General features: G+C 37.6%; 2 protein-coding genes across 2 annotated transcripts; one reads left to right on the top strand and one right to left on the bottom strand.

The window, feature by feature from the left end:
- The first annotated feature begins 74,782 nt into the window (after window positions 1-74,782).
- Window positions 74,783-75,100, top strand: LOC141640998 (uncharacterized). The gene has a single exon (XM_074449676.1). The coding sequence runs from the start codon at window positions 74,783-74,785 to the stop codon at window positions 75,098-75,100; it is 318 nt and encodes a 105-aa protein (XP_074305777.1).
- Window positions 75,101-85,757: 10,657 nt separating this feature from the next.
- Window positions 85,758-120,507, bottom strand: LOC141640997 (uncharacterized). The gene is made up of 2 exons (XM_074449675.1): window positions 120,331-120,507; window positions 85,758-86,330 (listed from the first exon to the last, which is right to left on the bottom strand). Exons 1-2 carry the CDS (start codon window positions 120,505-120,507, stop codon window positions 85,758-85,760), a joined length of 750 nt encoding a protein of 249 aa, XP_074305776.1.
- Window positions 120,508-144,179: the final 23,672 nt, after the last annotated feature.

The raw sequence follows: 144,179 nt of genomic DNA, 5'->3' as shown, positions 1-144,179 counted from the left end.
AGTGGTCTAGGCTTTTGAATCACTCCAATAGGAGTCTGGATGAGAAAATGACGTCCGCTTTACAATCCGAGCTCAAACAAAGAAGCTGCCCGCCAATCCGCTCGTCCCGAGACTCAAGACGCTCGTCTCCTGCAAGAAGACGCTCGTCTCCTGGTACAAGAGGCTTGTCATGAAGCCAAATTATCTGAGCATCCCGATGCCAAGACGCTAATCTTGAGGCCAAGCAATCCACTCGTCCCGACCCCTTGGCCGCTCGGATTCTTGCCCAGTACAACACGTCTCTTCCTTGTTCCACTCGGGATGCGCGTATTTCTGAAAGACTAGCAAAAAGGAGACTAGCATCTTCCTTCGAGAGGAACATTTCCTCAACTTTTATTAAGGGTCTTAATCGTCATTTAAGCCCTTAGTAACCCTAATTCTTGTTCCTAATGTTTAGTATAAATACCCCATTGTACTACTCAGATTAGCAAGCTCTCTTAATCAAGCTTTCTTAGAAAAAATCAACTTTCCTTAGATTAGATTAGGAGTAGATTAGAATAGATTATCCTTTAATCTTTCCATAAAAATTACACATTAATCTTTCCTTAATTATTGTTCAAGTTTATTATTGAGTAATTCAAGTTTATTATTAGGTAATTAAAAGATCATTTGGGTTTATTGGAAGATTGACAACCTTCCATCAATCATCAAGTAATTCTATTATTCTTTGCATTATTATTTTGGAATCTCCATAGGTATAATTCTCTTAATCCTTGTTTTAATTATTGTTAATCTTTCTTACTTGTTCATCATGTTTTGCCTTGTTAATACGATTACCAACCTTGTTAGCATGTTAAACTTGATAATGAGTGAGTAGTCTCTTAGCTAGGATTAATGGGTAATTAGGGGAAACCAACATGGTGATTAATCATGCTTAATCTAATATGTTTTCATAATTAAATTGCTTGGTTGTTGTGATGTCAACCAATGCATATGTTATATTTGATGAAATGCTAAGCCTATGAATCCTTGCATTTTTACCCATCTATTATCTACTCAACTTGACTTGTAAGATATAAACCAACTCGAGTCTTGTTAGACAATGCATAGAAGTTGAATAGGAGGAAAGTAAGTCGACTTGTAGGTGTTGTAAAATCTAATCGATTCGGCTCCGGGACCCAACTCTTCCTATGAACCGTAAGACATACACCAACTCGGTTCCTTTACAACATTAATTGCATGCAACTTTGTGAACATGTTTGTATGGTTAACTCCCATGAATCCCCTATGAACCCATGATATCCCAATACTTTTAATCATTTGTTTACATCCTTCCTTTTATTGCTTATTTTACTTTATTGCTTGCATTAGTCTAGAATACAACTACAAACCCAAACAAATTGTGACACTAGCGTAAATTGAGATAGATAGACTTAGAACCCAAAGCACACCGTCCCATGGATCGACCTCGACTTAACCACTAACTAGTTGTTTGTTGAGAATATAAATGTGTTTGATTAGATGTGTGACGACCAACTCTTGTCCTATCAAAATGGCGCCGTTGCCGGGGACGGTGTTTTGTGATTAAGTTATTGCTTGTTTGTTTAGTTTAATTTTGCTTTAACCTTGAGGAACTTGTTCCTCGAGGATTATTCTTACCATTTTTCGTGTAGTTTCCATGCTTGTAGTTGTTTCCTTGTCATAGTTATGATGACACATGACTTTACATATGGAGTATGTGCTGGACCTTTTGAGTATGACTATGGGTATGGGGAGTTTGAGGAGCAAGTCAACACAAACCTACCTTACAACTAATACAATGAAAAACCTAACTACTACCCTAATTTTTCCCACAAAAATCGTCACATCCAATATCCTCAACAGCCACCCACCCAATACCCACTTCATAATGAATTTCAATTACCACAATGCAACCACTTTCACACCTACTCACAACAAGAAGATGAACCCATTCAAAATATGATTCTCCAAATGATGGGACATCAACAAAACTTCTTCAAACAAATGCTAGAGGAAAGCCAAAAGAGGGACAATGTTCTTCAAGGCATTGTTACCCAAGGTGAGGAGTTGGAGATTCAAATTGCCCAAATGAAAGAATCCCAAACGATCACTCCCCACCATTCCTTGGACATTGATCGTGAGTGCGAGTTTGAAGGATTTAACTTTGATGAGAATTGGTTAGAGCCAATCTCTCTAAGCCCTTGTGAGTATGAAAGTGTGGTGTTTGATGAGGAAGATATGAGGTTGAGTAAGCCAAATACTCTTAACCTTTGTGAGTATGTGATGTGGACGATGTCGTCGCTCATCCAATCAAACACATTTATAAAACTCAACAAACAACTAGCTAATGGTAAGTCGAGGTCGATCCATGGGACGGTGGTTACTCAAATTATTCAATCTAATTATGGTTATGTTTGGGGTTGTCACAATTATAATGGGTTGATGATTCTAAGCTAATAAAGGCAATAAACAAGCAACAAAAGGAAAGATGTAAACAATTGATTAAAAAGCACTAGGGTGTCATGGGATTATAGGGGAATCATGGGATATGATCATACAAACATGTTCTCAAATTATAAGCAAGCAATTATTGTTGTGATGGATTGAGTTGGGTTATATCTTACAATCCTAGGAAAGTTTGGGTCCCGGAGCCGAATCGATTAGATTGTACAACACCTACAAGTCGACTTAATCTTCCCTACTCAACAACATGCATGGTCTAATGAGACTCGAGTTGGGTTATGTCTTACAAGTCTCATTGAAAAGATAGGAGATGATAGTAAATGCAAGGATTCATAGGCTTAGCATTTCATCAAACATAACATGTGCATGAGTTGAGATCAAAACAAGCAAGCAAATAAAACATGAAAGCATATTAATTTAAGCATGAATCATTCCCCATGTTGGTTTCCCCTAATCACCCATTAACCCTAGCTAAGAGACTACTCACTTATCATCATATTGAACATGCTAGCGAGGTTGTCAATCATACTAACAAAGTGAAACATGATGAACAAATAAAAGTAATTAGCAATAATTAAAAAGAGATTAAGAGATTATACCTACTAATGATTCCAATAACAAAGCAAGAATAATAGAAGAACTTGATGATTGATGGAAGGTTGTCAATCTCCCAATAAACCCAATAATCTTCTAATTACCCAATAATAAACTTGAATTCCTCAATAATAAACTTGAACAATGATAAAAGGAAAGATTAATGTATATTTTGTGGAAAGATTAAATGATAATCTATTCTAATCTACTACTAATCTAATCTAAGGAAAGATTGATTCCACCTAATGAAAACTTGATTCTAATATAATAAAACTTGATAAAGAGATCCCCTACAAATGGGGTATTTATAGTGGAAATTAGGTGGATGCATTAGGGTTAACTAAGGGCTAAACTAGTAATTACACTTTTTAAGTTGAGCAAGGAGACTCCGGGATTCTCCGAGAGAAGGGCTTCTCTTATCGTTGCTAGAAGAATGAAAACGTCTTTGTGCTGAAATCCGTGCGGATGGGAGTCGGGACGGGCGAAATCTGGCAAAGGAATCCGAGCGGATTGTAGGGCAATCCGGGCGGATTCTGGTGGGGCAATCCGAGCGGATTTGGGAGAAGACGCTCGGATTGTAGCAAGGGAATCCGAGCGGATTTAAAGCAAGACGGGCGGATTCTCCTCCAGTGAATTTTCTTGTTTTTCCCAGCCAGAAGACGGGCGGATTGGGGACAATCCGGGCGGATTGGGGAAGACGGGCGGATTCTGTCTCGGGACGCGCGGATTCCCGAACAGCTTCTTTGTGTGACCTCGGATTGTAAAACGGACGTTATTTTCTCATCCGGACTCCTATTGGAGTGATTCAAAAGCCTAGATCACTTGATTTTTCGATGCCGTTCCATCTAGCATACTTTCAGAGCCAAATGAGCAACCCTTGGTTCAGTTTCCGAGCAATTTCTTCATAAATGGCTTCCTTCTCGTCATCCTTGCTTTTAACCCTTATGAGTCTTCTATAAACTCTTTATTCCTACATCATTGGTCATCATTCTTGCCTCCTCTTCATACTAGTCCATCTAATATCATCAATAAGCTTCCAAATATGCACGAAAAGACGGGAATTTCCGCCTTATTATCTCCTTTTCTACAAAACATATGAAATTCGATAGAAAAGCAAATAGGAAGGTTTTGACGGATAAAATGGCCATGAAATGCTATAATAGTATGCAAAATAGGCTCAATTAGGGGACTAAATGTGCGCAAATAATGGTCACATCAAATATCCCCAAACCGAACCTTTACTCGTCCCGAGTAAAGAGGTGACTAAAACTAGACCTTTATTTAAACTAACCTAATAACATAGCCGATATGAGACAATTAGCGGGTCTCACTCCGCCCCTTCAACTCACAACAAGACAACCATGAGGTAGGATGCCTTCTTGCAAGGCAAGGTGGGTCTTGCCAAAATGGCGACACATCCAAACATTAAGCACACAAAAACACATAATGGATGCATCTACAAAAGAATAGCCACTTTCCTCATCTAAGTGGCGGAAATTATCTACAAGGGAAGCAATTCAAGGGTACACAATCCTTCAAAGATGCAATTTGTTCAAACTACTAAGCCTAGAAGGATACCAATAAATCACCTCCAAGTTGTGTCAAGCTAGGGTACCTTTGTCCTCAATCGTTAAATGCTTTTGTCAAGAGTAAACTCCCTATGGTGTTAGAAACACTGGAGGATCGCGGAATTCCCCCTCTTGCCTAGACAAGAAGAAGGGTCGTCCCCTCTCTACCATGCACAAAAATGGATACGATGGATAAAGGGATCGATAGTATTTGAGTTTCATTTTGGGAGTTTGTTTTTGTTTTTGTTTTCCCCCCAATTTCTTTGGCATTTGACATTTGAGAACACTTTCTTTGCCATTCTTTTGATTTTTGGCATTTCAATACTTGACAACTTTTTGCATTTCTTTTTGAACATTTTCAAAGTCACCCCAATTAGTAACGAGGGTGCCTTGTATTTGAAGTTTTAGGAGTTCTATTTTTGCTCCTCTTTTCATTTGATGCATTTTTGCAAACTTTCTTTCACTTTTCATTTCATTGAACTCAAATTGACTTTCTTTTTGTGCCCATTCCCTTTGATGACAAAATGTGTGGTAGAACATGGATGAATGATAGAAGTATGCATGGTTTCAAGGGTCACCTTGGAATAAACGGTAGCCAAGGAGTTATCACACCACAAGGTACTCTTGACTAGGCCTTAAACCATGGGTCAAAGGATACTAGTATGACACATCCTAGGGTGTTTTACAAGTATTCTAACAAGCAAAGTCTTAAGAAGAAAAAGCATCTACTAGGGCCTATATACACTTGTCAAGCTTCCCAAGTAGACGGTTTCGCAAAATTTTTCTAACATGCAAACTACATGCCATGATGCAACTACCATATATACATCCTAATGCAAATGTTTCTACCAACTAATATGCCAAATAATCTAAATGCAAGTCCTAGGTTCACATTGTTATACCGCATCAATCAAAATAAAGCCACATAGTCATTAACATAAAGAGGAAAAAGGAGATTGGAAAGATCATACCATGCGGTCTTCAATATCCTCATGTCTCGGATGTGGCGTAGTCAATCAATGTGAAAAAGGATGAACAAAAACAATATATACAAAACAATATATACAAGTCTACACTACAAAGGAAATGAACTTGTTTTTGGATTTTTCAATTTTTCAATTTTTATGGTTTTTGATTTTATGAAATTAAAGAACATATTTTTTTGGGATTTTTCGAAATTTTTCAATTTTTATGCATTTTGGAATATAAATTCCCATCCCCCACTTTATTTTGGACTTTGTCCTCAATGTACATGTAGGAGTAGGAATAAAAAGAAAAACATGTTTTTGGATTTTTGATTTTTTTGGAAATTGAAGTACAAATGCAATATGATATGATATGAATGCATGCTCTAACTAAATGCAACTCTATATGACAGATATAACAAATGAATGCAATCTAAACTATACTATATGATGCATGTTAAATGCTTAAGTCACTTATGATCAAACCTCCCCAAACCGATTTAAACACTATTTCTAGTGTAGAAAAGAAATAGGTTTGGTCATTAGTAACTATGCATGAATTCTAATCTATATGCAACTAACTACATGAATCATGTGAGATAAATTACAATGCAAACTATACTAAATGCATATAAACAAATTAATGGTTATTGAGGAACTCCATTAAACCAAAGATTATTAATTAACAATTTCATGGAAAATCATCACTAGCACTCAAAGCACGTAGAAGTCGGTCAAATTCTTGGGAGTGAGAAATAAATAGGCATGGATAACAACACAAGATTATACAATGAAATAGCGCCAAAGTAAAAGACCGAACAAGCATGTCAAGAGCATTATGACAAAAATCATAAGAGAAATGATGGATGGAAGGAACATGAAATGGGTAGTTGGTTGGCAATTCACTCAACTCATCCTCCAAATATTCAAAATCACCACATTCAATGCAAGTACTCTCATTATCATCCAAGGTGATTTTAGGGGTGTCTATTTGGGGTTCCCAAATGTCCTCATCATATTCCTCATCCCAACAAGGTCCATTATCAAAGGGGTTGTCATAGCAAGGCTCACCAAGCTCAACACAATTGTCTCTCTCAAATATGTCATCCTCAAAGGATGAGTTTTCTCTCAAGCTCTCATCCATATCATTCTCACTTTGCCCATTAACATCAAAATCCATGGAGGTTGAGTTCATTGAAACACAAGAAGAGTAGGATTACGACATCCAAGCATTAGTTTCACAATCAAGAATGTACTCCTCCTCATCATCACTCTCCTCATCTAGCACTCCATCTTCCCAAGGTGGGGTAATTTTGTGGGCATAGTAGGTTGGCTCAAGGTTATAGGAAGGTTTCTCATCCTCACAAATCTCATTTTCATCATAGTCTTCCTCAATGAATTTTTGAAATGTGATTTTTATCACTTCTATACCTTCCTTGGCACTCTCAAATATGTCATGTATACTTTCCTTAAGACAATGAATGGTCATGAACTCAACAAATTCCCAAAATTCCTCACAACTCATCTCACATATCCTACCACCACTCAAGTGAAATGCCAAGTTGCGGGTTTCATGGTTCATGCCATCATAAACAACACAACATGCTTCATAATTTGAAAGAGTAAAACCATGATGCCAAGCATGAGTCATATAATCTTCAAATCTTGCAACATATTTAACAAATGACTCATTTTCATATTGCCAAAAATTGAATGTAGACATGTTGAGCATGTGAAATAGAACAAGTACAATAAAACTCAAGAAAAAGAAGCACAACTAAAACTAGACAAAAGAACAATTCAAATAAACAACACCGTCCCCGGCAACGGCGCCATTTTGATGTGGACGATGTCGTCGCTCATCCAATCAAACACATTTATAAAACTCAACAAACAACTAGCTAATGGTAAGTCGAGGTCGATCCATGGGACGGTGGTTACTCAAATTATTCAATCTAATTATGGTTATGCTTGGGGTTGTCACAATTATAATGGGTTGATGATTCTAAGCTAATAAAGGCAATAAACAAGCAACAAAAGGAAAGATGTAAACAATTGATTAAAAAGCACTAGGGTGTCATGGGATTATAGGGGAATCATGGGATATGATCATACAAACATGTTCTCAAATTATAAGCAAGCAATTATTGTTGTGATGGATTGAGTTGGGTTATATCTTACAATCCTAGGAAAGTTTGGGTCCCGGAGCCGAATCGATTAGATTGTACAACACCTACAAGTCGACTTAATCTTCCCTACTCAACAACATGCATGGTCTAATGAGACTCGAGTTGGGTTATGTCTTACAAGTCTCATTGAAAAGATAGGAGATAATAGTAAATGCAAGGATTCATAGGCTTAGCATTTCATCAAACATAACATGTGCATGAGTTGAGATCAAAACAAGCAAGCAAATAAAACATGAAAGCATATTAATTTAAGCATGAATCATTCCCCATGTTGGTTTCCCCTAATCACCCATTAACCCTAGCTAAGAGACTACTCACTTATCATCATATTGAACATGCTAGCAAGGTTGTCAATCATACTAACAAAGTGAAACATGATGAACAAATAAAAGTAATTAGCAATAATTAAAAAGAGATTAAGAGATTATACCTACTAATGATTCCAATAACAAAGCAAGAATAATAGAAGAACTTGATGATTGATGGAAGGTTGTCAATCTCCCAATAAACCCAATAATCTTCTAATTACCCAATAATAAACTTGAATTCCTCAATAATAAACTTGAACAATGATAAAAGGAAAGATTAATGTATATTTTGTGGAAAGATTAAATGATAATCTATTCTAATCTACTACTAATCTAATCTAAGGAAAGATTGATTCCACCTAATGAAAACTTGATTCTAATATAATAAAACTTGATAAAGAGATCCCCTACAAATGGGGTATTTATAGTGGAAATTAGGTGGATGCATTAGGGTTAACTAAGGGCTAAACTAGTAATTACACTTTTTAAGTTGAGCAAGGAGACTCCGGGATTCTCCGAGAGAAGGGCTTCTCTTATCGTTGCTAGAAGAATGAAAACGTCTTTGTGCTGAAATCCGTGCGGATGGGAGTCGGGACGGGCGGAATCTGGCAAAGGAATCCGAGCGGATTGTAGGGCAATCCGGGCGGATTCTCAGTGGGGCAATCCGAGCGGATTTGGGAGAAGACGCTCGGATTGTAGCAAGGGAATCCGAGCGGATTTAAAGCAAGACGGGCGGATTCTCCTCCAGTGAATTTTCTTGTTTTTCCCAGCCAGAAGACGGGCGGATTGGGGACAATCCGGGCGGATTGGGGAAGACGGGCGGATTCTGTCTCGGGACGCGCGGATTCCCGAACGACTTCTTTGTTTGACCTCGGATTGTAAAACGGACGTTATTTTCTCATCCGGACTCCTATTGGAGTGATTCAAAAGCCTAGATCACTTGATTTTTCGATGCCGTTCCATCTAGCATACTTTCAGAGCCAAATGAGCAACCCTTGGTTCAGTTTCCGAGCAATTTCTTCATAAATGGCTTCCTTCTCGTCATCCTTGCTTTTAACCCTTATGAGTCTTCTATAAACTCTTTATTCCTACATCATTGGTCATCATTCTTGCCTCCTCTTCATACTAGTCCATCTAATATCATCAATAAGCTTCCAAATATGCACGAAAAGACGGGAATTTCCGCCTTATTATCTCCTTTTCTACAAAACATATGAAATTCGATAGAAAAGCAAATAGGAAGGTTTTGACGGATAAAATGGCCATGAAATGCTATAATAGTATGCAAAATAGGCTCAATTAGGGGACTAAATGTGCGCAAATAATGGTCACATCAGTATGAGGGTGTGTCTTTTGATGCGAACTTTGAGATGTTGGAGAAAGGGTTGAATGAAGCGCCCATCTATGATTCTTATGAAGATAGTATGATGATAAAATCGTGCTTTGCAAGAACTCATGGGGTAAGGAAACGGAAGTGTATGAGGTTGCTCTCCTTGAGGAGCCTATCCTTGAGAAATTTGAGATATCTTATCATGAAGAAGAATGTTCCTTCCTTATCGCCCATGAAGACTACTTTACACCCACTATGGAACCTATGATTGTTGACGACGATATGGTGGATCTCCTCCAAAAGGTCAAGACATCATACAAAGGATACTTGGTGGAAAAGATCAAAAAGAAACTTGCACATGAAGCTACTTTTGGAAATTTGGCACCCACAACATCAATTCCTAAGGTATCCGGTCATCAATGTTATGAGAATTCTCCTTCTACTCTTGAAGGATTGACAAATTCAAACGCTATCATCATCACCAAATTTGAAGAAAAAAGTAGTGAGTGGAAGTCTCCGGACAACCATGAACCATACTTCCTACCTTACGCTAACAAGAATCATGGGCTAATCAGTTTGAAGCATCGCAAATATTCAAGTGCCAAGAAAAGGAAGAAAACAAGAATGAATGACAAACTTCCTTGGCCAAGCTTCGTCTTGAGGTTAAGCAAACCATACTCATGCTTATTTGGAGCTTGTTCACAAGCTTTATCTCCTTCTAAGAGCCTTGAGCTCTATGGACAAAAAATTCTACAATGTGAACTAGTTTGGTGGAGTCCTATCTCAAACCACCATTTGTAAGATATTTCTTGAACCTTTGCCTTGTATAATATTGTACATTTTAGCACTTTTATTTATAATTTCTTGCATGAGAGTAGTGAGAGAGAGTTTCCTTACATTTTTATTGAGCAAAATTTTAGAAAAGATAAGGAGGAATGACAAAAGGGTGCAAGGGTACGATCTTGGAAAGAAAAGAAAGAAAAGTTTGAAAAGCAGCGAGGGACGCTCGTCCCGAAGGCAGGACGCTCGTCCTCAGCCTTCCTCAGGGTACTGTTTGGCGCTGACCTGAAATCCGAGCGGCTTATAGAGCAAGACGCTCGTCCAGAAAAAGACGCCCATATTATCAGTTGGACGCTAGTCCTGTAGAACACCTGAAGAAAAATTTCGCACTAGGCTAGAATCCGAGCGGATTCTGAAGAAGACGCTCGTCTCAGTTCAGCCACTCGTCCCAAGCTCAGTACGCTTGTCTTTTGTCCACCCCAGCTGAAGCAGAATCCGTCGAATAAAATCCGAGCGGATTTTTGCTAAGAGGATCGGAACACCTGCAGGAAGACGCTCGTCCCGACCATAAAGATGCTCGGATTCTTGAACTTACCTCGACTAATCCGCCCGAGCCCGACCCTCAGCCGCTCATCCCACCCCACTTTTCTATAAAAACACCCCCACCCCCACCATCCCTCATTTCCACATCTTATATAAACCTAATCCACTTATCTTCATCTCGAAACACTCCCTTCACAACAAAAACCAACCAAACCCTAACCTTCCCAAATCAAAAATGATGAATCTCAAGGGAAAATCCAAGAAGCTCGTTGAAGCCGCCACCAAGAAACGCAAGGGCTCATCTTCTTCATTCCCTCAAGAAATGATGCCACTAAGAAACTTCCATCCCGTGATAAGAGGAGGGGTGGAGCAACTTGAGTACTTTCCGGAGGTACTCTTTACATCCTATGACCACCGCGCTAAGTTCGTCAAGTTTCTAGGTAAGCATTACGAACCGACTCAATTTATTGACACTAGGGTGTTAGAAATCCTAGGTATAAGGTACCAAACCGAAATGTTCTTTGATGGTTTGGGGATTGGGAAATTATTCCATGCCCATGAAGAGACATACCTTAGTCTTACCTTGATATTTTTGAGTAGCCTCCGCATTGTTTCGAACACAAGAAACAATGTTGGTATGGAGTTCCGGTTGTTCAACCTCGACCATAGCCTATCACTTGACCAATTTGCTCAAATTTTGGTCTTGTTGTACCAACAAGCAACATCAACAAACCCTCCGACTTTGATGTGGACCTAGTTTGGAAGGCTATTTCCGGGAGGGATTTCATTCACCAAAAACAATGCTACACCTTTGCTATTCAACACCCGGTGATTCGGATCATCGAACGTTTTGTAGACGGCACCATTAATGGGAGATATGAGCAAGATAGGTGCACTCTTCTCAATTTGACATTCCTTGAGTCCTATCTAAACGTTCGGGGGAAAAGTTGATACAACATCAATACCGCCCTTAAGATGCTCACGAGATTCTACGATTTCTCTCAAGGGAACTCCCAACTTAAGACCTTTGTAATGGGAGGTCTAATTACTATCTTGGTAAACTACCTTTGTCCCGGGTTCAACACCCATGGGACTTATGCACCTCTTGAGGGTAGTACTTTGATTGATGAGGACGCCGTCTTCAACCACCACCGGTGGTGTGCCTACACTCAAAATAGGAGTGTAGAATGGTTCAAAAAAGGGTGTTCCTCTATTATTCTTTCGGGGTGGAATATACCTGATACCGACCCAAGGTTGAGCCCGTATTCACCTAGGCCGAGCTACCTTCTCGACATCAAAATCCACCGCAGCCCCCCTCAAAGAGAAGAAATACCCCGCCATCCTCTGCAACCTCGCGGGATACCGGCAAGGCCCATTGCTCCGCCGTCTTATGTGCCTATCCCACCATACCCTACTCCTCATAGGTCATTCGCACCGCAAGTCCCCAATGCTCCGGATATGAATGATTTGATGGCTCTTATGAAGAAGGTTGATCTCGGAGTACACGATGGGTGGGTCGATAACTACATGGCCCTTTATCCTCAGTACGAACAAATGGCACAACAAGGGTATATCGACTGTAACACCCGCGAATTTTCCATTTTGGCAAATATAATTTAATTAACCGTTCTATTGTCTTATTTATATTTTAAATTATTTAATTTAATTGATTTCATTATTAAACATGATTTTTTTTATAAATATTATATTTTTAAAGCTTAAGTTATGTGAAATAAATATTTTGGTCGGATAATAATAATAATAATAATAATAATAATATTCCCCGTCTTGAGTTGTAGTGGGCTTGAGACGAAACTTCTAGTGTATACCGACTCAATTTGAGCTGTTGGGCTTTTTATAACTTATGGGCTTTTCCCTTCTCTTTTCCCTTCACAAAACCCCCAACTAAACCCTCACAACTCCATCTCCCTCACTCCTAAATTCTGAAATTTCCCAACAAACACACAACTACAACACCATTGTTACACAACCTCCACCTTCTTCACTAAATTGGCCATAAAACCTTCATTTCTCATCGGTTTTCAGTGATTTTCGCGTCTATCTCTTCCTCTCATCGCCCTCCTTCTTTCTAGGTAAGAAAAGAACTATCTTTCCTCCATTAATGGGGCTGTCGAGCCAATTTATCATGGTACCCTTTTTTCTAGTTTCGATTTTTAGTCTTATTTGGTGTTTTCTTATGTTTAGGAGAAAGTTTAGTTGACCCGGAAGTGGATTCTTGCTTGTGAGACGATTACAATAGAGATTAAGAGCTAAAAGGTAACGGTGATGGGTTACTCGACTTACATGTCAAATTTGTGTGTTTTATGCGTGGTTGGATGCATACAAATGTTAAAGTTGGTAACTTTCATGTTTCATTCCATTGTTATGTTGAATGAAGTGGTTTTATGAGCATTTTCATATGTTTGGTTGACATGCTATCTTATTTTAAGGTTCATAATTGATGTCATATGTTTAAATTATCCTAACATGCTAAATTTACCGAGTATTCATCATATTAGAGAAGTATGAAATGATTGAATGAAAGATGGTTGAATTTGGAAGACTTTAGATGGATGTTTGATGAGTTTTTCGTGTTCGGTGATCCTCTCCGGTGGGTGGGCAGCAGCCGGCCTACCCAACCGGCAGCGAGTACATGGAATTTTGGTGTCTTTTATAATAGGGTGTATCCCCCGCCGGCGTGGGCGTGGCCGGTCGGCCGAGAGAATACACAATGTGAAATGTTGAACTTAATTGTTTATAGGGTGTACTCCTGCCGGTGGTGGGCGGCAGCCGGTCAACCGGCAGAGAATACATAATGTGCAAGTTGAGCTTATTTAGCTATAGGGTGTATTCCTGCCGGTGGGCGTGGGGCGGTCGGCCGCAGAGAATACACATTGAGCATATGTTGACCTTGTTTACCTTGACTTGTATTCCCTGCCGGTGGGCGGCGGCCGGTGGACCGGCAGAGAATACACTTTCGGCCTTTTTGGCTTTGTTTTACCTTGGCTTGTATCCCCTGCCCGGTGGGCGGCGGCGGTGGACCGGCAGAGAATACACCTACTTCTATTTTTGGCCTTGTTTCACCTAGCATGAATCTCTCCGGTGGGCCGGCAGCAGTGCCCACGCCCAGAGAGCACCCGGTAATCATTATACTCTTATGTTCATACATGCTTCACATGAATTGTTTACGTTATGTTTGTGCAATCATTGTTACTCGTATTTGTGACCGGAGTGTGACGGTTTACATTGTGTGACTACTCGACATTCCTTATTTATTTGCCCTCGGACATTGGGTCACGATTATGTGCCATTGTTTCCGAGTTGGGCTATCTTCCTTCCGCCTCTTCGGACCTTGGGGTACGGATAGGTACCATGGTTCCGATTTGGGGTTACTCGACCTTGGGGCACGGCTAGGTGTCATGGATCGAGTCTTGGATACGATTTGGGATTGTATGTCGAATCGGGTGTCGTCCATCCCGAGAGTCCGGCCGATTTAGACTAGGACCGTATTATGATCGTCGTCCTACCGGGAGGTTGGAGTCTAGGGGTTTGTCTTGTTTTGAGTCAATCCTTTGTAAATGTCTTGCTTGTTACGGTCATTGGTGTGTTCTTATATACGAGAGTGCACGTCTTCTATGCTTGTTTGTGAGAGTCTTGGTCCTATCGGATACTAGTGGTGAGATGCAAGCCCCTAGTTGCGATATGATCGCCGGGATTGATGTTCCTATCCGTTCTTATGGTGAGATGTAAGCCATAAGTATGAATGTGACATTAGTAGCCACGTCCCGTGCTATGGTTGTTAAGAGGTTTTCAAAGGAATGGCTATTGGTTTCCATCCATGTATTTTCTATTTAATTGATCCGTTATTTACTTTCTTCATATGATTCGATGCCTATCTCATTAAGAATGCAACATGCCTATATCGTTATGATTATCGTTATATTCCCTTGTTCATATTATTCAAGTATGATGCATGATCGATATGTTTAATTAAGTTCTTGCTTATGTGCATTTCGACATATGGTGGCTGGGAGAACCCCGAGTTACTCCCCCGACTGTGGCGTTCATGTTTACATGAATGACGGGTTTGTGATGCAGATTATGGGGAAGACGTGTGAGCTAGCGAGAACGTTGACCCTTGGACCTTAGTTATAGGTTGCTTAGACTCACCTATCGTTAGACTTGTGTTTATTCGTGGGATATCTTTTCCCCAACGCACTTGTTTTAAATTGTAAAACTTAATTATCTTTCTTTTCATTTTTGTTCGATCACTTATGGTGGATTTCGCACTTTAAGCTTTTAAAGGTTTTAAAAATCTCGTATTTTCCGCTTTAATTTTGATGCCCTATCGAGGGGTGTCACAGTTGGTATCAGAGCATATGTTGCTCCCGACGCACACACGTGTACCCCGAACTTAACCTTGAACTTGACCTTGAATAATGAATGAGAGATGGGTAGGACTAAGGACCTAAGTTGGTAGTCTCTTTGTGCATGCTATTTGTTAGGTGCTAACATGGTTGACTCTTTTGGTGTCTTGAGAAGATGGTACGACCAACCAAGGTGGAGAATACTATCATGGAAGCCCTTACTCTAATTCTTCGGAATCAACGGAATGCTAATGCTCAAGTTAATCGTCGCTCTAACCGCCGTGGCAAGAGGCCATCTGTGCCCTCATCCTCGTCATATCCTAGCAAGAAGAGGTTGGTGCCGAGAGTCCAAGGACAAGGAGTACAAGACCATGGAGGACAAGAGCCAATAGTGCAAGAGCCGAAAGGAAAAGTACCTACATCTACTAATAGGCTTAAGGAGAACCGCAAGTGCTTCAAGTGTGGGCAAACTTATCACCCCGGGATTGGATGCTATGCTATGCCCTTGAAGTGTTACCATTGCAAGAAGCCCGGACATCTCTTCGGGAATTGCCCGAGAAGAAGACTATCCCTCCTCCTCTCCCTCATGCTCCGGAAGCCGAGCCAAGAAGCGTCACTCTTGTCGAGAATCAAGTCGGAACCGCCGTTCCTCCCGACACCGTTATGGGTGTGTTTTCTATCATTGATCCACCTTTCCTTACTTTTATCCTGTGATGCTCATCCTTTCCTTCATAAGCTCTCTTTTGCTTAACCTTGGGAACTAGTTTAGTACTCACTCGACTTATCCTTCGTTTTTACTTCTCCTTCCATAACATCTTGCTTGTGGATCTCTTTATCTTGAAGGATTTCTTTACCGTCTTAAAGATACCTCCCTCTCTTCGAGCACCTTGTCACATTCCCTTATCTTTGTGTTTCTATACCTTTCGCAACTCTTATCCCATATCCTGGAAGATGTCTTTGTACATTTTCCTCTTATAAAACCCTCTTGTACCCCTTCATCTTTGCCTTATGGAATGTTAACTTTGGTCGGATAATTTAACTTTGTGGAGTTTGTTTGTGTTCGACCCTTAACCCCGGTTTTGAGAGGTCGTGATGTTAGAAAGACTTAGGTAATGTGATGAGACATACTTAGTGATTCTTATACCTAGTCCCTTGGACAAGTGAGTGTAATTGATTGGTGGATTCTCTGTGTTAGGAATGAGTTGCCTATGTGATTAAAATTATAGAACTTGGCTTCGTTGGTTATGTTTGGGATTTGAAAGCTTAGTAGGTTGAGTGTCGTTACCTTAGGAGTAAAAATGAGATAAGTTTAGGATATGAATTTGGAAGAAAACCCATTTTTGATGTTAATGATCCCGTATAGAATGGTGATGTGATTTGATATTAGTTGTCCCTTGAGGATTTTGTTGAGAAGTCTTTGTTAATTCGTTCTTTGGTTTTTAAAACATCGAGGTTGTGTCGAGAACTTGAGATAAAGAGACGTTGTTATACTTGAGTGGTAGACTTACTTTAGGGATATCCTAATACGTGATAGGATAGGTGAACAATGAGTCTAACCAATGTATCAACCCTTAAGCAAGCGTTTATTTTTACCTTGATCAGTCATAGAGGTGTAACCCTTTAAGAGAGACTTGCATATAAGGAATGAGATGAATTGCCTTGACCCTCGTTTTGGAATTTGGTCGTTTTGTTATGAAGGCACAATATCCTAATAGGTGTGACCTTGTTAGAGAGAACCTTAAGTCTTAGAAAGTGTGTGGTTTAAGCCCTAAAATCCCCCTCGTACCTTTAATCATCTTCCTTCCCTTCGTTCATACTTGATTGGATTTATTTCTTAAGTATAAAAGTTTACTTATCGTTTCCTTGCCTTGAATACCTCTCTAATTCTAATGTCTCTTACTGGTGTTAACTAGTTACCTTTACTATTGACTCCTTTAATCTCACACCTCGTCATGTTCATGTATCCCCTTGAAATTTCCTATCATTTCTTGACCTAGTTATTACTCTTTGTCTCTTTAGTGGAGTGATGGCATTGTTGGCTATGTTGTAGAGTGAGTGAGATGCTCTTTGAGGATTCTTTGTGAACCTTGATTTCGTCAAAATTGGATAAGTGGAACTTGAGTTGAGTTGGGTAGGAAAAATTGTATGACAAACCTATTTACTTTTGGTTGGTGGTGTTTATGATTTGGGGAATGCGATCATCTATGCTTGTGGACTCGGGTGTGAATAAGATTTTGGTTTGGAGTGTTAGAAAGTATGAAGACCTTAAGATTTTGACCTTTGATTGAGGATTTTACTATAGTGAGAACTCCTAGTGGTCGATAGTTGGTTAGGTGTGTAACTGTTTTAGTAGTTTTGATCTTTCGTGGAAATCGTTTATAGATGATTTATATTTGAGAGTTATGGAATCACAATTGTGGTGGAGTTACTTGACCCACGGGGTAGCATAAGAGTAAAGTGTGGGTATTTTGAGGAAATGCTTGGGAGTTATGTGGTTATGAGTTTTGTGGTTAGGAAGTTTTCGGAACCGTTCAGGATGACTTTGTTGTTCGAGATTTAAGTATCTAGTGTTTCCTTGTTGCCTAATTTCCCGTCCTCTTTGACCATAAGTGTTTCCGTTCATACCTCTCTTCCTCGTTTATGCTTGCTCCTCCTTTAGAATTTGATGTTAACCTATGAAATTCAATCTTTGATATCCTTGTAGATTCGATTTCAACTCTTCTCCTAGGAAGTTCATCATATCTCTTTTGTTGGTTAAGTTTGAACCCTCTTAGCGTATCTTGTTTTCATGATGTCTAAGTTACTTTTCAATTCATAAAATTTCTAAACATTTCAAACTACCATTTTTGGTTCGTCGTTAAAAGTTTATGTTACTTTTACTAAACCCTACCTATTTTAAGAGTTCAAAAAAATGAAAATTTGATTTAGTTATCCTTTTGTGCTACGAGTATAACTCCTTTTTATTGATTTTTAATTGCTAAACCCGAGTTACTTTTAACTTTGCTCAATTTCTAACTAGCTTTGATCTACTTATGATTTCGTTGTCAAAAGTTTAATATTATATTTTCAGGAATTTGACTTCCTTTTGAATTTAGAAATGAAACCTCTACTTCTATTTTGATCTTTGCAAAAGAAAATTTGAGTGAATTGCCTTCTCTTTTGATTTTGACGTTGATCGGATGTTAGAACTCGTTATTTGAAACGTTTAATAACTTGTTATGCGCTTGTCGGCGAATGATTTTTGTTTTAAATTTGTCTTAGACTTGGAAAGTTAGCGTTCTTGTGTGCACGACAAGAGCAATTTCGTTCCATGAATGAGACTTATACTTTTGAAAATTCTTTATTAATGTTTTTGAAAGTATTTTGATTTTCGATTTATACAAATGATTTGCTTTTGACCATATCTTCGATTTGGAATGTGATGTTCTTGAATGCGCAACGAGAGCATTTTCGTTCCTTTGATGAGAATTTGGTTATGTCGGAAAATTTTATTTGGGATTTTTGAAAGGATTTCGATTCTTACGATAAGTAACCTTTTAAATGTTTTGTTTACCGATTTCCAAAATTTCGGTTTTATTTTTATATTACTTTTCCTTTCTACTTTCAAGTTTCGAGGACGAAACTTTTTAAAAGTTGGGGTGATTGTAACACCCGCCGCGAATTTTCCATTTTGGCAAATATAATTTAATTAACCGTTCTATTGTCTTATTTATATTTTAAATTATTTAATTTAATTGATTTCATTATTAAACATGATTTTTTTTATAAATATTATATTTTTAAAGCTTAAGTTATGTGAAATAAATATTTTGGTCGGATAATAATAATAATAATAATAATAATAATATTCCCCGTCTTGAGTTGTAGTGGGCTTGAGACGAAACTTCTAGTGTATACCGACTCAATTTGAGCTGTTGGGCTTTTTATAACTTATGGGCTTTTCCCTTCTCTTTTCCCTTCACAAAACCCCCAACTAAACCCTCACAACTCCATCTCCCTCACTCCTAAATTCTGAAATTTCCCAACAAACACACAACTACAACACCATTGTTACACAACCTCCACCTTCTTCACTAAATTGGCCATTAAACCTTCATTTCTCATCGGTTTTCAGTGATTTTCGCGTCTATCTCTTCCTCTCATCGCCCTCCTTCTTTCTAGGTAAGAAAAGAACTATCTTTCCTTCATTAATGGGGCTGTCGAGCCAATTTCTCATGGTACCCTTTTTTCTAGTTTCGATTTTTAGTCTTATTTGGTGTTTTCTTATGTTTAGGAGAAAGTTTAGTTGACCCGGAAGTGGATTCTTGCTTGTGAGACGATTACAATAGAGATTAAGAGCTAAAAGGTAACGGTGATGGGTTACTCGACTTACATGTCAAATTTGTGTGTTTTGTGTGTGGTTGGATGCATACAAATGTTAAAGTTGGTAACTTTCATGTTTCATTCCATTGTTATGTTGAATGAAGTGGTTTTATGAGCATTTTCATATGTTTGGTTGACATGCTATCTTATTTTAAGGTTCATAATTGATGTCATATGTTTAAATTATCCTAACATGCTAAATTTACCGAGTATTCATCATATTAGAGAAGTATGAAATGATTGAATGAAAGATGGTTGAATTTGGAAGACTTTAGATGGATGTTTGATGAGTTTTTCGTGTTCGGTGATCCCTGCCGGTGGGCGGCAGCCGGCCTACCCAACCGGCAGCGAGTACATGGAATTTTGGTGTCTTTTATAATAGGGTGTATCCCCTCCGGCGGGGCTGGCAAGCAGCCGGTCGGCCGGCAGAGAATACACAATGTGAAATGTTGAACTTAATTGTTTATAGGGTGTACTCCTGTAGGTGGGCGGCGGCCGGTCAACCGGCAGAGAATACATAATGTGCAAGTTGAGCTTATTTGGCTATAGGGTGTATTCCTGCCGGTGGGGCGGCAGCCGGTCAGCCGGCGAGAGAATACACATTGAGCATATGTTGACCTTGTTTACCTTGACTGTATTCCCCGGTGGGCGGCGGCCGGTGGACCGGCAGAGAATACACTTTCAGCCTTTTGGCTTTGTTTTACCTTGGCTTGTATCCCCCTGCCGGTGGGCGCAGCCGGTGGACCGGCGAGAGAATACACCTACTTCTATTTTTGGCCTTGTTTCACCTAGCATGAATCCTCTGCCGGTGGGCAGCGGCGGTGCCCACGCCGGAGAGAGCACCGGTAATCATTATACTCTTATGTTCATACATGCTTCACATGAATTGTTTACGTTATGTTTGTGCAATCATTGTTACTCGTATTTGTGACCGGAGTGTGACGGTTTACATTGTGTGACTACTCGACATTCCTTATTTATTTGCCCTCGGACATTGGGTCACGATTATGTGCCATTGTTTCCGAGTTGGGCTATCTTCCTTCCGCCTCTTCGGACCTTGGGGTACGGATAGGTACCATGGTTCCGATTTGGGGTTACTCGACCTTGGGGCACGGCTAGGTGTCATGGATCGAGTCTTGGATACGATTTGGGATTGTATGTCGAATCGGGTGTCGTCCATCCCGAGAGTCGGCGATTTAGACTAGGACCGTATTATGATCGTCGTCCTACCGGGAGGTTGGAGTCTAGGGGTTTGTCTTGTTTTGAGTCAATCCTTTGTAAATGTCTTGCTTGTTACGGTCATTGGTGTGTTCTTATATACGAGAGTGCACGTCTTCTATGCTTGTTTGTGAGAGTCTTGGTCCTATCGGATACTAGTGGTGAGATGCAAGCCCCTAGTTGCGATATGATCGCCGGGATTGATGTTCCTATCCGTTCTTATGGTGAGATGTAAGCCATAAGTATGAATGTGACATTAGTAGCCACGTCCCGTGCTATGGTTGTTAAGAGGTTTTCAAAGGAATGGCTATTGGTTTCCATCCATGTATTTTCTATTTAATTGATCCGTTATTTACTTTCTTCATATGATTCGATGCCTATCTCATTAAGAATGCAACATGCCTATATCGTTATGATTATCGTTATATTCCCTTGTTCATATTATTCAAGTATGATGCATGATCGATATGTTTAATTAAGTTCTTGCTTATGTGCATTTCGACATATGGTGGTGGGAGAACCCCGAGTTACTCCCCACCGACCGTGGCGTTCATGTTTACATGAATGACGGGTTTGTGATGCAGATTATGGGGAAGACGTGTGAGCTAGCGAGAACGTTGACCCTTGGACCTTAGTTATAGGTTGCTTAGACTCACCTATCGTTAGACTTGTGTTTATTCGTGGGATATCTTTTCCCCAACGCACTTGTTTTAAATTGTAAAACTTAATTATCTTTCTTTTCATTTTTGTTCGATCACTTATGGTGGATTTCGCACTTTAAGCTTTTAAAGGTTTTAAAAATCTCGTATTTTCCGCTTTAATTTTGATGCCCTATCGAGGGGTGTCACATCGACCCTAATGGCCCTCGAACATCTTGGGCGCAACCACACCTTTTGATCCCTAATCAAGGGAACCAAGCCGGGAACTTTGATGGTCAAGGTGGAGGATACTTTGGTCAAGGAGGGGGGTATGACCAAGGAGGAAGTTCTAGCAGGTATGGCTACCACTAGGATGATGATGACGAGTGAGAGATGCCTACCTCACCACCTCCATTTGTATGATACTCTTCTCTCCCTCTCTCTTTTGTATAGTGAATCGCATTTAGTTTAGCCTTCACTTGCATTTGTATTATATATCATATTGCATTCGCATTAGTTAGTTCATATAGTATAGTTGCATTGTAATATACCTCACATGATTCATGTAGATAGTTGCATATAGACTAGAATTCATGCATAGTCACTAATGGTCAATCCTATTCTTTTCTACACTAGAAATAGTGTTTAAATCGGGTTGGAGAGGTTTGATCATAGGTGACTTAAGCATTTAGCATGCATCATATAATAGAGTATAGATTGCATTCATTTGTTATATATGCCATATATAATTGCATTTAGTTAGAGCATGCATTCATTCATATCATATTATTGCATTTGTACTTTAATTTCCATAAAATTAAAAAACCAAAAACATGTATCTCTTTTTCATTGCTACTCCTACATGTACATTGAGGACAATGACCAAAATAAAGTGGGGGATGGGAATTTATATTCCAAATGACATAAAAATTGAAAAATTTTGAAAAATCCAAAAAATTTGAAAAATTGAAAATCCAAAATCAAGTTCATTTCCTTTGTAGTATAGTCTTGTATATATTGTTTTGTATATATTGTGTTTGTTCATCCTTGTTCACATTGATTGACTACGCCACATCCGAGACATGAGGATATTGAAGACCGCATGGTATGATCTTTCCAATCTCATTTTTCCTCTTTATGTTAATGACTATGTGGCTTTATTTTGGTTGATGTGGTATAAACAATGTGAATTTAGGACTTTCATTTAGATTATTTGGCATACTAGTTGGTAGAAGCATATGCATTAGAATGTATATATGTTAGTTGCATCATGGCATATAGTTGCATTTAGGAAAATTTTTGTGAAACCGTCTATTTGGGAAGCTTGACAAGTGTACATAGGCCCTAGTAGATGCTTTTTCTTCTTAAGACTTTGCTTGTAAGAATACTTGTAAAACACCCTAGGATGTGTCATGCTAGTATCCTTTGACCCATGGATTAAGGCCTAGTCAAGAGTACCTTATGTTGTGATAACTTCTTGGCTACCGTTTATTCCAAGGTGACCCTTGAAACCATGCAACCATCATTCATCCATGTTCTACGACATTTTGTCATCAAAAAGGGAATGGGCACAAAAATTGTTCAAAATTTGAGTTCTAGAAATGACATGAAAAGTTGAAAAAGTTTGCAAATTGCATCAAATGAAAAGAGGAGCAAAAATAGACTCCTAAAGCTTCAAATATAAGCACCCTCGTTACTAATTAGGGTGACTTTGAAAATGTTCAAAAGAAAATGCAAAAGTTGAAAGTTGTCAAGTTTTGAAATGCCAAACATCAAAGAAATGGCAAAAAGAAAGTGTTCTCAAATGTCAAATGCCACATTAAATTGGGGGAAAAACAACAACAAAAGCAAACTCCCAAATGAAACTCAAATCCTATTGATCCCTTTTCCATCGTATGCACTTTTGTGCATGGTAGAGAGGGGACGACCCTTCTTCTTGTCTCGACAAGAAGGGGAATTCTGCGATCCTCCAGTGTTTCTAACACCATAGGGAGTCTACTCTTGACGAAAGCATTTAACGATTGAGGACAAAGGTACCCTAGTTTGACACAACTTGGAGGTGATTTATTGGTATCCTTCTAGACTTAGTAGTTTGAAGAAACCATATCTATAAAGGAGTGTGTACCCCTGAATTGCTTCCCGTTTAGATAATTTCCGCCACTTAGATGAGGAAAGTGACTATTATTTTGTAGATGCATCCACTACTTGATTTTGTGTACTTTAATGCTTGGTTGTGTCGCCATTTTGGCAAGCCCCACCTTTAGTAGGTTAGTTTGAATAAGGGTCCTAGTTTTTGTCACCTCTTTACTCGGGACGAGTAAAGGTTCGGTTTGGGGATAATTGATGTGAATATTATTTGCGCACATTTAGTCCCCTAATTGAGCCTATTTTGCTTACTATTATAACATTCCATAGCCATTTTATCCGTCAAATGCTTTGTATTTTCTATCCTAGTGCATTTCATATGTTTTGTAGGAAAGAAGACAATTAGGCGGAAAATCCCGTCTCTCGTGCATAATTAGAAGCTTTTTGATGATATTGGATGGACTAGTATGAAGAGGAGGCAAGAATGATGACCAAGGATGTAGGAATAAAGAGTATATAGAAGGATCATAAGTTTAAAGGCAAGGAAGACGAGAAGGAAGCCATTGCAAGAAGAAATTGCTCGGAACCCAAATCAAGAGTTGCTCCTTTGGCTCTGAAAGTATGCTAGATCAAACGGCGTCGAAAAATCAAGTGGTATAGGCTTTTGAATCACTCCAATCGGTATCCGGATGAGAAAATGACGTCCGTTTTACAATCCGAGCTCAAACAAAGAAGCTGTCCACCAATCCGCTCGTCCCGAGACTCAAGACGCTCGTCCCCTGCAAGAAGACGCTCGTCTCCAGCTAGAAGACGCTCGTCTTGAAGCCAAATTATCCGAGCGCCCCGATGCCAAGACGCTCGTCTTGAGGCCAAACAATCCGCTCGTCCCGACCCCTTGGCCGCTCGGATTCCAGCCCAGTACAACACGTCTCTTCCTTGTTACACTCGGGATGCGCATATTTCTAAAAGACTAGCAAAAAGGAGACTAGCATCTTCCTTCGAGATGAGCATTTCCTCAACTTTTCTTAAGGGTCTTAATCATCATTTAAGCCCTTAGTAACCCTAATTCTTGTACCTAATCTTTAATATAAATACCCCATTGTACTACTCAGATTACCAAGCTCTCTTAATCAAGCTTTCTTAGAAAAAATCTACTTTCCTTAGATTAGATTAGGAGTAGATTAGAATAGATTATCCTTTAATCTTTCCACAAAATTGCACATTAATCTTTCCTTAATTATTGTTCAAGTTTATTATTGAGTAATTCAAGTTTATTATTGGGTAATTAGAAGATCATTTGGGTTTGTTGGAAGATTGACAACCTTCCATCAATCATCAAGTACTTCTATTATTCTTTGCATTATTATTTTGGAATCTCCATAGGTATAATTCTCTTAATCCTTGTTTTAATTATTGTTAATCTTTCTTACTTGTTCATCATGTTTTGCCTTGTTAATCTGATTGACAACCTTGTTAGCATGTTAAACTTGATATCGAGTGAGTAGTCTCTTAGCTAGGATTAATGGGTAATTAGGGAAAACCAACATGGGGATTAATCATGCTTAATCTAATATATTTTCATAATTAAATTGCTTGCTTGTTGTGATGTCAACCTATGCATATGTTATGTTTGATGAAATGCTAAGCCTACGAATCCTTGCATTTTTACCCATCTCTTATCTACTCAACTTGACTTGTAAGATATAAACCAACTCGAGTCTTGTTAGACCATGCATAGAAGTTGAATAGGAGGAAAGTAAGTCGACTTGTAGGTGTTGTAAAATCTAATCGATTCGGCTCCGGGACCCAACTCTTCCTATGAACCGTAAGACATACACCAACTCGATTCCTTTACAACATTAATTGCTTGCAACTTTGTGAACATGTTTGTATGGTTAACTCCCATGAATCCCCTATGAACCCATGATATCCTAGTACTTTTAATCATTTGTTTACATCCTTCCTTATATTGCTTGTTTTACTTTATTGCTTGCATTAGTCTAGAATACAACTACAAACCCAAACAAATTGTGACACTTGCATAAATTGAGATAGATAGACTTAGAACCCAAAGCACACCGTCCCATGGATCGACCTCGACTTAACCACTAACTAGTTGTTTGTTGAGAATATAAATGTGTTTGATTGGATGTGCGACGACCAACTCTTGTCCTTTCACTAGTTCCAGGCATCTTGAAAAACTGGATAAGAGATCGACGACAAATCAAAACACGATCGACCATTCTAGCACACTTACTCAAAGAAAAGGTTCGACTTGTGAAGTGAGAGTGTGCCACTTGTGTCAAGTGAGGTTTGAAGAAATGACAAAGTTTGGAAATTTTGGTCCTAGTTAACTATAGTGTAGTTGTAGGAGTGGACTCGAAGTGAGGTTTTAAAATGGGCTTCGAAGCCCGAATTCTGACTCGACAATTGGATAGAGTTTCGACTAGTTTTCCTCTAAATTTGGCCTATTTTCGAAAATTTACATTTTAAAAGAGGTTTTGATTTTACAAAATTCATCATGGTTTCGTTTAGAAAATGGTGATCACATATAAAACAAGAATTTATACAGTCATTATAACGGGATGCTAAGTGCATTTAAAAGGGTTTTGGTTTAACGGGTGGGTTGCCCTACCGAACATTCGAACCCGGGGTCTGTGGAGAGGCTCGTACCAAACAGGAGTAAGGCCGATTCCTAGTCCATTTCCTCGAGTAGTGAAAGCCCTTGATATAAACAAGAGTAAGCACCATGGTATGGTTGACGTCAATAGCTATCCATCCTTAGGCCCAAATAAGAATTTGGACAGTCTAGACAGGACGATTGGTCGAATGGGTTGGGTTGGGCCTAGGAAGGCCGAATAAACGATCTAGGAAGACCGAGTTATGAAAACCGACAACTGTCTTGTACAAACTATTCCCAAACCTTATTCAAGTTTCACCCTTTGCTACACGTAAGTGTATTAATCCCCAGCGGAGTCGCCAAACTATGGACGTGGGCCCACGGGGGTCGCTCGGTGAAAAAGAGCAAGCTTTTCACTTGTGGAGTCGCCACCAATTTATTGTGGAAAATTGGAAACCATTGGATTACCTCATGCCATGTCAAGACACAAAGTAGTGACATGAACACCAAGAACTCGTTACCCTTAGCATTCTATATCTAGAATGACTCTCGTGGATGCCAATGAACACGGATGTTCACAGAGATCTGGAGTAAGGGGTGAGGGGTGAGGGTACATATTAGGAAGCTCTTTTGATCGAACACCTAATCCCGCACGCCTCGATAGCGGCCACTACTAATGATTAGGGAAAATCATCTATACTCGATATGTTGTCGGTTATATGCATGCAATGCAACATCCATTAGATTAATCCTATCATGTGAGAATTAACTAAGTCGGTTAACACGTAATTTAACATGCATTAATGTCGAGGTAGAAATTTAGGTTAATTGCATGTGAAGGCATACAAACAATAAATAATAAAGAATAGAATAGACATACAATAAAGAAAATTACAATAATTACAACGGGTTAATTGATTTACTTCGAAAATACACTTAAAAAGGATGGTTTTAGAAAAGAAAGGGAAAATAAATAAACGAACAAATTATTAGGTGATAGTACGAGTAATAGTTAATTAATACGTAAACTAATAACTATGTCAAAGCAACAATGGAAGTTCAGGGGCAGAATTCAACCCGGAACGGGCGCAGCAGTGCTGCGTCCTTTGGAAGAGGCGTAGTGCTCACTGCATCTGTTCCTGAGGTGAATTATGGCTGTGAAGCCGGCATTGCATATCGCTAATGTTTATTGGTGAATTTAATGCTTGATTATCGATATTTGACTCGGATAGAAGTGGATTAACATATTATTTACATGTGAATTGAAAATAAAAACAATAAAACATGAGATAAAACTAATTAGGACAAATTAAATACAAGATCAAAAGGTTAATTACAAATTAACAAACTAGTCAAAATAAATCAATTAGATTATTAATGCTAAACTATTGATGATGATGACGATAACAGATGAAAATATACAAAAGATGAATTTCAGAGACTTAATATGGATGAATCGAATCTTTAAAACCCGGATTTGATTTTAATGACGAAAACCCGCAAATATGAATTATGAGGGATTTAAGTCGGGAATTAAAAGATGACAAATTACTAATGATATTATATGTTAAAATTATTATATCAAAATTATCATGTTAATGAAATAAGAAGAAACAAAGAAAAAGCAATGAATAAACGAACGAACAAAAGACGAAGGAAGAAGAAGGAATGCAGGAACTGTGGCAGCCTTAGGAAGAGGCGCAGCAGGTGCTGCGTCCCTTCGAAGAGGCGCAACAGTTGCTGCGTTCCTTCTCGACGTTTGTCTCTAGTTAATTCGTAAAAAGGGTTTGAATAAAGGTTTTATAAATCGGTTTTGAATATGCTTTCGACGTAAACCTTACAATAATGATTACAAAAATAAAGTACAATGATAAAAGATGGGATTTACACCCTCAGACTTACATGTTTGACGAAACGAGATTAACTAAGTTAACATTTAGTGATGCTCGACTCGAATGTACGACGAAAGTGCCCTCTAAGAGGAAAACGAATAAAATTGATTAAGTTGATTGATGTGGAGTTGGTCAAATTGGTCGGTCATGCAAAACGAGGCTGGTACTCAGAAGGATCCGAGCTTACGTGGTCGAAAGTTCAAGCACGTAGGCGCCAAAAAGCAAGAGCGTGGTCTTAGAATGCAAAGGAAGAAGATAAGGGAGGACACTCGCGTGGGAAATATAAGGAACGAAGGTCCCTATTTATACTAATCACACGAAGGAATTAGGGTTTCGGTGAAACTTTGGAAGTAAGTCTCGAAAAGATCTTAAAATACGCAGAAAGGAGATGGGGAAGAGGCGCAGCAGTTGATGCGTCTCTTGGAAGAGGCGCAACACCTGCTGCGCCCTTTCCCCAAGGGTTTCCTCCTGCGGAAGAAAGATTTCCGCGTTCTATTATGGAATTGTGGTTTGATCTTGATTTCCTTATTATTTATAAAATAATTTCGGGATATAATTTACCAAAGATTAAAAAATTGAAAATATGGAATAGAAATATCCGGAACATTCCAGAATACTCTGACTCGGCATTTTAAACGGTTATTAGAAAATGAAGACGGTTTTTGACCCGGACTCCAAATGTACTCTAATTATTGTCAAAATGACCGTAATGGTGCGTAGATGACGACCAAGGGGTTGACACAAGTGTTTGAGATATCACTTGACGATAAACTTACGAACTGTCATAAATCGTTCCGTGTACCAAACATGCGGCCCAATCATCAACGGGTGGCTTGCGGAAGGTGCAGAAATGAGGTATCTACATAGTCCATTTGATCGACTTTCTCCATCCTTTCTGCTGGTTTGAACTGGTGTCGGTAATTAGCGTTGTTGGGTTGAAATGGTCATCTTGAAGTATCATGGTAATAATCTCATCCTGCGCTGCTCTGACAAATCGGTCTTCCCCAAACAGAAGGCTAACGGCTTGTTCGTCTAAACAAGGTGTTTGACGAGTTTTGACGGTAGGAACCGTTTTTGGCGGGATGAAATAGCAATCGTGAAAGACCTCGACTCCAGCTAGTTGTATTCCCTTATAATGCCAAGGTTCGGGAAGCCCGTGAAAATTTTCCTGACTCCCCTCCCTAAGGAAGTATCCATTTAGGGTATGGAGATAGGATCGCATCTGGATTCCTCTATCTTTACGGTTTTGGAATTGAGTAAGCATTTCTAAGGCTTCTGCTTTTGTGGCCTTGTAACCCAAACCTAATGGTATCCTTTGAGAATTTTCTTCCTTATAAGGTGTAAAGGTATTCTTCTTGGTATGGTTTAATGGCATTCCTGGGAAGTATTCCTGTGATTTGAGTATGTGGTTGACCACTAAATTGGAGTATGGGTTGAGGTATAGGGGCGCCAGTTCGCTCTCTACAAGATTTATGCTCTGAAATCCCCCAAGCTCGTATACTAGGTTTGTGATACTTGGTTGCTTGACATTTTCTCTATTACAGCTTTGATATGTGACGACGTGATGGTCACTACTTTGCCATCTAGAGGAATCTTGATCTTCTGTTAGAAGGTGGATGTTACTGCTTTAGAACCGTGAATCCAAGGCCTTCCCAGAAGTATATTGAAGGATGCTTCCATGTCCACTATCTGAAAATTAACCTTTCGCTCGATTGGTCCTGTAGCTATAGTAAGGTTAATTAGCCCTACTAATTTACATCGTGTTCCATCGTATGCTCGAACATCTTGGTTGGTAGGAGTCGAATCCGATTCTTTCATGCCTAACTTGTATGCTGTCTTTAGTGGTATGACATTGCCTGCGGACCCATCATCCACCAAAGTCATTGGTACGTTCTTCTTTAAGCATGTAACTATAATATATAGAGCGAGGTTATGACTGGCGCCGAAATGAGGCAAATCCTCATCTGAAAAAGTAACTGGGTTACTTAGTTTAACTGGGTCTTGGAAGACTAGGTTGACTACGTCATCCGACGTAGAGTTGTGCACTACGTTTAGTCTAGCCAATGCTTTTTAGTAAAGCTTGACGATGGGGAAATGAACTCGCAACTAATTGCCAGACTGAAAGATCAGCCTTTGTCTTCTGCAGTTGTTTTAATAAATGGTCAGTAGATTTATCTTCGCCATCATTTGGTGTGATGACATTGGTGTTAGTAATTGGACCATTAACAGTAGGACCGTTTTGAGAGACAATTTGATATGGACGTCCTGAGCGAGTAAGGTGGTCTATATCTTGATCTTCGCTAGCTTTGACTATATCATCACTGACCTTGACTAGATAATCTTGTGTGAGGTATTCCTCTTCATCGTCGTCTGCCCATGTTCCGTTGACGATACTAAGCTCTCTCAAACTAATGATTTCAGCTTCTAGACTGATTATTTGCTTGACTAGATTGTCAACTACTGCGATTACCTCTTGCATCGTAGATTCTTAAGATAGAATTGGGGTCAGTGGTACGTTTCCCTTTGGTGTGGTGCCTGGATTGCGTAGGGACACCACTACAGCTTCCAGCTCTATAACTTGCCTACTTACACTCTTTGCCCATGCGATAAAATCGGCAGTGGTTGGAGAAATGGTGGAATAACTCCCCACCATCTTCTAGTGCATGAATCTCATCCTCGACTGGAGAAATGAGGTGCGAAGAATCCAAGGTGGATTCTTCATCAGTGACCATCAGAACTCCAAGAGGATTCTGAGTATTGTTAGGCTTGCTTACGGGAGGTATGGGTAGACGACCATCTTCAATCATATCCCGGATGACATGTTTAAATTTGAAGCATATCTCCGTATCGAGTCCTTTACCACTATGATATTTGCAGTTTGCATTCTCATCCCAGAATTTAGACTTCTTTTCTGGGTCAGGTGTAGGTCCTATGGGTTGGAGCTTACCTTGTTTCATAAGCCTTTTCAGAGCAGTAGAGTATGATTCACCAACATAGGTAAATTTTCTCTGTGGGTTGTTCTTCTTAGCAGATGATTCGACAAGGTTAACCTCTTCGGTTTTGCTAGTGGAGCCATAAGAAGGACTCGTTGAACCCTGATATCCGCGACCTACCGTTTTGGATAAGAGCTCCTTACGGGTGTCGTCTTCAATTCTCGTTCCTATCACAGTCAACTCTTTGAAAGACTTTATGTTTTGGTACCTCAAATGGTCTGCATAAATGGGTCTTAAATTATCCACGAACTTTTCCACAAGATTGGCTTCGTCTGGGCGATCAACAAGTTGTGTGCTTGTCTTTTTCCACCTACTTAGAAAGTCGGTGAAGCCTTCTTTCTCATTTTGGGTAAGAACCTCTAGAGTGTACATATTGACTTTGATTTCGGCATTATCGGCGTATTGTTTAGTGAACTCAATTGCGGCATTGTCACAAGTGGCAATTTTCTTGTGCTCCAAAGAGTAAAACCATTGCTTAGGAATAGTGTCGAGAGATGAAGGAAAGATCCTTAGGAACATCTCGGGCTTGAAGCCTTTGATAGACATATAATCTTTTAAGGCAGGAATGTGGTTCCAAGGGTTTTCATGCCCCTTGAACTTTGGAATATCAGTCATGTTGAAGTTGGTGGGCAGTTGAGCATTTACCGCCACATACTTGCGATTATTCTCCCTGTAAATATCATCTCCCTTAAGGTACATTAGTTGCTCCTCCAAGTATTGGAGTCGCTTTTCAGCTTCAGTAGGACCTAGTGGGGGGTTGACTTCTGGTTGTCCAATAAAGGGTGAAAGTTTATCATGAATGATCATGTCAGGAATATGATTCTCTGCAGGAGTAAGTCTAGTTTCTACAGCAAAAATTCGACCTTCAATAGCATTGAGGCGAGCATAAGCTTGGTCTTTGCTTGTTTAGAGATGCACGAGCGCGGCTAGGATTAGATCATTACCATTTCTGGGTTGTCCATTAACGCTTGCGTGACTAGTTCCGGGCATCTTGGAAATTGGGGATAAGAAATCAACGACGAATAAAAACACGATTGACCATTTTAGCACACTTACTCAAAAAGAAGACTTGACTCGTGAAGTGGGCGTGTGCCAGTGTGTGAAGTGAGGGTTTAAAAATGACAAATTTTGAAATTTTTATCCTAGGCAACGGTAGTGTAGTTGTAGGAGTGCTATTTTAGGCCCGAATTTTGACTGGACATTTGGACAGAGTTTCGACTCTTTTTGCGCTATTTTAGGCCACTTTTGAAATATTTACATTTTGAAAAGGATTTTATTTTACAAAATTTCGTCATGGTTTTGTTTACAAAATGGTGATCACGTATATGATACAAACATTCATACATGCATTATAACGGTATGCTGAGTTCATTTAAAGGGTTTTGGCTTAAAAGGTGGGTTGCCATACCAAGCAATCAGACCCTGTTCTGTGGAGAGGTTCGTGCCAAACACGAGTAAGGTCGGTTCCTAGTCCATTTCCTCGAGTAGTGAAAGCCCTTGATACAAACAGGAGTATGTACCACGGTATGGTTGACGTCAATCGCTATCTATCCTTAGGCCAAGATAAGAATTTGGACTGTCCAGACGGGACGATTTGTCGAATGGGTTAGGTTAAGCCTAGGAAGGCCCAATAAAATGACCTAAGAAGGTCGAGTAATGAAAACTAACAATTGTTTCGTATAAACTATTCCCAAACCTGGTTCAAGTTTCACCCTGGGTAACACGTAAGTCTATCATCCCCAGCGGAGTCGCCAAACTGTGGACATGGGCCACCCGCGCCGCGCGCACCCGCGCGTTGTGTGTGTTTAGGGCGGCGGTACTTCTCCCACGGAACTTTGGATTGCCAAAGCACGTCATGGGCCGTTACCGATTTTTGAGGCATTAAAATCGGTGAAAGATTAAATAAGCCTGCATTTGTGGAATAGCCACCAATTTTTATGGAAAATTGGAACCGTTCGAATACCTCGTGCCATGTCTAGACACAAAGTAGTGACATGAACACTAATAACTCATTACCCTTAGCATTCTATGTCTAGAATGACTCTCGTGGATGCCAATGAACACAGATGTTCACAGAGATCTGGAGTAAGAGGTGAGGGTACGTATTAGGAAGTCCTTTTACTGAACACCTAATCCCGCCCGCCTCGATAGCGACCTCTACTAATGATTAGGGAAGTTATTCATATTTGATATGTTGTCGATTATATGCATGTGATGCAACATCCACTGATTAATCCTAGCATGTGAATTAAACTATGTCGGTGAACAAATAATTTAGCAATTAGTAATGTCGAATTGGGATTTAGAATTTATTACATGTGAAGGATCAAGTGAATAAACCATACATAAATAAAAACGATAAATAAATAACGATAATTGAAATTACAATTGATTACAATGGTTTAATTGATTTACCTCAAAGGCACACTTAAGACGGAATTTTGAAGATGAAAAAGGGAAAAAATAAAAGGGTTGGAAATTAAAGTAATAAAATAGGTCAGATTAAGGGCGTTATTACAATTATTAGTTAATTAAACACGTAATTAAAGGCTAGGTCAAAGCGAGAAAAGAAGTTCAGGCACAGAAATCATCTCAGAATAGGCGCAACATCTTCTGCGTCCCTTGGAAGAGTCGTAGCTATTCCTGCGTCTATTCTTGAATTGAGCTCTGGCCGTGAAGTCAGAACCGCTCTTTGTTAATGTTTCTTGGCATATTTACGATTAGTTATTGATATTTGGACTCAAGTGTAAGTGATTTAGCAGGTTAATTACATCTGGAATCGTCATAAAAAAACGATAAAAAATGGGTTAAAACGAAGTACAACGAGTTAGAACGAATTGGATTTATTTATGGTGTCGCAATTATAAAAGGAACGAACTTTGAACTTGAAAAGAGTTTGATGAACTGAAATCAAATAAAGGCAACTATGTACAAAAGACGAATCCGAGAAACTTGATATGGACAAATCGAGAATTTAAAATCCGAGTTCGATTTAGTGATGAAAACCTGCAAATATCGAATTATAAGGGATTTAAGTCGAGATAAAACATTATAATTGAAAAGGAATTATTAAAACATGATTTATGTACTGAAGAATGAAAGAAATTAAGAAAATAAGACGAAAAGAACAAAACAAAGGAAACCCGGGGAAGAAGAAGAAGAGCAGGAGCAGCGACAGCTTCTGGAAGAGGCGCAGCAAGTGCTTCGACCCTTCGAAGAGGCGCAGCTGCTGTAGCATTTCTTCTCGACGTCTGATATCCGCTGCTGTGTGAAAACAGTTTTAAAAAAGGGTTTTTTTAAAATCGGTTTTAAATATACTTTTGACGTAAAGCTTACATTAATTGGTACAAAAAGTAAAGTACAATAAATAAAGATGGGATTTACAGCCTCAGACTTACATCTTTGGCGAAACGAGATTGACTAAGTTAACGTTAATGATTGCTCGACTCGAATGTATGTAGAAAGTGCCCTCGTTGGAGGATTTTAGATTAATTGATTGATGTGTAGTGGTCAAATTGATCGGTTATGGAACGTGACTGGTACTCAGAATGATCTGAGCTTACGTGGCCGATTGATCAAGAACGTAGGCGTCAAAAGCTTAGAGCAAGGTCAAGAATGCAAAGAGAGAAGAGAAGGACGAATACTCGCGTGAAAAATATGGAGACCGAAGGTCTCTATTTATACCAAAAAAATGTTAAGAGTTTTGGAATGACATAAACTTTGGAAAGGAATCACGGAAATATTTCGTAAACAGCCAAAACGGGCTGGAGAAGAGGCTGAAGTAAAACACACAAGACTCGGATTTTGGACCAATAAGACTCGATTTGGTCAGTGAAACGGATTGTTTAATTGTGATTAAAGGACTAAAATTTGGGCAGAAACTTTAAGGATTGAAGTTGAACACTCGACTGGACTGTTTGAACCCACGAATTAACTTGAACAACACAATTGTATCGCAAGAATGATTAGAATTGAGTGACTCGGGATATGATTTAATCCAAGCACTAAGCCACTAGATTAAGCCTAAGAGGAATCCAAGCACTAACCAATGGAATCACTCAACTCTAAGCACTAAGCAAAAGAGGGTCTTCTTGCACTAAGCAAGAATGTTTGGAGAAAATAATGTTCACTCTTAATCTTTAATTCATCAAATCTAAAAAATGCATGAGGAAAGCCGTGTTCTTATAGGCCAAGCCAAAAAATCCTCACCATCCATCTAGCCTAGAATCTAACTGTCCAAAAGACCCTTGAAAAACCGGTACAAAAGTGGCCCTAAGACCTTACACAAAGTTCTTACACAAGTTGAAAATTAAAATGAAAACAAGAAAGTAAACTAATAAGAACAATGATTATTTGGACTCCTTAGAAACATCAAATGGTCCGGCCATCAAAGGATATAAGAGCTAGAACATGTAACAGGGACTTAAGAAGTTGTCTTGAATGAATTGGGAAACTCGAAAGCGGCCCTTGTCCTTGTGTTGCAAACCGTGCAAAAAGGGGCCACCGATTTTGTTTCTTGTTTTTCCCCTTGAGTTGTTCCTTTCCAAGACAAAACATCCTAGGCAAAAGTTGAAGGAAATGTAGATCTATATACATACTAACATACTCATATATGTTAAAATTAATTTGTCATAAAATTAATAGTGGAACTTATGCATGCAAACTTTAATAAAAGAAGATAAGAAAACATTTTCTCACCATAATAATTTCGGTCATATTGGGCACCAACAAGATCTTCTTCTTGTTAGTTCTTGAGATTTCCAATAATGGATGAACATACAAAATCCCAAAGTAGAGATTCTCCAATTAGTAGCACCCAAGACAATCCCTTAATCCCACAAAAGAACATGTACTAGATGTTTATAATGTGGTTTACCTTAAATTTGATTACTAAAACTCATATACTACTACTAGTATTATTAGTAATTAATAAGAACAAATTAGATTCATAAAACTTGGTTTTATGAAGAACAAGAGAGAGGTTTTATGTTTTCTTAGAACATTAGAGAGTAATGAATTATTGAGGAAAAATCCTCTCTAATTCTCTATGCAAAACCGGTGGGTGGGAGGTGTCTTAGCCCCTTTAATTTTTGCTTTTTGTCTTCACAAGACAAACTAGTGTAAGACTTTGTCTATTGTCATGTCACTATCAAGTGTCATGGACAAATGAATAAGAAAAATAGAAAAAGACAAACTTCTAAGCATGCTCACCCATATTTCGGTTTCTAAGTTGTAATATGGAGTCCATTTTATTTTTGTCAATTGTACAATTGTATGTCATGTGACATGTGACATGTCTTATGTCATGTTTTAATTTAAAATGCATATTTAACAAATTAAATATCATTTATAAATTAAATAAATCATATTTAACAAATTGACTAGTAATATAAAATTACTTTCTCATAAAATGGTCATTTAATTACTAGTTAGTATAATTCACAATATCTTGTAATTATAACTAACTTATCATTCTCATCTCGCATGTTTCGCAAACACCGATTAATATTAGTAATATAACTTCTTAAATTACTAAATAAAATCTTATTTAATCACATTATAATAAGATGTCATTTTTCTCTCTTATGATAATAATTTGTTCAATTTTAAGGAATTAATTAATCAGACGGCATACAACTAATTAACCTTTTCAATTAAGGAGTCGTCCTTTAGGTGTGACCTCAAGGATCAATCGATCACCACCTTTGTCTCACGACAGTAATGTCAAACTCTAGCCAGCCAATCATTACCGATATGTGTGGACCAGTTGACTATATAAATTATGTATCATCCCTTCCGTATTCTTGAAATGAGATTTAATAATGATATTTAAATCATGTGATCGCACTATTGTTGAGGACACATTCCCCAACAATCTCCCACTTGTCCTCGACAAGTGTGCGTCACCAATTCTCTTGTCCTATTACTATCTCCCACTCAATGCAAGGTGTCTTTCGGGTCGTACTTGCAAGTGATCATATCGAGAGTGGTTTCCTCGATCCGGAGAATAAGCGATTGACCGGAATTTATCCACCATGGATACATTCGAGCGTGGCCACGCATTTCGATTCATTACTCCTCGAGTGGCCCCGAGATATTGTTTTAACCCTAACAAGGGGGTGGACAATTCCTATCGCACTTATTCCCTTCGACTAGCCACGACCATCATAACCCAAAATATGCCCATTTGACCCCATTTACGAAGGTCGTAGTAACACAAATCAAAGTTAATCAAACTGTGCCATCTTAGGTGAATAGTCTTTAGTCAAAGAATCGACTCATTAGAATACTATAGTAGCTCTCGCCACGACCAGGCTTTATAAATTTGCCAGAACTCTATAAGCGGTCACTGCCCGATAAAGTGTTCCCAACAGTCTGCCTATGTGATCGACTAGTCATCTCACATGACTCTATGGCACTTGAACTTGCCATCAATCGCATCACACTCTAGTCACTTCGAGACGTCACCTCATGTAAGTGACTATGGGCGAATACAATGCTAATCCGTGTTCACTTTAACGGGGTTCAATTGTCTCTACAACCCGTTTGGATGTAACAAAGTATAATAAAAGAGTTTTAAAGTAAAACTTGAACGACAAATGCGATTATCACATATGAATAGTCAATGCCTGATTACTATTTCATATTCTATAATCTAATTTGATCTTGTACGTAGTTTGTTCATTTCAACTCAATTGAAATGACATGACTCATCATGTTTAGCCTTTGAGAAGGCTTTGGTTAGTAGGTTTTATCAACTTCTTGTACCTTACTCAACCTTACTACATACTCGTTTTCCTTTGTAATGTATACATTTGCATTACAAAACTTTCTGAGTACGTGTCGAGATCTAATCAAGACATAGGCCCTCTAGCCTAAGAATAGCTCCCACTGTTTTCACAGTGTGCGGGACTCATCCTTCTTGCACATCTCATGATTGCAAGTGTACTCAATTTCCGTTATAAATATCTCTCATTGTTCTTTATTGCCTAGAACGATTCTAGAAAATCTACTTCTTAATTAACATTGCCACAATGGTTTCTTAACCATCTTAATGTGTTTTGATTATGGTTTTGTCGGAAACCATGCGCAATCTCAATTGTCAATTGTCATTTGTGTAACACCCTTACACAAAATTGCATCATAAACACTTTGCTTTACTTCCTTAATGCTTCTGCAAGCACTTAAGGGTAATCTTTATAGCTTACTTGGTAAAGATTACTTAAATTCGATTTTGAAAACAATTCATCATACTCAAAGCATATGAAGTGTTATACATCATTTCTTTTTAATTGATTTGGCAGCGGAAGCAAATGAAATCAATCAAATATGTTCAATTTAATTGAACTAGTCATGAATCTTATCAACATAAGACTTCTTACTGACGCTTATATCATGTGGATTTATCTTCATAAATCCGGATATTCAAGATGTATTATAATACTCCAAAAGTCTTAAATCATTCTCAATGATCAATATGTCATCCACATATCGGACTAATTAAAAATTCCGTAACTCCCACTAAACTCCATGTATAAACACAACTTCTCGACTTATCGAGAAATGTTTTATCACATGATCAAAATGTTGATTCAAACTCATTGATGTCCTACTTAAGATTCTCTCTTAAGTTTCACATTATCTTAGGATTGCAAGAATCTATAAAACTCATGACATGTATTGAATACATTCCTTCTATTGAAGAAGTGGGTTTTAGATTCACTTGTTGTATGCATATCCTCATAATGAAACACAATCCCTAAGAAGATCCAAATAGACTTAATCATTTCAATTAGTGCAAAACCCTTTGCAACCAATCTTTACTTTGAAATAACTCTTTATTAGTGCAAAACCCTTTGTCACTAATCAAGCCCTTTCGTTTCGGATTTTCATGGCTCTAAGCCTTGTATTGAGTTGTGACTTAAACACTCTTATGTAAGTCATATGTTCATTACTTTCTAGAAGTAATCAACTTGAATCAAACAATTTCTTTTGTAAGTTGTAAGCTCTTTACTTCTTTAAAAGTAGCATGAATTCATCATTTTTAACAAGTGACGAATTTAACCTCCTAGGTTTTAAAGAAACAACGTCTTACACAAAATGTCTCATGTAGCCAAGAAAGACCAGTTTCTTGCGACATAACATTCTTTGTGGCATTCTTTGTGGCTCTTGAATAATTTCTCCCACCCTGTCTTCTAGAAATAAACTTGTATTTTAGTAAGACAGCTTCATGAGCCGCAAACCCGTCGTGCTCGTGATAATTGCAAGGGAAAAATGAGCATTTGTTTCTTGTGAAAACTTACAACCATGGTACCCTTACCATTTCATATCTCATATGATTCGATTTAGTGGAAAAATAATCTAGACAAAATGATAAAATCCCCAAAAGGATCAAGTAACTCAAAGTAACTTGATCGAAGTCCAAACCATATCGAATAGCGTTTGATTTCTTATCCATCCACACATTATTTCATAATGCGTGCTAAGAGAGATTAATTTGTGATACTATATCACATTTCCTTTGGCTTATATCAAAGTCTTCACTTTGATAATCCCATCACGACTAAATCGTGATTCCTTGAACTCTTGAACTTCTTCAAAGATTTCTATATTTACCTTATTAAGTGAACACACTAGTGTCAACTTAAATCGTTGGTAAAAGATGATGATCAACCTATTTTGGATCGATGATTTATAACCTCGATCTCCTTTTCAACCGAAAGGCACGAGACATCTTGCTTTGAATACAAGATACGCATATACCATTAACAATCTAATGGTTTCAAGAGTACTCGATAACTCTTTGCGTTCATCATTCCAAAATTTAAGGTTTAATCTTGGGTTACCAATTTGAGTCTTACATCATCTACATGATATATCATTCTAGTTTGGTTTAGAATATACTCACCTTGATGATGGGCTAGCCATACATCAAATCGTGGTGTATAGGGTCACAAAAGTGAAAACCTCTTTTGTATCTTAACAAGTTTATATTCTTAATTAGAGTTTATGCACTTAATAGACACAATTAAGTACAACTTTAAATCCAAAAACTAGATTGAGTACACAATTACTCTATCTCTCGACATTATTGTTGCTAGTCGTCATATTCTTATCATCCCATGTATCAAACATAATGATGAAAACCACCACCGGTTTCTAATATTGACGAAGTAGTACTAGCAAAATTTATGTCAATCATATAAACATTTAAAGAAGAAGATCCCATTAGATGTTCCACAACTAACTTGTTGATTCTTCAATAATTTGGGGTAGTTTCCTTTCTCGTGTCCAACATTTAAGACAATGGAAACTTTATCGGTCGGGATTGATAGGTTTAGTATCGTCATTCTCAACAACTTTACCTTTAACATTACCTTGTATCAATTCCTTTATAATCTTTACTTCTTGAACCTCATTCTCATCTTAACTGTTTAAGAGAATGCTCCCACTCATTTCAATGAGTCTTTGCTTTGAGAAGCAAATTTGAATTCATGAAGATTACTCTTCATTTGTTCGTTTTAGTCTTAAAACTTTCATTGAAGTGGTTGCGTTATTTTGGTCAATTACGAATTCTGAAAATCTAATCACCAAAACAATTTATCGCTTCAAGGTACTTAATTCAATTAAGTATATGAAACATAATCCATTGTAAGTAGAAGTGTTAGTCAAGAATCAAAAACCTGTTTGATAATGAATAACTTTAATCTATACTCTTTACAAGAGATCCTTAGCAATGGTTCATATGAGGTTTTAGAAGCAAATTCAAATTTGTCTTTAGTTACGATATTTTAATGGAGATTTGAATCAAAAACGAAATGATATCGTATATGAATTGTGGTAAAGAAATAGAACAATAATAACAACGGAATAGTGGAAAACTTAACATTTATCGTTTTATTAATACTTGTAAACAAGTATAGCATTTACATAGTGACCTCTACCCAACTATGATAAATGATTCCAAGACCCAAATTCATATCGACTTAGGCACGGTATGGCCGATGAAACCCTTATCAATATAACTCGGTGGATTAACGCTTTAATCGATTCTACTTTTAGAACTCTTGGTCGATAAAATTACTCTAATATTTATCTATAGCCCGGAACACATGCAACTACGGTCGCGAATACTTCCGTTGAGCTCAATCCAAATTTCGAATAAGTGTGTCCATGATCCAAATCCACATCAACTTGGGCACGGTATGGCCGATGAAACCCTCATTAACATGAACTCGGTGGATTAACACTCATCACCCACTTCCCCTACGTAACAAGGTTTGTACCCGGTAGGGCCGAGTGCACTCCCTCGCGAAATAGGTTTTCATGGTTTCTACTATTTGGTAAGGCTATGTCTCAATTGTTTGTTTTAGCGAGAGGTCATGTCAATTTATTATCTATCACGTTTTAAGTGAACTAAAGCGGTGAACTACGATAATTCTAATTGACACGGTCGATAAACTCGATAAAATAAGGATGCATGATTTAGTTATGGCGATTTAGCGATGCATGTGACATAAAATAAAATGCAAGCATAAAGATAAATAAATCCTAGTATGGCCTTTCCTAAAATAGAAAAACTATTTAACTATTACATATTCGGAAACCAACTCCATTGGTCCCTTGAACTTCGGTTGTGGCACGCATCTCGAGGTAACACCGTCTTTATGTATCGCCATTCTTGAAGAAATCCGTCTTTTGGGAACTCCGGAATGAATAAAATTACATAATGAATTACATAATTTCCTATTATACATTTGTAACTAAAATAAAATAAATCTATTAAATTACATAACGGTGATACGAGATCACAATAAAAATTACAACCGAATCGATATTTCCATACATTTCGGGAAATACCAATTAAAATCTAAGGCCATACTAAGTAAAATTACATAATTCAAAATTACATAAATTAAAATTATGACAATCATAAAGAAAAAATGCAGCATTATAATATGTAAGAACATGCTCAATTTTATGCTAAATCGCCTTTTAATTAGCCAATATCGTATATTACTCGGTTTTTACGGATTTGCGTGATTTCAACATTTCATAATCACAAAAATACATAAACTCATATTTATGCATAAGTTAATTACCCTAACCTCTTAGGAATCAAAATTTAGTCTTCACTAATAATTTGACCATAATTAACCCATATTTTATAAAATTGTTCATAAATGGACCAAAAATTACAAAAATAAGCTATTAAACTTCAAATAAATCACAAAATTTCAAATAAATTCAAAATTTGAAATTTAAACTCATGAACATTCTGGAAAATTTCCATGACACTCATAATGTTCAAAATCTTAGGTTAAAAATTTCGAAAATTTACCGGAAAAACTATGTTGCGGTTTATCGATTTTTAATAAAATAATCATAAAAACATGGAAAAATTACTTTCACTAACTTTTCAATTTTAGATCTGAAAAATATAATAAAATGCAACATTAGACGTTTTTCCTAAGTCATAGATTATGTTTTATTAATTTTCCACTAATAATGTCACTATTTATGCTATTTTTCTTCAAAAATCCATAAATCATGCAAAAAGACTTCTTTATAGCCAATTATTTTACACACATCTTGTAAAATTTCATGTGACAACATATTAATTTTCTATGACCAGATTCGAAATTTAACTCATATTAACCTATTTTTCACCTAAATCCGAATTTAATAATGAAAAATTCATTTTTCGAGCATAACAAGTCCAAAAATTATGAAAATTTACAGGTTATCTTAAAATAATATATGTGACAACATATCCAAAAATCAAATGAAAATTCGAAGTATAGCTAATTTTAGACCAATTATGACATTTTTACTCATAAAATCATATTTAAATGCCATTATTGTAAAATATGAACAATAAAAATCCGTAAAATTAACCAAAATATCCTAAAACATTTTAGGACCAGAAATATTAACATGCTTGAATTAATTTCGTGATATATCATAATAACACAAATTTTACAAGTTTTATTTGTTATTCTTATAACTCGGAAAAACTTTTAACCGATTTGCATGCAAACAACCGTGGCTCTCTGATACCGATTGAAGGAAATGTAGATCTATATACATACTAACATACTCATATATGTTAAAATTAATTTGTCATAAAATTAATAGTGGAACTTATGCATGCAAACTTTAATAAAAGAAGATAAGAAAACATTTTCTCACCATAATAATTTCGGTCATATTGGGCACCAACAAGATCTTCTTCTTGTTAGTTCTTGAGCTTTCCAATAATGGATGAACATACAAAATCCCAAAGTAGAGATTCTCCAATTAGTAGCACCCAAGACAATCCCTTAATCCCACAAAAGAACATGTACTAGATGTTTATAATGTGGTTTACCTTAAATTTGATTACTAAAACTCATATACTACTACTAGTATTATTAGTAATTAATAAGAACAAATTAGATTCATAAAACTTGGTTTTATGAAGAACAAGAGAGAGGTTTTATGTTTTCTTAGAACATTAGAGAGTAATGAATTATTGAGGAAAAATCCTCTCTAATTCTCTATGCAAAACCGGTGGGTGGGAGGTGTCTTAGCCCCTTTAATTTTTGCTTTTTGTCTTCACAAGACAAACTAGTGTAAGACTTTGTCTATTGTCATGTCACTATCAAGTGTCATGGACAAATGAATAAGACAAATAGAAAAAGACAAACTTCTAAGCATGCTCACCCATATTTCGGTTTCTAAGTTGTAATATGGAGTCCATTTTATTTTTGTCAATTGTACAATTGTATGTCATGTGACATGTGACATGTCTTATGTCATGTTTTAATTTAAAATGCATATTTAACAAATTAAATATCATTTATAAATTAAATAAATCATATTTAACAAATTGACTAGTAATATAAAATTACTTTCTCATAAAATGGTCATTTAATTACTAGTTAGTATAATTCACAATATCTTGTAATTATAACTAACTTATCATTCTCATCTCGCATGTTTCGCAAACACCGATTAATATTAGTAATATAACTTCTTAAATTACTAAATAAAATCTTATTTAATCACATTATAATAAGATGTCATTTTTCTCTCTTATGATAATAATTTGTTCAATTTTAAGGAATTAATTAATCTGTATCGGCATACAACTAATTAACCTTTTCAATTAAGGGAATCGTCCTTTAGGTGTGACCTCAAGGGATCAACTGATCACCACCGTCTCACGACGTAATGTCAAACTCTAGCTTGACCAATCATTACCGATATGTGTGGACCAGTTGACTATATATATTATGTATCATCCCTTCCGTATTCTTGAAATGAGATTTAATAATGATATTTAAATCATGTGATCGCACTATTGTTGAGGACACATTCCCCAACAATCTCCCACTTGTCCTCGACAAGTGTGCGTCACCAATTCTCTTGTCCTATTACTATCTCCCACTCAATGCAAGGTGTCTTTCGGGTCGTACTTGCAAGTGATCATATCGAGAGTGGTTTCCTCGATCTGGAGAATAACTGATTGACCGGAATTTATCCACCATGGATACATTCCGAGCGTGGCCACGCATTTCCAGTTCATTACTCCTCGAGTGGCCCTGAGATATTGTTTTAACCCTGACAAGGGGGTGGACAATTCCTATCGCACTTATTCCCTTCGACTAGCCACAGCCATCATAACCCAAAATATGCCCATTTGACCCCATTTACGAAGGTCGTAGTAACACAAATCAAAGTTAATCAAACTGTGCCATCTTAGGTGAATAGTCTTTAGTCAAAGAATCGACTCATTAGAATACTATAGTAGCTCTCGCCACGACCAGGCTTTATAAATTTGCAAGAACTCTATAAGCGGTCTTTGCCCGACAAAGTGTTCCCAACATGCCGCCTATGTGATCGACTAGTCATCTCACATGACTCTATGGCACTTGAACTTGCCATCAATCGCATCACACTCTAGTCACTTCGAGACGTCACCTCATGTAAGTGACTATGAGCGAATACAATGCTAATCCGTGTTCACTTTAACGGGGTTCAATTGTCTCTACAACCCGTTTGGATGTAACAAAGTATAATAAAAGAGTTTTAAAGTAAAACTTGAACGACAAATGCGATTATCACATATGAATAGTCAATGCCCGATTACTATTTCATATTCTATAATCTAATTTGATCTTGTACGTAGTTTGTTCATTTCAACTCAATTGAAATGACATGACTCATCATGTTTAGCCTTTGAGAAGGCTTTGGTTAGTAGGTTTTATCAACTTCTTGTACCTTACTCAACCTTACTACATACTCGTTTTCCTTTGTAATGTATACATTTGCATTACAAAACTTTCTGAGTACGTGTCGAGATCTAATCAAGACATAGGCCCTCTAGCCTAAGAATAGCTCCCACTGTTTTCACAGTGTGCGGGACTCATCCTTCTTGCACATCTCATGATTGCAAGTGTACTCAATTTCCGTTATAAATATCTCTCATTGTTCTTTATTGCCTAGAACGATTCTAGAAAATCTACTTCTTAATTAACATTGCCACAATGGTTTCTTAACCATCTTAATGTGTTTTGATTATGGTTTTGTCGGAAACCATGCGCAATCTCAATTGTCAATTGTCATTTGTGTAACACCCTTACACAAAATTGCATCATAAACACTTTGCTTTACTTCCTTAATGCTTCTGCAAGCACTTAAGGGTAATCTTTATAGCTTACTTGGTAAAGATTACTTAAATTCGATTTTGAAAACAATTCATCATACTCAAAGCATATGAAGTGTTATACATCATTTCTTTTTCATTGATTTGGCAGCGGAAGCAAATGAAATCAATCAAATATGTTCAATTTAATTGAACTAGTCATGAATCTTATCAACATAAGACTTCTTACTGACGCTTATATCATGTGGATTTATCTTCATAAATCCGGATATTCAAGATGTATTATAATACTCCAAAAGTCTTAAATCATTCTCAATGATCAATATGTCATCCACATATCGGACTAATTAAAAATTCCGTAACTCCCACTAAACTCCATGTATAAACACAACTTCTCGACTTATCGAGAAATGTTTTATCACATGATCAAAATGTTGATTCAAACTCATTGATGTCCTACTTAAGATTCTCTCTTAAGTTTCACATTATCTTAGGATTGCAAGAATCTATAAAACTCATGACATGTATTGAATACATTCCTTCTATTGAAGAAGTGGGTTTTAGATTCACTTGTTGTATGCATATCCTCATAATGAAACACAATCCCTAAGAAGATCCAAATAGACTTAATCGTTTCAATTAGTGCAAAACCCTTTGCAACCAATCTTTACTTTGAAATAACTCTTTATTAGTGCAAAACCCTTTGTCACTAATCAAGCCCTTTCGTTTCGGATTTTCATGGCTCTAAGCCTTGTATTGAGTTGTGACTTAAACACTCTTATGTAAGTCATATGTTCATTACTTTCTAGAAGTAATCAACTTGAATCAAACAATTTCTTTTGTAAGTTGTAAGCTCTTTACTTCTTTAAAAGTAGCATGAATTCATCATTTTTAACAAGTGACGAATTTAACCTCCTAGGTTTTAAAGAAACAACGTCTTACACAAAATGTCTCATGTAGCCAAGAAAGACCAGTTTCTTGCGACATAACATTCTTTGTGGCATTCTTTGTGGCTCTTGAATAATTTCTCCCACCCTGTCTTCTAGAAATAAACTTGTATTTTAGTAAGACATGACTTCATGAGCCGCAAACCCGTCGTGCTCGTGATAATTGCAAGGGAAAAATGAGCATTTGTTTCTTGTGAAAACTTACAACCATGGTACCCTTACCATTTCATATCTCATACGATTCGATTTAGTGGAAAAATAATCTAGACAAAATGATAAAATCCCCAAAAGGATCAAGTAACTCAAAGTAACTTGATCGAAGTCCAAACCATATCGAATAGCGTTTGATTTCTTATCCATCCACACATTATTTCATAATGCGTGCTAAGAGAGATTAACTTGTGATACTATATCACATTTCCTTTGGCTTATATCAAAGTCTTCACTTTGATAATCCCATCACGACTAAATCGTGATTCCTTGAACTCTTGAACTTCTTCAAAGATTTCTATATTTACCTTATTAAGTGAACACACTAGTGTCAACTTAAATCGTTGGTAAAAGATGATGATCAACCTATTTTGGATCGATGATTTATAACCTCGATCTCCTTTTCAACCGAAAGGCACGAGACATCTTGCTTTGAATACAAGATACGCATATACCATTAACAATCTAATGGTTTCAAGAGTACTCGATAACTCTTTGCGTTCATCATTCCAAAATTTAAGGTTTAATCTTGGGTTACCAATTTGAGTCTTACATCATCTACATGATATATCATTCTAGTTTGGTTTAGAATATACTCACCTTGATGATGGGCTAGCCATACATCAAATCGTGGTGTATAGGGTCACAAAAGTGAAAACCTCTTTTGTATCTTAACAAGTTTATATTCTTAATTAGAGTTTATGCACTTAATAGTCACAATTAAGTACAACTTTAAATCCAAAAACTAGATTGAGTACACAATTACTCTATCTCTCGACATTATTGTTTCTAGTCGTCATATTCTTATCATCCCATGTATCAAACATAATGATGAAAACCACCACCGGTTTCTAATATTGACGAAGTAGTACTAGCAAAATTTATGTCAATCATATAAACATTTAAAGAAGAAGATCCCATTAGATGTTCCACAACTAACTTGTTGATTCTTCAATAATTTGGGGTAGTTTCCTTTCTCGTGTCCAACATTTAAGACAATGGAAACTTTATCGGTCGGGATTGATAGGTTTAGTATCGTCATTCTCAACAACTTTACCTTTAACATTACCTTGTATCAATTCCTTTATAATCTTTACTTCTTGAACCTCATTCTCATCTTAACTGTTTAAGAGAATGCTCCCACTCATTTCAATGAGTCTTTGCTTTGAGAAGCAAATTTGAATTCATGAAGATTACTCTTCATTTGTTCGTTTTAGTCTTAAAACTTTCATTGAAGTGGTTGCGTTATTTTGGTCAATTACGAATTTCGAAAATCTAATCACCAAAACAATTTATCGCTTCAAGGTACTTAATTCAATTAAGTATATGAAACATAATCCATTGTAAGTAGAAGTGTTAGTCAAGAATCAAAAACCTGTTTGATAATGAATAACTTTAATCTATACTCTTTACAAGAGATCCTTAGCAATGGTTCATATGAGGTTTTAGAAGCAAATTCAAATTTGTCTTTAGTTACGATATTTTAATGGAGATTTGAATCAAAAACGAAATGATATCGTATATGAATTGTGGTAAAGAAATAGAACAATAATAACAACGGAATAGTGGAAAACTTAACATTTATCGTTTTATTAATACTTGTAAACAAGTATAGCATTTACATAGTGACCTCTACCCAACTATGATAAATGATTCCAAGACCCAAATTCATATCGACTTAGGCACGGTATGGCCGATGAAACCCTTATCAATATAACTCGGTGGATTAACGCTTTAATCGATTCTACTTTTAGAACTCTTGGTCGATAAAATTACTCTAATATTTATCTATAGCCCGGAACACATGCAACTACGGTCGCGAATACTTCCGTTGAGCTCAATCCAAATTTCGAATAAGTGTGTCCATGATCCAAATCCACATCAACTTGGGCACGGTATGGCCGATGAAACCCTCATTAACATGAACTCGGTGGATTAACACTCATCACCCACTTCCCCTACGTAACAAGGTTTGTACCCCGGTAGGGCCGAGTGCACTCCCTCGCGAAATAGGTTTTCATGGTTTCTACTATTTGGTAAGGCTATGTCTCAATTGTTTGTTTTAGCGAGAGGTCATGTCAATTTATTATCTATCACGTTTTAAGTGAACTAAAGCGGTGAACTACGATAATTCTAATTGACACGGTCGATAAACTCGATAAAATAAGGATGCATGATTTAGTTATGGCGATTTAGCGATGCATGTGACATAAAATAAAATGCAAGCATAAAGATAAATAAATCCTAGTATGGCCTTTCCTAAAATAGAAAAACTATTTAACTATTACATATTCGGAAACCAACTCCATTGGTCCCTTGAACTTCGGTTGTGGCACGCATCTCGAGGTAACACCGTCTTTATGTATCGCCATTCTTGAAGAAATCCGTCTTTTGGGAACTCCGGAATGAATAAAATTACATAATGAATTACATAATTTCCTATTATACATTTGTAACTAAAATAAAATAAATCTATTAAATTACATAACGGTGATACGAGATCACAATAAAAATTACAACCGAATCGATATTCCCATACATTTCGGGAAATACCAATTAAAATCTAAGGCCATACTAAGTAAAATTACATAATTCAAAATTACATAAATTAAAATTATGACAATCATAAAGGAAAAATGCAGCATTATAATATGTAAGAACATGCTCAATTTTATGCTAAATCGCCTTTTAATTAGCCAATATCGTATATTACTCGGTTTTTACGGATTTGCGTGATTTCAACATTTCATAATCACAAAAATACATAAACTCATATTTATGCATAAGTTAATTACCCTAACCTCTTAGGACTCAAAATTTAGTCTTCACTAATAATTTGACCATAATTAACCCATATTTTATAAAATTGTTCATAAATGGACCCAAAATTACAAAAATAAGCTATTAAACTTCAAATAAATCACAAAATTTCAAATAAATTCAAAATTTGAAATTTAAACTCATGAACATTCTGGAAAATTTCCATGACACTCATAATGTTCAAAATCTTAGGTTAAAAATTTCGAAAATTTACCGGAAAAACTATGTTGCGGTTTATCGATTTTTAATAAAATAATCATAAAAACATGGAAAAATTACTTTCACTAACTTTTCAATTTTAGATCTGAAAAATATAATAAAATGCAACATTAGACGTTTTTCCTAAGTCATAGATTATGTTTTATTAATTTTCCACTAATAATGTCACTATTTATGCTATTTTTCTTCAAAAATCCATAAATCATGCAAAAAGACTTCTTTATAGCCAATTATTTTACACACATCTTGTAAAATTGCATGTGACAACATATTAATTTTCTATGACCAGATTCGAAATTTAACTCATATTAACCTATTTTTCACCTAAATCCGAATTTAATAATGAAAAATTCATTTTTCGAGCATAACAAGTCCAAAAATTATGAAAATTTACAGGTTATCTTAAAATAATATATGTGACAACATATCCAAAAATCAACTGAAAATTCGAAGTATAGCTAATTTTAGACCAATTATGACATTTTTACTCATAAAATCATATTTAAATGCCATTATTGTAAAATATGAACAATAAAAATCCGTAAAATTAACCAAAATATCCTAAAACATTTTAGGACCAGAAATATTAACATGCTTGAATTAATTTCGTGATATATCATAATAACACAAATTTTACAAGTTTTATTTGTTATTCTTATAACTCGGAAAAACTTTTAACCGATTTGCATGCAAACAACCGTGGCTCTCTGATACCGATTGAAGGAAATGTAGATCTATATACATACTAACATACTCATATATGTTAAAATTAATTTGTCATAAAATTAATAGTGGAACTTATGCATGCAAACTTTAATAAAAGAAGATAAGAAAACATTTTCTCACCATAATAATTTCGGTCATATTGGGCACCAACAAGATCTTCTTCTTGTTAGTTCTTGAGCTTTCCAATAATGGATGAACATACAAAATCACAAAGTAGAGATTCTCCAATTAGTAGCACCCAAGACAATCCCTTAATCCCACAAAAGAACATGTACTAGATATTTATAATGTGGTTTACCTAAAATTTGATTACTAAAACTCATATACTACTACTAGTATTATTAGTAATTAATAAGAACAAATTAGATTCATAAAACTTGGGTTTATGAAGAACAAGAGAGAGGTTTTATGTTTTCTTAGAACATTAGAGAGTAATGAATTATTGAGGAAAAATCCTCTCTAATTCTCTATGCAAAACCGGTGGGTGGGAGGTGTCTTAGCCCCTTTAATTTTTGCTTTTTGTCTTCACAAGACAAACTAGTGTAAGACTTTGTCTATTGTCATGTCACTATCAAGTGTCATGGACAAATGAATAAGACAAATAGAAAAAGACAAACTTCTAAGCATGCTCACCCATATTTCGGTTTCTAAGTTGTAATATGGAGTCCATTTTATTTTTGTCAATTGTACAATTGTATGTCATGTGACATGTGACATGTCTTATGTCATGTTTTAATTTAAAATGCATATTTAACAAATTAAATATCATTTATAAATTAAATAAATCATATTTAACAAATTGACTAGTAATATAAAATTACTTTCTCATAAAATGGTCATTTAATTACTAGTTAGTATAATTCACAATATCTTGTAATTATAACTAACTTATCATTCTCATCTCGCATGTTTCGCAAACACCGATTAATATTAGTAATATAACTTCTTAAATTACTAAATAAAATCTTATTTAATCACATTATAATAAGATGTCATTTTTCTCTCTTATGATAATAATTTGTTCAATTTTAAGGAATTAATTAATCTGTATCGGCATACAACTAATTAACCTTTTCAATTAAGGGAGTCGTCCTTTAGGTGTGACCTCAAGGGATCAACTGATCACCACCGTCTCACGACAGTAATGTCAAACTCTAGCCAGCCAATCATTACCGATATGTGTGGACCAGTTGACTATATATATTATGTATCATCCCTTCCGTATTCTTGAAATGAGATTTAATAATGATATTTAAATCATGTGATCGCACTATTGTTGAGGACACATTCCCTAACAAAAATACTCTAAGCCCTCCATAGAAGGTTTATAGGCCATAAAATGCCCCATTTTCTTAAACGGATTTCGAATTGGACCCTATTTCGGTCAAGGGACCAAAACCGGGTTCATGGGTGCTTGTGGTGGACTGTTTTGCTTCAAACTCCTCTTCTTGAAAAAGGATTTGTCCTCAAATCCTCAGCATCATCATCATTAAACTCTTCATAGTAAGGACCTAAATACCCAACATGGAAGGTGGCATGAGTTCCCAATAGATCGACCTTGTACTTGTTGTAACCAACTTGACCAGTGACTTTAAACGGACCTTCTTCTCTCGGCATGAGCTTATCCCCTTTTGCAAGGACTCCTAGCTTGCATAAACGGACCCAAATCTGAATTTAGTCCCTTCCTTAGGGTTTAAGGACTCCCCCTTGCACTTGAGTTGAGCATGAAATGGAGGCTCTTGTCCATTCTGTTTCTTGACCCCATTTCCTTGATCGCCCGACTAAGCACTTGACTTATCCTTGCATTCATTCCAAATTGGACTAAGGGTAGAGGAGACGGGATAATGAACTTGTACCTTATCAATGGTACTCTCGGCTCCATTCTTGACAAAGAGTTTCTCTTGAACTCGTTCCTTGGTACCATCCCACTTGACTGTCTCTTGTGCAGTTGAACACTCCCCTAGTTTGTCCTTGGACTTGTGAACACCATGGTTGAACAAAGGAGGTTTAGGGACCTCGGCCTCCACTCTTAGTTTAGCATTTGGAGGAACATCCTCACAGAGTTTGATCTTTGTTTGAACCATATTACTGAACGGTTCATCTTGTTCCATGGACACATGCTTGGCATGGAGAACGTGAACATCTCCCCATTCACCCTTATCTTTGATTTCCTCGGCTTCTCGGACCAACATCGTCCCCTTAGAAGGTTCAAAAACGGTTGATGGTGGAAGTGGTGCCAGAATAATCTTTTTTTTGTCAAAGTTGAAGACATATGTTGTTGGAGTATGTGTCCTCAACAATAGTGCGATCACATGTTTAAATCTCAAATTAAGAATACGTAAGGGATGATTCATTTATATAGTCAACTGATCAACATTATTCAGTAATGATTGGCTAACTAGATTTTGGCATTACTGTCATTTGGCTGTGGTGATCAGTTGATCCCTTAAGGTCACACATATAGGACAATTCCCTTAATAGACAAGTTGATTAATTGTATGACGATACAAGTTAATCAATTCCTTAAAATTGAACAATTTAATTGTGAGAGAGAATATTTATATCTTATTGTAATTTGATTGAATAAGATTTATCTTAGTAATTAAAATATTTTATTACTAAAATTGATTACTGTTTGTGAAACAATAGAGATAAGAATGAATGGTTAATTATAATTACAATATGTTGTGAATTATAATTATATGACCCATTTTATTTATGTGATCAAGAATCACTAGTCAATTTGTTGTATGTAATTTAATTAATTTATAAAATGATATTTATTTGATAAATATGCATTAAATTAATTAATAACGTGTAACATACTACATGTGACATATTTTGTGACAAGTAACAAATTGACAAAATAAAATGGTAGTCCATTTTATACATATGGACCGAAATGAAGGGGTTGTAGTGTATTATGGTTGAATTATTTTATGTGATAAAATTTAAATAAACAAACCAACACTACACTAGCTTACACACCTACATATTTGGAGAAGTGTAAAAGCAAAAGTAGATGCCATTTTTGGCCTCATCTACTCGGCCCCTTCCTCCTCATATAATGAGATTTTGTTCTCATTTTAACACTACACATTCATTTGCATGCATTCTCATCATCTCTCTTACAACTCTCTAAAAACTTGTTTTAGAAAATCAAAAGATTCTTCATCCTAAATTCTAATCACAATATTAGATTACTAGTGTAGTAATAAGAATATTATTAGAATTATTTTAAGGATACTAGTGTATTAATCTAGTTAATTAATATATTAGTTTAAGGTATTTGTTTTAGGTGCAATCAAAGGAGGATCTCTACATTGAGATTTTGGAGGATCATCCATTACATTTAAGCTCAAGAATAAATAAGGAAGGTGACCTTATTTGTGCCCTTATTTTCAAGCCATATAACAATGTAAGGGACATTGATTTTCTCATTTAATCACTTATTTAGTTATACATGCACTAGATCTAATGAACTTATATTAATATGTTAATTAGTTAACTATTAGAAGAGTCTAATAATAGGTATATGAACCTTACAATTTGTATCAGAGCATAGGAAGTTGCATGCATAATTGATTTATAATTTTTTTTTTGAGTTATTAGTAACTTAATTAAAACTAATATTTGTGATTCACTAGATTAAGTCATGAAATCATGACGCATGTTATATATTCTGGACCTAAAGTGTTTTTAGGTCATTTTTATGATTTATGGTATTTTATTGCTCATTTTAATGATTTTTAGTGAAATAATTACATTTTTATGAGTAAAATGAACATTTATTTACTAAAAATAGTTAAACTTCATTACTGGCCGTGATTTTTTAATATGACCTCACTTGAATATTTTATGTATTGTATGTAAAATTTCGTATTAATGCGATTAATATTTCATAATTTATGATTTTTATGAGATAAAAATGAATTAAATGGAGGTAAAATGGTTAAATATAGTTAAAATTTGAAATAGGCCATAGAATTTTAATATGTTGTCACATGCATGTTTTTCTCACTGTGTGTAAAATTTGAGATGAATTTGATTCATTTAGCATGATTTATGAATTTTTAGTGTAAAAATGACATAAATAGTGACTATTTTAGCATAAATAGCTATAACGAATTACATAGGATGAGAAAATTATTTTAGGTTGCATTTATATCCCACTTATCAGATCTAAAGTTTTAAAATTGATTAGATTAATTTTTGAATACTTTAGATGTTTTATTTGATAAAACCGATAAATTGCAACTATATTTTCTCGAAATAAGTTCGAAAATTTTAACCATGATTTTTGACATTATGAGGGTCATGGAAATGTTCCAGAATGTTAAAAAATTTAAAATTCAAATTTTGAAATTATTGTAATTTAATTTGGATTTATTTCATAAATGTTATGATTTTAGGGTCAAAAATGAGTTTAAAATTAAATCAGGTTGAATTATTGTGAAAAATTGAGTGATGACTAATTGTTCAGATCTAAGTATGTTAGGATAATTAACTTGAGCGGGTTATATAACGATATAAGTTAAATAGGGCGATTTGGCACATAATTTGGCATGATAGACACATATTATAATGCTGCATATTTCAATTGTTGAATGTCTTTTTATTATATAATTTTGAATTATGTAATTTTATGTTATTATGGCCTTAGTTTTAATCGATATTACCCGTAATGAAAGGGAATATTGATTCGGTTGTAAATTAATGTGATCTCGTATCACTTTTAATTTCTACTAATTCTTCATTTTACAAATGTATAATAGGAATAGCTATGTATTTTTATTATTATTTGTAATTCTGGAGTTCCTTCAAGACGGTGCCATTCGAAAAGGTGTTCTGACAAAGACGGTGTTCTTGGGAGGCGTGCCACTTGAAGATTCAAGGGACCAATGGAGTTGGTTTCCGAATATGTAATAGATTATTTGATTTTATATTTTAGGAAGTCCATGCTAGGAATTTATTATTATTGCTTTGCATTTATTTTAATATGTTGCATGCATTGCCAAATCGCCATAACAACACATGTATTTCATAACGAGTCATCGACCGTGTCGATTATAATTATCGTAGTTCACCGCTTTAGTTCACTTAAATCGTGATAGATAATAAATTGACAAGACTTCTCACTAAATAATAATTGAGAATTAGCCTTACCAAATAGTAGAACCATGAATCCTAATTTCATAAGGAAGTAGGCTCGGCTCACCGGGGTGCTAAACTTGTTACGTTGGGTAAGTGGGTAGTAAATTGTTATTACATCAAAATTTGGATTGAGCTCAACGGAAGTATTCGTGACCATAGTCGCATGTGTTCCGGGCTAAAGATAAATATTAAAGTAATTTTATCGACCGAGAGTTCTAGAAGTAGAATCGATTAAAGAGTTAATCCACCGAATTATATTGATTAGGGATGAATCGGCTCACCGTGCCCGAGTTAATATGAATTTGGATCTCGGGATCATTTATAATAGTTGGGTAGAGGTCACTATATAAATGTTAAACTTATTTAAAATAATTACAAGTTTTAAAACAATAAATGTTAATTATTTCCTTCATTTCTGTTTTTGTAGTTATTTATCCGCAATGGATTCATCTAAAACTCTTACACCAATCACCATTAATTCGTGGCTCCAATCATTCGATGAAAAGTGCTCTGAGTATGACAATGATACGATTAGAGAATTACGCTTTGGCATTGGTCAGGATGGAAATCTTTGCTACTTTACCACTTCCACACCTCCCACTCCCATATTAATGCCCACCTTTTTGGTAAGAGAATCTTGTGAATAAAATCTTACTAATTCCGAGGCATCCTTGTTTGTAGAAGCAAGGAGAAATATCAAATTGAGTGGGAGTTCTAGCAAGAGTGTCCTTGCAACTGAAAGGAGTAATGGTATTTATAAAGGAAAGGCAAAGAAGGGTAAGAAACCCAAACCCGTTAATGAATTGGAAGTAGATAGTGAGACTACCACAACCAAAAACAAGAAGGGTTCCCAATCCTACGACGAATGTCATTATTGTAATGTCATGGGCCATTAGAAGCGTAATTGCCCTAAGTATTTGGAAGATATCAATGTTGGACTTATCACTCCACTTGGTAATATATCTTCCGAAATCTTTGTTATTGATATAAATTATACCTCCACCTCAACGTGGGTATTGGATACCGGTTGTGGTTTTCACCTTTGTAATCAATTACATGGGCTTGGAAATGTGGAAAAGCTAAACAAGAGTGATGTAGATGTTCGAATCGAAAATGAAGCTAGGGTAGCCGCCATTTCGAGAGGAACTTAGGTTTTTTTTTTAGCTAATAGGTTTGAGTTGTAATCTACATAATTGTTTATTATGTACCCATTTTGTCTAAAACATTATTTCCACTTCTATGTTAGACATGGAAGGATTGTTTTTCTTTTACCATCAAAACAATCGTTGTATTTTGTTGAAAATGACTTGGCCATGAGCCAAACCACTTGTATAAATGGTATTTATGTTTTAGACACCTCCAACTCAATTAAAAATATCTATAACATACAATCCAAAAGACTCATAAAAAATGATCCAAATGATTTGTAAATTTGGCTTTTTCGATTAGGTCACATAAATGAGAAACGCATTAAAAGGCTAGTGTCGACAAGATTTATTGGACCATTTAATTTTCAATCATATGGAATATGCGAATCTTGTCTCCTTTGCAAATTGATTCATACTCCCTTTAGTGGTAAAGGGACACAAGCAAGTGATTTGTTAGGACAAATACATGCCGATGTATGTGTTCATATGAGCATCACCGCAATGGAAAATTATGACTACTTCGTCACTTTTACCGATGATTCAAGTAGATATGCGTATGTTTACTTAATCAAATATAAACTGAAGCATTTGAGAAATTTAAAGAATTTCTAAATGACGTAGAGAACCAATTGAACAAAGTACTAAAGCATTACGATTCGATCGTAGTGGCAAAGATCTTAGTAATGAATTTGATTTATTAAATATGGATTATGAACTTGTGTCACTACCCATAAGATAAAACTAATATGAGTCGGTTTGAGTTATCGAACTCAATTTTGGGAATTTGCAATCCAAAACGGACACGTTATTATAAACGAAGGGTCAACCTGGAGATACCTAAAATAGAGAGTCTATTTAACAAATTACATGGATCAGACTCGCATATTTCAAAGAGATAGAGTGGGAGTAGATCATCACAAACATGTCTTATAGTTAATGTGTTACTTTTTGAAAGTAATGGAACTATAATCTATTGAGATAGAGTGGGAGTAAAGCACACATGTCTTATTGTTAATATGTTACTTTTCGAAAGTAATGGTATTATGACCTTCTCCCAAATCGACCTTGTTGCATACGAGCCATAACATTACAATCCAAAAATTGTTACTCAAGAGTAGATTTACTTTAAGGCGATGGTCTCTTTAAAGTAAATAGACCTTTAGAGTACCTAAGTGCATAAATTGACATGAAGATGTTAATTAAGACAAATCATGTTGGGAATTGCCACATTTCATTTGGATGAAGAATGGCGAATGAAATTGAAATTCGTTTTCTAAAATGGGAATTTAGAAAAGGATGTGTATGGAACTGATGTGACTCATATTTGAGCACATTTAGTCTCCGAAGTTACCTCGTTTCTATGCTTTATAGTGCATAATTGGGTCATTTACTATCTTTAGTTTCCCATTTTGCGTATTCTTTGAGGTTTTGCCCCCCTTGGTAGGAAAGGAGAGCTAACCTTGCATTTACATGGAGAAATGGAGCTAAATTGATCGCATCTAATGACCAAGAATCAAAGTGAATACATTACTAGATGGCCTATGTAGATAATAAATTAGATTGGGCAATGATGAAAAGATCCTTGCATCTTCAACAAGATCCCCGCGGATTGTTGAGGAACGAAGAGAAAAGAAGCTGTCTGACCCAGGATCCGAGCGGATTGCCACCAATTCGGGCGTCTCCCAGCACCACCATCTGAGCGTCCTCTAGTCAAGACGCTCGTCTTGAAGCCAAAGGATCCGAGCGTCTCCTCAATGATCCGCTCGGATCACAGGACAGAACCCACCATGCCAAGACTCAAGCCGCTCGGGACGAGCATATCCATACGGGACCAGCAAAACGGAAATGCTCATTTCTTTGGAGAGGAGCATTTCCTCAACTTTTCTTAATGGCCTTAATAGTCATTTAAGCCCTTAGTAACCCTAATTTTTGTACTTAATATTTAGCATAGATACCCCTTTGTACTACCTAGATTATCATCAAGTTTTAATCAATTAGTAAGCAATCTTAATGCAATATTAATACTCTCTTAATCTTGTACTCAACTTTTAATCTAGTCTTAATACAAATCTCAATACTTAATATTTTCTTAATTTCTCTATTGTTCTTCATTTAGTTTGGGTAATTTGAAGATGATTTGGGTTTATTTGGAGGATTGACAACCTTATATCAATAATCAAGTACTTCTATTATTCTTTGCTTTATTATTTGGAATCTCCATAGGTATAATTCTCTTAATCCTTGTTTTAATTATTGTTAATCACTTTCATTTATTCATCATGTTTTGCCTTGCTAGTATGATTTACAACCTTGTTAGCATGTTAAACTTGATAATGAGTGAGTAGTTTCCTTAACTAGGGTTAATGGGGAATTAGGGGAACCGAACATGGGGAATGATTCATGCTGAATCTAATATGTTCACATAATTTATTTGCTTGCTTGTTGTGATTTCAACTTATGCACATGTTATGTTTGATGAAATGCGAGCCTATGAATCCTTGCATTTTTTTACCCATCACCTATCTTTTCAATGAGACTTGTAAGCTTATACACCAGCTCGAGTCTCATTAGACCATGCATATAGTTGGATAGGAAGGATTAAGTCGACTTGTAGGTGTTGTACAATTTAATCGATTCGGCTCCGGGACCCAAACCTTCCTAGGGATTCTAAGCTTATAAAACAACTCGATCCCATCACAACAATAATTGCTCGTTTATAACATGAGAATATATTTGTATGATCAACTCCCATGAGTCCCCTATGAACCCATGTGTAGATACCCAGTATCTGCTGAGACTACAACATGTTTTGGAATCGCGGCGTTTGATCGACAGTTTGTGTACAACTTTACGTCGGAAAACATAAAACGATTTCGAAAATAAAACATTTCAAAACATTTCAAAAATACCTGGAGTGTTTAATGCATGGCGACGGGGTCGCAATGACACTAACTAGAGTCAAAACCGACACCGGACCAAAAACCGACTCGAAAATTCAAATCCCGACTCCAACAACGAGTCAAACCGAGTCAACCACAAAAACAAAATATCTCAAAGCCTTCTATGCTACGTTTTCCCGGATTCATGTTGGTCAAGTACCAAACATGTGACTACAAAACCTTGGATAGAACAAATGATGATTGCGTTTGTTGTGAAAGCGACAACACAACTCGAAGACCCGCGACGTGGCTCGCGCCTCTTTGAGCAGTCCAGGTGGCCACGTCGCTCAAAACTCACACAACCACTCATTCTCCTATAAATACCCCTCAAATGCCACCCATTTGAGAGTTACGTGAGTGTCCGCCCCCTCTTTTCTCCCTTAAAATTCTCGACTCGACTTCTAAAGTCACAATCCGACGCGTATTTACGACCTACCGATCGTAAACACGAGCCTTACACATTGTTTGGTACCGTCATCGTGCATTAAATAACTTGACCTACCACTTCGACCACTACACCATCACTAAAATTTTAAAACACTCTTTTTACTTAACAAAACGGTTTTAAACCGAGTTTTTTCCGATCAAACGAGTTGTTACACTTACGTCGGTCACTCGCCATAACCAAACATGTAAGTATGAGGGTGTAAAAATCCTCTTTTATTATGTTTTTATTTGTTTCATGACTCTAACATGCTAAAACATGCATAACATGAACCAAAACATGGAATAAACGAGCCAAAACTGATTTTTGGTCTGAGGCAGAAGCCCCTTAGGTCGCCAACTAGCTCGCGCCTAAATAGGGTATTCAGACCAGAAATCAACCGTGTTTGTTCTCCTCATTTCCGTTAATCCATTTTTCATATTTGTAATCGGTTTTTACCTTTTCAAGTATTTTCGAAACCTTTTTGTTTCATTTCACATGTTTTAACCATAAAGCATTTTTCACCCATGGTTCTTCATACCATGGCGGTTAAATCCGTGTTTCGGTGATAATATTTGGTTAATGACATTTAGAAGGTATTTTAAAGCCTTTTATTTCATTTCCTCACATTTTCAAACAAACATATTAGTCACCAACACAAAGTCATCCTTGGTTCTACATACCATGCCGGATTTTAAACCGGGTACGATGATGAGTACCGACTAATAACATTCAAGTGGACTTAAAACAATTAGTCCATAATAACTTTTCAAAACTATTCATGTCAAGTTTGTCAAGGTTCGACACCGAATATTATCAAATAATGATGATTATTCAAGTCTAGTTCTTCAAATCAACAAATGCGGTCTAAACAACCCTCTCAAAATCAAATCGGGTTCAAATACCCATTTTCAACACGTTTTATAACGTTTTATAAAAAGTCAGAACACGGCATACAACCGTTGGCTAACCGGCGCCTTAAGCAGACCTTTTCTTTCTCATTTTCAAAACCAGAGGGAGGCCCCTTACACCGCCGGCTGGCTCGCGCCTCTTATAGCCGTGCAGTGCATGGGGCCTGTTCCCTTCCAAAGATTAGTCTAGGACGATCCCGACTCCGGTTAACCTGGATATAGGACGGATCAGATGACTATTCAAACCATATTTGCAAAATGCCTTACTAAGACAAATGGAACATGTTATGCACCCTAAACCTAATACGGTAAATGGATGTTTAATTTCCGTCTTGCATGCAAATCAATCATTAATCCAACTCGACATCTTATACTTGATACTTGGATTAAATCAACCAACTTAGAAAGCTCTCACATGTTAGGTATAAATCATTGGATGTGCATTCATGCATTTAAACCGTTCTATCAACTTTTGCATTCAACCAACCAAGATCGATCAGTAGAGGCCGCTAAACGCGGGCGGGATTGGGTGTCTGAATAAAGGGCTTCCCAATACGTACCTTCACCTCTTACTCAGAAACTTTGGATAGTGGACGACCTTATCCAGGGCGTACGAGAGTCATTCTAGAGATAGGATGCTAAAGAGGGACGATTTCCTTATCTTTAGTACCTATGTCAAACGCTGCTTTGTGCTTCGATTTGACCGAGGTATAAAGTGGAATTCGAACGGGTTCCAGGCATCCCACAAATGCTTGGTGGCGACTCCGAACATCTCTAATCGTTTCGAGACCCTTACCGATACGAAACCGACCGATCTAAAACGATCCGGTCAAAAGCATCTTTACGCCGCCGAGCGTGGCTTTCAAAAGACCGCTGCATGCCCACAGATTGGCCTGGCGTGCAGGTGGCCCGTGACCGCGGATCGATAGGTGGCCCGAACCCACGGACCGAGACGTGGCCCATGACCACACCATGACACCCTAGTGCTTTTAATCAATTGTTTACATCTCATTTTAATCACCTTGCTTTTTTTTATTACTTTGCTTTCTTATTGTTGATTAGTTTAGTTGATCTCCTATCTCAACCCAAATTGTGACACCCTAAGAGACAACCATTTGCAATTGAAAAGTCTACATCAATACCCATCCCTTGAGATCCGACCTTTACTTACCTCTTTGCTAAGAGTAGTTTGTGAAGATATAAATTTTGTATTGGTTAGGTAGCTTTTGATGATGAGTTTTAACCTCACACCAGGAACACAAAACCTTAGATAAAGATCTAAGAATCGTAACATATTATGCAAATACTTCTTAAGTGATCCTAGAATAGTCTTAAGCAAGCATTAAAGGTTTATACTTTTCGTTCATGTAATAATTGAGAAGGGTTTCATTCACATTGTTGAAGAATCATATTTACACATGAAGTTAAGTGAGAGCCAGAATTATTTTCCCATGTCTTATATGTTGATAACATATTACTTATTGAGAATAACGTACCAATACTCTCCTTTGTGAAAGAGTGATTGGAAAACTAGGAAAGAGTACGATGCATTATAAATTTTTGAATCTATGTGTTGAATTTGAGAGAATATTGGCATACAGTTAAGAGTCTTAAGATGATAAGATCTTTCATATCTGTTTAACATCAACAAAATTGAGTAGGTTATTCATCTTGATGAAAGTGGAATTGCTATGATAAGAGTCATAGTCATTCACTGAACCTATTAAGTTGTTGATCACATGAAATCGATTTCTAATGGTTCCGCCATTAGAACGATCATGTATGCCATTAAATGCACACGCCATGATGAATCATATACTTGGAGCATAGTAAGTCAATAACAAGTTAATTGGAATGATGGTCTTGTGAAAGCCTTAAAGAACATCCTTAAGATTCTTGAGAAGAATTGAGGATTTGTTCTTATGTTTGGATGATATTCTAAGTTGTGTGTTTTTTTTTTTGAAGGGTAAGTATATATATCAAAAGAATCAGAATGTTTATGAGTATACAATCCAAGCAAAGCCACTATCTTCTATCTATCATAACATTAATGTATCGAATCAATCCATAGCTGATCATAACTACTGAGGATTCGTTTGTTTCTATGTAACCATCTGTCCTTGACCTCCTTCCATACCTGATTCACCAACATACTTGGAACTTGCACCTGCTGATGTATTCTAGCACAATTTCTGACATGCCATATACCATAAATCAGACCAACAAAACAAACACCAGTGACCACTCTTTGTAAACCGCTTCTAGATCTACTCAAGTAGAACCATTTCACCATATTTTCTACATGAAACTGGATGTGAAGTTTCTGTTGCATCAACTTCATACATCTTTTACTATACTCACATTTATAGAAAAGATGCTCATGACTTTCTGTTTCAGAACCACAGATAAAACACATAGTAGACTGAACAATACCGATTTTATGTAGTCTGTCAAGGGTAAAGAGTTTGCCATGCTGAGAGGCCCAAAAAATAAAGGAAGTTCTTGGCACATTCAAAGCATTCCAGCACAAATGCCTCCAAGGAACCTGAGGGGGATTATCTCTTAGCCAGTTATATCCATCTGCTACATAATATCCAGAAGATTTGGCTATCCACTGGTTGTTAGAGTAACCTGTCTTAAAGATGTCCTTCACTTGAACAATTTTTCTCCAGGACCAACTACAATCAGGAGGAGAAGTATACTCTTACCAATCACACTCTTTCACATACACGTGATAAACCCACTTAACCCACAAATGGTCTTTTTTTAGGCTAGCCAGCTAGTGTACTTTCCAAGAAGAGCTTTGTTCCACACCTTAGCATTCTTAAGACCCAATCCCCCTTCCGCTTTAGGTTTACAGCATGTATCCCATTTTATATTAGGAGCTTTTAAGTAGGAATCACTTTCTCCCCATAAAAAGTTCCTACAAATGGAATCCACCTTATTCATAATGCCAGAAGGTATTAAAAAAATCGAAGCCCAATAGGAATGTAAAGTAGAAAGCACTGTCTTAACTAGCACAAGTCTGCCAGCATAAGACAACTGCCTTGCTCCCAAGCTTCTAATTCTATGGACAATCCTCTCAATCAGCTTATGGCCCTCAAATTTAGAGAGTTTCTTTGAAGAGATTAGGACACCTAGATATTTAAAGGGTAGTGTAACGATTCTAAAGCCAGATACTTTGATAATGTCCTCCATAATTTCCTTACTAACTCCATTAAAATAGATATCAGTCTTATCATTGTTCAGAGCAAGCCCTGAAGTAGCAGAAAAATTAGAGAACCCTCTCAAGAGCCACATGATAGACACTGTATTACCCTTGCAAAACAGTAACACATCATCTGCAAATAGCAGATGATTAAGTGTGATTTGTCCACACATTGGATGGAACCTAAAACCTTCTTGTTGGCCAACAGTAACAAGAATACTCGAGAGATATTCCATGCACAGAGTAATAATCATGGGGGACATAGGATCCCCTTTTCCAGTCCCGTCTTGCCATAGAAAAAACCAAAAGTGTTTCCATTGACATTAAGAGAGTAAGTAGGAGATGTAATACATGTCATGACAAGGTGAATGAATTGGGAAGGGAATTTCAAGGCTTGTAGCATTTGACGAACAAACTTCCATTCAACAGTATCATAGGCTTTTCTAAGGTCAATTTTGATAAGAGTTCTAGGAGAAGTAACTTTCCTATTGTACATCCTTACCAGGTCTTGACAAATCAGTACATTATCCACTATATTCCGGCCTTTAATAAAACCTCCTTGATTACTATGCATAATGTCAGGTAGTACCTCACTCAATCTAGAGCAAATAATTTTAGTAATGCACTTATACAAAACATTGCAACAGGCAATGGGTCTGTATTCAAGTACAATCCCAAGATGTTTAACTTTTGGAATAAGAGTGAGGATAGTAGAGTTAACCTGTCTGAGCAGCTTACCAGTAGCAAAGAAATCAAGGACAGCTCCAGTAATAGCCTTCCCAATTATGTCCCATAATTCTCTATAAAATTGACTAGAGAACCCATCTGGTCCTGGGGATTTAGTGGAAGGGATGCTAAAAATACACTCCTTGGCTTCCTAAGGGGAGACTGGTTTCCGCAGAATACCCCTGTGTTGATCAGTTATTAAGTTCCAAGTTCTGACAGTAGGCACATGAACATCCAAAGTGTCTTTGTTATCACCCAGTAACTCCATATAATATTCAAGAAAGGCTTTCTCTATGCTTTGAGGATCACTATGTTGCAGACCATTTTTATCCTTAATTTGGAGGATTTTATTATGCATTTGTATTGTCTTAATTTGGGTATGAAAATACATAGTATTCTCATCACCTTCACACAACCATCAAATCTTTGCCTTCTGACTGACGAAACTATAATGAGCTTTGCTCAGGTATCTATACTCCAATGCAGCAACAGATTCCTCCTCCAACACAGCAAGATTGGTCGGATCCTTGTCCATCAGAGTTTGCAGGTCAGAAAGTCTTATCTTAGCCACTTCCACTGCATTCTCCACATCACCAAATCTAGTTCTGTTGAGCTTTTTCAGAGGTTGTTTTAGGTTTTTTTGCTTAGTTATGATGTGACCAATATTTGAGCATATTTAGTCCCCGAATTAGCCTCGTTCCTATGCTTTTTAGTGCATAATTGGGTCATTTACTATCTTTAGTCCTTTATTTTGCATATTCTTTGAGGTTTTGTTTCCTTGGTAGGAGAGGAGTGCAAACCTTGCATTTTCATGGCAAAATAGAGCTAAATTGATGGAATCTAATGACCAAGCATCAAAGTGAAGACAAGACTAGAAGGCCTATGTAAATAATGTAATAGATGGGCAATGATGAAGAAGATCCTTGCATCTCCGACAAGATCCTTGAGGATTGTAGGAAGAAGAAAAGAAGAAAAGAGGAAGAAGCTTGCTGGACTACAATCCGCCCGTCGCAGCCTCGGGACGCTCATCCAAGACCTTCACAATCCGAGCGTCCCACCACCATGTCCGCTCGTCCTGCACCACTAAAATCTGCTCGTCCTGACCCCTTGGCCGCTCGGATTCCTGCCCAGTACAGCACGTCTCTTCCTTGTTCCACTTGGGATGCGCATATTTCTGAAAGACTAGTAAAAAGTAGACTAGCATCTTCCTTCGAGAGGAGCATTCATTTCCTCAACTTTTATTAAAGGTCTTAATCGTCATTTAAGCCCTTAGTAACCCTAATTTATGTACCTAATCATCACTATAAATACCCCATTGTACTAATTAGATTAGGATCAATCCTTAATATTATTTATGTTCTTCCTAATCTCATTTTAATCTTGTAATCAAGTTTTAATTAAGCATTAATACAAATCTCATTTCCTTATTTTCTCTATTGTTCATCCTTTATTTTGGGTAATTGAAGATTATTTGGGGTTTATTTGGAGGATTGACAACCTTCCAATCATTCATCAAGTACTTCTATTTTTCTTTGCTTATTATTTTGGAATCATCATTAGGTATAATTCTCTTAATCCCTTTTTAATTATTGTTAATCATCTTCATTTATTCATCATGTTTTGCTTTGTTAATATGATTGACAACCTTGTTAGCATGTTAAACTTGATAATGAGTGAGTAGTTTCCTTAACTAGGGTTAATGGGGAATTAGGGGAAACCAACATGGGGATTGATTCATGGTTAATCTAATATTCTTTCATAATTAATTTGTTTGCTTGTTGTGATTTCAACTTATGCACATGTTATGTTTGATGAAATGCGAGACTATGAATCCTTGCATTTTTTACCCATCACTTATCTTTTCAATGAGACTTGTAAGACATAAACCAAATAGAGTCTCATTAGACTATTCATATTGTTGGATAAGGAGGACTAAGTCGACTTGTAGGTGTTGTACAATCTAATCAATTCGGCTTCGGCACCCAAACCTTCCTAGGGATTGTAAGATATACACTAACTCGATCCCATCACAACAATAATTGCTTGCATCTAGTTGAAAACATGTTTGTATGATCAAAATCCAATGAATCCCCTATGAACCCATGACACCCTAGTGCTTTTAATCAATTGTTAATATCTCATTTTAATCATCTTGCTTGTTTATTTACATTGTTATTTAGTTTAGTGATCTTCTTATCTCAACCCAAATTATGACACCCTTAGACACCACTACTTGCAATCGAAAATCCTACATCAATACCCGTCCCTTGGGATCCGACCTTTACTTACCTCTTTACTAATAGTAGAGTAGTTTGTGAAGTTATAAATATTATTTTGGTCTAGGTCCTCCTACCGACAAGTAACCGAAAAATAGTCTCAACTCCGACCAAAAATGGCGCCGTTGCCGGGGACGGTGTTAACTTGATTTGATTTTCTTTGATTGTTCTTAGGTGTGTCTTTCTTTGCCTTGGGGAAGTAAAACTCCTCAAGGTTTGTTCTAATTATTTTCAATTTGTTTGATATTTTGCATGTCTAGAAGATCACAAGGTAACTTGTTACCCATTGATCACGAAATTGAAAGAACTTTGACAACCAATAGAAGACTTGCTAGAAATAATTTGAGAGGTATTGGTGAGATTGTGGATATTCAACCAAATAATATTGATTTCATCAACCCTTTTCCAAGAGAAGGAGAGGAGAACCCAACACAAAATCAACCCACAATGTCTAAGTTTTCATCACATTCCGTACCAACCGAGGAGAACCTACCCAATGGTACACCCACACCAGAACACTTGACCGGTAATTTCATTGCAAAATCCGCATTTATCCAATTAGTTGAAAGAAATCAATTTGTGTAACATTTCGTGTTTATGTAGTCTAGTTGTGTGTTTGACTGTGTTAGTTATACGAGATGTCTTTTATATTCGGATGACATGTTTGGTATGGGAGCGAACTTCGGGACGAAGTTCATTTAAAGGGGGGAAGACTGTAATACCCCGTATTTTTTTATCGAGTGAGCGAGATATTATTATTTAATTGTAGCGTAAAGGTAATTAATTGATTCATATTGTAAGATGAGTCAGGTTTATAGTTTTAGGTGGCATTTTGGGTCAAGGTGTTATAACCCATTTACCCACTTACCCATTTACCTTTTTACCTCACCAAAACCCTAAAACAAACCCTAATTCCACCTTAAAACCCAATTCCCCCTTCCTACCGTCATTTGCACATCACCATCATCAACCCCTTTTTCTTTCACGTCACAACCGTTATTTACAACCAACGAGTGCACGCCAGTGAGTGTGGAAGGAGTAGGGACTGTCGTGAGTCTAGGGAAGCCGTTGCTGGTGGATGAGGGTGGTTGTACTGGCCGGAATAGCACAGATCGACGACCGTCATAGGTAAGGTTCCCTGTTTTTCATTTCTGTCACGTTAGTTTGGTCTGAGTTGTACGTCGTTTACGGACTGTTGTAGTAGTCGTCGGGGTGTGGGATGTGTTGCTGGTGGTGAGTCGAGTCGTGTGGTGGTGGGTTGAGTGGTTGTCGTCGCTGTTGGTGGTTGCAGTGGTGGTGATTAGGTGTCGGGTTTGAAATGGGGGTTTTTGTTGCATTTCAGACATAGGGTAATGGGGTGGCACCACCGTGGACTCGGGGGAGGTCGAATCGGTGGTGCCACGTGTGTCAGGGTCGCCTTTCGACGGTGGTGTCAAGGGTGGTGGTTGGTAAGGTGGCGGGCTTGTGTCGTGGTGGCAGGCGAGTCAGAAAAGGGGGTCTGTTGGGGGCGTTTTGTGGCGGCTGGGTTATAAACAGGGGGTGTTGGTGGTGGTAGTTCTGACCACCGGCGTGGGTCGACCACGTTGGTGATGGTTGGAGGTGACCAGGCCAAACCTGGTGTCAGGCCTGGTGGTCGGCGGTGAGGGCTGGTGGTTGTTGGAGGGAGTTGTGACGGGTTGAAGGGGTGTGTTTGTGTGCGGGTTAGGTTTGGTGTTTTTGGGTAATTTTTGTTACGGTTTCTATTTTTAGTAAGTCGGAAAATATATACATTTCTACTATTTCTATTATTTCTATTATTTACATTATTAGTTTTAGTTATTAAGTCAATATTAAGTAGCGGTGACGGAATAATATATTTAAGCTTTGAGTCGGGATTTTATTTCGGGAAGACTACTACTTTTAGTAACCTGCTATTTTTGGTAAGTGCTATTTTGGAAACTTCCCATTTTAGGAAACTTTCTATTTTGGGTAACTTATATTTTTAGTAAATTCTAAATTGGGAAAGTTTCTACTTATAGTGACTCTTGAGTATGGGAACGGGAATAGTTAAGTGAATTAATTATGTTATGTATATGTTTAGGTGGCGAGTTTCGGGTGGAGTACTTCGATCCATGATTAGCCTATTACCGCTATTTGAGGTAGGGGAATACACTGAACTTGATATAATACTATGTGACTGGATTGACTGAATCGGTGATTTACATGTTATAATATGATTGTCTGATTTAATTATGTTAAGTACTACTGTTGAACTGTTTTATTATACTATTACATCGGAGTTGGTGTTGGTGGAGGTGAGTATGGTGTGGTGATAAGGCCCAGGCGGGTTCTGCAGGACTTGCCCTGGTGTCCTCAGCTGCGAGCTGGCAGATCGGCTACGGTCGATATTTATAGTCTACCGGGGATCGGTATGGCTGGGTTGTCCGGGTTATGAGTTGTGATGGCAGTGGTGGTGATGGAGGAGCATGTGTTTTATGTTCTTTGTTTTATTGTATTACCTACTCGGCTTCGCGGTGACCTTGTGTATTCGTGTACGCGCTGTTGTGATGATCCAATTATTGGGGAGCAGATTGACGGGTATTTGTAGACCGATGGGAGCTGGCGGGAAGAGAGCTTGGATGGTGACTTAGTGCCTAGCCCACCTTAGTCTTATTAGTAGTTTTATCGGACTTTATCTTTTGGTCGTATTTTGGAGACTTTGTTTTAATTCCGATTTGTAACCTCACTATAAACATTTTAATAAAAATCTTGTGTTTCTTTCCTTTGTTATCTACTGCCTCGGGTTTCCGAGATGGTAACACCGTCATTTATCTGAGGAGTCCTAGTTCAGGCCCTTAAATAAATGGGGGTGTTACAAAGTGGTATCAGAGCGAACGATCCTCACGCCTAAACCAATGAATCTAATGAATTTAGGAAGAGTCAAATAAAATGAACCCCGGGATAGAACTGTTAGGAGCACACTAAAGGTAAGGGATGAGTTAGGGGCCCCCTCACACCGAACCATTGGCCCTCTCAGTTTGACCCGGGTACCTTGAGATCATATGAGAGAAAAAGGGTAGAGTAGGAAAGTTGTATGATATTGAACAACAACAAAAAAAAAAAAAAAAAAAAAAAAAAAAAAAAACTATTCCATGATATAAGAAATTAGGCAAAGTGATATGCTGTTAGTATAAGTACACATGTGTTGTTTGTGATTCGGAGGTAAGAATTGGCATGATAATGAAGTAAGATATTTATATATATGATGCTTAAGATTTTAAGATGGATGTTATGTCTAGTAATATGCGGTTATGTGATCCCTGAACCATGTTAGCTAGATATGTAGGGTAGGAGATGATTAGAATTGTCTAGTGTAGCCGATGTAATTCTAGTGTTGCAGGGAACATCACTAACTCTCCTAAATTTTTATAGACATGCCTCCGAAAAGAGATACCGCTGCTAATGACACCCAAGCGGAGTTGAATAGGCTCCGAGCTGAGAATGAGGCCCTAAATGCCAAACGAGTGGATCCGGGAAAGATGAGCACCATTGTGGCAAGGCATAACCCCACAATATTCACTGGAGAGGGGGAACCTCAATTGCTGGGGGAATGGTGTAGAGAATTCACCAACCTGTTTGAGCTGATAGCATGTCCGGAAGAGCTGCAGGTGGATCAAGCTGCCCACTATCTTAGGGCCACAGCCGGTGACTGGTGGACCAGGAACAAGGTGGAGATATGAGAGGTTGCTAGGGATCTTGAGACGGGACATGTGTCTTGGTTGGAATTCCAAGAGTTTCTGAAGAATGAGTTCATGCCCGAGTTCCAAAAAGCCAAACTACGGGAGGAGTTTGACACTTTCAAGATGACAGAAGATATGACAGTGGAGGCTTATCATCGGAAATTTCGACAGTTATCCTCATACATTGATGACTTTGGGCAGAATGAGGCTATGCTGGCTATGAGGTTTGAGCGGGCTCACTATGGACATCAAGAAGAGGCTCACAGCAGCTCCACCCACTACAGTTCAGGACATTTACTTGAGGGCTAGTCCTGTTGAGAGGCTCTCGGAACAGATCAAGGCTGATAAGAAAGGCAAGGCTGAGAAAAGGAAGCTGGAGACCACAAGCGATAATACTGGGGCAAAGAAGCAGAGTTCGGGCAGATATGGCGGGTACTCCACTAACAGTGCCCCAGGGGGTATGAGAGCTTAGAGTGGAGGCGGCTTCAGGGGCACCGGCGGGGGAGGTAGTTCTGCGGGTCTTACTTGTTTTGGCTGTGGAAAGACAGGACACAAGAGGTTTGAATGCCGATCATCAGGGGTGAATCAGTCTGGTGGATACATGGCACCTATGTCTGGGTTCAGTGGCTCTCGTTCGGTGGGGTCTGGGTATAACAGTTATCGCACACCTATGTCCGGCTATGGGGGAGGTGCAAGGTCTGGAGCTAGTAACAGTTACCAGGGAAGTTATAATAACTACCAGAACTGTAACCAGCAGAGTCAACAGAGTGGGAGTACCAACTTTCAGAGGACGGCAAATGAGGGGAACAAACAATCTGGAGCAGCTTCTTCAAGTCAGAGTGGGGCTAAGTCTAGTGGCAAGCTCTTTGCCATGGGCAAGGAGGCGGCTAAGAATGACGCTCATGTGGTGACTGGTACATTTCCTGTTAACTCTAAACCCACCTTTGTGTTGTTTGATTCAGGAGCTACACATTCCTTTATATCTGCGGAACATGCCAGAGTCTTAAACCTTAAGTCATATGATAGAATTGTTGATTCGGTAGTTGTACCTTCGGGGGAGTCGGTGTCTTGTGATAGAATCTACACTGGGGTACCAATCCAGATCGGAGAGGTTGTGTTTCACTGTGACCTTATAGAGTTTCCCTTGGGGGGTTTTGAGGTGATTCTGGGGATGGACTGGTTAGGGAAATACAAGGCTTTTATCGACTGCTATCAGAAGAAAATCTCATTGAGGGGACCTAAGGGAACTAGGGTGTCTTATAAGGGGTATGTGGTCAAGCCAAGAGTCAAATTCATATCTGTTAACACCCTAAAGTCGAGTCTGAGGAAAGGGGATCAGTTGATCTTGTGTCAGATGTGGGATAGTGAGTTGGAGACCCCTAAGGTGTCTGAGATTCCAGTGGTGAGGGAGTTCGAGAGAGTATTTAGGAGGACATTCCGGGTTGCCACCGAAAAGAGAAGTGGACTTTTCCATTGATCCGAAGCAGGACACGGGACCGATTTCTAAACCACCTTACCGTATGGGACCAAAGGAGATGGAGGAATTGAAGAAGCAGTTGGATGAGCTAGCAGAGAAAGGTTACATACGGCCTAGTGTTTCACCTTGGGGAGCACCAGTGTTGTTTGTCAAGAAGAAAGATGGAAGCTTGAGACTTTGCGTGGATTACCGTGAGTTGAATAATGTGACCATCAAGAACCGTTATCCTTTGCCAAGGATCGATGATTTGTTCGATCAATTAAGTGGAGCCGGAGTTTTCTCTAAGATCGATCTGAGGTCGGGTTATCACCAGTTGAGGATTAAGAACGAAGATATACCTAAGACCGCTTTCAGAACCAGGTATGGGCACTATGAGTTCGTGGTCATGCCATTCGGGTTGACTAATGCGACAAGCGATGTTCATGGACTTGATGAATCGAGTGTTCGGTCCTTACCTGGACAAGTTTGTGGTTGTGTTCATCGATGATATCCTGGTGTACTCCAAGAACGAGGAAGAACATGAGGAACATTTGAGGTTAGTATTGAAAACCTTGGAGGAGAACCGGCTATATGCCAAAGGCGAGCAAGTGCGAGTTACGGTTGAAGAAAGTTGCTTTTAAGGGCATGTGATTTCCAAGGAAGGGGTGTCGGTTGATCCTAGTAAAATTGAGGCGGTGACAAGATGGCGAGTCCTAAGAATGTGGGTGAGATCCGAAGCTTCTTGGGGCTAGCGGGTTATTACCGAAGATTTGTCAAGGACTTCTCAAAGATCGCAAAGCCATTGACGTCATTGATGAGGAAGGAGAACAGGTTTGTTTGGGATGAGAGTTGTGAGGAGGCGTTTCTAACCCTCAAAGAACGTCTCACTACAGCTCCTATCCTTGCACTACCAGATGGGAATGATAACTTCGAGGTGTATGCGATGCTTCCAAGAAGGGTGCAGGGTATGTATTGATGCGAACGGGAAGGTAATCGCTTACGCTTCTCGACAATTGAAGACCTATGAGGAGAATTACCCTACTCATGATCTAGAGTTGGGGGCAGTGGTGTTTGCGCTTAAATTATGGCGACATTATCTTTACGGAGCTACCTTCAAAGTGTTTTCCGATCACAAGAGCTTAAAATACATCTACACACAAAAGGAGTTGAACATGAGACAGAGGAGATGGATCGAATTGATTGGCGACTATGACATGGAGATACTTTATCATGAGGGGAAAGCGAATATCGTAGGCGATGCTTTGAGGAAATCCATCCATGCTTTGAGCGGTGCGGATCTAGGGTGAGGATGCATAATGAGTGCGGGAGATGGGAATCCACATGATTCGGAAAGGGGAGACTCTTGGGGATTTGATCGTTGAGCCGGAGTTATATGAGAGGAGATCGAGAGTTACGAGAAGCGGATGCTAGAATTCGAAGTGGCGCGACATAGTAGAACAGCGGAAGGCGGGGTTGATTCCAAGTTTGTTATCCATTCGATGGTAGTCCGAGGTTTGGAGGACGGTGGTGTGTTCCGGATAATGAGGAGTCAAGAGGAAGATTCTTGCGAGGCACATGCTACACCATACTCGGTTCATCCTGGGGGAGATAAGTTGTACAAGGACCTCAAGAAGACTTTTTGGTGGCCGAATATGAAGAGGGAAGTTGCTGAGTTCGTAGCTCGATGCTTGACGTGCCAGAGAGTGAAGGGTGAACATAAGAGACCGCAAGGGAAGGTCCAACCTTTAGATGTGCCGGAGTGGAAGTGGGAGAGCATTTCCATGGATTTCATTGTGGGGTTGCCTCGAACTCAGAGAGGTAACAATATGATTTGGGTGATCGTGGATAGGCTAACCAAGTCGGCTCACTTTATCCCCATGAAGGATACTTGGAGTAAAGTTTGAGTTGGCCAAGGCTTATGTTCGGTATGTGGTGAAGCTACATGGTGTGCCCAAGGACATCATTTCCGATAGAGACTCCAGGTTTCTATCTAAATTGGCGGGAGTTGCGATCATTAATGGGTATCGATTAAAGATGAGCACCGCTTTTCATCCAGCTACGGATGGTCAGACAGAGAGGACTATTCGGACACTCGAGGACATGTTGAGGGCTTGTGTTTTGGAGTTCGGTGGGTCTTGGGAGGATAGGCGGGGTTGATTGAGTTTTCATACAACAACGGTTACCACGCTAGTATTGGGATGGCTCCATTTGAGGCTCTATATGGCAGGAAGTGTAGGAGTCCTATGTGTTGGGATGATCGGCGATGCGGTAGTTTTGGGACCGAGAGATAATTCGGGAGATGGTTGAGCGGGTGCGAGATCATTCGACGAGAAGATGAGGGCTGCCCAGGACCGGCAGAAGAGCTATGCTGATGCTAGGAGAAGCGACATTTCTTTCCAGGTGGGTGAGAAAGTACTTCTTAGAGTGTCTCCGATGAAGGGAGTGATGAGATTCGGGAAACGGGGAAAGTTGAACCAAAAGTTTATTGGGCCATATGAGATACTGGATACAGTTGGAGAGGTGGCATATCGGCTAGCTCTACCACCAACTTTAGCCAGGGTACATAATGTCTTCCATGTTTCTCAGTTGCGGAGATATTTGAGTGACACTTCGCATATTTTGAGCCATGATGTGGTCGAGGTGGACGAGTAGTTGACCTACATCGAGACACCTAAGGAGATTTTGGACAAGAAAGTTAGAAAGACCAGGCACGGAGAGACTGCTTTAGTGAAGGTGTTGTGGACTAATCATAAGGCAGAGGAGGCTACCTGGGAAACCGAGGCCGCAATGAGAGAGAGAGTTATCCACATCTGTTCACTTGAGGTAAGTTACGGGACGTAACTTTCTTTTTAAGAGGGTAGAATGTAACATTTCGTGTTTATGTAGTCTAGTTGTGTGTTTGACTGTGTTAGTTATACGAGATGTCTTTTATATTCGGATGACATGTTTGGTATGGGAGCGAACTTCGGGACGAAGTTCATTTTAAGGGGGGGAGACTGTAATACCCCGTATTTTTTTATCGAGTGAGCGAGATATTATTATTTAATTGTAGCGTAAAGGTAATTAATTGATTCATATTGTAAGATGAGTCGGGTTTATAGTTTTAGGTGGCATTTTGGGTCAAGGTGTTATAACCCATTTACCCACTTACCCATTTACCTTTTTACCTCACCAAAACCCTAAAACAAACCCTAATTAAACCTTAAAACCCAATTCCCCCTTCTTACCGTCATTTGCACATCACCATCATCAACCCCTTTTTCTTTCACGTCACAACCGTCATTTACAGCCAACGAGTGCACGCCAGTGAGTGTGGAGGGAGTAGGGACTGCCGTGAGTCTAGGGAAGCCGTTGCTGGTGGACGAGGGAGGTTGTACTGGCCGGAATAGCACAGATCGACGGCCGTCATAGGTAAGGCTCCCTGTTTTTCATTTCTGTCACGTTAGTTTGGTCTGAGTTGTACGTCGTTTAGGGACTGTTGTAGTAGTCGTCGGGGTGTGGGATGTGTTGCTGGTGGTGAGTCGAGTCGTGTGGTGGTGGGTTGAATGGTTGTCGTCGCTATTGGTGGTTGCAATGGTGGTGATTAGGTGTCGGGTTTGAAATGGGGGTTTTTGTTGCATTTCAGACATAGGGTAATGGGGTGGCACCACCGTGGACTCGGGGGAGGTCGAATCGGTGGTGCCATGTGTGTCAGGGTCGCCTTTCCACGGTGGTGTCAAGGGTGGTGGTTGGTAAGGTGGCGGGGTTGTGTCGTGGTGGCAGGCGAGTCAGAAAAGGGGGTCTGTTGGGGGCGTTTTATGGCGGCTGGATTATAAATAGGGGGTGTTGGTGGTGGTGGTTCTGACCACCGGCGTGGGTCGACCACATTGGTGGTGGTTGGAGGTGACCAGGCCAGACCTGGTGTTAGGCCTGGTGGTCGGCAGTGAGGGCTGGTGGTTGTTGGAGGGAGTTGTGACGGGTTGAAGGGGTGTGTTTGTGTGCGGGTTGGGTTTGGTGTTTTTGGGTAATTTTTGTTACGGTTTCTATTTTTAGTAAGTCGGAAAATATATACATTTCTATTATTTCTATTATTTCTATTATTTACATTATTAGTTTTAGTTATTAAGTCAATATTAAGTAGCGGTGACGGAATAATATATTTAAGCTTTGAGTCGGGATTTTATTTCGGGAAGGCTACTACTTTTAGTAACCTGCTATTTTTGGTAAGTGCTATTTTGGAAACTTCCCATTTTAGGAAACTTTCTATTTTGGGTAACTTATATTTTTAGTAACTTCTAAATTGGGAAAGTTTCTACTTATAGTGACTCTTGAGTATGGGAACGGGAATAGTTAAGTGAATTAATTATGTTATGTATATGTTTAGGTGGCGAGTTTCGGGTGGAGTACTTCTGATCTGCAGTTAGCCTATTACCGCTATTTGAGGTAGGGGAATACACTGAACTTGATATAGTACTATGTGACTGGATTGACTGAATCGGTGATTTACATGTTATAATATGATTGTTTGATTTAATTCCGTTAAGTACTACTGTTGAACTGTTTTATTATACTATTACATCGGAGTTGGTGGAGGTGGAGGTGAGTATGGTGTGGTGATAAGGCCCAGGCGGGTTCTGCAGGACTTAACCTGGTGTCCTCAGCTGCGAGCTGGCAGATCGGCTACGGTCGATATTTATAGTCTACCGGGGATCGGTATGGCTGGGTTATCCGGGTTATGAGTTGTGATGGCAGTGGTGGTGATGGAGGAGCATGTGTTTTATGTGGCTATTTTATTGTATTACCTACTCAGCTTCGCGGCTGACCCTGTGTATTCGTGTACGCCTGTGATGATCCAATTATTGGGGAGCAGATTGACAGGTATTTCAGAGACTGATGGGAGCTGGCCGGGAAGAGAGCTTGGATGACTGACTTAGTGCCTAGCCCACCTTAGTCTTATTAGTAGTTTTATCAGACTTTATCTTTTGGTCGTATTTTGGAGACTTTGTTTTAATTCCAGTTATAACCTCACTATAAACATTTTAATAAAGTACTGTGTTTCTTTCCTTTGTTATCTACTACCTCGGGTTTCCGAGATGGTAACACCGTCATTTATCTGAGGAGTCCTAGTTCAGGCCCTTAAATAAATGGGGGTGTTACAATTTGGGGGCATGCCTAGTGAAGACCCTCGTTCTCATATGGAGACTTTTTGTGACCATTGTGATGCGATTTCACAAACCGGAGTTACTCAAGACCAAATTCGATGGGTCTCATTTCCTTTTTCTTTGATTGGTACCGCGAAACAATGGTTAAAGAGCCTTGATAAGGCTACTCTTGGGAGCGATTCAATGGAACTTGTCGCTTATGTCCTCATCATGGACTTAGAGAGTGGTTCTTGGTAAAACAATTTTGGAATGGTCTTTATAAAGACTCCCGAAACATTCTCAACATGGGATCAAATGGTATGTTCACCGAAGTTGACGATAATCAAACTTGGAACAAGATTGAAGAAATGGCGGTCTATAACTCACAATATAGTAGACCTCGAAAGGCTACTAGAGGAGGAAAGCATGAAGTGGACTCTATTACTCAATTGGATGCTCAACTTAGTGCTCATATTGATACCATTAATTTGAAGTTTGAGAAGGCTATGGCTAAACTTGAAGAAGCCTCCAAATCACCTAAGCAACATGTTAATGCCATGGTGGCATCTTCATCAATTCCAAGTGGAATATGTGAGAATTGTGGAACATTGGGACATGACCAAAGTTAATGTAGGGGAACAAGTGAGCAAGTGAATGCTTTTCAAGCATACAAGAGTGGTACCCCTTATTCCAACTATTACAATAAAAACACAAAATTCCATACAAATCTCTCATACAAAAGCCAAATGTTCAAAACCCTCAACCAACATACACCCCATCTCCAATGAGAAACAAAAATCAAATACCCTTTTACAACCAAAACCAAGGTTTCAAAAATCAAACTCCATACACTCAATCAAATGACCAAGGTTTTGATGTTCGAAAAGCGGTCCTCCAAATGCAAAAGATCCAACAAGAGTTTTTCACTCAAATGCAAAAGGATAGCCAAGCAAAAGACATCACCATTAACAACATACTAGCTCACACAAAGATGTTGGAGACTCAAATGTCACAATTAGCATCTTCAAGTTCACAAAGACAAAAGGGGCAATTACCACCTCAAGGTAATCCCCCAAGACAAGAATCGGTGAGTGTCATCTATTTGAGGAGTGGTACAAGGTATGAAGGGCCAAAGAAGCAAGTTGAGGATGACATTGTGGAGACTAGTGACAAGGAAAGAGTTGTGCAAAACTCTTGGGAAGAAGAACCCACCAATCAAGAAGTTTCAAAGAAGAATGAAGAAAAGCCCAAAGAGAAGGAGCCTATTGTTATTAGACTTCCATTCCCGAGTCGTCAAGCTAAGCCTATGTTTGATGACCGACTTGGAAAATTCATGGAGATTGTGAAGAATTTAGAAGTCTCAATTCCATTTACGGAATTAATCAATCATGTTCCGGCTTATGCAAAGTATATGAAAGATATCCTTGCAAAGAAGAAATCAATCCGGAAGCTTGAGACTATTGCTTTTGCTAAAGTAAGTAGTGCTATTCTTCAAGGAAGTTCACCTCCAAAGCTCAAGGATCCGGGAAGTTTCTCCATTCCATGCACTATTGGTGACACCACGATCAACAAAGCTCTATGTGACCTTGGGGCAAGTGTGAGTGTTATGCCATATTCGGTAAGCAAGAGGCTAGGCATGGGAGAACTCAAATGAACCAACATCACGCTTCAAATGGCGGATAGATCAACAAAGACATATTTAGGGTTATGGGAAGATGTTTCCGTAAGAATTGGCAAATTCTTCATCCCGGTGGATTTCGTTATTGTTGACATAGAAGAAGACTCCAACATTCCTATTATTTTAGGAAGACCTTTCTTACACACCGCGGGAGCGGTGATCGATGTAAAACATGGAGAGGTCACCCTTGAAGTGGGAGATGAAACCATCACTTTTAATCTTGACAAGACTATGAGAGCTCTACGATTGCATGAGCCATGTTTTATGGTTGATCACTATAGCCGGAAAGATGATAGGAAGAAGTTGGAATTTCAATGGAAGAAGAAAGTGGATGATGCTCCATCAAAAGAGCATGGAAATTGCAACAATGAGAGCTTGAAAATTTGAGCCATGACAAGTGAAGAAGAAGGCCTCATTGGCCAAGACAAGAAATAAGGAGAGTTGTCTTCATCAACTCAAGACATTTTTAATGACAAGTGGACGAAGTGTGCGGTCTTTGGGATGATGAGTTTGAAGGGAAATTCAATCCCTATATTGGTAATGCTATGGCCCAAGACCATCATGGAGAACAACAAGTGCAAAGGTCTATTGCAGACCTTTATCATGACAATGAACACGCTTTCGATTACTCCTTCAAGGTGTTGAGTAATATCAACAACACCTTGAACATGCCCCCTTGACATCTCATTCATGGATGAGAATTTGGTGGAGTCCTCCCTAAACCACCATTTGTAAGTATTATAACTCCCTAACTTGCATTTCAATTATTGTATTGCATTTTTGTCATTTTTGGATTTACATTTTTATGCCTTGATCAAGATTTTTATCATTTTGAGAGAAGTGAGGGAGGGACTTATGAGTTTATTGATGTGTAGTGCTTTGCCTTAGTGTGGGGATAGAAATTGCCTAGGCTATTCATGCCTTTGTAGTGCCCCTACAATGAAGAACACAAGAATTGAAGAATGAAATGACACGGCTTACGAAGCACCCACGGATGGACCTGAATCCGTGTGGTTGAGGAAGAATCCGAGCCGCCCGAGGCATAATCCGCTTGTCACGAAAGAACCCGAGCGTCCAAGGCATAAGACGCTTGTCTTGTGAAGCTGCAGAAAATATTTTTGTGTCTAACTGTGAATCCGAGCGTCCCAGCAAGGAATCCGCTCGTCTCAGTCAGGAAGGTCGTCCAAGAGGAAAGATGCTCGTCTCAGCTCAGGAATCCGCTCCTCCTTCCTGCAATCCGCTCATCCCATGGCGTCTTTTTCTGAACCCGGAAAACTGAAGCCGCTCGTCTCCCTCTGCTTTTCAAAAATTCAACGGGTCTTTTAAACCCTCCTTCCCAACTCATTTTCATTATTTCAAACACAAACACTAACCAAAACCCCAAAACCCTCATCCTCTCCATCAACAAAAATCAAATTTCTCAACCAAAACCAACCAAATCAAATCCAAGCTTCCTCAAAATCAAAATTAAATCACTCCTTTAGCAAAACAAGTGATTCAAACACCAAAATCTTCAAGTTTTGAGTCGATTTTTAGGATGCAAGGCAACATTCATCTATTCCTAATCGATTTGGGCATTACTAGAAATTGAAGATTTCAATCTTTCATTGGTGTTACTAAGCAAAGGAGTATGGCAAGAACAAAAGGTGGAAGCAAGTCACCCCAAAAGAAGAACCTTTCTAAGAGACAACAAGCTCTTCAAGACAAACAAGCATCAAAGGCATTGGTAGTCCATAATTCTAGGTTGGAGATTCAAGAACAAGGTACTCCTATGGAAGCTACTACTACTCCGGTCATTGAACAATTAGCCGATTATCCGGAGGTGATTTTCACTTCCGACTCCCATAGGAAGAAATTTATTCTCTTTTCTAAGAAAACCATCATGCCTACTAAGTTCATTTGTGAAGATGCATTATCAAAATTGGGTGTTCTTGAGCAAACTAAGACCTTTTTCGAGTCTATGGGGTTGAGTAAATTGTTTGCAATGCAAGAATTGACATACTCCTCCCTCACCTTAGAGTTTTTGAGCTCTTTGAAAGTCATAAAGGTGGAGACCCGAACCATTATTAAGTTTCGTCTTGAAAATGTTGATAGATGCTTATCTTATGACGAGATGGGTAAGATATTTGGCCTTAGTGATAATGCGACTTTTACAAAGAATCCTACCAAGTATGACCCCGCTCCTCTTTGGATGGCCATTTCCGGAAAGAAATTCGTATCTTATCATGATTGTCGTGCTCTCTTAGTCCATCATCCGGGCATTAGAGTATGGCATAAGGTCATTGGGAATACATTGATAGCTAGGAAAGGCGCAAATCATCTTACCAAACTTGATTTTATTCTTCTTGAGTCGGCTTTAAATATTGGGAGAGAGTTTACCAAGCCAGACAATGCTTTACGACTTTTAATTGATAGATGGCTTAATGTTGATTGTGGCAAAGAAGGCACGGGCTTTATTACCAATGGAGGATTAGTGACTTATTTGGCTAAGCACTTTAACCGGGATTTCAACAAGAATGACACTTATACACCAGTAAAGGGAGACCCTACCATTGATCTAGCCACCATGATTCTAAAGTTCAAATGGATCAAGAACGACACTCATGACAACAAATTTGGGTGGTTGACAAATGAAGCTAGATCCATCACATTGCCTAGAAAAATTTGCCGCTTGAATGTTCATAGACAGAAATACCTTCTCCCACTCTCCGAAGAAGCCGAATACATCATTCAACACCAAGGGGAAGAAGTTGCCAAGCCCTCCTCCTCCATTATCACCCCACCTTATCCATTTGAATACCACGAGTTTAACCCCGAAAATTCCAAGGCGAGAAATGATTACTTGACTCTACTAATGAAGGAAATGCATAAACAAGCTTATAATGATAGAGTTGACGCTTACAAGGACCAATATCCGCCCCTCCTACATCTTGCTAGGCAAGGACTTCTCGATCCATCTTGTCCCTTGCCTAGTAGGGCGGATAAGGAGGTATTCTTTCCTAGCACTTCTAGTGGTGGTAGACCGGGTGGAGAGGAGATGGTTGTTGATGAGAGTGGTAACCAAGAAGGTGAAGATGAAGAAGTTCAAGAAGAAGAGGAAAGTGAGGAAGAACAAGAAATTGCAAGTGAGAGTGGAAATGATTCCACGTCCATGGAGGTTGATGATGCCTCAAGTGAGGAAGTTTATGATGATGATGATGATGATGATGATGATGATGATGATGATGATGATGATGATGATGATGATGATGATGATGATGATGACACGATGGGTGAGGACTAGCAAACTTTTGGAGGCTCCTACATTCTTACACCTCCTTTATGGTTTGTCTACTTCTCTTGTTCTTATTTTATCTTGATCATTTTGTGGTGTCCTAGCAACATTAGAGGACTTAAGGTGTTTCATTTTATTGTTCCCAACTTTCAAAATCCAAAATGACAAATTTTAGTTTCATACATTGCATTTTTTATGCATGAACTCCCCCAAAACTTTTGACATTAAAAATAGTGTCTATTTTGGTTTGGGGAAATTTATGCATATGCATTGGGAGCTAATCTAAATCATGCTCTCCACCATAACAAAAACACATGCATCATGTAGTGTAGTTTAGTATAGTTTGCATTTAGTTTAGAAATCATGCATATTCATGTAAATTGCATAATTTCCTATCGTATTGGTCATTGAGGACAACGGCCATACTAGTGTGGGGATGGGAAATTCTAACTTGACTTTTAAAAGAAAATCCAAAAAAATTCAAAAAAATTTAAAAATCCAAAAACAAGTTCATTTCCTTTGTAGTGTAGTCTTGTATATATTGTTTGTATATATTGTGTTTGTTCATCATTGTCCACATTGATTGACTATGCCACGTCCGAGACATGAGGATATTGAAGACCGCATGGTATGATCTTTCCAATCTCCTTTTTCCTCTTTATGTTAATGACTATGTGGCTTTATTTTGATTGATGCGGTAAAAACAATGTGAATTTAGGATTTCATTTAGATTATTTGGCATATTAGTTGGTAGAAGCATATGCATTAGGATGTATAAATGTTAGTTGTATCATGGCATGTAGTTTGTATGTTAGAAAAATTTTGTGAAACCGTCTATTTGGGGAACTTGACAAGTGTATAGAGGCCCTTTTAGATGCTTTTTCTCCTTAAGACTTTGCTTATTAGAATACTTGTAAAACACCCTAAGATGTGTCATACTAGTATCCTTTGACTAATGGATTAAGGCCTAGTCAAGAGTAACTTGTGGTGTGATAACTCCTTGGCTACCGTTTATTCCAAGGTGACCCTTGAAACCATGCATCTATCATCCATGTTCTACGACATTTTTGTCATCAAAGGGAATGGGCACAAAAATTGTTCAAAATTTGTGTTCAAGAAATGAAATGAAAAGTCAAAAAGTTTGCAAATTGCATCAAATGAAAATAGGAGCAAAAATAGACTCCTAATGCTTCAAATATAAGCACCCTCACTACAAATGGGGTGACTTTGAAAATGTTCAAAAAGAAATGCAAAGAAATGTTGAAATTGTCAAGTATTGAAATGCCAAACATCAAAAGAAATGGCAAAAAGATAGTGTTCTCAAATGTTATATACCACAAGAAATTGGGGGGAAAGACAACAACAAAAGCAAACTCCCAAATGAAATTCAAATACCATTGATCCCTTTTCCATCGTATCCATTTTTGTGCTTGGTAGAGAGGGGACGACCCTTCTTCTTGTCTAGGCAAGAAGAGGAATTCCGCGATCCTCCAGTGTTTCTAACACCATAGGGAGTTTACTCTTGACGAAAGCATTTAATGATTGAGGACAAAGGTACCCTAGCTTGACACAACTTGGAGGTAATTTATTGGTATCCTTCTAGGCTTAGTAGTTTGAAGAAACAATATCTATGAAGGAGTGTGTACCCTTGAATTGCTTCCCCTTTAGATAATTTCCGCCACTTAGATGGGGAAAGTGGCTATTCTTTTGTATATGCATCCATTACTTGATTTTGTGTGCTTTAATGCTTGGATGTGTTGCCATTTTGGCAAGCCCCACCATGCCTTGCAATAAGGCATCCTAGCTCATGGTTGTCTTGTTGTGAGTTGAAGGGGCGGAGTGAGACCCGCTAATTGTCTCATATCGGCTATATTAGTAGGTTAGTTTAAATAAGGGTCCTAGTTTTGTCACCTCTTTACTCGGGACGAGCACATTTTGTCATCGAATTTACCTTGTTCTTATGCTTTATAGTGCATAATTGGGTCATTTACTATCTTTATTTTCCCATTTTGCGTATTCTTTGAGGTTTTGCCCCCCTTGGTAGGAAAGGAGAGCTAACCTTGCATTTACATGGCGAAATGGAGCTAAATTGATCGCATATAATGACCAAGCATCAAAGAGAAGACATTACTAGATGGCCTATGTAGATAATAAAGTAGATTGGGCAATGATGAAAAGATCCTTGCATCTTCAACAAAATCCCCGCGGATTGTTGAGGAACGAAGAGAAAAGAAGTTGTCTGACCCAAGATCCGAGCGGATTGCCACCAATCCGGGCGTCTCCCAGCACCACCATCCGACAAGATCCTTGAGGATTGTTGGAAGTAGAAAAGAATAAAAGAGGAAGAAGCTTGCTGGACTACAATCCGCCCGTCGCAGCCTCGGGACGCTCGTCCAAGACCTCCACAATCCGAGCGTCCCACCACCTTGTCCGCTCGTCTTGCACCACCACAATCCGCTCGTCCCGACCCCTTGGCCACTCGGATTCCTGCCCAGTACAGCACGTCTCTTCCTTGATCCACTCGGGATGCACATATTTCTGAAAGACTAGCAAAAAGGAGACTAGCATCTTCCTTCGAGAGGAGCATTTCATCAACTTTTCTTAAGGGTCTTAATCGTCATTTAAGCCCTTAGTAACCCTAATTTATGTACCTAATCCTCACTATAAATACCCCATTGTACTAATTAGATTAGGATCAATTCTTAATATTATTTATGTTCTTCCTAATCTCATTTTAATCTTGTAATCAACTTTTAATTAAGCATTAATACAAATCTCATTTCCTTAATTTCTCTATTGTTCATCCTTTATTTTGGGTAATTGAAGATTATTTTAGGTTTATTTGGATGATTGACAACCTTCCAATCATTCATCAAGTACTTCTATTATTCTTTTCTTATTATTTTGCAATCATCATTAGGTATAATTCTCTTAATCCCTTTTTAATTATTATTAATCATCTTCATTTAGTCATTATGTTTTGCTTTGTTTATATGATTGACAACCTTGTTAGCATGTTAAACTTGATAATGAGTGAGTAGTTTCCTTAACTAGGGTTAATGGGAAATTAGGGGAAACCAACATGGGGATTGATTTATGCTTAATCGATTTTTTGGTAGAATGTGAATTCTCATTAAGCTCATAGAAAACAGTTACATGAGTACAATCATAATAGGACTTTATAAATTAAACGGCCCTAAAGAGAAACAAACAGAAATCTCATTACAGATCAGTCAACTAACAAGCAATCAGCCCCCTAGCAATTAGCCAATTTCGACTTCTAAGAATAGAAACCTCAGATCCAATGACTTGCAGACGAAATTTGATCATATGCTGTAATTGTTGAAGAATCTTGGCAGGTCTGGGAACACTGCTATCATGTTTAGCAGTATTCCTACTCATCCAGATAAGATAGACCAGACAAGCAAAGTTGGCCATAAGAATTTGTTTCTGCAGTAGGCTCTTGAATCTTCTGCGTAGGATGTTGTCTAAAGAATGGAAAGACCATGACACTTCTAGCCATTGCTTAACCAGCTCCAAAAAATGGCTTCTAAAGTGACAGTCAAAGTATATATGATCATGTGACTCCTGAGTAGCTGCACATATGCAGCATACTCCATCAGATACTACCCTAACATTCAGTAATCGGATCTTTGTGAGTAATCTGTTCCTAGCATATAACCAGGTGATAAAATTAACCTTAAGAAGGCACACTCTGTTCCACACCAGAGGTACCCAGCTAATCTTATCCCTGATAGCCACCAAGTAGTGATAAGTCTTCTGTGTAGAGTAACGAGAGAGGAGCCAAACCTGATAGTCCAAACAAGCCTTCAGTTTATCTTTTACTTTACAAATTTGGCGCCAAACCCAACTAGAATTGATGTTAGGGGAGTATGCCCACCAGTCCTGCTGCTTAATGTATAAATTATGGACCCACCGGACTCATAAGCTATCCTTCTTATTTGCAACCCACCAGGTGTATTTACCTATGCTTGCAATGTTCCAAATATGGCAGTTGTTGAGTCCCAGACCCCCATTACCTTTGGACTGACAATAACTATCCCAAGAGCCTGCAGGAACTCTGTAATACTCCGTATTTATGAGTCTTTGGGTACTCTATCGAGTAGGCCTTACTCTGTCGAGTAAGGGTAAGTTGCGTTTTAAAATAGTTTCTGATCTGTTGGGTACTCGATCGAGTAACTAGGATACTCGATCGAGTAAGGGGGTACTCGATCGAGTACCTTGGGTACTCGATCGAGTAGCCGGTTTACGGGGAGTTTTTCTCGGGTTTTGTTAATTATGCGATTAAGATATATAACCTTCGTCGTCATTATACTAAACACTTTTGCAAAACCTAATTTACTGTCAAAGAGAGAAAGCAAGTACGTTCATCATCTTAATCGCATTGTTAGCAAATCTCGGAGTTTGGAAGGTCGGTTTTCATCGTTTGTTATACCGTTGAGATCCTTGCGTCAAGGGTAAGATCTATGTACCCTTTTTGTCTTTTCTTTAAGTTGGTTAAACCCTAATCTAGGGATTTGGGGGTTTTTGAGTAGTATGTGATTTGGTAGCATTTGTATGTTGTATGATAGGAGGAGGTTTCGTAGAGGAAGCTTTTTGATACAGCTGTAGAGACCGTCTGATAGTGTGCTTTCCAGGTAGGATTTCCTACTCAGTATTAGTCCCATAATGGGATGATTGTTGATGTGTTGAGATTGATTTTTTGATATAGTAATTGTATTGTGACGGTTGTGATTGTGATTGTGATTGTTTGTCTATGGTCCTCGAGGCGTGTCCTCGGCTGAGTGGGGTCACTTACAGGAGTGGCTTCACGCCCTAGTTTCGCCCTTCGTGGAACCCACCACGGAAGGGTATGTGCACATTAATGGACAGGGTTATCGCTCATTATGAGGAGCGGGGATTTGGTGGGTATGGCTGCGGTCCCCCACTGGCAGGTTTAGTCCAGTGGACCGTCGGTGATTAAGATTGTTGGAATTGGTGTGGTTGTGTGTGTGACAGTTAAGCTGTCTGTTTATCTTATTGTTGATATATATTGAGTTGTGTGATTAGTATTGACCCCGGTTGTTGTTTTGTAAACCTGCGCTGATCCATTCGGGGATGGTGTGCAGTAATTGAGCAGGTTTGAGTTGAGTACTGGGATGGCTGGGAGGTGCCACCGTCTGACGATAGAAGTCTTCCGCTGTAGTCTTTTAGTTTTATGACATTTCAGTATTTCAGTAAACAGTTGGTTTTAAGAACTTGTACCCGTATTTTGGGATTTGGTTTCAGTTGTACTTTTCACTAAAGTTATATTATTTAAGTTGTTTCGTTATTGTCTTATGAATATCATGCCTCGGGTAACCGAGATGGTAATATCTTCATACCTGAGTGGTCCTGGTAAGGCACTTGGAGTATGGGGGTGTTACAAATGGTATCAGGGCGACGATCCTGAAACATGTAACCAATGAACCTAATGAACAAAGGGAGTCAATTAAAATGAACCTGGGGTAAAGGTTGTAGGAGTTAATGCAAAGGCTTGGGAGACGTCCTGAAGTCGCGAACTCGCCCTACAATTTTAAACCGGTCACTTGGGGGGTGTATGTCAAGGTCGAATGCGTTGTTTGGTTAGCTTGTGTGTGAATGTGATGAAGTGTGTGTAACTGTTGGGTGTTTGCGGTAGGAAGCTGAGAATGTGAAAGAAAGGTTGATGATATATGTAGAATTGTTGTTGGAATGAAAACATGTTGGATGTTTACAATGTGGCATTTAATAACATGATATAATGATTTCGTAGATCGTATGAAAAGATGCGTAGCATTATATGCTTAGTTATGATATAATGTTGGTTTTATAAAGTTTTTAGCATGTTAACATATGATATAGTATGCGGGTAGCGTTTCTGAGTTAGCATGACTCGATCGAGTGGGACTGACTTGATCGGGTGGGTTTTTGATGACGATTTTGAGTCCAGAATCATGTTTTTGGGCACTCGATCGAGTACCTCGGGCACTCGATCGAGTAGGGGGTCACTCGATCGAGTAGCCTACCTTCTGATCTCTAACATACTCGACCGAGTAGCCTAGCTACTCGGTCGAGTATGTTAGAGATCAGAAGGTCTGTTTGGGGACTGATGTTGGGGCACTCGATCGAGTATAGTAGGCACTCGATCGAGTAGCCTGGTACTCGATCGAGTATGTTTGGGAACTCGATCGAGTAGGGTCTGGGCAGCTTGTTTTCGTGTTTTGAGGTTTTAGCGCGTATGTTTATATCCACCCCTTTTCTGATATAGTTTCAAGATGCCGCCCAAAAAGACTGCTTTGTATGCGAGAGCTGAGCTTATGAACATAGATGACATCGTTAAGATGTTGGAGCATCAAGATGCTCTTACTGAGGCTTTAAAGACAATGGGGAAAGATAAGGATAAGGATAAGGAGAAAGAGGTTGATCACTCTAAAATCAGCCTCTATATAGCGAGGTTTAACCCGAAAGATACAAGGGAGTTGGGGAGCCGAACCTTCTTGATAGCTGGCTTAGAGAGATGGAGAACATATTAGATTTGGTTCACTGTCCTGATGAGATGAGAGTGGAACAGGCTGCATTCTATCTGAGGGAGGCAGCTGGTAAGTGGTGGGATACGGTGAAAGTGAGTGCTAAGGAGTTGTATGTGAACCAAGGTTTAAATGCTATACCTTGGGAAGAGTTTCGTAGGGCTATGAGAAAAGAGTTTGTACCGGAGCATGTGAGGAGTAAGTTGAGAGAAGAGTTTGACAGTTTTAAGATGACCATTTGAGATGTACGTGGCCGAGTACTACAGCGGTTCAATGACAAGTCTAGGTATGCTTAGGATATGGGTTTGAGTGAGGAGAATCGGCCGAGGTTTGAGAGGGGTTGACCCCTAAGATTATGGATAAGTTACCCGTGGGAGTCCTTACTGATGTTAAGGAAGCTTATGAGAGGGCTGGGAGAGCTGAGAGGTTGGCGGAGATGGCTCAGGAGAGGTCAGGTGGTGAGAAAAGGAAGTCTGAGAGCGAGGGTGGTGGCCAATCTAATCACAAGAAAGGCAACCACAATCAGCCTAAAGGGTTCAGTGCTGGGGCTTCCTTTGGGCGTGGCCGTGGAAGTGTTAGTGGTAGTTGGGGAGTGACCTGCTATAGTTGTGGTGGTGTAGGTCACAAGAAACATGAGTGCACAAGGGCACCTGGAACTTTCCAGAGACCTGCGCAGAGCTATGCGAGCAATAGACCGGCTGGATCGTGGCCAAACCGGGGAAGTCAGAGCTACCAGAGTGGAGGCAACCGCAACGGCGGTAATTCTTATCAGAAACCACCAACGAACAACAACAATCACGGGTCGGGTGCTAAGCCGACCACATAAGCCAGTACTGTCCAGGGAGGTGGACAGAAGACCAGTGGAAAGTTATTCATGATGGAGAAGAAAGCAGCTGAGGAGGATGCATACGTTATCACCGGTACTTTTCTTGTTAATGGTATTCATACCTTTGTTTTGTTTGATTCGAGGGCTTCTCAGTTGTTTGTATCTTCGAGTCATGTTAAACGGTTGGGTTTGAGGGTGTATGAGTCTGTTAGTGAGAAAGTTTTTATACCTTCGGATGAGTCTGTATCTTGTGGGAGGTTATATGGGGATGTACCTATGATAGTTGGGCAAGTTGATTTCCCTGTAGACTTGCTAGAGTTTCCTTTTGACGGTTTTGAGATGATAGTTGGGATGGATTGGCTGGGAAAGTATAAAGCTAAGATAGACTGTCATCAAAAGAAAGTGTCTTTAAGAGGTCCTAAGGGCGTTAGTGTAATACCCACCCTTTTAGAGGCCCTTTGACCAGCGTTGACTGGCCTTGGGAGTGGAAATAGCCTTGGAAGTGAGTGCCAAAATCATCTTAGGTTGCCTGTTAAGAGTGTTACTCGACAGAGTAGAGGCTACTCGATCGAGTAGCTAGGTTACTCGATCGAGTAGGGGGCCACTCGATCGAGTATGTTTGGTACTCGATCGAGTACCGGGTTTTCAGCGAGGGTTTTATATCGCGTTTTGTTAAATCCGCATATCACTTCCGCCACTTTCCTCCTATCCTTCAGTCGCCTCTTTCCCTTCCCTTCACCTCAAAACCTCCACGAAAGCCTTTTGAAAATCCTTGTGCCTTAGGAAAGTGTCTCTTGAGTCGGGTGGCGGTCTTTTGCTGAGTTTCTCCCTGTAGGTATGTCATAATCATCATCCGTGTCCTTGTTCTTCATAGTTAGGGTTTGCTTGTTAGTAATATAGAATTGTATTGTGGTTATAGGCTTTGCTTGGTCGCTAGACACGTTGTTTGTCGGCATGGATTGGTTGCAGTTGCTTAAAGGTAGGTTCGCCTACTCAGTTTCTGTAGATGGTCTAGCGTGTCAGTTGTTGTGAGTGTTTTGTGTTTGCTTAGTGTCGTAATTGTATGGTGACGATTGTGATGGTGATTGTGGTTGTTGTCTCTGGTTCTCGAGATGCGTCTCGGCTGAGTGGGGTCACTTGCGGGAGTGACTTCACGCCCTAAATTCGCCCTCCGTGGAACCCGCCACGGAAGGGGATGTGCACATTAATGGACAGGGTTGTCGCTCATTATGAGGAGCAGGGATTTGGTGGGAACGGCTGCGGTCCCCTACTGGCAGGACTGGTCCAGTGGACAGTCAGTGACAGAGTTGGTTGAATTACCGTGATTGTGTTGAGATTGGTAGCATTGTATTGTGTTGATAATTGTAGTTGTCGTTGTCGTATCTTATCTCAGTACTGACCTTGTGTGGTTGTTTGTTTGTTATGTGTCTGCCGTGATCCCTTATGGTGAGCATTCGGTCTTAGCAGGTGTTGATGTTGTTGATAGCTGGAGTCCGGGCAGGGATGAGTCTTCACGAGATTCGATGGTCGTAGCTAGTGGTCTTTGATTTGTATCTTTCATATCATTTGTTGGTTTAAACCGCTTGTAAAACATTGTAATAGTTCTTTTATCGACGTTTGATTAATACTATCCTCGGGCAACCGAGTTGGTAACACCCTTATATACTAAGGAAGGCCTAGTTAAGGCTCCTCTGAATATGGGGGTGTTACAAAGTGGTATCAGAGCGACGATTTTGGAACCTGTAACAAAAAAAATAAATAAATAAATAATAATGAACGTAGGGAGTCTAATAAAATGAACCTGGTGTATGTGTAATGGGAGCCCCAGCTGATGCTAGGTTTTGGGTGAGTAGGCGCCCTCATTTCAAAATCTTGGCCCCATGATACTTAAGCCAGTCACATGGTTTGGGAATGTGGAGTCCGAGTGTCTATGTGTGATATGAATGTTAATTGTGCCGGAGCTACTTCCGGTTAAGTCTTTGTTAGAGTTAATAGGGGTGTGATAGTGGTAATTGGGCCGTGTATGGTAAATGTTGACGAGATTATTGAAGTTCTTTGAATAATTAGTGAGCTTATATGATGGTTATGAGATATGTGACGAAAGTTTACGTGATAGAGATGCGTGAAAATGTGGAATTGGGTGTCGTGACATGAAGAGTGAACATGTAGGTGTTTGCTATAAGTTAATGATGACGGAAGTCATATACGAGTTTATAAATCCTACCGTAATTACTATGATGATAGTTATAGAAATATTGAGTAATAATCCGAATCATAGCATATGGTAATGTGTATATGCTTTGTTAATTAGTTGAAACTTTTCCGCTGTGTGACAATTGATTTGAGTAAAATGAACTGCTTATAATTGCATTAGAGAACATGGATATATTGATTTGTTATGAAGAGTATATAATTATGTGTTATATGAAAGAATAAATTAATGTTAGTTACATGTTTCATGTTATGGTGGAAGCGAGTGTGACAGCAACACGTTAAGACAAGTTTTGAGTATGATAGGATGACGTGACTAAGCTTGAGAGTGACTCGGTAGCAGGTAAACCGAGTTGGGTAGTTGTGTAGCGTAAGGTGGCATACACCTTGTTAGTAAGGCGATACATTGTGCGTGAGTAATGATTGTAAAACGTGATCGAAGGTGATAATTGGTGTCGAATTCCGAACTTAGGTTGGAATCGACACGTGGTGTTGTTTTGCAGGTATCTTTGATTTACTTCGTACTTTTGACCGAGTACTTAAGTATACTTGACGGAGTGCAGGTGTTTACTAGACCGAGTAGACCTCACTCGATCTAGTTAGGAAGCTATGATGTCGGGATGTGGGAAAAATTCCTGCATACACTCGACGATTAAGCTCCTACTCGATCGAGTAGGGTGGTACTCGATCGAGTACCCCAGGCACTCGATCGAGTAGGTTACTGTACAGCGAATCCTACGGGTTTTCTAAAACCCCTAATCTTTCTATTTCTTATTCTTCTTCCCCTATATTTCGAAACACCTAAACCTAAGCTACTCTCAAATCCTTATTTCCTCTCAAATCTTCTCATACTCTTGGGTTAGTGGTGATTCTTGGGTTAATTTCTTTGCTTAATTTCGTTTCTTTACTTTGCTACTCAATCAAGGTATGCTATTCTCCCTAATGTACATGGTTTATTGATTTGAATGTGCTAGAGAAGTGAAACAATCTGAAATTTTCGATTATTGTGATCAATTGGGTGCTTTTAATTGTTGAAATATGACTCACATGCCCTCTTTCCATGTTTGTTGGTGATTAATTGTTGTAAATTAGATTAGAAATTGCAAGGATTAAACCCGAAATTTCTAGGGTTTGCAAATTTGAAATCGATTTTTGGTTGTTTTACAATGGCTAGATGGTAGAATTGAGCCTTATGTGTTGTTTATATCATGTTGAAGGATGGATTTTGATGATTTTACCCTTAAAAAGTTGCCTTAAAACTCCGTCTTAAAAATGCCTCAAATGGAAATTCGTGATTTATAATTGGAATTTGGTGTTGTGAATGACATTATAAGTATAAGTTGAACTTCAATATGATAATAGTAACGACAATTGATGAAAATATGCCAAAATTATCACAGCTGTAAAGACCGTCTGAAAATTCTAATTGAGTTGTTATTCATGATGTTGAAGGGTGATAATGATATGTTCTAAGTTATTCTTTTCCATGAACTAGTAAGAATGCCTCACATGGGATTAAGAAGTGTGTTTGGAACAATCTTTAGAATCATGCTAGGATATTCGAATTTGTTAAGCATATGTAATCACCATGATAAATTTCTTCCACGACTATGGCCTATGAGTAGTAGTAAACTGAGCTTGTATGTCAAATTTTGGAAACTGTTGGTGAATGTGTGTACATAGCTTAATATTCAAGGTTAATGGCATGACTTATGTGCTTCACATGTTAAAATTTGTGGGTGAATTGGTGTGCCTAACTGAGTGAGTTAAGTTCAAGTTACATGAAGAATATGTTTTACGTGTTTGTGCAAGTTGCTTAAGTCATATGCTGAAACAAATGCCGAGACTGAACCTAGGAACCCGCCAAAGTAAATGGGGGAGGGGTAATCCACCTGAGATGGGGGAAGGGAGTGGACCTGTGGTACCCGCAGTTCCAGAGTACCCTTCAGTGGTTTTTGTCGATTTCAAGTAGAAGAAGCGTATTGTAGACTTACAAAAACGCAAGATGAGACCTACGAGGTGTATAGACACTACTTTGTTAGAGGAATTGGAGATAGAGACGGATGTCCGTCACATATTTGAGACTTTGGGTCTTCTTGGGTTGTATAGGCTGAGGAAACACTCCTATCCTTTTCTTACCCTGGAGTTTATGAGCTCCTTTATCTATGACCCTGCTGGCCAGACCGTTGAGTTTCGGTTGATGAACACTAGTTTCTTGCTTTCTATGGACCAGTTTGCTTCTCACCTTGGGTTGGCCAAGCCTCCCAAGGATTCCATCACCGATATCCCTACTGAGTGCGGTGTATGCCGCCTAATGCCTTGCTTGACTGGGAAACCAGCTCCTACCTCGAGTAACATGCTGATTAATGACGTTCAGCATGTCACATTGAGGATCTTTCTCCGTTCTCTCTCGAACCTTCTTTATGACAGAAAGGATATAAGTAAGCTAAACAACCATGAGGTGTTACTTCTGATGTCCTACTTGAACCCGGAGCGGACCAGGAAAGTGTTCTTTAATGCTCCTTCCATGGTTTGTGCCGCCCTTGCCTTGATGGCTACTGCCTCTTCCCGGTACTTGAGTTGTGGCGCCATCGCCACTCGGTTAGCTGAAAAGCTAACCTCTTTCGAGGCTTCTTCGGAGTACGTGCCTCTAGTTACCCCAGTGCCCACCATGGACCGTGCCTACTATCTCGACCTGAAATGATTGAGGACTTTGGCTGACGGTAGCTAAGCTTGGAGGGTGTGGGGCATGAGTTGGATGAAGATTCCAGCTCCTGAGCACCTCCCACCCACGGAGCCCTTAGAGCCGACGGTAGTGACGGTGGACTCCGATGATGAGGAGGAGGAGGAGGAGGATGATGACAGACCCCGCCACCTGCAGACCTACCTCATCGACGACACCATTCTCAAGGTGATGCCGGAGCCGACAAAGGGAGAGAATGCGTCGGTCGTGGCGGTGAAGAGACCTAGGTTGGGGAGAGGACCCCGTCGAGTGAGGGAGAGGACCTCAGAGACTAGGCCACGGCCGGAGGCACCACAGCAGCAGCAGCCTTTTCCGTGCTACCCTTATCTCGACACCCCGGAGACGCGATCCAGCTACTTGGCAGAGAGAGTGTCATCTACCTTGACACTTTGGAACATGCACGAGATGGCATACGCTCAGGGGATAGGGACCGAGGGACCGCACCCGGTGTGGTGGAGTGGAGTTGGGGACTACTCAGGGGTTTTCCATTCCTACGGGGTGGATCAGTCGACGTGGAGGACACCTCAGTTCTTTGCCTACGGTGGCTTGACTCCATGGTACGTAGGCCCAGGAGCAGGAGCAGGAGCAGGAGTGGACGCGAGGATTGGGTCATCGGGAGCAGGTACTTCTGGCGGTGGTGGTGATGATGAGGTGATGTTTGAGCAGCAGCAGCAGCAGGAGGAGGAGTGATACTCCTTGTACTTATCTTTGTTGATGGTAGTTGGTTTTAGGTGTTGGTATTATTGTTAGACTTTAGTAGTTGCTTTCATTGAGACTTAGTTGGACTTGTATGGTTGGCCATAAGGCCGGATTTGATATTCTGACTTGTTGCAGGACGTTAGAAGTCGGGGAGTCGTCCCGACTCAATTTTATATGACAAATATGGGCATCTATGTTGGCTTATGACAGGTTGTATAGGGGAACTTGGCCTGTAGGTACTCGATAGAGTACCTCGTACTCTATCGAGTAGCTGCAGGAAGATGGGATAAAAAGCTTTCTGATCTGTAGGCTACTCGATCGAGTAGCCAAGACACTCGATCGAGTAGCATGGCACTCGATCGAGTACCGCTACTTACTCGATCGAGTAGCACTGTTACAGGAGATTTTCGAAAATTAAATATGTTCAATTGTTTTATAATTGCAAGTTTGATGTTTAATGTGGCTATTAGTGCGTAGTAAAACCTTTGAACCGTTAATTTCATATATTGGAAGTCGTGTTTGAAGTTTTATGAGCGTATTTCTCACAGTTAGTGAAGCGGTAATAGTTTCTTATTACTTTAATGTTGCATACGCCCTTTTACGATCTGTTTGTCGGAGTTGTAACCTCTCATACACTTGTGCATACCATATTAACATATATTGTCGACGGTGACTAGATATTCCGGAGATTTGTGTATGATTTCTAATTTAACGAGTATATAGTTAGTGAGTAATGTCCATAACAAATAATATGGTTTTATTTAATGTCACGATGCAAATAATAGGTAACATGTGTTGTAATTTTGGTGGTGAACTTCGGGGACGAAGTTCCTTTTTAGAAGGGAAGAGTAATGTCGCGAAAATTATCGCGAAATAAAAGGCTGATTTCGAAATTAGGTTTTGTTTGCCTATAATGTTTTGTTGTTTACTTGTAGGAAGCGTAATTGATTACCTTAGTTGTTGAGTAATTCATGCGTGGGAGTTTGAAAATGATAGTATGTGTGTAAAGAGTTAGTTGCGGTACAATGTGTTGTAATAGAATTGCGATGATGGTGTAGTTGTGCGGCGTGAAGCTGTTATGAGATATGTTCGGGTTGATAGTTGTTGCCATATGATGGGAGATCGTTGTTTGTGCTGGTTTGTACTGCGAGGTTGATGTCTTATAGAGGATAGTTTGTAAAAGTTGAAGTATACATATAAGGTGACAGTCGATGTTAATAATGTTTGTATGATAATTGCAAGAGTCGATATATACGTATGAGTAGAGCGTTAGACGGATGATGATGACATGGGGGGGGGGGGATGATAATTAAGGAGAGTAGTATCGAAAGAAAGGTGAAGTTGTCTTTCCGTGTCGAGTGTGTTGGAAACGGGAGTTGAACTTCGGGGACGAAGTTCTTTTTAAGGGGGGAAGACTGTAATACCCGCCCTTTTAGAGGCCCTTTGACCAGCGTTGACTGACCTTGGGAGCGGGAATAGCCTTGGAAGTGAGTGCCAAAATCATCTTAGGTTTCGTGTTAAGAGTGTTACTCGACAGAGTAGAGGCTACTCGATCGAGTAGCTAGGTTACTCGATCGAGTAGGGGGCCATTCGATCGAGTATGTTGGGTACTCGATCGAGTACCGGGTTTTCAGCGAGGGTTTTATATCGCGTTTTGTTAAATCCGCATATCACTTCCGCCACTTTCCTCCTATCCTTCAGTCGCCTCTTTCCTTTCCCTTCACCTCAAAACCTCCACGGAAGCCTTTTGAAGATCCTTGTGCCTTAGGAAAGCATCTCTTGAGTCGGGTAGCGGTCTTTTGCTGAGTTTCTCCCTGTAGGTATGTCATAATCATCATCCGTGTCCTTGTTCTTCATAGTTAGGGTTTGCTTGTTAGTAATATAGAATTGTATTGTGGTTATAGGCTTTGCTTGGTCGCTAGACACGTTGTTTGTCGGCATGGATTGGTTGCAGTTGCTTAAAGGTAGGTTCGCCTACTCAGTTTCTGTAGATGGTCTAGCGTGTCAGTTGTTGTGAGTGTTTTGTGTTTGCTTAGTGTCGTAATTGTATGGTGACGATTGTGATGGTGATTGTGGTTGTTGTCTCTGGTTCTCGAGATGCGTCTCGGCTGAGTGGGGTCACTTGCGGGAGTGACTTCACGCCCTAAATTCGCCCTCCGTGGAACCCGCCACGGAAGGGGATGTGCACATTAATGGACGGGGTTGTCGCTCATTATGAGGAGCGGGGATTTGGTGGGAACGGCTGCGGTCCCCCACTGGCAGGACTGGTCCAGTGGACAGTCAGTGACAGAGTTGGTTGAATTACCGTGATTGTGTTGAGATTGGTAGCATTGTATTGTGTTGATAATTGTAGTTGCCGTTGTCGTATCTTATCTCAGTACTGACCTTGTGTGGTTGTTTGTTTGTTATGTGTCTGCCGTGATCCCTTATGGTGAGCAGTCGGTCTTAGCAGGTGTTGATGTTGTTGATAGCTGGAGTCCGGGTAGGGATGAGTCTTCATGAGATTCGATGGTCGTAGCTAGTGGTCTTTGATTTGTATCTTTCATATCATTTGTTGGTTTAAACCGCTTGTAAAACATTGTAATAGTTCTTTTATCGACGTTTGATTATTACTATCCTCGGGCAACCGAGTTGGTAACGCCCTTATAAACTAAGGAAGGCCTAGTTAAGGCTCCTCTGAATATGGGGGTGTTACAGTTAGTGTGTCTTATCGTGGGTTTCTAGTCAAACCCAAAGTTAAGTTGATTGCAGCTGTCACTTTGAAGTCATATCTGAGGAAGGGATGTCCTTTGATCTTGTGCCATGTGAGAGATGACCGGATAGAGGGTCCGACATTTGATCAGATACCAGTGGTGGGAGAGTTTGAGGATGTGTTTCCAGAGGAGATTCCGGGGTTGCCGCCGAGAAGAGAGATAGATTTCACAGTAGAGTTGAAACCAGGGACGGGGCCAATCTCTAAGGCACCGTACCGTATGGGTCCTAAGGAGATGGAGGAGCTTAGGAAACAGTTGGATGATCTGATAGAGAAGAGATACATTAGACCTAGTGTATCGCCGTGGGGAGCACCAGTTCTTTTCGTGAAGAAGAAGGATGGGAGTTTGAGGTTGTGCATAGATTACAGGGAGCTGAACCGAGTGACGGTGAAGAACAAGTATCCTTTGCCAAGGATAGATGACCTGTTTGACCAGTTGAGTGGTGCATCGGTCTTTTCAAAGATCGATCTGAGGTCGGGGTACCATCAGGTGAAGATTAGAGAGGTGGACATACCAAAGACAGCTTTCACGTCGAGGTATGGTCATTATGAATATGTGGTGATGCCGTTTGGGTTGTCTAATGCACCGGCAGTGTTTATGGATTTGATGAATAGGATCTTTAGACAGTTTTTGGATAAGATTGTAGTGGTGTTTATTGATGATATCTTAGTCTAATCCAAGACTAAGGAGGAGCATGAGGAGCATCTGAGGATCGTGTTGCAAACTTTGAGGGAGCATGAGTTGTATGCTAAGCTATCCAAGTGTGAGTTCTGGTTAGAGAAAGTTGCTTTTCTGGGGCATGTGATCTCTAAAGATGGGGTAGCTGTGGATCCGGCGAAGATTGAGGCAGTGACAAAGTGGGAAGCACCAAAGAATGTTGCTGAGATTAGAAGATTCTTGGGTTTAGCTGGATACTACAGACGGTTCGTGAAAGATTTCTCCAAGATAGCTAGACCTATGATAGCGTTGATGAGGAAAGAGAACATGTTTCGTTGGGATGAGAGTTGTGAGACGGCGTTCTAAACATTAAAGGAGCGTTTGACCACAGCTCCTGTCTTAGCATTGCCTGAAGGGATCGAGAACTTTGAGGTTTATACAGATGCCTCAAAGAACGGGTTGGGATGTGTGTTGATGCAGAAGGGTAAAGTGATTGCCTATGCTTCTAGGCAATTGAAGCCTTATGAGGAGAACTACCCTACTCATGATCTGGAGTTGGGTGCAGTGGTGTTTGCTCTCAAGATATGTAGACATTACCTTTATGGAGCAATCTTTAAGGTATTTTCTGATCACAAGAGTCTCAAGTATATTTTCACTCAAAAGGAGTTGAACATGAGACAGAGGAGGTGGATGGAGCTGATTGGCGATTATGACATGGAAATTATCTACCATGAAGGGAAGGCCAATGTAGTTGCTGATGCTTTGAGTAGGAAGAGTGTACATTCTTTGTGTGGACTCTATCTTTGATGAGGCCGAGAGATGAGGTAGTGAGGTTTGGGATACATATGATGCGAAAGGAGATGCCATGGGTGATATGACAAAGTGCGGCTTGAGTTTTATGATGACATTCGAGGTAAGCGGCGTTGGATCCTAAGATAGTGGAGTGGAGAGCTGGAGTAGAGAAAGGGACAGTGTCTCGATTCTCCATTCACACAGATGGTAGTTTGAGGTTTGATGGTAGGTGGTGTGTCCCTAATGATGAGGAGTTGGAAAAGACTATCATGACAGAGGCACATTGCACACCGTATTCAGTACATCCAGGTGGTGACAAGCTATATAAGGATTTGAAGAACACGTTTTGGTGGCCTGGAATGAAGAAAGAGACAAAGGTGAGTTTGTGGCCCGTTGTTTGACATGCCGAGAGAGTTAAGGGGGAACAAAGAACGACCACAAGGTAAGATTCGGTCTTTAACGGTACACTGAGTGGAAGTGGGAATCCATTTCCATGGATTTTATCGTGGGTTTGCCAAAGAGTCAACAAGGTAACAACATGATTTGGGTAATAGTGGATCGACTGACCAAGTCAGCTCACTTTGTTCCAATGAAAGATACATGGACTAAAGCACAATTGCCTATGGCCTATCGAAAGAACGTGCTTAAGTTACATGGAGTCCCTAAGGACATAGTGTCTAACAGAGATGCGAGATTTATATCAAGGTTTTGGAAAGAGTTGCAGGAATCGTTGGGAACAAATTTGAAGATGAGTACAGCATTTCATCCTGCGATAGACGGACAGACTGAGAGAACAATCAAGTCTCTTGAGGATATGTTGAAAGCTTGTGTGATGGATTTTGGTGGTAGCTGGGAACAGAGGTTGGACTTGATAGAATTTTCTTACAATAACAGCTATCACACTAGTATTGGTATGGCACCGTTTGAGGCTTTGTATGGGAGAAGATGTAGGAGTCCGATTTGTTGGGACGATAGTGTTGAGGCAGTGGTCTTAGGACCAGAGATGGTGCATGAGATGGTGGAACAGATTAAGATGATCAGGGAACGGATGAGGGCAGCTCAGGATAGGCAAAAGAGTTATGCAGATCTACATCGCCGGGACATAGAGTTTCAAGTTGGGGACAAGGTTCTTTTGAAAGTGTCTTCTATGCGTGGGGTTATGAGATTTGGGAAGAAAGGCAAGCTAAGTCAGAATTTTATCGGGCCTTATGAGATCTTAGAGCGAGTTGGAGAAGTTGCATATCGTCTGGGTTCACCAGCTGCGCTAGAGAGAGTGCATAATGTGTTTCATGTATCGCAGCTGCGGAAGTATGTGAGTGACCCGTCACATGTGTTAGAGGCAGAGAGCTTAGAGCTAGATGAGTCCTTATCATATCTTGAGGTGCCTAAGCAGATTCTTGACCGGAAGGTTAGGAAGACTAGGAGTGGTGAGACAGTTTTGCTTAAGATCCTTTGGTCTAACCACGAGACTGAGGTGAAGGAAATGTAGATCTTTATACATACTAACATACTCATATATGTCGAAATTAATTTGTCATAAAATTAAATAGGGATTTTATGCATGCAAACAATATTAAAATAGAGGAGAAACCATGTCCTTACATTGGTGATTTCGGTATTATGGGCACAAAAGAGATCTCCTTCTCTTTTGTTCTTGAGCTCTCCAAAAGGAAGAACAAGGATTCAAATTTAGAATTCCTCCCAAAATCATATACCCAAGGAATACATCTTAATAACCAATATTATTTAGATCTAGTAATAATATTAGTTTTTGCTATAAAATTGTTACAAAATAAATTGTATTTTGCTCTTGAAAATTTCGGTCAAGAGATGGAGTATTTGTAAGTTTTATTTCTCTAGATTTCACAAGATGTAGAGAAAAATACATTTCTTACACTAGAAAATGTTGTATGTAAAAATGATGAATGAATGAATTAAAAGAAAAAGCTCTTTTTCTTTTCTTGTATGGTTGGCCGAAAATTAGCTTGGGTAGGATGCCCAATACTTTTGATTTATGCTCTTCTCAAAAGCATAGGTGTGCATGGCTAGAGATTAGACTTTAATAATTATGTTTTCTCTTATTAAAATAATCAACATAATTATTCCACTAATACTCCTTCTAATTTTCGGTTTATACAAGATAAAATGGAAGGTCCATTTTATTTTGTCATTTGTCAAGTGTGACATATGTGACATGTTACTTGACATGTGAATTTGTAATGTATTTTTAACATATTAAAAATCAACATACTCATAAAATATGTCATTTACAAAATCGACTAGTAATTCATAATTACTTGTACCAAAAATGTTTCCAAATTATAAACTACAACATTCTGTATTTATAATAATTTATTCATTCCGTTTCAATTTGTTTTCGTAAACAATAATTTCATCTAAGTAATAAAATAATTCGATTACTTAGACCGTGTCTCATTTAATCATATTTACAATGAGATACGTAAATTATACTCACAAAATTATCCGTCAATTTTAAGCAATTTAATTAACTCGTATCGGTATACGATTAATTAAATAATCAATTAAGAGTATTTCCCTATAGGTATGACCTAAGGGGATCAACTGATCACCACCGTCGCACGACAGTAATGTCAAACTCTAGTCAGCCAATCATTACCGATATGTGTGGACCAATTGACTGTAAAATATTACATCCCACATGTATTCTTAAAATGATATTTAATAATGATATTTAAATCATGTGATCGCACTATTGTTGAGGACACATTTCCCAACAATCTCCCACTTGTCCTCGACAAGTGTGCGTCACCAATTCTCTTGTCCTATTACTATCTCCCACTCAATGCAAGGTGTCTTTCAGGTCGTACTTGCAAGTGATCATATCGAGAGTGGTTTCCTCGATCTGGAGAATAACTGATTGACCGGATTTATCTATCATAGATACCTTCCGAGCGTGGCCACGCATTTCCAGTTCATTACTCCTCGAGTGGCCCTGAGATATTGTTTTAACCCTGACAAGGGGATGGACAATTCCTATCGCACTCATTCCCTTCGACTAGCCACAACCATCATAACCCAAAATATGCCCATTTGACCCCATTTACGAAGGTCGTAGTAACACAAATCAAAGTTAATCTGAAACCGTGCCATCTTAGGTGAATAGTCTTTAGTCAAAAGAATCGACTCATTAGAATACTATAGTAGCTCTCGTCACGACCAGGCTATATAAATTTGCCACAACTCTATAAGCGGTCATTAGGCCCGACAAAATGTTCCTAACAGTCTGCCTATGTGATCGACTAGTCATCTCACATGACTCTATGGCACTTGAACTTGCCATCAATCGCCTCACACTCTAGTCACTTCGAGACGTCACCTCATACAAGTGACTATGGGCAAATACTATGTTAATCTGTGTTCACTTTAACGGGGTTCAATTGTCTTCACAACCCGTTTGGATGTAACAAAGTATAATAAAAGAGTTTTAAAATAAAACTCGAACGACAAATGCGATTATCACACATGAATAGTCAATGCCTGATTACTATTTCATGTTCTATAATCTAATTTGATCTTGTACGTAGTTGTTCATTTCAATTCAATTGAAATGACATGACTCATCATGTTTAGCCTTTGAGAAGGCTTTGGTTAGTAGGTTTTATCAATTTCTTGTACCTTACTCAACCTCACTACATACTCGTTTTCCTTTGTAATGTATACATTTGTTGGGAAATGTGTCCTCAACAATAGTGCGATCACATGATTTAAATATCATAATTAAATCTCAAATTAAGAATACGTCAGGGATGATTCTTTATACAGTCGACTGACCGTCATTAATCGGTAATGATTGGCTAACTAGAGTTTGACATTACTGTCGTGTGACGGTGGTGGTCAGTTGATCCCTTTAGGTCACACCTATAGGATGAAGCCCAAATAGCTATTTAATTAATTGTATGCGATACAGATTAATTAATTCCTTAATTATGGGAGTGCAATTTTGCGTCTTATTTTTAATGTGATTAAATAAAGATTAAATTTAGTAATTAAGTGTTATATTACTAAATTAGTGAGGTATTAATATAAGTTTTGAGGTAGAGGTAATTAGTTATTTAAAGTTACAAGAAGTTGTAATTTTAACTAACTAGCAATTATGGGACCCATTATATGATGATATAATGGTAGTATACTACTCAAAAAGTGGAGTGTATATTATATTATTAATTGTAATATTTAAGTGTTAAATGATTACATTAATAATTAAATATGTAAGATTGTTAAACATAAGACTTATAAGCATTTGTGGGACAAATGACAAAAGGCAAAAGTGGTCCATAAAAGACCAATATTTCGGCCAAATATGAGATGAGCAAAGATGCTCTTTTGTCTTATGTTGTTGTTAGTTAATGTGTGAAAGAGACACTACATACTAGCATTGCATACTACATCTTACACCTACATCCTACAATCTACCAAAAGCAAAAACAAAGTGAATAAAACAAAGGGAAAAAGATTCTCTTGTGGCTTGAGAAGGCCACCGGTTTTTGGCACCATAAATGGGCATTTTTGGTTGCTTATTTTTCACTTGCTTGTTTTGCTAGTTTAAGTTGTTTCTCTCTAAAATTCCTCACATGCAAAATTCATTCAAACTCTCAACAAATACTAATATACCAAATCTATTACTAGAAGTAGTAATATAAGAATATTAGTATTATTAAGGTATTATTTCTACTACATATCTAGTTAATATTAGTAGAGATTTTTGGGATTCATCTTGGGTGCAATTTATTGGAGTGGCTTCTAAACTTGGAGTCTTAGGAGGATCATCCATTATTATTAGCTCAAGAACAAGTGAAGGAAGGTGACCTTACTTGTGCCCAAATTTTCGAACCATTATACAATGTAAGGAACATTGTTTTTCTCATAAATCTTTCATTTTGTTATGCATGCACTAGATCTAAAGAACAAATAATTAACAAGTTAATTAGTTCACTATTAGAGGAGTCTAATAATAGGTATATGAACCTAACAAGTGGTATCAGAGCATAGGATGTTGCATGCATAATCGGTTATTGTTTTTCCGAGTTAAAAGGTTAACATATAAAACTTAAAAATTTGTGATTTATAAGTATAAGTCACGAAATCACCATGCATGTTATATATTCTGGTCCTAAAATGTTTTTAGGTCATTTTTATGATTCATGGAAATTTATTGCTCATTTTAAGGATTTTTGGTCATTTTATTACATTTTTATGACTAAAATGGGAATTAAAATGCTAAAAATAGTTAAATTTCGTTTCTGACCTTGGAAAATTTATATGACCTCACATGCATATTTTACAAGTTGTGTGTAAAAGGACGAGTTAATTTGATTAATTTTGCATGATTTATGATTTTTATGAGATAAAAATGGATTAAAAGAGGTAAAATGGTTAAAATTAGTTAAATTTCGAATTAAGCCATGATCTTTTAATATGATGTCACATGCAAGATTTACAGAGAGTATGTAAATTTCTAGATTTAAATATCTTCTTTAGCATGATTTATGGATTTTTGAGTAAAAATGGCATAAATAGTGACTATTTTAGCAAATATTAGCTAAAACGTATTGCATGGCTTGAGAAAATTATTTTAAGTTGCATTAATATCCCACTAATCAGATTTAAAGTTGTAAAAATTATTGGTTTAATTTTCGTATACTTTATGTATTTTATGAGATAAAACCGATAAAATGCAATTATATTTTCTCAAATTTAATTCGAAAATTTTAACCATGTTTTTTGACATTATGAGGGTCATGGATTTATTCCAGAATGTTCAAAAATTTAAAATTCAAATTTTGAAACTTTTATGAATTAATTTGGATTTATTTCATATAAATAATATTTTTAAGGTCAAAAATGAGCATAAAATTAAATCAAGTTGAATTATTGTCAAAAATTTAGTGATGACTAATTTTTGAGTCCTAAAATGTGTTAGGATAATTAACTTGAGCTTAGATGTGATTTAAGTGTTAATTAGTGATTTTAAAAGGTTATTATCACGCATTTCCATGAAACCGGGTTATATGTACGACATAAGTTAAATAGGGCGATTTGGCACATGATTTTGCATGATAGGTACATATTATAATGCTGCATATTTCAATTGTTGAATGTCTTTTATTTATATAATTTTGAATTATGTAATTTTATCTTAGTATGGCCTTAGTTTTAATTAATATTACCCGTAATGAAAGGGAATATTGATTCGGTTGTAATTTAATGTGATCTCGTATCACTTTTATTTTTTATTTTATTAGTTTTTCCATTTTACAAATGTATAATAGGAATAGTTTTGTATTTTTATTATTATTTGTAATTATGGAGCATCTTCAAAGACGGTGCCATTCGGAAAGGTGATCCGACAAAGACGGTGTCTTGGAAGGCGTGCCAATTGAAGATTCAAGGGACCAAAGGAGTTGGTTTCCGAATATGTAATAGATTATTTGATTTTCTATTTTTAGGAAGGCCATACTAGGAATTTTATTTATTGCTTTGCATTTCTTTTAATATGTTGCATGCATTGCCAAATCGCCATAACAAAACATGCATATCATATCGAGTCATCGACCGTGTCAATTATAATTATCGTAGTTCACCGCTTTAGTTCACTTAAAACGTGATAGATAATAAATTGACAAGACCTCTCACATATTAAAAATTGAGAAAAAGCCTTACCAAATAGTAGAAACTCATGAAGTACCAATTTCACAAGGGAGTTAATCCGGCTTCACCGTAATACAAACCTTGTTACGTTGGCGAAATGGGGTAGTAAAATGTTATTACATCGAAATTTGGATTGAGCTCAACGGAAGTATTGTTGACCGTAGTCGCATGTGTTCCGGGCTAAAGATGAGAATTAGAGTAATTTTTGTCGACCGAGAGTTCTAAAAGTAGAATCGATTAAAGAGTTAATCCACCGAGTTATATTAATAAGGGATGAATCGGCTCACCGTGCCCAAGTTGATATGAATTTGGATCTCGGAATCATTTATGTAGTTGGGTGGAGGTCACTATATAAATGCAATACTTGTAGTTAAATTTATGAGTATTATTAAAACGATAGATGATAATTATTTCCTTTATTTCCATTTTTTGTAGTTAATTATACGCAATGAATTCGTCTAATACTCCTACACCAATCACCGTTGAAACATGGCTCCAATCATACGATGAAAAATGCTCCGATTATGACAATGAAACGATTAGAGAATTACGCATTGGCATTGGTCAGGATGGAAATTTTTGCTTCTTTACCACCTCCACTCCACCCACTCCAATATTATTGCCCACCACCTTGAAAAGAAATTCTTGTGAAGAAAATCTTACAAAGCCTAAGGAATCCTTGTTTGAAGAAACAATGAGGAATATCAAATTGAGTGGGAGTTCTAGCAAGAGTGTCCTTGCAAATGAAAGGAGTTTTGGTATTAATAAAGGGAAGGCAAAAATGGGCGAGAAACCCAAACCTGATTATAAATTGGAAATGGATAGTGGGACTACCAAGACCAAGACCAAGAAGGGTGCCAAATCCTATGAGGAATGTCATTATTGTAATGTCATGGGCCATTGGAAGCGAAATTGCCCCAAGTATTTGGAAGATATCAAAGTTGGGCTTGTTACTCCAAGTGGGACTTGGAAATGTGGAAAAGCTAAACAAGAGTAATATGAATCTCCGACAAGAAAATGGAGCTCGGGTAGCCGCCATTTCAAGAGAAATTTATGTACTTGTTTTTGCTAATAGCTTTGAGTTATAATTTACATAATTTTTATTATGTATCCATTTAGTCTAAAACATTATTTCCATTTCTATGTGAGACATGAAAGGATTTATATTTTGTCATCAAAGACAATTGTTGAAACCAGACATGGATGTGAGCCATGTCACTTATCTTATCAATATACATGTTTTAGACACTCCCAACTCAAACAAAGATGTCTACATAATACGCACCAAAAGACTCATAACTAGTAATCCAAATGATTTGTACATTTGATTTTTCAATTAGGTTACATAAATAAGAAACGCATTAAACGCTAGTGTCGACTAGTATTATTGAACCATTTGATTTTCAATCATATGGAATATGCGAATCTTGTTTCCTTTGCAATATAATTTGTACTTCCTTTAGTGGTAAAGGGACACAAGCAAGTGATTGATGAGACTAATACATGCCGATGTATGTGTTCTAATTAACATCACCGCAAGGAGAATTTATGACTACTTCGTCACTTTTACCAATGATTCAAGTAGATAAGGGTATATTTACTTAATCAAATAAAAGGTATAGCATTTGAGAGATTTGAGAAATTTCTAAAATGACGTAGAGAACCAATTGAATAAAGTTCTAAGCATTACGACCCAATCGTAGTGGCAAAGATCTAAGTAATAAATTTGATTTATTAAAGATGGATTATGACCTAGTGTCACTACCCATAAGATCAAAGTAATATGAGTTAGGTTTGAGTTGTTGAAACTCAATTTTGGGAATTTGCAATCCAATACGGACAAGTAATTCTAAACGGATGGTCAACCATAAGATACCTAGAATAGAGAGTCTATTAAACCAGATTACATGGATCAGACTGTCATATTATCAAGCTGCCATGTTAGGATGGCCTTTTGAAAGTTAATATATAGTCTTTGAAAACTCCTAATACTCCGTTATATATATGTTTGTGTCTCACAAAGCTATCTCTCGAGAAATTAGGTGTATTTCTGAGAAATAGAGTGGGAGTAAATTGAATCGTCACAAACATCTCCTATAGTTGAAATGTTACTTTGTGAAAGTAATTGAATTATAGAGTGGGAGTTGGTATTGAACTATTATCTATGAAGATAGTATGAGAGTATAGTTCAGTGGGAGTTTATCGCACATGTCTTTATTGTTTAAAAATATTACTTTGTGAAAGTGATAGTAATATGACCATGTTACATTTGAGCCGAAGCATTACAATCCGAAAATTGTTGCTCATGAGTAGATTTACTTTAAAGTGAGGGTCTCTTTAAAGGGAAATAGAGCTTCAGAGTACACAAATGCATAAGATTTACATAAAGATGTTGATCAAGATAAATTGTGTTAGGGATTGCCACATTTCATTAAATGAAGAATGGCAAATAAAATTTCGTTTTTCTAAAATGGAAATTTAGAGAAGGATGTGTTTAAAAACACAAAACCTTAGATGAAGATCTAAGAATCCTAACATATTATGCGTAGCTATCTTAAGTGATCACAAGATGATCTTAAGCTAGCATTAAAAGGATTATACTTTTCATTCATGTGATTATAGTGAATTGTTTCATTCACATGATTGAAGAATCATAATATACATGAAGTTAAGTGGGAGCTAGAATTGTTTCTCCATGTCTTATATGTTGATGACATATTAATTATTGAGAATAATGTACCAATGCTCTCTTCTGGCAAGAGTGATTGGGAGACTAGGAAAGGGTGCAATTTACGTTAGATTACCGAATCTATGTGAGAGTATATTGGCATAGAGTTGAGAGTCTTATGAGGATAAGATCTTTCGTATCTGTTGTAACATCAACAAGGTGGAATGGCTTATTCATGATGATGAAAGTGGAATTACTATGATGGAATCATAGTCGTTCACTGAACCCATTAAGTTGTTGATTACATGAAATCGATTGCTAATGTTTCCGCCATTAGAACGATTATGTATGCCAACAGACGACATGCATGTCTTTGTGATGAAAAATATGCCTAGGGCATAATAAGTCAATAACAAGATAATTCCCATGATATGGTTTGTGAGAGCCTTATAGAACATCCTTGAGATTCTTGAGAAGAATTAGGGAAGGAGTCGTTCACATGTTTGGATGATAAACTAAGTTAGGTGTTGATGGGATACACAAACTTTAGTTTCCAAACCAAAACGGATTTGTTGAAATCCTAGGATGAATTGTTGACAAAGGAGTAAGAGACTAAGAAAGGTGTTTTAGTTTCGCGCATTGCAAAAATCTACAAAAGGAATCCAAGTTGTGATAAAATAGTCAACGTAGGGATTAAGGGTGAATCCCTCTACAAGTGACTTTATCACAAGTTATGCGATAACAGTGGGAGCGTCTTTCAAGTTAAAGAGCCCAAGTCTAGTATGAAGTCTAGACATATACTTGGAGAAATTCATGTCATTAAGAGATGACATTGAATGGAAGGAAATAGCAATTAATTAAATTGGAATATATGGATATCGGATATATCCACTTGCCAAGCTTGTATTGCATTTTAACTAGTGTTTTTATAACAGTAGAGATTATAGAATATGAAGTAGTAATAGTGTATTGACTATTCATATGTGATAATCACCTTTATCGTTTGAGTTTTTAATTAAACTCACCCGGTACCTTGTCATATCCGAATGGGTTGTAGAGACAAATTGAACCCCATTAAAGTGAACTGGATTGACATGGTATTCGCCCCTAGTTACTTATATGAGGTGACGTCTCGAAGTGACTAGAGTGTGATGCGATTGATGGCAAGTTCAAGTGCCATAGAGTCATATGGGATGACTAGTCGATCACATAGACAGAATGTATGGGACAATCTGTCGGGCAGTGACCGCTTATAGAGTTCTGGTAATTCATAAAGCCTGGTCGTGGCAAGAGCTACTATAGTATTCTTATGAGTCAATTCTTTTGACTAGAGACTATTCGCCCAAGTTGGCACAACTTCTGATTAGCTTTGATTTATACTCTACGATTTCTTAAACGAGGTCAAACTGGGTATATTTTGGGTTATGATGGTGTGGCGAACGAAGGGAATAGGGCGATAGGAATTGTCCACCCCTTGTCAGGGTTGTTTGAAATCTCAAGGCCACTCGAGGAGTAGTTAACTGGAAATGCGTGGCCACGCTCGGAAGGTATCTATGATTGATAATTCCGGTCAGACAGTTAATCTCCAGATCGAGAAAACCACTCAAGATATGATCAAATGTAAGTACGACCTGCAAGACACCTTGCATTGAGTGGGAGATTGTAATAGGACAAGAGAATTGGTGACGCACACTTGTCGAGGACAAGTGGGAGATTGTTGGGAAATGTGTCCTCAACAATAGTGCGATCACATGATTTAAATATCATAATTAAATCTCAAATTAAGAATACGTCAGGGATGATTCTTTATACAGTCGACTGACCGTCATTAATCGGTAATGATTGGCTAACTAGAGTTTGACATTACTGTCGTGTGACGGTGGTGGTCAGTTGATCCCTTTAGGTCACACCTATAGGATGAAGCCCAAATAGCTATTTAATTAATTGTATGCGATACAGATTAATTAATTCCTTAATTATGGGAGTGCAATTTTGCGTCTTATTTTTAATGTGATTAAATAAAGATTAAATTTAGTAATTAAGTGTTATATTACTAAATTAGTGAGGTATTAATATAAGTTTTGAGGTAGAGGTAATTAGTTATTTAAAGTTACAAGAAGTTGTAATTTTAACTAACTAGCAATTATGGGACCCATTATATGATGATATAATGGTAGTATACTACTCAAAAAGTGGAGTGTATATTATATTATTAATTGTAATATTTAAGTGTTAAATGATTACATTAATAATTAAATATGTAAGATTGTTAAACATAAGACTTATAAGCATTTGTGGGACAAATGACAAAAGGCAAAAGTGGTCCATAAAAGACCAATATTTCGGCCAAATATGAGATGAGCAAAGATGCTCTTTTGTCTTATGTTGTTGTTAGTTAATGTGTGAAAGAGACACTACATACTAGCATTGCATACTACATCTTACACCTACATCCTACAATCTACCAAAAGCAAAAACAAAGTGAATAAAACAAAGGGAAAAAGATTCTCTTGTGGCTTGAGAAGGCCACCGGTTTTTGGCACCATAAATGGGCATTTTTGGTTGCTTATTTTTCACTTGCTTGTTTTGCTAGTTTAAGTTGTTTCTCTCTAAAATTCCTCACATGCAAAATTCATTCAAACTCTCAACAAATACTAATATACCAAATCTATTACTAGAAGTAGTAATATAAGAATATTAGTATTATTAAGGTATTATTTCTACTACATATCTAGTTAATATTAGTAGAGATTTTTGGGATTCATCTTGGGTGCAATTTATTGGAGTGGCTTCTAAACTTGGAGTCTTAGGAGGATCATCCATTATTATTAGCTCAAGAACAAGTGAAGGAAGGTGACCTTACTTGTGCCCAAATTTTCGAACCATTATACAATGTAAGGAACATTGTTTTTCTCATAAATCTTTCATTTTGTTATGCATGCACTAGATCTAAAGAACAAATAATTAACAAGTTAATTAGTTCACTATTAGAGGAGTCTAATAATAGGTATATGAACCTAACAACATTTGCATTACAAAACTTTCTGAGTACGTGTTGAGATCCAATCAAGACATAGGCCCTCTAGCCTAAGAATAGCTCCCACTGTTTTCACAGTGTGCGGGACTTATCCTTCTTGCACATCTCATGATCACAAGTGTACTCAATTTCCGTTATAAATATCACTCATTGTTCTTTATTGCCTAGAACGATTCTAGAAAATCTACTTCTTAATTAACATTGTCACAATGGTATCTTAACCATCCTAATGTGTTTTGATTATGGTTTTGTCGGAAACCATGCGCAATCTCAATTGTCAATTGTCACTTGTGTAACACCCTTATCATAAACACTTTGCTTTACTTCCTTAATGCTTCTGCAAGCACTTAAGGGTAATCTTTACAGCTTACTTGGTAAAGATTACTTAAATTCGATTTTTGAAAACAATTCATCATACTCAAAGCATATGAAGTATTATACATCATTTCTTTTTAATTGATTCGGCAGCGGAAGCAAATGAAATTAATCAAATATGTTCAATTTAATTGAACTAGTCATGAATCTTATCAACATAAGACTTCTTACTGACGCTAATATCATATGGATTTATCTTCATAAATCCGGATATTCAAGATGTATTATAATACTCCAAAAGTCTTAAATCATTCTCAATGATCAATATGTCATCCACATATCGGACTAATTAAAACTTCCGTAACTCCCACTAAACTCCACGTATAAACACAACTTCTCGACTTATCGAGAAACGTTTTATAACATGATCAAATCATTGATTCCAACTCATTGATGTCCTACTTAAGATTCTCTCTTAAGTTTCACATAATCTTAGGATTGCAAGAATCTACAAAACTCAAGACATGTATTGAATACATTCCTTCTAATTGAAGAAGTGGGTTTTAGATTCACTTGCTGTGTATTTCATAACCTTATAATGAAACACAATCCCTAAGAAGATCCAAATAGACTTAAGCATTTCAATTAGTGCAAAACCCTTTGGAACTAATCTTGCTATGAAATATCTCTTTATTAGTGCAAAACCCTTTGTCACTAATCAAGCCTTTTATTTCGGATTTTCATGGCTCTAAGCCTTATATTGAGTTGTGACTTAAACACTCTCATGTAAGTCATATGTTTATTACTTTCCAGAAGTAATCAACTTGAATCAAACAATTTCTTTGTAAGTTATAAACTCTTTACTTTCTTAAAAGTAGGATGAATTCATCATTTTTAACAAGTGACAAATTTAACCTCCTAGGTTTTAAAGAAACAATATTTTACACAAAACGTCTCATGCATCTAAGAAAAACCAGTTTCTTGCGACATAACATTCTCTGTGGCATTCTTTGTGGCTCTTGAATAATTTCTCCCACTCTGTCTTCTAAAAATAAACTTGTATTTTAGAAGGACAGCTTCATGAGCCGCAAACCCGTCGTACTCGTGATAATTGAAAGGGAAAAATGAGTATTTGTTTCTTGTGAAAACTTACAAACATGGTACCCTTACCATTTCATATCTCATATGATTCGATTTAGTGGAAAAATAATTTAGACAAAAATGATAAAATCCCCAAAAGGATCAAGTAACTCAAAGTAACTTGATTGAAATCCAAACCATATCGAATATCGTTTGATTTCTTATCTAATAACACATTATTCCATAATGCGTGCTAAGAGAGATTAACTTGTGATACTATATCACATTTCCTTTGGCTTATATCAAAATCTTCACTTTGATAATCCCATCACGACTAAATCGTGATTCCTTGAACTCTTTGAAATTCTTCAAAGATTTCTCCTTTTACCTTATTAAGTGAACATATTAGCGTCAACTTATATCATTGGTAAAAGAAAAAGATCAACCTATCTTGGATCGATGATATACAACCTCGTTCTCCTTTTCAACCAAAAAGCACGAGACATCTTGCTTTGAATACAAGATACGCATATACCATTAACAATCTAATGGTTTCAAGAGTACTTGATAACTCTTTGCGTTCATCATTCCAAAATTTAAGGTTTAATCTTGGGTTACCAATTTGAGTCTTGCATCATCTTCATGATATATCGTTCTAGTTTGGTTTAGAATATTATCACCTTGATAATGGGCTAGCCATATATCAAATCGTGGTGTAAAGGGTCACAAAAGTGAAACCTCTTTTGTATCTTAACAAGTATGTATTCTTATTTAGAGTTTATGTACTTAATAGTCACAATTAAGTACAACTCCAAACCCGAAAACTAGATTGAGTACACAATGACTCTATCTCTCGACATCATTGATGCTAGTCGTCATATTCTAATCATTCTATGTATCAAGTACAACGATGTAAACCACCACCGGTTTCTAATATTGACGAAGTAGTACTAGCAAAATTTATGTCAATCATATAAACATTTAAAGAAGAAGATCCCATTAGATGTCCCACAACTAACTTATTGATTCTTCAATAATTTGGGGTAGTTTCCTTTCTCGTGTCCAACATTTAAGATAATGGAAACTTTATCGGTCGGGATTGATAGGTTTAGTATCGTCATTCTCAACAACTTTACCTTTAACATAACCTTGTATCAATTCCATACTAATTTTACTTCTTTAACCTCGTCCTCATCTTAACGGTTTAATAGAATGCTCCCACTCATTTCAATGAGTCTTTACTTAGAGAAGCAAAGGTGAATCTTATAAAGATTACTCTTCAATTCAATCGTTTTAGTCTTAAAACTTTCATTGAAGTGGTTGCGTTATTTTGGTCAATTACGAATTCTGACAAAACTAATTACCAAAACAATTTATTGCTTCAAGGTACTTAATTCAATTAAGTATATGAATAATAATCCATTGTAAGTAGATGTGTTAGTCAAGTATCAAAAACCTGTTTGATAATGAACAACTTTTAATCTATACTCTTTACAAGAGATCCTTAACAATGGTTCATTTGAGGTTTTAGAAGAAAATTCAAATTTTGTTTTTAGTTACGATGTTTTAATGGAGATTTGAATCAAAAATCAAAATGATATCGTATATGAATTGTGGTAAAGAAATAGAACAATATGATAACGGAATAGTGGAAAACATAACATTTATCGTTTTATTAATACTTGTAAATAACAAGTAAAGCATTTACATAGTGACCTCTACCCAACTATGATAAATGATTCCAAGACCCAAATTCATATCGACTTAGGCACGGTATGGCCGATGAAACCCTTATCAATATAACTCGGTGGATTAACGCTTTAATCGATTCTACTTTTAGAACTCTTGGTCGATAAAATTACTCTAATATTTATCTGTAGCCCGGAACACATGCAACTACGGTCGCGAATACTTCCGTTGAGCTCAATCCAAATTTCGAATAAATGTGTCCATGATCCAAATCCACATCAACTTGGGCACGGTATGGCCGATGAAACCCTCATCAACATGAATTCGGTGGATTAACACTCATCACCCACTTCCCCTACGTAACAAGGTTTGTACCCCGGTAGGGCCGAGTGCACTCCCTCGCGAAATAGGTTTTCATGGTTTCTACTATTTGGTAAGGCTATGTCTCAATTGTTTATTTTAGCGAGAGGTCATGTCAATTTATTATCTATCACGTTTTAAGTGAACTAAAGCGGTGAACTACGATAATTCTAATTGACACGGTCGATAAACTCGATAAAATAAGGATGCATGTTTTAGTTATGGCGATTTAGCGATGCATGTGACATAAAATAAAATGCAAGCATAAAGATAAATAAATCCTAGTATGGCCTTTCCTAAAATAGAAAAAACTATTTAACTATTACATATTCGGAAACCAACTCCATTGGTCCCTTGAACTTCGGTTGTGGCAAGCATCTCAAGGTAACACCGTCTTTATGCATCGCCATTCTTGAAGAAATCCGTCTTTGGGAACTCCGGAATGAATAAAATTATATAATAAATTACATAATTTCCTATTATACATTTGTAACTAAAATAAAATAAATCTATTAAATTACAAAACGGTGATACGAGATCACAATAAATTACAACCGAATTGATATTCCCATACATTTCGGGAAATACCAATTAAAACTAAGGCCATACTAAGTAAAATTACATAATTCAAAATTACATAGATTAAAATTATGACAATCATAAAGAAAAATGCAGCATTATAATATGTATGAACATGCCAAATTTTATGCTAAATCGCCTTTAATTAGCCAATATCGTATATTACTCGGTTTTTACGGATTTGCGTGATTTCAACATTTTTATAATCACAAAAATACATAAACTCATATTTATGCATAAGTTAATTACCCTAACCTCTTAGGACTCAAAATTTAGTCTTCACTAATAATTTGACCATAATTAACCCATATTTTATAAAATTGTTCATAAATGGACCAAAAATTACAAAATAAGCTATAAACTTCAAATAAATCACAAAATTTCAAATAAATTAAAAATTTGAAATTTAAACTCATGAACATTCTGGAAAAATACCATGACACTCATAATGTTCAAAATCTTAGGTTAAAAATTTCGAAAATTTTCCGGAAAAACAATGTTGCGGTTTATCGATTTTTAATAAAATAATCATAAAAACATGGAAAAATAATTTTCACTAACTTTTCAATTTTAGATCTGAAAAAGATAATAAAATGCAACATTAGACGTTTTTCCTAAGTCATAGATTATGTTTTATTAATTTTCCACTAATAATGTCACTATTTATGCTATTTTCCTTCAAAAATCCATAAATCATGCAAAAAGACTTCTTTATAGCCAATTATTTTACACACATCTTGTAAAATTGCATGTGACAACATATTAATTTTCTATGACCAGATTCGAAATTTAACTCATATTAACCTATTTTTCACCTAAATCCGAATTTAATAATGAAAAATCCGTTTTTTGAGCATAACAAGTCCAAAAATTATGAAAATTTACAGGTTATCTCAAAATAATATATGTGACAACATATCCAAAAATCAATGGAAAAATCGAAGTATAGCTAATTTTAGACCAAAAATGACATTTTTACTCATAAAATCACATTTAAATGCCATTATTGTAAATTATGAACAATAAAAATCCGTAAAATTAACCAAAATATCCTAAAACATTTTAGGACCAGAAATATTAACATGCATGGATTAATTTCGTGATATATCATAATAACACAAATTTTACAAGTTTTATTTGTTATTCTTATAACTCGGAAAAACTTTTAACCGATTTGCATGCAAACAACCGTGGCTCTTGATACCGATTGAAGGAAATGTAGATCTTTATACATACTAACATACTCATATATGTCGAAATTAATTTGTCATAAAATTAAATACGGATTTTATGCATGCAAACAATATTAAAATAGAGGAGAAATCATGTCCTTACATTGGTGATTTCGGTATTATGGGCACAAAAGAGATCTCCTTCTCTTTTGTTCTTGAGCTCTCCAAATGGAAGAACAAGGATTCAAATGTAGAATCCCTCCCAAAAGCATATACCCAAGGAATACATCTTAATAACCAATATTATTTAGATCTAGTAATAATATTAGTTTTTGCTATAAAATTGTTACAAAATAAATTGTATTTTGCTCTTGAAAATTTCGGTCAAGAGATGGAGTATTTGTAAGTTTTATTTCTCTAGATTTCACAAGATGTAGAGAAAAATACATTTCTTACACTAGAAAATGTTGTATGTAAAAATGATGAATGAATGAATTAAAAGAAAAAGCTCTTTTTCTTTTTTTGTATGGTTGGCCGAAAATTAGCTTGGGTAGGATGCCCAATACTTTTGATTTATACTCTTCTCAAAAGCATAGGTGTGCATGGCTAGAGATTAGACTTTAATAATTATGTTTTCTCTTATTAAAATAATCAACATAATTATTCCACTAATACTCCTTCTAATTTTCGGTTTATACAAGATAAAATGGAAGGTCCATTTTATTTTGTCATTTGTCAAGTGTGACATATGTGACATGTTACTTGACATGTGAATTTGTAATGTATTTTTAACATATTAAAAATCAACATACTCATAAAATATGTCATTTACAAAATCGACTAGTAATTCATAATTACTTGTACCAAAAATGTTTCCAAATTATAAACTACAACATTCTGTATTTATAATAATTTATTCATTCCGTTTCAATTTGTTTCTGCAAACAATAATTTCATCTAAGTAATAAAATAATTCGATTACTTAGACCGTGTCTCATTTAATCATATTTACAATGAGATACGTAAATTATACTCACAAAATTATCCGTCAATTTTAAGCAATTTAATTAACTCGCATCGGTATACGATTAATTAAATAATCAATTAAGAGTATTTTCCTATAGGTATGACCTAAGGGGATCAACTGATCACCACCGTCGCACGACAGTAATGTCAAACTCTAGTCAACCAATCATTACTGATATGTGTGGACCAGTTGACTGTAAAATATTACATCCCACATGTATTCTTAAAATGAGATTTAATAATGATATTTAAATCATGTGATCGCACTATTGTTGAGGGTACATTTCCCAACATGAGGAAGCTACATGGGAGCCAGAGGAAGCTATGATGAGCGTTACCCTTTTCTGTTTGATCAGGTATGTATGGTTACGGGGACGTAACCTTGTTTCTTTTAGGGGGGTAGGAGATGATCGCGACGAGTTTTTAAGAGTTTTATACCCTTTTTGTATGTTGTGTCGGTATGTTTGTCGGGATGAGTTGGGTTAGTAACATGTTTTATGTTGAGTTTTGTTTTGGTTGTTGAGTCGGAAGTGTTGTGGGAGTACCTTTGTTTAGTAGTGGTTTGAACTTCGGGGACGAAGTTCTTTTTAAGGAGGGAAGACTGTAATACTCCGTATTTATGAGTCTTTGGGTACTCTATCGAGTAGGCCTTACTCTGTCGAGTAAGGGTAAGTTACGTTTTAAAATAGTTTCTGACCTGTTCGGTACTCGATCGAGTAACTAGGATACTCGATCGAGTAAGGGGGTAATCGATCGAGTACCTTGGGTACTCGATCGAGTAGCCGGTTTACGGGGAGTTTTTCTCGGGTTTTGTTAATTATGCGATTAAGATATATAACCTTCGTCGTCATTATACTAAACACTTTTGCAAAACCTAATTTACTGTCAAAGAGAGAAAGCAAGTACGTTCATCATCTTAATCGCATTGTTAGCAAATCCCGGAGTTTGGAAGGTCGGTTTTCATCGTTTGTTATACCGTTGAGATCCTTGCGTCAAGGGTAAGATCTATGTACCCTTTTTGTTGTCTTTTCTTTAAGTTGGTTAAACCCTAATCTAGGGATTTGGGGGTTTTTGAGTAGTATGTGATTTGGTAGCATTTGTATGTTGTATGATAGGAGGAGGTTTCATAGAGGAAGCTTTTTCATACAGCTGTAGAGACCGTCTGATAGTGTGCTTTCCAGGTAGGATTTCCTACTCAGTATTAGTCCCATAATGGGATGATTGTTGATGGGTTGAGATTGATTGTTTGATATAGTAATTTTATTGTGACGGTTGTGATTGTGATTGTGATTGTTTGTCTATGGTCCTCGAGGTGTGTCCTCGGCTGAGTGGGGTCACTTGCGGGAGTGGCTTCACGCCCTAGTTTCGCCCTTCGTGGAACCCGCCACGGAAGGGGATGTGCACATTAATGGACAGGGTTATCGCTCATTATGAGGAGCGGGGATTTGGTGGGTACGGCTGCGGTCCCCCACTTTGGCGGTGGTGGTCCAAAGTGAAAGATCGGTGATTGAGATTGTTGGAATTGTTGTGGTTGTGTGTGTGTGATTAAGTGTCTGTTTATCTTATTGTTGATATATATTGAGTTGTGTGATTATCGACCCGGTTGTTGTTTTGTAAACTGCGGTGATCCATTCGGGGATGGTGAGCGAGAATTGAGCGAGTTTGAGTTGAGTACTGGGATGGCTGGGAGGTGCCACCGTCTGACGATAGAAGTCTTCCGCTGTAGTCTTTTAGTTTTATGACATTTCAGTATTTCAGTAGACAGATGGTTTTAAGAACTTGTACCCGTATTTTGGGATTTGGTTTCAGTTGTACTTTTCACTAAAGTTATATTATTTAAGTTGTTTCGTTATTGTCTTATGAATATCATGCCTCGGGTAACCGTGATGGTAATATCTTCATACCTGAGTGGTCCTGGTAAGGCACTTGGAGTATGGGTGTGTTACAAACTCTGTGATACCAAACCTTGCCAGACCACAGGTAATTCCTGCAGATGCTGTCCACTTTGTGGATCACACCTTTAGGAATCAAATAAATCCTAGCCCAGTAACAGTGAAGCTGAGACAAAACAGTTTTTACTAGGGTTAATCTTCCAGCATAACTCAGCTGTTTTGCACCCCAGCTATGGATTCTAAGCACCATTTTGTCCACAAGTTTGCTGCATTGATGATTAGTGAGTCTCTTGTACGAGATGTCCACTCCCAAGTATCTAAAAGGGAAGCTGCCCTTTTTAAATCAAGAAATGGTGATAATTTGTGCTTCATCTTCAACAGTCATACCATTCATATAGATGTCAGATTTGGCCTTGTTGATGGTGAGACCAGATGCAATAGAGAAAGTATGAAGTGCCTCATAAAGACGCTGACTGAATTAGTGTCACCTCTACTGAAGAGCAGCAAGTCATCTGCAAAAGCTAAATGACAAAGGCCTAATCCTCTACACATAGGGTGGAATCTAAAGTCATGTCTAAGAGTCACCACATTAAGAATTCTTGTAAGATACTCAAGGCAGACAGTGAAAAGAAGGGGGGGGACAATGGATCCCCTTGCCCAAGGCCCCTACCTCCTTTGAAATATCCAAAATGGGAGACATTGAGAGCCAATGTAAAATAAGGAGTGGTCACATATTGCATGGTCCAAGTGACCATTTGATCAGGAACCTTCAAAGCCACAAGCATATCCTCCACAAAACTCCATTCAATGGAGTCATATGCCTTCTTAAGGTCAATCTTCATCATAGTTCTGGGAGAGCAAATCCTCCTATTATAAAGTCTCATCAAATCCTGACATATGAGGACATTATCCACTATTTCCCTCTCATGAATGAAGGCACTTTGATTAGGGCTTATAATGTCAGGGAGCACCTTAGCCAGTCTAGAACAAATTACTTTATAAATGCACTTGAACAAGATATTTCAACAAGCAATGGGCCGGTAGTCCATGACAGTCTCAGTGATTTCCTTCTTAGGGATAAGAGTCACCACAGTAGCATTCATCTGTTTCAACAGTTTACCAGTAACAAAAAATTCTTGAACAACCTGAATAACATCTCTTCCAACAATGTCATAAGCATCTCTGAAGAAACAAGAAGTGTACCCATCAAGCCCTGGAGCCTTATAAATAGGAATAGAAAATAAAGCATCCCTTATTTCATCCCCAGTAACCCTCTGGATTAAGCTAGCAGCTTAAGTTTCATTAACACAAGTGCCTCTCCTCACAACCCCAAGATTAACCTTGACAACTTCTTTAGAGCTGCCTAGGAGATCAGTGTAGTAGTCAAGTAAGGCATTCTCAATGCCTTGATTATCATAGCAGGTAACACCATATTGATCCTTGATTGTCAGAACCTTATTTTGAGCTCTCCTAGCTTTTATGGAGCTATGAAAGTAATGAGAGTTCTCATCATTGCACTCCATCCAAGGAATTTTGGCTTTCTGGTTGAGAAACATATTTCTAGCCATATCCAGTTCCTTAAAAGAAGCAGATGCAGCTCTTTCCTCAGCCTGAAGGTTAATATTCCATGGATCCTGATGCAGTTTCTTTTGAAGATCATCAAGAACCAATTGAGCTACCTTAGCAGTATTGAGTATGTCCCCAAAACCCTCTCTATTAAGCTGTCTGAGAGGGTGCTTAAGCATTTTGAGTTTTTTGGCCACTTGGAACATCTTACACCCAGTGATCTGTTGTTGCCAAATAGAAAGAACAGTAGTTTTGAATCTTCCATCTTGCACCCACATATTAAAGTATTTGAAATAAGTTATGCAACTAATATGGTTAATATAATATGCTTTCATAATTAATTTGTTTGCTTGTTGTGATTTCAACTTATGCACATGTTATGTTTGATGAAATGCGAGCCTATGAATCCTTGCATTTTTTACCCATCACTTATCTTTTCAATGAGACTTGTAAGACATAAACCAACTCGAGTCTCATTATACCATGCATATTGTTGGATAGGGAGGACAAAGTCAACTTGTAGGTGTTGTACAATCTAATCGATTCGGCTCCGGGACCCAAACCTTCCTAGGGATTGTAAGATATACACTAACTCGATCCCATCACAACAATAATTTCTTGCATCTAGTTGAAAACATGTTTGTATGATCAAAATCCCATGAATCCCGTATGAACCCATGACACCCTAGTACTTTTAATCAATTGTTTACATCTCATTTTAATCATCTTGCTTGTTTATTTACATTGTTATTTAGTTTAGTGATCTTCTTATCTGAACCCAAATTGTGACACCCTTAGACACCACTACTTGCAATCGAAAATCCTACATCAATACCCGTCGCTTGGGATCCGACCTTTACTTACCTCTTTACTAATAGTAGAGTAGTTTGTGAAGTTATAAATATTGTTTTGGTTTAGGTGCTCCTAACGACAAGTAACCGAAAAATAGTCTCAACTCCGACCAAGTTACCACCTGGAACATCCAAGAGACAGTCACTTTCTGCATCCAAGTATGCTGGATAATGCCCATAAAATGAGGATCTTGTCCCTACATATTAAAATATCTGAAATGAGGTCTCTGTTGTCTTTCCAATCTTCTATAGCAGATGCAAGGAGAATGGTCAAATATTCCTTCAGGTAAAAAGTAAGCATGGCATTCAAGATAGAGATTCATCCAATCGGTATTAATCATAAATCTATCCAACCTAGAGAACACTCTAGAAGAAGGCTCATGCTTATTATTCCAGGTAAAGTAAGATCCTTGAGCTTTGACATCAATCGGCTCACAATAATCAACACACTCCCTAAACTCCACAATATCATTCCAATGAACAGGTCTTCGAATTCTCTCATGGAGGGCCAAAAGATTATTAAAATCCCCACAAACACACCAAGGACCCCTCTAAGAATTTTTAAAATTTTTAAGAAGTCCATAAATTCAACCTTTCCTTATCATCATTAGACCCATACACAACAGAGAAGAGAAAAACATCAGAGGAAGCAAGCTCAGTGACTTTTGCAGTTATATGTTGATCAGACATAGTCAGAACTTGCACATCAAACACCTGATCAACCCAAACAAGCGACACTCTACTCCCAAGGATGATACTTATTGTTATTCACACCTCTCCAATGCAGACCAAACACAGACAAAACACCAGTACAGTCCAACTCTTTAACTTTAGTCTCAACTAACCCATATAAGCCTACATTATTCTGAAAAAGGAATCTCTTTATTTAAGCTTGCTTGGTACTCTTATTCATACCCCTCACGTTCCAGCTACCTATGTTATCCATTTAAATTATCTCCTGGTGGATTCTCCGGTCCCCCATTCATGTGCTTCCTAGGACTAGAGAGCACTACTAATGACTTTATCACAAGTTATGAGATAACAGTGGGAGCATCTTTCAAGCTAAAGAGCCCAAGTCTAGTAAGAAGACTAGACATATACTTAGATAAATTCATGTTATTAGAAATAACATTGAATAGAAGGAAATGGCAATTCATAAAGTTGGAATGTTTGGATACATGGTATATCCACTTGCCAAGCTTTTATTGCATTTCAACTAGTGTAAAAGGTACACTGTAGATTATAAGATATGAAGTAGTAATAGTGTATTGACTATTCGTATATGATAATCGCATTTATCGTTTGAGTTTCTTTAAACTCATTTATTACTTTGTTAAATCTAAATGGGTTGTTGAGACAATATTAAACCCCATTAAAGTGAACTGGATTAACATAGTATTCGTCCCTGGTTACTTAAAAGAGGTGACGTCTCAAAGTAACTAGAGTGTGATGCGATGGATGGCAAGTTCATGTGCCTATGAGTCATGTGGGATGACTAGTCGATCACATAGGTAGACTGTATGGGATCGGTCGGGCAGTGACCGCTTATAAAGTTCTGGTAATTGATAAAGCCTGGTCGTGGCAAGAGCTACTATAGTATTCTTATGACTCAATTCTTTTGACTAGAGACTATTCGCCCAAGTTGGCACGAATTTCTGAATGGCTATGATTTATACTCTACGATTGTCGTAACTGAAGTCAAATGAGTACATTTTGGGTTATGATGAACTGTATCTATACGAAGGGAATAGTGTGATAGGAATTATCCACCCCCTTGTCAGGGTTATTTGAAATCTCAAGGCCACTCGAAGAGCAGTGAACGGAAAATGCGTGGCCACGCTCGGAAGGTATCTACGGTAGATAATTCCGGTCAGACAGTTACTCTCCATATCAAGGAAACCACTCAAGATATGATCAAATGCAAGTACGACCTGCGAGACACCATGCATTGAGTGGGAGATTGTAATAGGACAAGAGAATTGGCGACGTACACTTGTCTCGGACAAGTGGGAGATTGTTGGAGTATGTGTCCTCAACAATAGAGCGATCACATGTTTAAATCTAATAATAAGAATACGTAAGGGATGATTCATTATATAGTCAACTGATCATCATTAATCGGTAATGATTAGCTAACTAGAGTTTGACATTACTGTCATTTGACGGTGGTGATCAGTTGATTCCTTAAGGTCACACCTATAGGACAATTCCCTTAATAGACAAGTTGATTAATTGTATGACGATACAAGTTACTCAATTCCTTAAAATTTAACAATTTAATTGTGAGAGAGAATATTTATATCTTATTGTAATTTCATTAAATAAGATTTATTTTAGTAATTAAAATATTTTATTACTAAAATTGATTATTGTTTGTGAAACAATAGAGATAGCAATGAATGGTTAATTATAATTATAATATGTTGTGAATTATAATTATATGACGCATTTTATTTATGTGATCAAGAATCACTAGTCAATTTATTATATGTAATTTAATTAATTTATAAAATGATATTTATTTGATAAATATGCATTAAATTAATTAATAACATGTAACATACTACATGTGACTTATTGTGTGACAAGTGACAAATTGACAAAATAAAATGGTAGTCCATTTTATACATATGGACCGAAATGATGGGGTTGTAGTGTATTATGGTTGAATTACTTTATGTGATAAAATTTAAATAAACAAACCTACACTACACTAGCTTACACACCTACATATTTGGAGAAGTGTAAAAGCAAAAGTAGATGCCATTTTTAGCCTCATCTACCCGGCCCCTTCCTCCTCATATAATGAGATTTTGTTCTCATTTTAACACTACAGATTCATTTGCATGCATTCTCATCATCTCTCTTACAACTCTCTAAAATCTTGTTCTAGAAAATCGAAAGATTGTTCATCCTAAATTCTAATCACAATATTAGAATACTAGTGTAGTAATAAGAATATTATTAGAATTATTTTAAGGATACTAGTGTATTAATCTAGTTAATTAATATATTAGTTTAAGGGATTTGTTTTGGGTGCAATCAAAGGAGGATCTCTACATTGGGATTTTGGAGGATCATCCATTACATTTAAGCTCAAGAACAAATAAAGAAGGTGACCTTATTTGTGCCCTTATTTTCGAACCATATAACAATGTAAGTTACATTGATTTTCTCATTTAATCACTTATTTAGTTATGCATGCACTAGATCTAATGAACTCATATTAATATGTTAACTAGTTCACTATTAGAAGAGTCTAATAATAGGTATATGAACCTTACATATGTATTATCCTTCCCATGATGTATCGAGTTCTTATCAAATTCCCATGGTCTCCCAAGTAACAAATGACAAGCATTCATAGGTAAGATGTCACAAAGAACCTCATCAACATAGTTCTTCCCAATTGAGAAGGAGACCAAACATTGCTTACCCACTCTAACCTCGGCCCCTTTGTTGAGCCACCTTAGTTTATATGGGCAAGGATGGTTTATGGTAGGCAATGAGAGTTTCTCGACCAATGTACTCGATGCTACATTAGTACAGCTCCCTCCATCAATGATTAGATTGCACACCCTTTCTCCAATGGTACACCTAGACCTAAAGAGTTGTTGTTTTTTATCCATCTCCAAAGGTTGGGGTTGTGTATGCAATACCCTCCTAATGACCAAGCTAAGACCCGAATCCGGTGCTATCAATTCGGTTTTCTCACTTTCTTCCTCGGTCCCGCCCTCATCACACACAAGAACCTCATCCTCTCCCCAATGAAGCACTTCAAAGCTACTAAGGGCTCTTTGAGTTGGATAATCTTTAGCAAAGTGACCATAACCTTGGCATTGGAAACATTTTTTAAGGCCAATGGTTTTTCTTTGTGAGGTTTCGGGTGCTTTTCTTTTGTCAAGGTAGGGTGTTTTTGGTAGTGTGGTTGGGTTGTCATTAGTTTTGGTCTCGGGTGTGCGTGGTTTGGGGTAGTGGTTTGTCTTGGCCGTAGGTTCGACCATATGGGTCTTACTCTTTCCTGCCCTTTCCACCCTCATGGCCAAGTTGACGGCCTCATCAAATGACCACACATGTTGTAAACGGACTCTTTTAGCAATCTTATCATCTAAACCTTCAACAAATCTAGCAATTTTTTGTTCCGATTTCTCATTGATTTCACATTGCAAGGTGAGTTGTTCAAAATTCCTAATGTAAGACTCAAGTGGTTGTTGATCTTGTTTTAGTTGATTAAGTTTAATGAACATATCTTGAGTATACTCTTTGGAAATAAACTTGTCACTAAGCTTCTTTTTCAACTTTAACCAAGACTTTATGGGTCTTTTACCATCCCTCTTCCTTTGGTTTTTAATGTTTTCATATCAAAGAGATGCATAAACTTTGAATTTTAAAATGGCAATCTTGAAAGACTTAGCATCCGAGTATGATTTAAATTCAAAGACTCTTTCAATTGACTTAAACCAATCTAGTAAGTCATCGGGATTTAAACTACCATGGAAGTCCGTAATGTTTACCTTTAGATCTTTAGGATGCTCTTCATTCTCAGCTTCTATAAAGGAACCCTCTTCATCCGAGTGCAAGTCCTCCTCTTCATGTTCGACCTCTTGGTTCCTTGCTCCAAGCCTTCGGCCACGCCCTCTACCATGGTGAGGTGGTGGTCTTCCCCGGTTTCTTGGCGGTGTTGGAATGTTAGGCATGATAGCATTGAAGGAGTCTATCATTAGGTCACATTTCTCCGAGAGTTGTGTTACTTGAGTCTCAATACCAGCTAGTCTTTCTTCACTCATGGTTGTTTTTTTTGTGTGTTTTTGAATGTGGTTGAGTTTTATAGTGAACTCACAAGAAGGTTTCTCTCTAGGACTAACACAACAATGGAATTGTGTTAAACCTTGCTCTAATAACCAATTTGAAGTAAAACACTCAAGACTCGGATATTGGACCAATAAGACTCGATTTGGTCAGTGAAACGGACTGGTTAATTGTGATTAAAGGACTAAAATTTGGGCAGAAAATTTAAGGATTGAAGTTGAACACACGACTGGACTGTTCGAACCCACGAATTAACTTGAACAACAGAATCGTATCGCAAGAATGATTAGAATTGAGTGACTCGGGATATGACTTAATTCAAGCACTAAGCCACTAGATTAAGCCTAAGAGGAATCCAAGCACTAAACAATGGAATCACTCAACTCTAAGCACTAAGAAATAGAGGGTCTTCTTGTTGGAATATGTGTCCTCCGACAATGATGCGATCACAACTGTTGATCATGATGATCACATGTTTAAGTCTCATTCTAAAGAATACAATTGGGAAGTAATATTTTACTGTCAACTGGTCCACACATATCGGTAATGACTGGCTGACTAGAGTTTGACATTACTGTCGTGAGACGCTGGTGATCATATGTTCCCCTTAGGTCATACCTAAAGGGTAACAATCTTAATTGATTATATAATTGATCGTATGACGATACGGGTTAATTAAATTACTTAAAATTAACGGACGATTTTGGAAGTAATATTTACGTTTCTTATTATAATTTGATTAAATAAGATACGGTCTAAGTGATCGAATTGTTTTATTACTTAGATGAAATTATTGTTTAAGGAAACAATTGCATTTGAATGAATAATTTATTATAAATACAAGATGTTGTGATTTATAATTGGTAAAATATTTTGGTACAAGTAATTATGAATTACTAAGTCAATTTTGTATATGACGTATTTTTATTAATGCGTTGATTTTTAATATGTTAAAAAATAGACAAATTGACAAATTGACAAAGATAAAATGGAGTCCATTTTATCTTAATATGACCGAAATAATGGGGTGTATTAGGAAAATATTATATTGATTAACTAAGTGGTAAACATAATCATTCTTGCCTAAACCTAGCCATGCAAACCTAGTGCCTCTTGTAAAGAGCACCTTGCTCATGCATTGGCTCTCTTTAACCCTCCCTCTACCCGGTTTTGTGAAGAAAAAACCATGGGTTTTTCTTTCATAATTTTTACAATACACACTACTAAAAGGATTAGTGTATCATTCATTCATTTACACATCTAAAAATAAGAATTTTAGAGAGATAAAAATCCTTCCTCTTTCTCCCTTCTCTTAGCCGAAATATTAAGAGAACAAAATAATATTTTGGTCAATTTTATTCAAAATTAATATTGTTGTAGTAATAATAATATTAATTTTATTAAGAGATTACCTTGGGTATTAATCCTTGGTAGGGATTCTACACTTGAATCCTTGTTCATCCAATATTTGGAGAGCTCAAGAACAAGTGAGTAGGAGAACTCACTTGTGCCCAAAAATCCGAAATATCAATGTAAGGGTTGATGATTTCTTCCTTATTTTTATTATTGTTTGTATGCATAAGATCAATGTTTAATTTTATGACTAAATTAAATCATCACATTTATGAATATGTTGTAGTAATGAGATATAGATTTCTAACAAGCGGTATCAAGAGCCTTAGGTTGTTTGCATGCAAATCGGTTATAGTTTTTCCGAGTTATACGATTAACATATAAAACTTGTAAATTTGTGTTATTATGATATATCACGAAATATATTATGCATGTTAAATTTTCTGATCCTAAAATGTATTTAGGATATTTTTGTTAATTTATGGATTTTTATTGTTCATTTTATATAATAATGGCATTAAAAATGTGATTTTATGATAAAAAATGTCATTTTCGGACTAAAATTAGCTAAACTTCGAATTTTCCAGTGGTTTTTGGATATGTTTTCACATATATTATTTTTAGTTGACGTGTACATTTTCAAAAATTTTGGAGTTTTTATGCTCGAAATATGGATTTTTCATGATAAAAATCGAATTTAAATGAAAAATAGGTTAATATGAGAAATATTTAGAATCTGGTCATAGAAAATTTAGTATGTTGTCACATTCAATTTTAAAAGATGTGTGTAAAATAATAGGCTATAATGAAGTCTTTATGCATGATTTATAATTTTTTGATGAAAAATAACATAAATAGTGACTTAATTAGTGAATAATTGCTAAAACATACTTCATGACTAAGGAAAAACGTCAAATATTGCATTTTATTATCTTTTTCAGATGTAAAATTGAAAAGTTGATGAATATAATGTTTCTCATGTCTTTATGATTATAATTGATAAATCCGATAAACCGCAACATAGTTTTTCCGATAATTTTTCGAAATTTTAACCTAAGTTTTTGAACATTATGAGTGTCATGGTATTTTTCCAGAATGTTCATGAGTTTAAATTTCAAATTTCAAATTTATTTGAAATTTTTATGATTTATTTGGAGTTTATGGCATTTTATTGTAATTTTGAGTCCTTTAATGAACAATTTTTAAGAAATAAAAGTTAATTAATTATTGTCATAAGTTAGTGGAGACTAATTTTGAGTCCTAAGTTGGTTAGGGTAATTAACTTGTGCATAAATATGATTTTATGCAATTTATTGTGATTTATAAAAGGTTGATTCACGCAAATCCGTAAAAATCGATTAATATACGATATTGGCTCCTTAAAGGCGATTTAGCATAAAATTGGGCATGTTCATACATATTATAATGCTGCATTTTATTTATGATTTTCATAATTTTATTTTATGTAAAATTATTTTATGTAATTTTTACTTAGTATGGCCTTAGTTTTTAATTGGTATTACCCGAAATGAATGGGAATATCGATTCGGTTGTAATTTATTGTGATCTCGTATCACCGTTTTGTAATTTAATATATTTATTTTATTTTAATTACAAATGTATAATAGGAAATTATGTAATTTGTTATATAATTTATTTATTCCGGAGTTCCTTGAAGACGGTGTCACTCAAGAAGGCGATACATAAAGACGGTGTTACCTCGAGATGCGTGCCAAAACCGAAGTTCAAGGGACCAATGGAGTTGGTTTCCGAATATGTAATAGTTAATTAGATTTTCTATTTTAGGAAGGCCATAATAGGATTTATTTTATGCTTTGCATTTTATTTATATGTTGCATGCATCGCAAAATCGCCATAACTAAAACATGCATCATCATCATTTTAATCGAGTTTATCGACCGTGTCAATTATAATTATCGTATTTCACCGCTTTAGTTCACTTAAAACGTGATAGATAATGAATTGACATGACCTCTCGCTAAAATAATCAATTGAGACATAGCCTTACCAAAAAGTAGAAACCATGAAAACCTATTTCGTGAGGGAGTGCACTCGGCTTTACCGGGGTACAAACCTTGTTACGTAGGGGAAATGGGTGATAAATGTCTACCCACCGAGTTTATAAAGATGAGGGTTGTTTTCGGCTTTACCGATGCCCAAGTTGATGTAAATTTGGATCATGGACACATTTATTCGAAATTTGGGTTGAACTCAACGAAAGTATTCTCGACGGTTGCCGGATGTGTTTCGTGGTAAAGATAAATTTTAATGTAAATTTATCGACCAAGAGTTCTAAAAGTAGAATCGATTAAAAGGTTAATCCACCGAGTTATATTGATAAGGGTTGTTTTTCGGCTTTACCGATGCCTAAATTAATATGAATGTGGGTTTTGGAATCATTTATCAAGTTGGGTAGAGGTCACTAGATAAATGCAATAAAACTTGTTTAAATTAAATTTTTACGAGTATTATTATTATGAAAACGACATATGTTTTATTCCTTCTATTTTGTTCTGTAGACCGCTTTTATTTCTCATAACAAATGACCACTCCAAACACCAACGCCTTCATATATGGATCGCTGTAAACTTGAAAATAATGGGTCAAATTTCTCCGATTGGGATGCCCAATTCAAATTAGCCGCCTAGGGTGACGACAAGCTTTGTTATCTCACCGAGGCCTCTCCACCCGAACTTAATGCTAGGTCGAGTGCCACTACTAGGGAAGAATATGAGGCTTACCACAAGGAGTCCGCCGCAATGAAAAATGTTTTGATCATTGCGATGGAGGCGGATCTCCAAAGGAGAGCCTTTAAGATGGGCACCGCTAATGAAATCTATTCCAAGCTTGTTACAATGTTTTCACAAACTCCACGGATCGTCCAATATGAGGCGGCCGCGGCATTCTTTGATCTTGCCTTCAAAGAGGGCCAAAAGGTTACCCCTCACGTGCTCAAATTAATGGAGCTAGTCGAGACTTTGACGATTCAAAAGGTTGAAATCCCCAAAGAACTCATTGTAGATAGGATTTTACACTCCTTATCCAAAGTCAAAGCGTATGTTCAATTCCGGGTGAATTTTAACATGCAAGACAAGGACGTGTCTCTTGAAGAGTTGCACAAGTTACTTGTGCAAGCCGAAAGAGACATGGGGTTAAATGTTAACCCACCTAAGGATGTGCTTAACATAAGCACCAAAAGCAAGGGGAAGTTCAAGAAGAATGGGAAGAAGGGTAAGAAGCAAGCTCCCAATTTCACCAAAGTTAAGACTTATGAAGCTAGCACTTCCAAAATCAAGAAGGGTCCTCTTGATAAATGTCATTATTGTAATGGTGTTGGACATTGGAAAAGAAATTGTTCCAAATATCTTGGTGACATTAAAGCTGGAAAGATCACTCCAGTAAGTAAATGATTATCCATTCTTTTATGTTTCTAATTCAACTATGGTATTGTGATACAAAGTTGTGATAATGTATCCCCTTTTATTGTAAATAGGGCCTCCACCAAGCAAGGACAAGGGAAAAGAAAAGCAAGCTTGAGAAACCATCAAGAAGCTAGGAGTAGCTTCCATGAAGCTTGGCTTTTTATTGTCTTATTTTAATTTATGTTTTGGATTGTAGAACCTTTTGATTTCCGTGTTCGACATGGAAATGTATTTTGGATAATGGTTATATTTTGGATAATGGTGGCTTGGTTTGCAACCCAAGTCACCCATTTTATCGTATTTTATCCTTGTTCTAAAATTCGTCTTTATACGCTTGCTCATAGAAACATATGATCATTCACTTAAAGTGATCTAATAGACAACTATAATGATGGGATTCATTATATGTCCACAAGCTTAAGGCTTGTGTATGATCAATTATAAAGTGATATTGAGTTGATGAACTCTCCTAAAGAAATGTCAATCACCAGGTACACTTATCAAATTTAAAATAATTAGTCAACCTATGAGATAGTCCTCCTTATACTTCAAAATCATTATTTGTGTCTCATAAACTATCTTTGAATCTCTAGTGTATTTATTCTAAAGATAGAGTGGGAGAAAAATGAAGACACGAAGAACATCAAGAAAAATTTGTGTACTTGTGTAAATGAGATCTACGCAAGGGAGAATGATTTGAATAAAGGTATACCTATTTATATAGTGTACTCAAATAGATGAGATCTATGGTCTCGAATAGATGAAATCTACATGTCAAAAGAGACCAAGTGAAGTAATCAAAAGAATATGTTCTCAAGATAACTACATGAGGAGACCAAAAGAAAGTTTTGGAATAAGAATGACTAATGTAAAGTCTTAACAAGAGTTTTGACTAGTTTATGAACAACATTTGACCAATACTTTAAATATTGATGTTTACTTAAGAGCCTAAATGAATCAAAGTTGCATCCTCGAAAATAAATGAGATTTATGACTAAAAGTTGCAAAGGATGATATGCCGATATCCTCAAGAGCTAAGTTAAGTATTAACCCCGCTAATGTCATTACTTAACCTCATTATGAAAATAAAATGGTTAAACCTCCTTCCGAGAAGGGTATTTTGAGAAGGACGTGTATTAGATATAATTCACATTTAAATAATGACATTGCTACGCATCATTATAAAATGAATGAGTTAGAGAATAAAATCTCTTTCCATAAGGTTAAGATGAAACCTCTTCAAAATAGGTATTTTGAAATGATATGATGGGAACATATATGGTTTTATCTTAATAACTTGGCAAAGAAAAATATATTTCAATTCTTGAAATGTTTCGATTGAGTAGTCAATTGCGAAACATGTGGAATTAAGTGGGAGTTGGAAATTTTCATGTGTAGACATGGAATTTAGTGGGAGCAATCATCTTGTAAAAGTTTATAACTCATTATTCATTGAGAATGATGAGCTAATACCTTCTTTCACAAAGAAGTATTTAAGTTTTCAATTCTGGATGAAAATGGACTATGATGAATCCAATCACATCATGAGATGTTGGATAGGTATTGAGATATACACATCGAATCAACGAGAAACGTAGGTTATTCATGTTAATGAAAATGGAATTGCCATTAGCAGTCATGGTCATTCATTGAACCTAAGAATGGTTGATGACATGATTAAAAAGTTACTAATGTTTCCACCATTAGAATAATCATGCACATGTCCAATAATGAATCATATGCATAAGAGCATGATGATTCATTGGCGAGCCATAGAAGAATCGTCATGAATTCTCGAGGAGAACCGATGAGCGATTTCACTGTTGGACAGAACACTCTGTTATGTGTCAAGAGGTTCCACATATTAAAGTTTGAACACGCGTAAGGATTTATGAAAATCCTGAGCTTTTCAAGCTAAAAGCAGAAATAAGAAGTTTGGAAAGATACTTAGTTGAAGTAAGAAGTTACTCAAAACTAATATCTCCTAATATACTAGGACTTGTGATAAGTGCTAGGCTAATCATCTTGACAATTGTTGCAAGACTCTACAAAACATATACCTAGTGCATTGTGAGTGGGTGGAGTACTTGACCAGTGCAAGTCAAATCATCCACCATAAAAATTCATTGGTTGTGTGATAAACAACTAGGAAGTTCTTTCAAGATAAAGAACCCAAACCGAGGTTGGGAACCTATATGTGTACTTGGTAAGGTTCATGCTATGAGAGATAACATGAATGTAAAAGAAAATGCGATAAAAGAAGTTTGAACAAATGGACAAATGGTATGTTAAAACTTCTATTGCAATCGACTAGTGTTAATACACTTACGATATGCATCACAAGGTTGTAATACGGTATTGACTACCCGAATGTGATGTCGACATTTGTCGTTTGAGTTATTATTAACTCACCTTATACTTTGCTACATCCAAACGGGTTGTAGAGACAATTGAACCCCGTTAAAGTGAACACGAATTAGCATTGTATTTGCCCATAGTTACTTACATGAGGTGACGTTTCGAAGTGACTAGAATCTGATGCGATTGATGGCAAGTTAAAGTGTCATGGAGTCATATGAGAATGACTAGTCGATCACATAGGCAGACTGTTAAGAACACTTTGTCGGGCCTTATGACCGCTTATAGAGTTCTGGCAAATTTATATAGCCTGGTCGTGGCGAGAGCTACTATAGTATTCTAATGAGTCGATTCTTATTACTAAAGACTATTTGCCTAAGATGGCATAGTTTCAGATTAACTTTGATTTGTGTTACTACGACCTTCGTAAATGGGGTCAAATGGGCATATTTGGGGTTATGATGGCTGTGGCTAGTCGAAGGGAATGAGTGCGATAGGAATTGTCCACCCCTAGTGAGGGTTATAACAGTATCTCAGGGCCACTCGAGGAGTAATGAACTGGAAATGCGTGGCCACGCTCGGAAGATATCTATGGTAGATAAATTCGGTCAATCAGTTATTCTCCATATCGAAGAAACCACTCTCGATATGATCACTTGCAAGTACGACCTGAAAGACACCTTACATTGAATGGGAGATAGTAATAGGACAAGAGAATTGGTGACGCACACTTGTCGAGGACAAGTGGGAGATTGTTGGAATATGTGTCCTCCGACAATGATGCGATCACAACTGTTGATCATGATGATCACATGTTTAAGTCTCATTCTAAAGAATACAATTGGGAAGTAATATTTTACTGTCAACTGGTCCACACATATCGGTAATGATTGGCTGACTAGAGTTTGACATTACTGTCGTAAGACGGTGGTGATCAGTTGATCCCCTTAGGTCATACCTAAGGAGTAACACTCTTAATTGATTATTTAATTGATCGTATAACGATATGGGTTAATTAAATTACTTAAAATTGACGGACGGTTTTGGAAGTAATATTTACGTATCTCATTATAATTTGATTAAATAAGATACGGTCTAAGTGATCGAATTGTTTTATTACTTAGATGAAATTATTGTTTAAGGGAAACAATTGCATTTGAATGAATAATTTATTATAAATACAAGATGTTGTGATTTATAATTGGTAAAATATTTTGGTACAAGTAATTCTGAATTACTAAGTCAATTTTGTATATGACGTATTTTTATTAATGCGTTGATTTTTAATATGTTAAAAAATAGACAAATTGACAAATTGACAAAGATAAAATGGAGTCCATTTTATCTTAATATGACCGAAATAATGGGGTGTATTAAGAAAATATTATGTTGATTAACTAAGTGGTAAACATAATCATTCTTGCCTAAACCCAGCCATGCAAACCTAGTGCCTCTTGTGAAGAGCACCTTGCTCATGCATTGGCCCTCTTTAACCCTCCCTCTACCCGGTTTTGTGAAGAAAAAACCATGGGTTTTTCTTTCATAATTTTTACAATATACACTACTAAAAAGATTAGTGTATCATTCATTCATTTACACATCTAAAAATAAGAATTTTAGAGAGATAAAAATCCTTCCTCTTTCTCCCTTCTCTTAGCCGAAATATTAAGAGAACAAAATAATATTTTGGTCAATTTTATTCAAAATTAATATTGTTCTATTAATAATAATATTAATTTTATTAAGATATTACCTTGGGTATTAATCCTTGGGAGGGATTCTACACTTGAATCCTTGTTCATCTAATATTTGGAGAGCTCAAGAAGAAGTGAGTAGGAGAACTCACTTGTGCCCAAAAATCCGAAATATCAATGTAAGGGTTGAAGATTTCTTCCTTATTTGTATTATTGTTTGCATGCATAAGATCAATGTTTAATTTTATGACTAAATTAAATCATCACATATATGAATATGTTGTAGTAATGAGATATAGATTTCTAACACTTCTTTCACTAAGCAAAGAATGTTTGGAGGAAACAATGTTCACTCTTAATCTTTAATTCATCAAATCTGAAAAATACATGAGGAAAGCCTTGGTCTTATAGGCCAAGCCAAGCAATCCTCACCATCCATCTAGCCCAGCATCTAACAGTCCAAAAGACACTAGAAAAACCGGTACAAAAGTGGCCCTAAGACCTTACACAAAGTTCTTACACAAGTTGAAAATTTAAATGAAAACACGAAAGTAAACTAATGAGGACAATGAATATTTGGACTCCTTAGAAACATCAAATGGTCCGGCCATCAAAGGATATAAGAGCTAGAGCAGGTAAGAGGGACTTAAGAAGTTGTCTTGGATGAATTGGGAAACTTGAAAGCGACCCTTGTCCTTGTGCTGCAAACCGTGCAAAAAGAGGCCACCGATTTTGTTTCTTGTTTTTCCGCTTGAGTTGTTCCTTTCCAAGACAAAACATCATAGGCAAAAATACTCTAAGCTCTCCATAGATGGTTTCTAGGCCATAAATTAAAATGCCCCATGTTCTTAAACGGATTTTGAATTGGACCCTATTTCTGTCAAGGGATCAAAACTGGGTTCATGGGTGCTTGTAGTGGACTTTTTTGCTTCAGAGGCGCAGCAGCTGCTGCGGTCCTTCCAAGAGGCGCCACCTGCTGCGTCATTTCCTCAGAGGTTTCTCCTCCGGAAGAAAGATTTCCGCGTTTCTATTATGGAATTGCGGTCGATCTCTACTTCCTTATTCCGTAAAATATGTAATATGGAAGATATTTACTAAAAGATATAAAATTTGATTTAGGAATAAATATCTTTAACATTCTAGAACATTCCGACTCGGCATTTTAAACGGTTTCTTAGAAAATAAAGCGGTTTTTTACCCGGACTCCAAATGAACTCTAATTACTGTCAAAACTACCGTATCGATGCGTTGATGACGACTAAGGGGTATACACAAGTGTTTGAGTTATAACCTGATGATAAACTTACGGACTGTCATAAATCATTCCGCGTACCAAACATGGGGCCCAATCATCACTGGGTTGTAGGGGGAAGGTGTAGAAATGAGGTATCTACACAATTAAATTGCTATGAATCAATTCTCGCGATCAAGACCGTCAAGTCTAATTATAACATCATTATTTTACTACCATGACTCCCCTAATCCTAGAAACAGAAGAAATTAGCTACGCATATTTATGATGAGATAAACAATAATTAATGAAACAAAGGAAGACATGATATAAAGATGATCAAGAAGAAATAACACAAACCAATAATAAAACTAATTAAAACAAAAATTAAGAACAAGAGATTAAGAGTGCAAAAGAGAATTAAATAAAGCGAGTAAGAAAGATTACAACAGTTCGAATCCGGAATGTAAAGAGCGAAGAAACGTTGCAACCGAGAATGTCTACTGAGTAATTAAGAGTAACGTATGTAGAATGAAAGATAATTAAACCTAGTTTTGTCTTCCCTTTATATAGGGAATATATTTTATTAACCTAAAATGTAACTAAGATATTAGCTCCTACGTCTAATAACAAAAGTTCTTAATCGAGTAAAATAGAACTACTCGATCGAACATTTATTCTATCCAAACCTCTCGATCGAAGGCCTTCAAAATATCACCTCTCGATCGAAGGCAGCAGACCCTTCGATCGAGACCTTTGATACGTGCATTTTATATAATCTTTTTAGGCCTTTTCATGCACGTATTTCCATGCTTTTATCGTAGTTTATGCTACGAAATGCCCCGAATATGCTACTTTGGTTTGTTTTGTCTTATTTGCAGGAATGAACCAGAAAGTAGTGAAATCAAACCTTTTACCGTCCGTTTAGCATGCATTTGGAGGAAGAGTGAATTTGGAGCGGGAATGTAGATATTTTGAGATGCGCAAAGAAGAAAGATAGCTAGGCGAGCAAAGGAAGAACTTCGAATTGCTAGTGCCTGCTTTGGAGAGCCATATCTTAAGTTCTACAACAGATATTCAGGTGATTCCAATTGGGGATGAAAGTGTGTCCTCTTAGCTTTCCAACGCCACCAGAATCGCCCTGTTTGCCCAAGTAACAAAGAAATGGCAGCCGTTTGAAGTTCAGTGCGCAAAGTAGGAAAATAAACAGAAGTACTCGATCGAGTAGATAAATCACTCGATCGAGTACTAGCTACAGCGAGAAGGATATTGTCGAGTATAATTAGATTTTATCTTATGCTTGTCTTATATTTAGTTAATAATAATGATACTACTTAGTATAAATAAGAGTAGTTTAGACCTAAGAGGATATCAATTCGTTGCCTGGACTGAGTGGAGGCAGAGGAACGACGCTTCTTCTTTTCTCTCTATTTTCGGATTAATTGTAATTTCTCTTCCCTTATTTCTCATTCATAATTAGTTTGTTCTTAATCTCTCTTACACTCTTATTTAATTTATGCATCTTAGATTAATTCTCTCTCTTATAATGCCTCTTTCAATTAATTGCTTATTTATCTTTATTTGTTTCATCAATATGCATAGCTAATCCTCTCGCTAGGGTTAGGGAAGTCATGAAAAGATGATTTAGATTAATTAGATCGCAGATCCGTCTTATTATCATGTTTATGTTGCAATCACTACGTATAACTTTAATTAGTCGATTGAGTCGACGCATTTGATTAGTTAATCTGGTAAACCTTGACCTGGACCGAAAGGTTGGAAGGGGCGAGACCTGTAGTGAACAATAGGATACTTTAGTGAGGGCGAAAGTCAAGCTAATAGTGTTTTAGGGCGAATTGAGATCGAAAGGAGATATTCGTAGCCCCTTAGACTGGTTTAGTGACCTATATGTGACCTTAGCTATCTTTATCTGGCTTACATTGATGACCTTACACCCTAGTCTCCTTTATTGTTTAGAACTTACTTCCTTCTTAATTCCTCTCTTTTAATCTCTTAATAGTTCTAGTAAAACAATTTAAACCCCCATTTCTGTGACATTAGACAGACCGAGTTAAACAAATAATTAGCATTATAGCCTCCCTGTGGAGATCGACCCTACTTTCCGCTGACTTCTGTTAGTAGTAGTTAGGTATTTATTTTTGGTACATAACGACCGTATCAAATTTTGGCGCCGTTGCCGGGGAGGTGGCGTAATTTTGTTGCTTTAGTTAAGTTTGTCCCTTGTCTCAAGGAATTTATTCCTTGAGGTTGGTCTCAATTTTTTTTTTTTTTGCAAAGTTTTGATTAGTCTTGCAGATTGTTCGTTGCTTTGTAAGTCTATTTGCCAGGATGCCTACGATTACTGAGCATATAGAGCCATGTGGTAGATGTGGCGAGGAAGGGCATGGTCCTATTGAGTGCATGGCAAGTGTAGAGCGTGCCCTTGCTTATCGGAATTATAAGCAAGGAGTTCCTTTTTCTCAGTTGTATGAAGAAATAAAGAATGTCTCTACCCCTTCTACGCCGATCACATGAGCCGGTCTCTCCTTCTGCAAGTGAAGAAATTGCCGAATTAAAATCTATTATGATGAGTATATCACGGAAATCTGAAACGGTCATATCGGAATTGAAAGAACAAGTCGCGCAGTTAACACTCGCGAAAGACCAAACCAAGCTTCTTCCAATATGTGATCCAGTCAGTGCAATGAATTTTCAAAATGACCTTACGCATGAAGAAGACGAGGTTTTGATAGCTGAAGATACCCAGGAGGACGATCTAGATGAATTCTTAATCGAAATACTTGCAGCGTGTAATCAAGATACTCGATTGAGTGAATTCTCTACTCGATCGAGTGAATTCTCTACTCGATCGAGTGAATTCTCTACTCGATCGAGTGAATTCTCTACTCGATCGAGTGAATCAATTCATCCTATCACTCGATCGAGTGAAATTACTGGTCGATCGAGTGGTTCACAATTTGATGTCGGTCGATCGAGTGGTATTATGACTCGATCGAATGAGTCTGCTGCAGAAATCACTCGATCGAGTGACAAAACTGGTCGATCGAGTGAAACAGAAGAAGAGAGCGGTCGATCGAGTGATTTAAGTGCTCGATCGAGTACTTCAAGTGGCGGAGATCCTATTTTACTATCTAATGCCGCTACTGTGTCATCTTCCCATGCTATGGAGACATCACGCATTGATAAAGGTAAAGGAAAAGTTGCGGGTCCACTCGTTGCCACTAGGGTACCCTTTCCAGGCCGTCTGAAGGACGCAAAGATCGAGCGACAGTACGGTAAGTTTGTGGACGTTGTGAAGAACCTCCAGGTAACTGTCCCTTTTGCCGAACTTGTTACTCAGGTACCCACTTACGCCAAGTTTATGAAAGATATTGTGATGTGTAAGAGAAATTTGAGTGAATTTAAGACGATTTCATTTATGGAAGAGTCTAGTAATTTGCTTTTGAATAAGAGTCCACCTAAAATGAAAGACCCGGGCAGCTTTTCTATTACTTGTATTATAGGCAACATGGTTATTGATAAGGCCCTTTGCGATTTAGGTGCCAGTGTCAGTGTCATGCCCCTTCCCGTCTGCAAAACACTGAACATGAGTCATTTTAAAGTGACTAACATTACCCTACAGATGGCTGATGGATCTGTTAGGAAGCCCTTAGGTGTCTTAGAGGACGTGCCTGTGAAAATAGGCAAGCTCTTTATCCCAGTAGATTTCATTGTTTTAGATATAGCCGAGGACACGGACCCAAATTATCTTAGGAAGACCATTCCTTTGTATGCAATTTGGGTCACATTATCGATGTTAGAAATGGGCGTTTGACTCTTGCAGTAGGGGATGACGCTATCACTTTCAGTCTGCCTAGTACTTTGGCTCGCCCAATAATAGAGGATACTTGCTATTCGGTTGATATTATTGACGAGTCTCTCTATGATTTTTGGCCGGGTTCTTTTATGAAGGACCCACTAGAAGCTCTTATGCTTTTTGATGAGTGTGCAGATAGCCCAGACGACGATGACGCTGTGTTGGATTTGCTTGTTGATGATTTAGATGAGCCCGAACTTACCGAAGCTGAGGGAGAGCAAGTGGAACAAATGATTAGCACTCTTTGCTCCATTGAGGTAAAGGTACCGGAACGTAAGCCACTCCCTTCTCATCTTAAATATGTTTTCTTAGACGATACAGAGCAATATCCAGTCATTGTTAGTGCCAAGCTTAATGATGATCAGCTGACTTCTTTGTTAGCTGTACTTAAGAAAAACAGGAAAGCAATGGGCTATTCACTGGAAGATATCAAGGGGATTAGTCCCGATATTTGTATGCATAGGATAGAGCTGGAGGAAGATCACAAACCTTGCAGACAGGGTCAGCGCCGGCTGAACTAGAAGATGCAGGATGTTGTGATGGCTGAGGTAATGAAGCTGCTGGACGCAGGTATTATTTAATCTGTCGGTAATTCTAGATGGGTGAGTCCAGTACAGGTGGTCCCGAAGAAAGGAGGGACAACTGTTGTCAAGAATGAGAAGAATGAATTAATACCTACTCGAGTAGTGACTGGTTGGCGGATGTGCATAGATTACAGACAACTCAATGCCGCCACCAAGAAAGATCACTTTCCCCTTCCTTTTATTGATCAAATGGTAGAAAAGTTAGCTTCACATAAATTTTTCTGCTATTTAGACGGGTATTCAGGGTTCTTTCAGATCCCTATCTACCCAGACGATCAGGCTAAGACTACTTTTACTTGTCCTCAAGGCGTTTTTGCTTATCGCAGGATGCTTTTTGGTTTGTGTAATGCCCCTGCCACCTTTCAAAGGTGTATGATGGGGATATTTTCAGAGTATATTGAGTCTATCATGGAGGTTTTTATGGACGATTTCAGTGTGTACGGAAGTGATTTTTATAACTGTCTGTCTAACCTTGAGAAAGTGTTGCAGCGCTGCATTGAGGTTAATCTTGTGCTGAACTGGGAGAAGTGCCACTTTATGGTCAATGAGGGAGTTGTTCTAGGGCACTTAGTTTCTGATAGGGGAATAGAAGTTGATAAAGCAAAGGTGGAAGTGATTCAGCAATTACCACCCCCTGTTAATGTTAAGGGGGTGAGGAGTTTCCTTGGTCACGCCGGCTTTTACCGCCGGTTTATCGAGGACTTCTCAAAGATTGCTAAACCACTTACACAGTTGCTACTTAAGGATGCCCCTTTTGTGTTTACTGACGATTGTCTTTCTGCTTTTAAGAGGTTAAAGCAGGCCTTAGTCTCTGCACCAATCATACAACCTCCCGACTGGGACTTGCCGTTTGAGATTATGTGTGATGCGAGTTACTACGCACTAGGAGCGGTGCTAGGTCAAAGGAAAGACAAGGCTTTGAGTGCTATCTACTATGCGAGCCGAACTCTGGATGAGGTTCAAGTGAAGTACACTACCACTGAGAAAGAGCTGCTAGCCGTAGTTTATGCCTTAGAGAAGTTTCGTACTTATTTAGTTGGGTCAGAAGTCACTGTTTTTACTGACCATGCAGCTTTGAGGCATCTCCTTGCTAAGAAGGAGGCTAAACCACGGCTACTGAGATGGATACTCCTCCTTCAGGAGTTTGATTTGCAGATTAAGGATAAGAAAGAAGATGAAAACGTTGTAGCTGATCACTTGTCGCGACTGATGCGACAAGAAGGGGAAGATTCTCTACCTATAGATGACTCTTTTCCTGACGATACTTTAATTGCTGTTATATCGTCTATTTTTAACCAAGAACCTTGGTATGCAGATATAGCTAACTTCGTCGTCACTGGCAAGCTGCCGCCTGACCTTTCTCATCAGCAGAGGAAGCGTTTTCTGTATAACGCTAAGCAGTACTTCTGGGATGATCCTTACTTGTTTAAGGAATATGCAGACGGTCTCTACAGACGGTGTATTACGCAGTGGGAGACCAAAATAATCCTGGAAGGCTGTCACTCCTCTTCATATGGTGGTCACCACGGTCCATCGCGCACCGTGGCTAAGGTACTTCAGTCTGGTTTTACTGGCCTTCTTTGTTTGCTGACGCTAGGTCTTTTTTTTCAGCTTGTGATGCTTGCCAACGATCAGGGAACATTTCAAAGAGACATGAGATGCCACAAAACGGCATCTTAGAGGTTGAGGTCTTCGATGTCTGGGGCATTGATTTCCAAGGACCGTTCCCATCCGGTAAAGGTAACAGGTATATCTTAGTGGCTGTAGACTATGTGTCGAAATAAGTTGAGGCAATTGCCTCACCTCATTGTGATGCTAAGACCATGATAAAGATGTTTAAAAAGATCATGTTCCCCCGATTTGGTGTCCCTAGGGTCGTCATTAGTGATGGGGGAATGCATTTTAAGGAAAAGAAACTCACTTCTATTCTGTCTAAAGCTGGTGTCCAACACCGGCGAGGTTTGGGGTATCATCCCCAAACTAGTGGTCAGGTTGAGGTCTCTAACCGCGAGTTGAAAGAGATCTTGTCTAAAGTAGTTTCTAAGTCGCGGAAAGACTGGAGTCTTAAGCTAGATGACACATTATGGGCTTATAGAACTGCTTTTAAGACACTAATTGGTGCATCCCCTTATAGGCTGGTTTATGGGAAATCGTGT

The sequence above is a fragment of the Silene latifolia genome, chromosome 2 (genome assembly GCF_048544455.1).
Source record: "Silene latifolia isolate original U9 population chromosome 2, ASM4854445v1, whole genome shotgun sequence".
In the NCBI taxonomy this organism is placed as follows: Eukaryota; Viridiplantae; Streptophyta; class Magnoliopsida; order Caryophyllales; family Caryophyllaceae; genus Silene; species Silene latifolia.
This window is presented reverse-complemented; position numbering and strand designations above follow the sequence as displayed.

Excerpts from the sequence above, each read along its gene's own strand:
- LOC141640998 (XM_074449676.1), top strand. The coding sequence starts at position 74,783 with ATGAGGGCTGCCCAGGACCGGCAGAAGAGCTATGCTGATGCTAGGAGA.
- LOC141640997 (XM_074449675.1), bottom strand. The coding sequence starts at position 120,507 with ATGGTGCTTAGAATCCATAGCTGGGGTGCAAAACAGCTGAGTTATGCT. Across the intron at positions 86,331-120,330 it reads ATTACCTGTGGTCTGGCAAG|GTTTGGCTCCTCTCTCGTTA; the intron begins GTTTGGTATCAC and ends TTGGACTATCAG.